At 38.1% G+C, this 121,896-nt stretch overlaps 2 protein-coding genes across 6 annotated transcripts in view; both read right to left on the minus strand.

Annotated features, from left to right (window-relative positions):
* Positions 1–10,285, minus strand: part of ALDH8A1 (aldehyde dehydrogenase 8 family member A1) — a 23,488-nt gene extending 13,203 nt beyond the window's left edge. The window contains exons 1-4 of the mRNA XM_060616725.3: positions 10,052–10,285; positions 6,064–6,211; positions 4,629–4,784; positions 2,811–2,960 (exon numbers count right to left, since the gene is read on the minus strand). Coding sequence (XP_060472708.3) covers positions 2,811–2,960; positions 4,629–4,784; positions 6,064–6,211; positions 10,052–10,282 — 685 coding nt within the window. The 5' untranslated portion in view covers positions 10,283–10,285. The remainder of the gene's footprint in view (positions 1–2,810; positions 2,961–4,628; positions 4,785–6,063; positions 6,212–10,051) is intronic.
* Positions 10,286–20,611: 10,326 nt separating this feature from the next.
* On the minus strand, positions 20,612–107,348 carry HBS1L (HBS1 like translational GTPase). Of its 5 annotated transcripts, XM_060616721.3 has the most exons (18): positions 107,168–107,332; positions 102,640–102,705; positions 93,663–93,791; positions 92,970–93,164; positions 56,149–56,257; positions 51,766–52,025; positions 51,132–51,297; positions 48,449–48,566; positions 43,215–43,361; positions 40,863–40,937; positions 39,992–40,109; positions 39,522–39,590; positions 36,666–36,770; positions 33,040–33,130; positions 32,498–32,606; positions 25,898–25,998; positions 22,875–23,019; positions 20,612–21,280 (listed from the first exon to the last, which is right to left on the minus strand). In XM_060616721.3, the coding sequence occupies exons 1-18, from the start codon at positions 107,208–107,210 to the stop codon at positions 21,269–21,271; spliced, it is 2,058 nt and encodes a 685-aa protein (XP_060472704.1). In that variant the 5' UTR covers positions 107,211–107,332; the 3' UTR covers positions 20,612–21,268. The 5 variants fall into 5 exon arrangements, with proteins under 5 accessions (XP_060472704.1, XP_060472706.1, XP_060472707.1 ...); XM_060616723.2 differs by lacking the exons at positions 92,970–93,164; positions 93,663–93,791; positions 102,640–102,705; positions 107,168–107,332 and adding an exon at positions 91,749–91,769; XM_060616724.3 differs by lacking the exons at positions 92,970–93,164; positions 93,663–93,791; positions 102,640–102,705; positions 107,168–107,332 and adding an exon at positions 91,525–91,611.
* Positions 107,349–121,896: the final 14,548 nt, after the last annotated feature.

Here is a 121,896-nt window from a genome sequence, read left to right on the forward strand (position 1 = left end):
TTGAGCTCTGGTGTTAATATGTTAAGAGCTACATACTGGCCATTATTTCTCAGTACCAGTTTGCCATTCGATGGAGGCAGTAATGAAATTTTTCTAGAGACACCTGCCCTCTACCCTTAAGATATTCTGGTTATCAAAGGAAGAAGGCAGCCAAGTCGGCAAATACCAATTCGAGAAACCTCAGAATAGGTGGCTAACGGATAAGAAAGGGCACAAGGTCCCTCCCATGCTAGGATGTGGCAGGGTGGCAACAAGCTTAAATTGGGCAGAACAAAAATAGGAAGGCCAGGGGCACCTGGGTGGCTCAGTCGGTTGAGTGACCGACTTCAGCTCAGGTCATGATCTCATGGTCTGTGAGTTCGAGCCCTGCGTCGGGCTCTGTGCTGACAGCCCAGAGCCTGGAGCCTGCTTCGGATTCTCTGTCTCCCTCTCTCGCTCTGCCCCTCCCCCGCTCGTGCTCTGTCTCTCTCTGTCTCAGAAATAAATAAACATTAAAAAAATAAAAAAAAAATAGGAAGGCCAGAAGTCCACTTTCAGTAGACCCTCCAACAACGAGGGCAAACATTTGGTGCCCCCAAGAAGAAGCGAATACTCTAGGACTTGGAAAGAGTTACTCACTGCGTGCTTTTTTAAATGATTGCACTTCACAGGAAGGTCATCTGCCAAGTCTGTTTGAAGGCTCAGGACTAGAGGACTGGCTCTTTAAATAGCCAGAACGCACCAGCAGGTCATTTTAGCTTTCTTTTTCTTACACCATTAAAAGTGTCTCTTACATAGTCTCAGTGGAGAAACTGAGGGCTTAAGGCAGGTGCAATTTGAGGGGCGCCTGTGTGGCTCAGTCGGTTAAGCATCCAACTCTTGATGTAGGCTCAGGTCATGATCCCAGGGTCGTGGGATCGAGCCCCGCATCGGGCTCCGCGCTGCACATGAAGCCTGCTTAAGATTCTCTTTTTCCCTCCCTCTTCCCATCTCCCCTGCTTGTGCCCTCTCTTTCTCTCTAAAATAATTTTTTTTAAGGTGATATTTGAGCCTTATGCTCTCAGTGGGCCAGAGGAGGGAAGTTCAGCAAAGCCAGCCCCGGCTGGGAAGGAGAGAAGGACCACCTTGGTATAGTCAGCTTATTTGTTCACAAGAAAGAAGATCAATGCTGTGCAAATACATGGATACATAAACCTCTCATGCAGACCAGGTTCTGGGTGTATGGAAGGGAAGAGTACTGAGGGAAAGGAATCATCCTAGATCAAGACGTAGTTGACTTCAAGAGAGCACGGTTCTGGGAACACAGCTCTGTGGCCCACGCCCCCTCCGTGCGTTCCCTCCCCGACATGGATCACAGCAGAGCCTAGGTCCCACTTCTGTTCACCCGGGGGACCTACAGTCAACAGGCAGGGAAGAACTGCCTTGGACGCCCGCAGACACTAGGCACTTAGTTTTGCAAAGAAGGGCATTAGAATGTGATCCCTCGTGGAAGGAAGGAATGACAGACAGGTGGGGCGTGGGAGAGGTCTCCATCTTTCTATCACACACCCTCCAGGAGCCTAGGGCATCCATAAATGTCACCTCAAAGACTGAGGATGGAGGGCCTCATTCCTCTGTACAATACAAGGGAAATGGGCAGCTAGACTAGGGTCATAAGGCCACAGTTCAACCTGCCATCTAAACCTTGGAGTCAAGAACTGGCTCAACTTCTTTAGAAGCCAATATGTATATTTTTGCTTGGAGAGATGAGATATCCAGAAGGGGGAGGGATGGGCTCTTTCCAACCACCTACTTTACAGATATGGGTGAGCCCAGCTACCTTCTCTGCGGGCTTGAAGGACGTATGCACAGCGGAGACTGACAGAAAGACAGCCTGTTTCCCACCATCACCCATCATCCCAGCCCAGAGTGAGTATGGAGACCTGAGCTGAGGGACCTAATAGCGAGGGGCTTTCCTGTGGGTTACAAGCTGGGGCCTCCCGATGGTTCTCCTCTAACCCTGTGCCCATGCTGAGTTTACCCCAGAAGGTAACCAGGAACATACCTTGAATGTGACCATTACACTATTCACAAAACGAGGGCAACGAGGGGCACCTGGGTGGCTCAGTTGGTTGAGTGTCAGATTTCAGCTCAGGTCATGATCTCACAGTTCATGGGTCTGAGCCCCGCATTGGGCTCTGTGCTGACAGCTCAGAGCCTGAAGCCTGCTTCGGATTCTGTGTCTCCCTCTCTCTGTGTGTCCCTCCCCCACTTGTGTCCTCTCTCTCTCTCTTTCTCTCTCTAAAATAAATAAACATTAAAAAAAAAAAAAGGACAAGGAACCATATTGCATCAGCTTCCACATAGTGGCTCCAAATGCTGGGGAAACTGAGGGATATATATTCAAATCTCTTGAAAATGGGCTATTTTGAGCAGTTACTCTATAGCCATACAGAAAAGTGCCTAACAGTAGCCTTATTTTCATCAAGGTTAACACGTAGTCCAAACAGATTTAAATTGACCATTGAAGACACTCTCTGGGGCCCGCTGCTGTCGGGCTTGAGGCTCCCCGATTGTACAAGTCTCCGTACTGCCTGCCCCCTGCTGGCGGAAGGGTTCCTGCGGCAGCTCGGTACACGGGGCCAAGAGAGGAAGCTGTGTGATGAAAGGGGTTTCTCGGGAAAAGCTCAGGGAGACAACAAGCAAAGATGTCGATGGAATCGATCTTGCTCTGAGCGGAATTCCATCCAAAATAACTTTTCAAACGTCAGCGACGCGGAGGTGGCCGCAGCCCGCAAAACTCGCAACCCCAAAGCCGATCCCGTGCCTCTCGGAACCCGCAGCTAAATCACCTGCTGTCTCCAGGAGTTTGCACATCATCCAGGCGGTCACTGACGTCAGCTCGCTGGGCTTGGCTATGACGGTGTTGCCGGCAGCAATGGCCGGAGCCACCTTCCAGGTCAGCAAGTAGAGTGGCAAATTCCAGGGGCTGATCAGACCAGCTGCAAGAGGACAGAAGCACCTTCAGCAATGGCATGCCCCTCAAAGCAGGCTGGCCACACTGGGTTTCTTCACGTGGGGCTCCTCCCTCCTGCATCAAAGTGAAGCTTACTCTTCTAAAAATCCCCAATTCTGCTATTGGTAGCCACCTTCAGGAAAAGAATTCTGAAACGTATCATATGCCATTGTGCCTCTTCAAACTATAAATCCATACAATTTACTCTTTTCTTGATGTCGTAACAATTGTATTGATGAACAAACAGCAATATAAGTTCTAGGACCAAGAGGCTGTCACTTGTCACTAAACAGTTCCAGCTGTGATGAGTTTTGAGATTTAGAGTCCGATGTTCACATTTTTTTAAACCTCTCTCTCCTTCATCATCAAACTGTCTAGCTCCTACTTAAGGTTTTCCATCACTGTTTCTAATCTGTTGTGGATTAAGACATAAAGTCTCAAGCTTTTTAGAATCATTTGTAAAATAAGAACAAATCAGTAATGAGCATGCCCTGTGGGGGCCTCCTACTAGTAAGGCTGATGAATTCTGATGCATAGACTGCGAAATCCATTTTGGCGAGCCAGGGGATTTTTTAATAAAAAATTCTCTCTAGGTTCTCACCTGTATCATGAGCAGATAGGATTGCTAAACAAGTGATAGAACCAGCATCTAGAATTTGTTCCCATGCGATACTGAAACCATGTGTAGGCTTCTAACCATAAAACACACACACACACACACACACACACACACACCTACCTTATGAATAAGTAAATGGATTCATTTTATTTTATACTCTTCCCTCAAACCTGTGCTGTGAAAGTAAACATACACTCTATATTATTATATTTCTCATTGGAAAATCTTTTCTTTAGGGGATAACAGTATTTTTTCAGCATTGTATATCATCATGCTTCTTAGAGGAAGGTTTGAGCTTCTCCTAAATGCCTTCAAAATGTGATTTCCAAAGGGTTCAAATAATCACAGTGGTAAAATATCCCATTTTCTTTCCTTTTAATTTATTTTATCCTGTCATAAAATGTAATAAATATGGGAGGTTGGTGGGTTTTTTCCTCGGAGGAACAGTGACATCTAGTGGATATTTTGAGACATTGCTCATATTTATATGTCCTCCAAAAGGAAGCAAGAAGCGGCGCGGCCCGTTCAGTCAAGGCTCACTTACCTGGCACTGTTCTAAGTGCCCTACACTTACTAATTCATTTAATCCATGTTAAAATATATAAGTATAAAATTAAACTATTCTCTCAGTTTTTCAGATAAGAATCGTGAAATATACAAATGTTAACGAAACTGACCCTGCACATATCCAAAATCCATGCTGTTAAGGACAAGCCTCTCTGGAAAGAAACTTTTTTTTTTTTTTTTTTTTTTTTTTTTGGTGTATGGGGGGAAAATCTTTGTACGTGAATTTCCTCTCGGTATTATTCTTTTCCTGGTAACTTCCCAGGAACGATGTTTTCGGAATAAGTGGGGAATTTGACACAAAGAAAAATAACCTCGAAATAGATTTTTGTGGCCCATTAATTTTCAGTCCAAGTAGAAGAAATCAGCTCTTTCCTTTTTCTGGGTCTGTTCCCTTCGATCGGTGCTGCAGGACCGACGGGGCGTCCCTCGGCACCAACCCAGTGCAGGCTTTCACCCAGCAGCACCTACCGATCCCCACGGGGGCCCGCAGGGTGTAGTGCAGACAGTCTACGTGGTCCATGTGTGTGCACTCTGATGTGTGGTGCAGGATGGAGGAGGCGAAGAACCGGAAGTTCTGCACAGACCGGGGGATGTCCATGGTTCTTGCCAACGTTACGGTTTTCCCTGTAACAAGTCAGCAACAGGAGGCACAGTCAGTGTAGTGGAGACACCACCGCACCTGCATCCTAACTCACGCTCACGTAGCTTGGTGCCTTCCAGCCCCGGACCCCAGCCCTTGACTACACGGACAGCTGATCATGGTTTCATAAAGCTGTGAAATAATTAGGTATGACGTTATAAGATGGGGGGGGGGGGGGGGGAATTAAAACGGAGTCAAATAATCTTTGTTTGTGGGTGGGGGAAGGGTTGAACAATTGATAGCGATCATGAATTCGCCAGATGCTACCACTCCGCTCACATCAGCTCTTTCAATTCAAAATCACCGTGCCTTGTGCAGGCTACAAAGGGGTTGGAGTAATGGGTGTTAGGACAGCTGTATCTGCACGACACCATAAAACCCCTCGGACAGACATACGCTGTACATGAAATGTCCCCCAGCACGTGGCAGAGACCCTCAGATGGGCACGTGACAGAGCGACCAATGGCATCCGGGGGTTGGCATGTGATGCTCGCTCACCATGTGCCCCATGCACCACCTAGCTCCTGGATGGAACAAAAAGAGATTCCGGACTTTTCCTTTATTCTCTTTGGCAATTCCGGGGGACTCCCCGCAGCAGGAGCACCAGCAGGAAACATCTCCTTCTTAAGGGCTTAGACTCAAGCTGCTTCCTAAGTTTAAGCTGATATATAACACACATACCATTTTAAAAGATCTTGGGTTTTCCTAACAGACGTCCCTGCAAGGATTTATGGGCATTTACTCCATTATCCACACCTCTGGGACGGTAGTTGCTTTGGGAGCGGAACGCTGACCTGTCGGACTCTTTCTGAACAACTTGACTGTAACTGCTCTTCAATTACCCGCGCTTAGAACCCCTCTGCCTAGGACTGGAGAATTGCAGGATCAGCCCTCCTCTTCCTCTCCCCCCATATCCGTGCCCTTTGCCAAGCATCTCCGCCGTGCCTTCCACCAAATGGACAAAATGTATTTGCTTTCCTGCCCTGGAACCTGGGCTCAGCTCTGACTTGCTGTGGCCATCAGAATGGGGCAGACGTGGGCCAGATGCCAGACTCCCAGGTGGTTCTGCTTTCCACCTCTACCTCTGCCATGAGAAGCGTCGTGCAGGCTAGCCTGATGGGAAGAAGGTGCCCTGAGTCCCATCCATTGTGGTTAAGAGGCAAGAGGTCCCCTGCCCAACCGGAACGAGGGTGTGAATCTCCAGCGTCTGAGTAGTTGTACGGCACTTGCCATAAAGCACTGCTAAGAGGCGGCTGCACTCACCTTGGTCTCTGGATTCCGCCTGGGCCAAGTCCTCCAGGGATTTCTCCAGCAGATCCGCCAGCCGGTGCAGCACCTGTGAGCGCTCCTGGGGGCTCCTGGCCGACCAGCCGGGAAACGCTGCCCTGGCGGCCTCCACTGCGGCTTCGATCTTTGAGGAGCATCAGGAAGACAATCACCTTAGGACTGTTGCTCCTGAGGTTCGAGGAATCCAGAAACCACAGCTCCACGCATGCCTAATTTTTTTCAGCCTAGTTTCAAATATGCAACACTTGCTAGTGCCGAGTTACCTGCAAAGTGGTGTTTTTGTGACCGGTGAATCAGGGCACCACAAAAACAAAGAAGAGGGATCCGTTTTGACCAAGGTGTGCAGATGTGGCAATCAGATTATTAAAAAGAAGCTGTTTGAGGGGCGCCTGGGTGGCTCAGACAGTTAAGCACCCGACTTCGGCTCAGGTCATGATCTCGTGGTTCGTGAGTTTGAGCCCCGCATCAGGCACTGTGCTGACAGCTCGGAGGCTGGAGCCTGCTTCAGATTCTATGTCTGCCTCTCTCTCTCTGTCCCTCCCCTGCTCATGCTCGCTCTCTCTCCCTCTCTCTCTCAAAATTAAATAAACATTAAAAATAAAAGCCATTTTAATTTTAACAGATGCACATTTTCAATCATGTCAAAATACACATTTTTTTAATATCATAGGGAGGGGAAACTCATCTAGACATGTAGAATCTCTAAACTTTTAATCCAGCTCCAACACATCTGAGAAAGTCTAAAATTTTGCTTAAAATCATATCTACAAGCTGTCTTTCCCCTCTGAATGACTAATTATAATAGCCATTTACTAATTTTTCTATATAAAGGAATGTTAGACACACAAATTATTTCATCTAACCTGTTCTAAAATTCTAAACCGTGCCTATTGCTATGCCCATTATGCAGATGAGGAAACTGAGGCACAGAGCGCTCAAGTCACTTAGCAGAGGTCACACAGCCAATAAGTGGCAGTATCAGGATTCAAACCCAGATCTTTGTGGCCCCCGAGACCATGGCTGGCCTTCTGTGGCACAGCCTCAGTCCCTGCCCCTGCCGGGCTCTGCCCAGTAAAAGAGGCCTGTTGGGGAGGAGGATATCTGTGTTTGAACAGATAGTTTGGAGACCTGGTTTTGGAGCCAAATCCAAAAATATACAGGGGAAGGTACGGGCAAGGCCAATTCATGCAAGGTGAAACGGGTTTTGGGCTGCCTTTGTCTGCCCCTTAGCAAAGTCTAAGCAGTATCTTTCCAGAGACAGCAAATCTATAGCCTGTGTCTCACCCCTCTCCCCTCTCACACACATGAGAAGACTATAATAACTCACAGCGTGCTTCTACCCCTGGGCTCAGACCCAGCCTCAGAATCCTTTTCCACAGGCTTCAGGTCACCATGAGCGTCTTTCTCATGTCACATGATCTGACAATTCTGCTGCCTTCTCCCACCAAACCTGACGTACATTCCTCCTTTGCTTTCTTTATGCAAACAGAGTCCCTCTCAGCGGGGCTGAATAAAGGATAAAATGAGTCTCATTTTAATTATACATTTCTGGGGGAAAAAAATGGTGTTTTCATTTCAAAAGCTGAATCTCTAATGTGGATCCGCAGAAACAATGAAGGAAGAATGTGGGCACCAGAAGCTGCCGTCCGGCCGAGGCCTGGGTGCCCGCCAACAGGAGGAGGTTTCATTCCTGCTGTGGTCAGTACAAAACGTCCTCTTCCTGAGGTTTGTCAGTGTAAAAGCTAAGCTTTTCACTATGCAGAGAACTCAAGTACAGTCATGTTTTCTAAGTTGTCTTAGAATACATGTGGATATAACATGAGCATACGCTAAGACTTAGGAAGCATTTACTATTTGCCAAACACTAAGGGCTTTATATATACCAGTCTGTTTAATCCTTAGAACAACACTATAAGGTGTTATTATTATCCCCATTTTACAGGTAAGGCTACTGAGGAACACGGAAGTTCAGCTCTAAGTCAAGACCACACACACTAAGTTGTGCAGCTGGTCTTTGAAGCTAGGTGGTCCTACCCCAGTCTGTGCTGATGACTGCAAAGCTATCATGTAAATGCCACGATACGTGTGTGTGTGGCCACTGATCTAAGCATCAGAGATGAGAATGTTAGCTCACTGTCCGTTGTCTGTGGAATAAAGGACGATGATAAAGTCTTATTTGTAGGCTGTTACGACTCATATTGGGGATAATTCCACTGTTAGCAAAACCAGCAGCACTTTCTGTGAGTGACTTTCTGTAAAATCGGGCATGTAGTTTGTATGTGGACCGTAGTTTTCAAGCCAGAAAAAGCTGGGACTTATGGGGATCAGAGAGAATATTTGCAGGGAAATCCAAAATGTTTATTCGTCTACCAGCAGGTGCTTCCATAGTACATTCTGTCTTCTGAAAAGGCATGAGCCGTTAGCTGCAGAAAATATTTCAACTGAACTTGTCATATTTGTCGTTTTTAACTTCAGTTTAGAAAACACCCTGAGACCAGGAGGACTGGAAAACACAAAGCTGGATTTCCCACATCTATCCCAGGTCATTTGAAACAAACAAAATTGTGGGTTACAGTTTAACCAATAGATTAGCCAGTATTTGCAGACTTTAATCCACAAGTCTAAAGGTTTTTTTAATGAAAGACAGATTTAAAATATTATTAACAAATGAGAAATAATAGCTTAGTATAGATGAAGGCTTGTTTATATATCTTTATTAATATATGAAGGTTACAATTATCCTTTAAATAATCTAGTTCTTTGTGCCTTAAAAAATAAAATCCATTAGGCATTAAATGAGCATAGGTACATCAGCCACATTTATCACCCCAGACACATTTACATTGTCAATACAATAAGTGATAACTAATCAAATGTATCTCCACCATTGTATAAAATTTCTCAAATAAAATTAATTCAACATCAATAAAAAAAATGTAATGTGTGTGCCATTAAGCACTTTGAGTAAGAAAAAGGATGGTATTAAATTTAAACACAAAACTATATGGGAATTTGATTTTGCATTTCACCATTCAAATGATCAGTTTTACTTTACCAGATATTTTAAAAACATAAGGAATTATTAAAGGATAACCTAAAATAAATCCCTGGGTTTTTACTTTTGCTTGTTTTTAGAGAAATAAGTTTTTCAGAAAACCATGAATACAGTGGCAAGTTTAGGCAACACTTGGTAGAAAAAAGGAAACAGTAATACTGATCATTCTTAACAACTAATAGTTTTTAGTAGACACCTATTAAGGAATGTCTGAGAAATGCAGCCGTGTGTTAAGCTGCCTAGACTAATAACTTGCTTCTGTAGAGTCACCTGGGCTTTGTTCCGTGCACAGATATCACCCCTTTTTTTTAAAGAATATTGTTTAAGTTTATTTATTTATTTATTGGGGGGAGGGGCTGAGAGAGAGAATCCCAGGCCGGCTCCGTGCTGTCAGCGCAGAGCCCGATGTAGGGCTCAAACCCGCGCACCGTGAGACCACCCTGAGCTAAAATCGGAAGCTTAGCCGTCTGAACCACCCAGGCGTCCCAGGTAGCCCCTTTTGAAAGGTCACATGACACTGCTTCGCTTTTACCTTAGCTCCTGTTTTCGCTAACCAAAAGAAACCCAAAGAGGATTTTCACTTTTAGGAAAAGAGCCATTACCATAGTCTGTACTGCTTTCCCAAAAGCAAAGTTGCATGACACGAACTTTCATTAAGTGGAGGAGACTCTGCACTTTATGCCATTTCCACAGGTGTCGTAGGAAGGCTCTCTTTTTGATTGCGGGGGAAACCTACATCCTAGGAGTCCGATTACAAAGCAAACCTTCCCAGAACTAAAATCTTCCTGTCCCCCGATGTTTAACAATTGGGCACCTTTTCCCAATTCCCCTTGCTCCTAGAAAAAAGTAAGTGACGTGTAATCATCAAGACACCAAGTACATTTCAGTCTCCCTAAGTGAACTACTCACCTCTTCGTTTCCACTGTCTGGCACCCTGCAGTATACTTCCCCCGTGGACGGATCATAAGAATCGATATATGAGCTACAAGGTACAAACTTTCCATTAATGAAGTTCTCCAGCGTCAGAAGTGCCTTTGTTCCGGCCATGGTGGAGACAACTCCTGTCTTTCTCCCCACCGGTGAGGGAGTCTCCCTACCCTGAGTTTGCCTTGTCCTCACCTCCAGCCCTGACGTCCTCATTTACCAATCAGGGAATGTGGGAGGCGTCCTGACACTCAGGAGCCTTCCAGTCTCCCAACTCTAAGTGAAGAGAGTTCTGGAATATTTCACAGACTTCCGGTACATTTTGAGAAGGGGATAATAACCTGGTAAACTAACATCAGCTTATGTGTTCATGGCCCTTTGAAATGTCAGAAGGTATCTGTGTATCTCCTTTTATTGCATTCACACTATAAGCTTTATTGCTCAAACACTGAGGGCCAGACCCTGAAGCAAGTCCTTGACACGAATGTACTCATTTATTCCCCACAGCAACCCTATATAAAGTAAGTGTCATTAAATCCCCTCTATTGTAGAAGAAACTGAGCCTCAAAGAAGTCAATTTGTCCAAAATTGCAGTTAGTAAGGAATGACCATTAATCCGTTTTCTCCTAATCATGTTTTTCCTCCACACATCGCTGCCCTCACCCCACAGAGGTAACTGAAGACAGACTCCCTCTCTCCATCACTCATCTGTTTCTCTTGACCTTGCCTGCCTTCTCTCTGACCGGTTCCTCCATCCCGAAACCAGCAGCTTACCAGCCAGATGTGCCATGGCAATAAAGACACAAGCCAAATATATGCATGGTGTGTGTAACACACAAGGGATTCATATCTGTGATGTGTGTAAGAATTTCTATAAATTGGTGAGGGAAATGAACAGCCCGATTGAAAAAAATAAGCAAAGGCTAAAAAAAAAAAAACCCCAGATAACAACAATTCATAGCAAAAGGGATGCGATACACGATTGGCTAATGAAGGTATGAGAGGTGCTCGGCCACACTGTTAATCAAAGGACGTGAAGGACAGAGAGATGCCCTGTCTCCCCAGTGAGAGACAGTACACATCCCCCGTGGGCAGCATGTACTCTTCCGTGGGCTCCCAGGGTGGGAGGGCTTACAACACACCTGGGAAGGCAACCAGGCAGTTGTCAACATTTTTTTTTATATTTATTTATTTTGGGGAGACAGAGAGACAGGGCACAAGCAAGGGAGGAGCAGAGAGAGAGGGAGGCACAGAATATGCAGCAGGCTCCAGGCTCTGAGCGGTCAGCCCAGAGCCTGAGGGGCTTGAACTCACGGACCTCAAGATCATGACCTGAGCTGAAGTCTGACGCCTAACCCGCTGAGCCCCCAGGTGCCCCGGAAGCGTCAACATTTTAAATGTGCCCACTTGGAGTCTGGTAAGCCTAGGAATCTCTCTCACAGAATTTCTTGCTCTGGTGCAAGTAGCTGAGTCACAGGACATCTGTTTGTATGGTCATTTAAAAACTATGGGGCGCCTGGGTGGCTCAGTCGGTTGAGCGTCCGACTTCAGCTCAGGTCGCGATCTCACGGTTCGTGAGTTCGAGCCCCGTGTCAGGCTCTGGGCTGATGGCTCAGAACCTGGAGCCTGCTTCTGATTCTGTGTCTCCCTCTCTCTCTGCCCCTCCCCCGTTCATGCTCTGTCTCTCTCTGTCTCAAAAATAAATAAACATTAAAAAAATTAAAAAAAAAAAAAACTGTGAAAACCATAGAAATGTCTACCAACTGACGAATATGGTAATTAGTTGTGACACCCACAGTGAGGAATATTATGTAGCCATTGAAAGGATGTGGAATTAGGTGAAAAAAGAGAGCTAGTGGATAATATGTCCTATATAATCTCCTTGGATGCCTATTTGATTGAGGGGTTGGAAAGGGCAGGGGGAGTGAGGGTTTTTTCCTCTTTTTACTCCATACAGTTTTAAATTTCATGAATACTTTGTGATGAACCTTTATCAATAAGCCACTTTTGTAGCTAAAATTTTGTCAAATGTGAGATATCAATATTCTAAATTCATTGGTCATTTGGGATGTTTCCTGGCTGTGCACAACCTTAGATCCTTAGGGCTTCCCTGCTCCCCCCTTGTTGGTCTCTAAATAATCTCCAAAATTCTTGCTAATCAGTGATGCAAAGCGAGAGGCTCTTCTTTCCCTAAGCTTCAGGCCTCTCTGCAGATCTAAAGGTGACCTCTGATGATGGTCTTATGAACAAAGGACCAACCTCCTGGTGTTCTCTCATTTGCAGCTCAAAGCCCCTGCAGAAACTTGGGAATTACTACTCATCTTATTTAATTTAGCCACATTCTCGAGGCTCCTTCTCCTCACCCAGTAAGAAGCAGGGAAGCAGGGAAGAAGTTTAAAGGCAAACATTTTTCTTCCCAGCCTAAAATTCTTAACGTTCCTTTTCCAGGTGACTTTTCTTTTATCTTGTGTTATTGACGTGGGGTCATTTCGAGGTGCTTCTGTTGGATACCTGGTTACATATAAATAGAAACATACGTGCAGGGACAAATACAACACTACATGCAGCCAGCGTCCATTCCGGAACCCAGAAACCAGGGTGGGTATTTCGAAGTCTAATGCAGGGAAATGGTTACATTGTGTTGGAAGGCCGAGAGAGGAGAGAGGGGCCAGTCCGGCTGAAGCGCCCAGACGATAGTTAACATCAAAGAGAAGATGTCATGTCTGAGCCCCAGGAACACAAGAAGAGGTGGGTAGAGGGAGCTCCTGCAGGGTTGTGGCGTGGCCACAGCGGGCTGGGCCAAGGGCAGCTGGGGGCTGCAGCTCGAGCTGTCGCTGGAGAGATGCTGACAGGGCCTGGAGACAGGGAGCGTCTCTTCCCTCCCCCTCCTTCCAGGCTCTTCCTAGTGCCTCCCGTTGGCAAAAAGCCACTTGGCAAGGGATCTGAGCGATAGGGTCTGCAGACCCCAGCTGTGGCCCCACAGTTCAAAGTACCAGGGAGGGAGCCTGGAGCAGAGAGCTGGCAGGGAAATACCCAGCCCAGACAGACTTTTCTTTTTTTTTTTTTTTTTTTTTTTTTTAATGTTTATTTTATTTTTATTTTTATGTATTTATGTATTTATTTTTTTGAGAGAGACAGAGCAGACAGACTTTTCTTAGCTTGTGTCCCTGATTCTCCCACTCAGCTTCCAGTGTCTTGTTTGCTCCTTCCGAACTTTCTAGAAGCCCACCCTTCTTTCTCCTAAGCACGTCATGCTCAAAAATATGCATCACCCTCCCTTCCCCTCCCCCACTTCACTGAGATTTCTCTCACCCAAGCTATTGAGAAAAAGATCTGATTGTGCGACAGAAACAACGGAGACTAATGTGGATTGCTTAATCAAGGTTTTTGTCTTTTTGTATAGTTTGCAATAATCCAAAAGATTCTAATTAGAGGACTACCTAAGGGAGATCTTTTAAACAGAAGGGACTTTCCAAGGACACCGGGGGGGAATTTTCTGGAATTTTCTGACACAGAGAAGCAGAATAGTGCGAGAAGCTGGCCCCAGTACTTGTAACGTGCACTTGGTGCTTCTCAGAACTTCTCATAGAAATCGGCCCAGCTTCAGAGCAGACATGAAGTTAGCTTTAGCTGGTGCATCTTTGTGCCACTTGTCATTCAAGCTTGACCTGGTCCATTTGGGCATAGTGCCGTGGCCCTTCACTTCCCTTCTCCCTCCGTCCTAGCAGCCCCTTCCTGTCTACACGGCAAACATTGATCCCCACGTGCCGCTCAGCCACAGGCCTGACTCTGGAACCAGAGCGCAGGTGAAGTGGGAGACACTTCCCGAGGACACGGCATTCAGCCTCACTTCGGCCTGAGCCCTAATGGGTCTCCATGCCCTTCCCTTGAAACTCAGGACCAATCGTCTCTTGCCTGTTTCCCTTAAGGAGACTAAAATCCAATACCCAAGCCTAGGAGTAGAGACTCTACTCCCTTGTGGTTCCACCTGCCTCACTGTACCTCTGCATGTGACCTGCTCCCAAATCCTGCGGACTGGTCCACCTGCTCTGCAGTGCTCGTCCTGCTGAGCCCAGACCCCTGGACTGCATCCAAGTGTACTCCCATTGGCAGCAACTGCCCCTGCCGCACCCCAGCGGTTGCTCTAGCGCCAGGGACTGCACAGTGAGAATAGAGGACTCGAGGCTTTAAGTTCAACTGACAAAATTATGAACATGAGGTGTGCAATATTCTGAACATCAGTAGTTCTAGAATACTTCAGAAGGCGACAGGGTAATTTTCACCTCATAGGCAACAAATTGTTCTTTTTGGAATTATTCCCTGATTTTCCACGATCCTCTCGAGTGTTTTTGGAACTCTGAACCACCCAGGTGGGCCGCAGTACCAAGAAGTAAACGGTGTGTTTGTTACGTAAGCATCTCCAGAAGCCATAGGGGAAGATACGGGTACCTTCCAGTTCTCTCTCTCACCTTCGTCTAGGGGAGACAGAGCACGAAGCAAGTCACAATGTAGTAGCGCGTGGGTACCCCGAAGGCGGGCACTATGCTTGGCAGAAACCCAGGGTGGGGAATGGAGAGCTCCACCTGAGTTCAGCGAAGGGACCAGAGGACGGGACTTTGGAGGTGGATAAGGAAGGACGGGGAGGAAGTTAACAGGCAGACAAGAAGTGGGTAATTCCAGGCAGAGGCAAGACCTGTTGAGGACCCCACCATCCTTCTGTCTCCACAAGAACCTTGACCAGCAGACACTCTCCTCTCTGCCCCATCCTTCTCCCCTCTCCTGGTTCTGCAGCCTTTCAATGGGCTCAAGTCTCTCTACTATAATATTTTATCATGTGACTATATGGAGGAAAATAGAAGCCTGATAAAGTGAAAATGTAGGTCTTCTCCAGCATGAGAACACTGCTCTGAGAATCACAAAATTAAACCCAGTTAATGGGGTACCGAATTGATATTACAAAGGCCACACACTACCTCCTGCCCCTATATTGGAGGCATAATTTAATTGACTTGTTTGTTCTGTTTTACACTATTATTTCTACCTATTTAAGTGGTTTCCAAGTAAGGAAAAAGTTGCGTCTGAGAGCTGAAAGCTGGCTTGGCCATCTTGGGTAGGCCATGGTGTTCTTCTATCAAACATTAACAATTCCTAAATCTCTGACATCAGACAAGGTCACTGTGATCCTGAAGTGAGATCCTATAACCGCTGAGCGAAAGGCACTGTGCAAACCATAAAACGACTGAACGACTCCCTCCTGTGGCTAACTTGAGTGACTGCTGTTGCTTTACTTGCAGCCATTGCCCCTCCCTCAAAGGGTACCCAGTTGCAGAATTACTTCCACTTTCTGACAGCCACCAAGTCCAGAAGAAACCCTTGCTCACTCGAGCCCACCTCAAAATTACCTATGTGTGCCAAACTCTCTAACAAGCCCCTCTGTACCCCTTCTTACTCAGAAGCACCTAGTCTCCATGGTGGACGGCCTCTCTTGCTGCAGCCAGCATCGGTCATTTTGACTAGTCGTGTCCTGGTGGTCTTTGACTGATGACACCAACAAATGATGGGCACCAACATATGCTTGATGCAGATTCTTCTACTATGACTTCCCGGAAGTTTTGAACTACATCTATGACCTGAGTATTGTATATCCTGCCTCCCCACTTCTCCACCCCCTCCCACAAGGACTCCTTACCTTCACCTCTGAACACCACCGCCTGGGTGGCTCAGTCGGTTGAGCGTCCGACTTCGGCTCAGGTCACGATCTCGCGGTCCGTGAGCTCGAGCCCCGCATCGGGCTCTGTGCTGACAGCTCAGAGCCTGGAGCCTGTTTCGGATTCTGTGTCTCCTTCTCTCTCTGACCCTCCCCCATTCGTGCTCTGTCTCTGTCTCAAAAATAAATAAACGTTAAAAAAATTTTTTTTAAATGCATAATGAAATTAGTGGCCTACACCCCCTCTAAAAGTTTTACACATTTGGCACCTGTGTCCCTTTGTCTTCTAAAATGTGGTGCTCCACAAAAGACTGGGGTTAATTTTTCGTTTCTTTGAAGATGACATTTTTGGGGGAGGCTTGCTTTATTCCCAAGATTTGTTTTAATCTTAGAAAAGTCAACGTTTTGACAGAAAAATGTGGTTGTGATCCCTTTGTGATGTTTTGCACAAAAATGGTGTGCTCTCATCACGTGCAATCTTGGGATCTCTCTGTCCACCATTTTCATCTATCTGTGTTCTAGGAGTGGCTCCGAAGGAAAACTTACAGGTCATCAAACTTATAATGATCACCTGTGTTCAGTCTTCAGCGAGTATTTGGATGTTGCTGTTATGATTTAGGTCGGTTCCTATGCAGTCTCTTCCAGCCTATCCTGATTCCTTCCTCAACTCAGCAAAATCTCCTGCTGAGACACCATACAGCAGTTCAAGAAAACTCGTGTTTGTTAGGATGCACCTGAAAGGTCTTTGCCTCCAGCTGCTCAGAACACTACTCTACATGTAGGGCTGATTTTTCCACAGCCCTCATGCTGTGTTTCACAATCATCTTTAAAAGAAATCTATCGGAGCCCAGTGCTAGAAAGCAAGAGTGTATTACGTGTCCTCAGCCACCTCACAGTCCATTTGCGTCCTGGTAGAATCTCTGGAAGCCAGTTGATTTCTTGTCCGCATTCTGAAACGCAAGCACATTTCAATCTCCGCAGCTCAAGAGGCTCACCCCAGGTCAGGAAAGACTCCAAAGTGGGGCTGTGGTTTAATGACAAGAGGACAGACAGAAGCAGTGCTAAAGTTTGCTTTTCTTTCTCTTTCCTTCACTATAAAAGTAGCCGTCTGCACACACAGCATTAGAATAGAAATAAAAGCTTGTAATTTTCGGTCACTACACACATAAGGAAATGGAAAGCAGTCATCTGCTGCCACCGGCATTAATTCTTGCACTCACTCAACAGTCGTACGTGCTAGGGACTGTTCCAGTTGCTGAAAAATAGTGGTAGGCAAAACAGAAAAGGTCTCTTTCCTCTTGGGACCGACATTTCAATAGGAGAAAATGACGAATTATACAAATGAAATATGAAATTGCAGCCATGAAAGGATTCCAAGGACAGGGACAAGGTCCATGAAAGCACGCAGTAATCCTATCTACTGTAATCAGAGCCCACGGGTTCCCTGGAAAGTGACAACGAGCTGGTACGCGGGAGCTGAACCTCATGTTACATGCGGTCTTTCCACCAATCCTCATCATGTAGTTATATGCCTCATCTCATCCCTAATGTTTATTTTTAAAATCTTGAATAGCTTTGGCATTTTCAAAGAACCAGACTGTAAATTATTCAACGATTCTACTTTTCCTAAGACCTCTGATACAGAAGGGCTTTCAGTGGCTCCATCAAGGGTTTCTGTTGGGTTCATCTTACCCCTGGACCCCATCCCTCCTGTCAGCACGTTGTTCTGCTGGCTTGTGGCAGCTCTGGTCCCACTGTTAAGATGCTCATCGGTGTGGCTCTTCTTACTGGAGGTAGGTGGGTTCTAAAGAATGGTGTTCACTGTTGGTGGGATTTTAAAATGTTGCTAGTTTGGAGGCCAAAAGCTGCCCTCTTGGGTGATTTTGCCAAAGCAAAACCTGCCTCCCTCTCTCCCCCCGCCCCTCCCCGCTAATTTTTAATTTTGCAGGAGGGAGACTATGATTTCCAAGTTGAATTACTTAGATTCAACAGAATCATAATGGCTCCCCTCCTCACCTAGTCCCTCTGCATTGTCCTTAAGGTACATTCTTGCTAAATGCTTCCATATTAATTCTTCAGAGAACCCCCTGGGCTGGGCTGTCAGCCCTAGGAAGACCTGTGCTCCAGGGCTCTCTCCTGTGCCTAGAATATGGCAGGCTCATGTTGAGGAAGGAAGGAAGGAATGTTTTTCCATTCATGTATTTCTATGGGTATTTTAGAGGAAAACTGGAAAATGATGACCCAGTAATTTTTATTGGGTCTTCTTATCTGGAAGGTTTGTGTGTATGTGTTTTAGCCATGTAATCCTGATGAATTCCTACAAATCAGGAATGTGCTGGGGACATTCAAATGACTGTATTTTTACATCTTTTCTTTTTTTTTTTTTTTTAAAGAGAGAGAAGCAAGAGTAGGGGAGAGGGGCAGAAGGAGAGACAGAGAGGATCCCAAGCAGGCTCCACACTCAGCACGGAGCCTGATGGGAGCTCGATCCCACAACCCCGGGATCATGACCTGAGTTGAAATCAAGAGTTGCAAGGTCAAGCAACTCAGCTACCCAGGTGCCCCTTTACATCATTTATTAAAAGCTACTAATACTTCTATTGAAAAATCTTGATTGCAGTATAAAATAAAAAGATCTTGAGTAATGATCAAAACTACATTAAAAAATAGGGGTGCACACACATGCACTCTCTCTCAAAATAAATAAAAAAAATATGTGCTAGAGGCAGAAAAGAAATGTATCAAAATATTGGCAGCAGCAATATTTAGGCAATGGAACTATGGGTGAATTTTATTCTTCCCTCCACTTTTCTGTATTTTACAAATTTTATACAGTGAAAGATTACATTTTAACAAAGGTTAAAGTAATTTTTCATCTGCATATCCATAGGAGAAAAAAAAGTCTATGTCTAGAAATTGTTTTCTAAAATACCTCTCAAAATAGAAGGGCTCAAATACTGTCGTAAATAATGTACCTATGGAAAAAAACACTAACAAGTCAAAATATGGATCTATCATGTTTTTAAGGCCAGTTATTCTACAGGCAATTGAGCGGTGGAGATTCACAAAGAGCTGAGATCAGAGAACAAAGAAGCCACTTGTGTGCAGAAACAGAGAAACCATAAATAGGAAGAAGAAAAACAGCACGGGAAGCGAAAGTGCCCCCAAATGGATGCACTGTTAGTAGTATGGATGGAAGTTTCAGGGGGAAGATTTCCACCAAAGCCAAGCTGGTGTATGCTTGCTGTTCGTCACTTAACCCCAACCTCCTACTGCCACCACACCTCTCCCACGCTGGGTGTGTCCCCTTAATGTCTCCACCCCCTTAAACAACAATCAATTGTACACATAATGCAAATAAGAAGACTGCACTTTATCACAATTTAAGAAGGGAGAAATAAACACTCATTTCTACTACTGTTGCTACTATTTTTTGATGCTAAACTTTTTTTTTTTAATGTTTATTTATTTCTGAGACAGAGAGAGACAGAGCATGAGTGGGGGAGGGGCAGAGAGAGAGAGAGGGAGACACAGACTCGGAAGCAGGCTCCAGGCTCTGAGCTGTCAGCACAGAGCCTGATGCGGGGCTCGAACTCCCAAGCTGTGACATCATGACCTGAGCCGAAGCCGGACACTTAACCGACTGCACCACCCAGGCGCCCCGATGCTAAATTCTTAACAGTTAATTCTACGAAGGCCTTATACAACACTGAGTGGACGTCTCTTGTTCTGGCCGCACCCCTGCCCAGTCCCAATCCATTTCTCCTGCCTAAAATCACCCTGAGTTTCCATCCAACCCTCCCATGATTCTCAGCCACGTGCTGTGCGTGATAACCACTTCACACCCAACTACAAGGGTGCCCCAAGCAAAGAAATTAAACTCAATTATAGTCAGTGGTGAGCTGTTTCTAGAACTTCTGGAAAACAAATGCTCTTTAAACCTGCCCTTGACCTTGATGAAGGCTCTGCGGATCCAGGTGTGGAATTGCAGGGGGTTCTGAACAGAGTCAGAGGGAAAAGCCAACACTGGAGAAGGCGAGTATAGATGAATGAGTCTTTGCTGACACTGAGCTGCTCCATCTAGATGGAGTCAATGTCTGGCTACCGCCAGTCTTTCTTTTTGGTTTACATCACTTTAAGTTAGGTTTTTGTCAGATCTATCTGTTAAATTCCTGATTACTATAATGCATAAATAAAACACTTTCTTAGCTTAGCAAGTTTACACTGGAGTGACAACTACTCAAACACTCTTCAGTAAAGAAATGTACTATATGGGTGTGTTTGCTCCGTGATCATTCACCCAGCAGCACATCTACACTCTGTACATTTTAGCACATGGATGTTATTCCACAGAATAAAAGAAATGTTGTCACACAAGGTAAGCCACCGATATACAAATCACACTATTTCCCAATAAAAAGGTTTATCATACAGTCCATCAGATCAGAGTCCCAGGCCCAGCTGAGGATGAATTCTACCCTAAAGCGACTTATACTCAGGAGGCAGCACAACAAATACTCGTTAACTAAATTTACCTTGGAGTTTGCTGTTGCAACTTTAAAGAAAAACATGGCTTTACTCACAGGGGACTTACAGTCTATAAAGTATGCAAGATAAAGTCATCATGTATGTTCTAAAACAGAGAACAGGAGAAATAAATTTATGGTTAGAAATGGAGGAGTTGAAATTTAATCTGTTAGGGAAAAAAAAAAAAAAAAAGGAATTCATGTGTCGGGAAACTTAGGTGAAAAAGATCCCATAAAATCCCCAAGTCACTTTTAGCAAGAGTGGTAGAGAACCTCATAAACAGACTCTAAGAAACAAAACACGATCTGCTGTTATGCTCAAACTAAGGCAATTTATTAGCTGGCTTTACACCTTAAATAATCTCTTGGTTACCTACAGGGACAGTTCCACTAATTCCAAACTAAGCTTTCAAAAGTTCATTGTTGGAGGAAGAACATTCTTATGCTCCACACAAAATACCTCTTTTATAACTTTCAGCAAATCTTTTCTTAGAGTTAACTAAAAAAAAAATTGCTCAGGTCAAATATTAACTACCTCAACAACCAATTTAGTTTATTTTCCATCAAAATGTGCGCAGGAGAGTTGAAAATCAAAAGAGAACACTGTAAACATTTTGTGGTTTGGCTGGAAGTAGAGCTCATTTCATGATGACTGAACATCTTCTAATACATATTTCTGATAGTTTCCATAAACCTCAGCAAAGTAAATCCATTCACTAACATTTCAAAGGGAAAGTTGTTTTCTTAAATGAAAGTGCAATATTAGCCTTTCTTTGCCATTTGGCAACTTGAAATTTTCGCAGGAGTGCTGATTAATACTTCTTTGTAGTTGATTATATCATTTTAAGTTTCTCTCTCATTTAAAAAAATATCAATTGCACATTGTTCCTTTAACTGAACAACTGGGTTCTTTAAAACAGAGGTTAGCTATTTCACTGCATTTGGAAACATGGTAGAAATTCTGACCCATCATTCTTTTATCTGTAAAAGAAAAAAACAAAAAAAGGCGCTATAATTTATTCATTCACATTTTAAGAACAACAACAAAAGGAAAATGACAGTGAAATAATCATTATATCAAGATGAAACTTTTCTTTTTTCCTGCAACTTTTCCCCTTCCCCAGTCATGCTATTTCTGAGATTTACTACAATCTCTCCATTATGTTCCACAAGACACTGTGTCTTATTTCTAGAATGCTCTTTTAGAAAGAATGCTTTGATGGATTATGTGTAACGTTGCTGACAGTGCATTAGATAACATTTACTGAATGCCAATTACGGTGCCAAGTGTTTTGTGTAGACCTTCACTTCACGACGCTGGGAGGTAGGTTCCTGTACCCCATTTTTACAGGTGAATAAACTGAAGGAGAAATGTGCTTGTGCTGCTAGGAGTCAGTGGGGTAGTAACAAACTTGGGCAGCTGGACTCCAAAGCCTTTTGCAGGATGCGAGTATAACTGGATTTGGATGCAACAGAAAGCCCCATGTTCAAAGAAGACACTCCATTCGATGAACTGAATAACTTTCATGCGGAAAACGATCAAATGAAGTAATGAAGTTCCCTTTAAAAAAATAATATTCCTAAGATTTACATTAATCATGATTGTGTGGAAGAACATTTAAATTACTGAAGTTCTCTGGTCCAGTTCTGGCTATTTTCTCCAAAATTCAACTGCACCTTACATTATACAATAGGTCCCTTTCATTAACATTAATTGAACTTTCTGAATGAATCATTTCAAAGAACACTGAGAACCAGTTATTTAAAGAAAAAACAATAATGATGGCTCTTCTATTAAATGAAATCACTTCCCCCAAATTCATTGGACTCTTAAAGTCTGTATTCTCATAATTTGGATTGCATAGTTCCAAATCTATTTTTCAACAAATTTAATTAAAAAAAATTTTTTTTATCATTTATTTATTTCTGAGAGACAGTGAAGGAGTAGGAGGGGGGCAGAGATGGGGGGAGACAAAGAATCTGAAGCAGGCTCCAGGCTCTGAGGTGTTAGCAAAGACCCAACATGGGGCTCAAACAAACAGTGAGATCGTGACCTGAGCCAAAGTCAGATGCTTAATCCACTGAGCCAGCCAGGTGCCCCGAATTTACTTTAATTTTTAATAAACGTTTATTTATTTTTGAGACAGAGAGACAGAGAGAGAGCATGTGTAAGCAAGGGAAGGGCAGAGACAGGGGGAGAGAGAGAATCCCAAGCAGGCTCGACAATGCCAGCGCAGAGCCCCACGTCGGGGCTCGATCTTATGAACCCTGGGATCATGACCTGAGCCGAAATGAAGAATCGGACACTGAACCGACTGAGCCAACCCCAGGCGTCCCAAAAGTTACCTTAATTTTGAGCAATATCACTCATGGGGAAGATAGTTTGGAAGTCTCACTGTGAAAAGTTCTAAAACCACACATTTTCTTGCCATCATGTAAAAAGACTTGAACATAAATTTTAAAATCTTGTTCTCATACCATAACTGTGTTCCCCTTAAGCCATAAAGTCTCAGTGAGCATTCTCACAAAGCAGGTAAAGAAGAGACACCACGACAGGTAGCCACCCTCACGGTACCTCGGTGACCACGCCCGCGGCGATGGTGGAGCCTCCGTAGCGCAGCATGAACCTCCCCAGCTCCTTAAAGTCTTTGTACAGCTCCAGCGCCACCGGCCGTTGCGTCTGCAGCTCCACCAAGGCGTTCTGGCCTTTGGTCAGCAATCTGTCAGGACAGGGGGAGCGGGGACGACACGGATATCCCGCAGAGGTGAATAATGCGGTAACAAACCAAAAAATGTATATTTCACATTTGATCAACTTTCAAAAACTTAAAGTGTTTTTAAAATGAAAATATATACCTTTGAATTTTTCTGCGTCAGTTGAAAGAAATGAGAGGAATAATTCTAGATTTAAGAAATATTAGCTACATTTTATATACGTGTGTGTGTGTGTGTGTGTGTGTGTGTGTGTGTGTGTGTATTTTTTTACCAATCTTCCAAATACAACTCTTGAAGGACCCTATAACCTAAAATGCTCAAGGGCCCTCCACCAAAGCCTTCCTTTCATTCCCTCATGCAACTGAGAGGTTCAATATCTAATAAAGAAAGTAAAGAATTTTCATTTTAAAAGAGGAACATAATATAAAATTCTAATTGGGGGGACGAAGTGTTAGGAAGTTATGTATAAAGGGGACAAAATCTCCTAGTGCCAACAGACTATTCTAAACCTCTCTCTTTCCTTCCCTCCTCTCTCTTTTCTCACATAGGAATAATAATTCTTTAACAAGGGTTCAAAATAAAATCACATAAGATTTTCCCACCGTATGAGTCTGTAGGAAATGAACGGGGTGGGGCAGGAGCCTTCATATAAACAGTTCCATACAAATATAAACAAAAATCCTCATGCAATGGGCCCTCCCAAACTTACGGGAAGAGTAGATCCCAAAAGGGGATATTTTGAAAATGTTCTCTAATTTAATTTTGATAACATTCTCTAATTTAATTTTGATGTGTTCTAGAAAGAAAACAGCAATTATAAACTCTCCTTCTGAAAGATTCGTTCAGAGACAGAATAAGCCAAAAAAGTTTTTAAAAAAGTATTCCAAAATTTCCAAAAATTGGCTTTGGACAATTTCAGTCCAAAGTCCCATTCCTTAGAAAGGAGAGTATCTAATATATTCATAACTTGTACTTAATGTTGTTTCTAGAAAGCTTGATTCCATCCATATGAAGCAATCAAGTCTAATTTGCCAGCGGTGGAAAGGAAGGAAAGACCAAATGGTCCTGGTGTAAAGTAAGAGAAAGGCTACAAATTAGGTGCCAGGAAAAATTAATATGAGAATATAGTAGAACCCAGAATCACTGAGCAGGGAGCAGAAGCAGGGAGGGGAAAATTCAGAATTAGATATGATGAGTCAATTTTAGATTGAGAATTCTCCCAATCACTTGTGTGGGTCAAACAACCTGGATCCTGCCAAAAATACTATAATTTATGTGAACCAGCTGACTAGGTTAAATTCCTGACTCTGCCCCCTTGCTAGCTCTGTGACCTTGAACATGTTCTATAACTTCTTTAAACCTCAGCTTCCTTATCTGAAAAATGGGGGAAATAGTACGTGCTTCGTAAGGTTGCTGAGAATATAAACCACGTGAAAGCAGTCCTGAGAGAGCCTAGGAAATAGCGGTCATTCAGATGTTCGCCATTATTTACACTTCTCGGGACATTATGGCATCATGGACTTTAAAGACTCAGGTTAAACCTCAAGAAGTATCAGTGACTACACATACTGTGGTGAGCACTGAATAATGCACAGAACTGTCAAATCACTATGCTGTACACCTGAAACTAATATAACATTGCATGTCAACCATATTTCAATACATTTTTAAAATCCATCTTAAAAAAATAAAATAAAAAGAACTATTAAGGAACTATCTTCGAAAGAGAGATTAAGTAACTCTTTCTTCCTAACTGATGGAGAAACGGGCATGGGCATAGAGCAGAGTGAAGACTCACTTCCACTTGCACCCTACCTATTAGCCCACTAACCACCTCTGGGCCTCTTACCCAGGTGCAAATGAGGAGGAACACCCAAAGACTGAAAAAAAGGGGATTTTGGGTGGGATTCCCCATAGGGTTGAAACGAGGAAAACCCCAAAGCTAAAGCAGCCAAGCCAAACTGTGGTTAGTTAGCCTTTAGTTGAATTAGGGTAAAAAACTTCAGGTTCTCAGGAAGCGCTTCCTTTGAAAAATCCCAACCTTGTCCCAGCCAAAGGGAATTGTCCCCATTGAGGCCTGGATATTAACGATAATCAAGAGGGAAACGACATGGTGGTGATCACCTCAGCTTAAAGCTCCATGTGGATTCTGAACAGAAAGAAAAATTCTGGGTGGGAAAAAAACTAGAAGCTACAGGGTATGCAATACACTTTTTGCCTGGAGTATTCTTAAAGTACGGAACGCTTCTCATTAAGGAGGCGACAAGAAAGTGAAGGGCAACACTCAGGCGTAATCTGGAACTGGTGGCTAGGCATAATCGAAATTCATTCTTTAAAACGTAGAACGGACTTTTTTAAGTGCCTTTATTTTTACATCATCAGTACCTAGGGCTTGACACATATATGCAAATTTACATTAATATCTTTAGTCACAATCCACACCCCACTGCCACCATCCATAACAGAAATTATATCTAGCGGCACTCATACCTAGACGGAAGCTTAAATATATGATCTGTGTTTATTTTAATCTAGTCTGCGCAAAGAAAGATTTCTGGAACAAGTAAAATTAGATTTAGATTTCATTTATCACAAAGAGAAATACTGTCAAAATGAATTAATCAGTAAAAAATTTGCTAAATTTTAGTTTTTTTTAAATGTTTATTTATTTTTGAGAGAGACAGAGACAGAGCTTGAGCAGGGGAGGGGCAGAGAGAGAGGGAGACACAGAATCCGAAGTAGGCTCCAGGCTCTGAGCTGTCAGCACAGAGCTCAAGGCAGGGCTCGAACCCACGGACAGTGAGATCATGACCTGAGCCAAAGCCGGACGCCCAACCGCCTGAGCCACCCAGGCACCCCTTTGCTAAATTTTAAAATACTCACTTTGGCTTCTTCTTTGTGACTTCACCCGTGCTTTTGTTTAAGACGCTAATCAATCGTTTAATAACGGCAGGCTCACTGACAGTCTGGTAGTGTAACAGCACCTGAAACAAAAAATGGTCCTGTCAAAACACTCTTTATCGTGCACCCGCGGCTGTTTATCCTGGTGTCACATTCCACCATATGAATGCACTCGGCACTCCTGCCGGAAGCTTTCGGGGTCTCCAGCTGCTTCCTAAATCCTACCATTCCGATCAGGGTGTTCCTTCACTTACTAAGGGAAAAAGGTCACAGGAGCTAGTTCGAGTCTCTCCTCCACTAACTTAACGAACCTTAGTAGATCACACAACCTTCCTTACAGGGTCGTGATGAGAACTGAACAAGATCAGAGACAGTGCCTGGTATAGATGTTCATCAGATGCAAACTGTTCCATCACAAAAATGAGGGAAGGGGGATCATGTGATATTCAGCAGTAGTTAATGTATTCATTGTTGGATAATGAGAATAAAATATTATATAGGACTTTATTAGACAGTCTTTGAACTCAGGCCTGACTCTACACTTTCCAAGTGTGTGATCTGGGGCAAGTCCTTTTAAAGCCCTTTATCCCCAACACCTCCAGCCTCAGGTTCCTTATCAATGAGAAAAATCAGATAATGTTATTTTGAAGTGCTGACTATTCAGTTAATTGATGATCTTAAATTTTAGCTATTATTGTTCGTGTTTTATATGTAAGGAAGTTTAATATCAAAAAGGTTAAGCAACTTAAGGTGGCCATGGTGATATGTTTCAGAGGTGAATTTTAATTTTTTTTTTAATGTATGTTTATTTTTGAGAGAGACACAGACAGAACGTGAGTGGGTTAGGGGCAGAGACAGAGGGAGACACAGAATCTGAAGGAGGCTCCAGGCTCCGAGCTGTCAGCACAGAGCCCGACACGGGGCTCAAACTCACGAGCTGTGAGATCATGACCTGAGCCGAAGTTGTACACTCAACCGACTGAGCCACCCAGGCGCCCCTCAGAGGTGAATTTTATATGCTGGGATCAACTAGAGTAAGAGTTACACTGGCTATCCTCATTCAAATGACAAGCACTAAATGTGCAATATGTCTATAGTTGGGTATAGTGGGAAGACCAAATACTCAGCAAGTGGCAAAGCTGGCAAAGTTTAAGTGGTCTGACCATTTTATGCTGTTTGCTTGAAAAAACACTGACACTTCTACTATGGGACTTCTTGGCTGGGACGGCACATTCAGAAAAGAGAAATACAAGGGGGACTTGTGGATGCACAATCCTGGACTCTGTAACTTTCTAAAAACCCAAGTCTTTCAACCAGCACTTTGTTTATTCTGTCTACTTCTCTCTCCAGGACAATGCTGCCCTCAGTCCAGGACAATCCTCTCTCATCTGAATTAAAGTGCAGGCTCCTTCCTGGTCTCTCTGCCACCACTCTTGTCCCTCCCTTAGCCAGTCTTCTTGAATCTACCAGACTGATCTTCTAAAAGATAAATTTAACGATACACCCTTGCTTTTTAAAACCATGGAAACTTTAACTCCACTACTAGGCACAAGGCCCTTCTCAAGGTGACCCTCACTTCTCCAGCCTCATCTCTCTCCATCGTCTCTTCCATTCTCCGTTCCAGGCACACAGAGCTTCCACTCCCTACATGTACCACGCCCTTTGTAAGCTTTAGGCTTTTGCACACGTGATGCCTCTGGCTAGAACACAGCCTCCACCTGTGCAGCCTCACTGGGCTAACTCCTACTCATGCTACTCCAACCCTCTTAGCGTGAAGCGTCCCCTCCTGCAAGAAGCCTGACCTCTAGTCTGAGCTACACACCTTCCTCTGGGTCCCCTAATCCCACGACATAACCTCTCACTTTTATTGCAGCTGCTGTTTTAAGTGTCTGTCATCCCATGTAAATATAAACTCTGTGACACAAGGAACTATGTATACCAGTACCAGACATTTAACCAGCACTCAGTAAGTATTTATGAAATAAATGTAAGAATGAAGGAATTAAGAACACCTACAACACATGCAAGAAGAAATCAGTCATGTGGTTTTGTTTCTTTGTTTTTTTAAAAGGCACAACCGAACCTCCATTATTCTACAAAGGCAAATTAGTTTTTGTTTTGTTTTGTTTTTTATCAATGGCATTTGACCATTATAAACTGGAAACATTCCAGAAAAATTTAATGACCAACTCTTACCAGGGGAAAAAACCTTCCACAACACATGGTAAAGTTACATTTGTGTATCCGACACAGTCAGGGGTCAAAGAGCACCAATGTGTAACATAAACGTAGTTCTACAAATCTAAGAAACATTTCTTTTGCAACAAACAGGTAAATAAGCAGAAAGCCCCTTACATGGCTCAGGTGTGACTAAGAAATCAATACCAGTCTCCATCCAAGGCTCGCCAAATTTGAAAGAACAGAGGCACACGAACCTACTTAAGTTTCTTCTAACTTCTGTGAGCTATGTGTGGGTTCCACCCAATGAGGTGGATGAAGAATGGGTCGTAGCAGTTTGGGGTACAGTGTGTGTGTGTGTGTGTGTGTGTGTGTGTGTGTGTGTGTGTTTTATGTCCACAGTATCTTACAGGTAGTAGCTCAGGAAAACAAAACAAAAACAAAAACAAAAAAACCCTTGCGGAACACGAGTGAAAAAATCTACATGCCAAGTAAGTGGAAAGTAATTGTATATTATATTAACATTTAGTTCATATTACATATAACCCAAGTCATCTATAATTCAAACCAGTATGCAGCATAATGTAAAAGGAAAAGGATCTCAAAGTGAAAAGTACTGACTACGAGTCCGGGCTTAATCACTCATTATTCGGACAGTCACCACACCCGAGTCTCCAATTCCTCACCTGGAAGTGCAGACAACACTAACACAAGTCTACGATCTTATCTGCAATTCAAAAATCCAAAAGACTGAAAACCTAAGTTGTTCCTAATTCTGCGATAACCCACTTAAGTAGCAAAAGAGGACTTGAAGTAAGGCAATTTACAGTCCTTATTTATTCTACTTAGCATTGACAAGCTGTGACGCAGAATTACTAGTATGTTTGCTTACAGGGTGTTGCCCCATCATCTGTTAGGGGTTTTACATAACATGCATGCATCACATCACCTTTCTATAATCTGAATATTTCTGAACTCTGAAACACACTAGCTTGAAGAGTTTCAGATAAGGGTTGGGACTCTACTTCATGTGGGGTTGGGAAAATAAAATTATGCAGTGTTTTATAAGACTGTAATGAGCTACATCATCTGTTAGGTGGTAAAATAAGTCAAATTATCATTTTCCTTACACTTCCAGGTGACCTATATTTTAAAACTATCAAGGCATATATGGTCCATTAGTTTACAACAAGAAAGCTAAGACCACTCAATAGGGAAAGGACAGTCCTTACAACAAATGGTGCAGGGAAAACTGGGTAATCCACATGCAAAAGAACGAAGATGAAGCCTTACTTTACCCATGTACAAAAATTAATTCAAAATGGATCAAAGACCCAAACAAAAGAATGAAAACTATGAAACTCATAGAAGAAAACAGAGAGGGAAGTTTCCTTGATGTTGAATCTGGCAATGATTTCTTATATATGACACCAGAAGTATCGGCAACAAAAGATAAATGGGACCTCATCAAAATTAAAAACTGTTGTACATCAAACAGCATTATTAAGAGATTAAAACGACAGCCCACAGAATGGAAGACAATATCTGCAAATCACATATCTAACAAGGGGTTAATATCCAAAATACATAAAGTACTGAAAAGATACTCAACATCACTAACCATTAGGGGAAATGCAAATCAAAACCACAATGAAATACCACTCACTTCACAACCATTAGTTTGCCTATCAGTTAAAAGCATCCTACTCTTGATTTTTGGCTCAGGTCATGATCTCATGGTTTGTGAGTTCGAGCCCCACATCGGGCTTTGCGCAGACGGCACACAGAGCCTGTTTGGATTCTCTCTCTCAAAATAAAGAAGCTTTAAAAAATCACCCACACCGCCCCCCCCCCGCCCCTTACACACACACACTACCAAGTGTTGGTGAGGAAGTGGAGAAAAGAGGCCACTTGCACACTGCTAGAAAGAGCATAAAATGGTGCGGCTACTATGAAAAATAGTCTGGCGGTTCTTCAAAAAGTTAAACACAGAATTACCACATGATCCAGCAATTCCACTCTTAGATACACACTCAAAAAAACTGAAGAAAAAAAAAAAGGGGGGGGGGGTCAAACAGATACTTGTATGCCAATGTTCAAGGAAGCATTATTCGCAATTGCCAAAAGATGGAAACAACCCCAAGGTCCATCAACGGATGAACGGATAAACGATACATGGCATACACATACTATTCAACCTTAAAAAGAAATGAAATTCTGACATGTGCTACAATACTGATGAACTCTGAAAACATTATGCTAAATGAAGTAAGTCAGACACAAAAGGACAAAACCGTATGATTCCACTTATGAGGGACGTAAGATAGGCAAATTCATAAAGAAAGAAAGTAGAATAGCGGTTGCCAAGGGAAAAAGGGAAGGAGTAACAGGGAGTTTTTGTGTAGAGGATACAGAGGTTCAGTAGGGGGTGAGGAAAAAGTTGTGGTGATGGATGGTGTTGTGTTGACGGTCGCACAAAAACGTGAGTGTACTAAACGCCACTGAACTGTACGCTTAAAAACCATTAAAATGGTAAATTTTATGTTACAAAATATTTTACAGTAAAAAAGCATAAGTTTAGTTAAAGTCGAACCCATTCTTCTATTTTTCTTCTTAAATAGAGTTTACCATACAAACTAAGAGACACAAATACTTTATGTAGTGTTAAGAAATGAGTCCCCAAATAGCAAAATTTTAATTGCTTGGGAAGCCTCTTCTCGGTTTAAAAACAAAACAAATAAACCAACAAACAAAAACTGAAGGTTCCTTCCCACAAGGGGCAGATTAAATGACAAAACACGACTGTTTTATTCTGAAACAAATTTCATCCTCGTATTCGTGAATCAATATACGCGGTGTAATTTCATAAAGGAACACGGACAAACTTTCAATTCATACTTATTTTTAAGAAACTACTGTAGACAGGAAGACAGTATTACTATTCAAAGTAACTACTGACCTCTTGACCTCTCTACCTCTCCAATGGCAAAAATTATTGCTGCATGAGTAAAAACTCGCCGTAACCAACCTCTCCAGTTTCTCCCCACTGGACATACTGCTTTCTAAGAACGAGTGCCATTCATTCACAGCAATTAAGCTACAGTTTCTTGCCTGTTAAAGAAGAATTCTGAATATTTAAAAATTAAATATTTTCAACTATAACAACTATTTTGGAGAAACAATTTTAGTCTTTTTTTAGCATTTGGGAGAAATGGTATATGATTAAAACTAAAATTCTTGAACAGTAGCTTATATTTTTTATATGACCAAATTTACATAGCAATAATTACAAAGAGTTATAATCAAAGTGCATGGTTATTTCAAAGGTGTGTAAGTATAAAATGAATTTAAATAAGCTAAATAAATTTATTCCCAACCTCTAAAACATGATCACTAACTAAACTGAGCTTAAAGGTCAATTACTACTACTGTCTTATTTTTATTTCAAAGATGCATTAAATGCTGAAAACGATCTGTTTATATTTTCAAAGGCAAGCCATTTAATTCCACTAAATATTTTATTGTCGTGCAAATCTGTACTATATGAGCTGACCAAGAAAGAAAAAAAAAAGTCTAATAGGAAAAACTTCATCTGTTAAGTGGCAAAAGCAAAGTATCAAACTCTAAACACAGGATGGCCCCAAACATCTGAAAAAAAATTACACATAAAAGAAGAAACCCATGCAATTCACAGGCAGTGTATCTTCTGGCCAAGTAATATTAGAGTAGAAAAACTCCTCTCCTTCCCATAAATGTGCATGTTCAGATGATGCTGGTAAATGATAACCTACAAACAAACCTCACAGCCTGCAGGGTCTAAATGTGTTGCTTCAGCCCAATTAAAGTTAACCCTGTGTCAAGCATCCCCAGAACGTATTCATAAATACCAATGGGTGGACAACACGCACACATAAAAATACACTAAATGTAAAGTGTAGAGATATTTATGTAGTATGCAATTACAGAGTATTCTTATCTTTTATGTGTGTGTTTTCCAAAGTTTTCTATAATAATGTGTTACTTTTATAATCAAAAACACTATAAATAAGCATATTAAAACCAGAACAGAAGACATAATCTAAGATTAGTCAGGTAGCCTCTAGAACACAGTAAAAAACATCAACCATTTTCCCTAAATGCGTTTTACTATTATCCTTACTTTGTATCCTGTTGATTACAAAATTTCTTTTTAATGCCTCCCTGAAAAAATCATCAGACTCAAGGACCAAAATGAAAAAATGCAAATGACTTTCAAAGTCTAATTTCATGTTTTTCTGGATTAGGGTAGTAAGAGGTTAGCTGAAAATAACTATAATCACATTCTCGCTTGTAAAGTAAGTTACACTTTTTAAGATGAAGTTACTTTGAATTTATAAAAACAATAACAAACATTTTGAAACTTACAGGAAATCCTTTAGTGATAGGAATTTCAATATTAAAGATGAGGATCCGAGCTCTGAAACGAGTGCAAGCTTTAATGGGTTCTTTGGGGCCACAGAATATGCAGCCAACACTGTAACAGAAAAAAAACAGAGACGGGGTGGGGGGGAGGGGGGAGAGAAGGTACTTGAAGAACAAATAAATACACATCAAATAGGAGTATCTCTAAAACCATTTACAAATAAAACAATCAAGTAAATTGGGGACTTTTCTAAATACTCCCTTCTGGGTTAAGGCAAAGCTTATACCATTATTAACCTTCCACCATTTTCATACGTTACAGCTTTCACTCAAAGAACGTGTTGAGTACACGTGCTGACATATATTAATTTCAGTTTTAAGCAGATTTTGCTCATCATTTTTACATTTCTACAAGTGCCTATTTTTGGCCAAATGAAATTCGAAATTAATACTCATTCTTTCAGTTCAGTAGGTGAGTTGCAAAATCTATGTTTTGAGGTCCTACATCCAAAATAAGGGTCGCTTAAACTCATTTTCTCACTCACTTGATCTTGATGATATCCATGCCAACCAGCGTAAGACTAACATGATCACCTGCCGCCGCCCAATCAACAGGTTCATCATGCAGAGTGATTCCTGGAAATGAGTAAGAACCAAAGCATACAGTGAAACACCTCAATATCAAACCATAACAACCAAGAGAGCTTGGCTGATTTATGCCTCATCAGTCACTACTCATCATTTTCAATATGAATGGATTGAGAATGAGAAGTGTAACTGTGAGCGTTGAGGAAAACACACTTCCTCTAGACTTGACTCTTCTAGAACACCACCCTAAACATAAAGTGACTTGTATTTGTCCAAAAAAGGCTGATTTCTGCTTATTTAATCAAGGTTTTAAAACTCATTTATACAATTCATTTTATAACTCATTTATACAGCTATTAAACATGCCCCCATTCAAACAGTTCTCTTATATTAATAGATGCGGGCATAATAACGCAGTTCAAATCACTTAATAACATAAAATATGGGACTAGGGGAGGTGTCCAGTAACCCTTAGGGCATCAGTGCTCAGTCAGATGGTACTCTTGACAGGCCCCTTCACTATTCCTGGCTCAAAAGAAATGCTTCCCAGAAAGAGAGAGAGATCCACAATGCTAACTGGTTATAAGAAAAGTGTAAGGAAATTTAATTTAAAAATGATCCCAGGTGTTGCTATACACCTTTATTACCGAGGGATAATCCTGGAGAACAATTACAAAGGGCATTACTCCACTACCTTATTCAAAAGCTATTAAAAGGTATCTCATATTTTCTGATTCTATGGGGCAAATTAATGGGCTAATAGTAAGCTCCTTTCCACTAGAACTTGAACCTTTTGATGAAGACAGTGCATAGGCCAACCACTGTGAAATAGTTCTTGATGGACATATTTTTAGTAAATGATAACTCACCCATATCTTTCTCAAAATACTATTTTTTTCCCATGTAGCATACACTTAAGAAACTCTTAAGTTTCTTTTAGACTTTTTATGAGTTCAAAGAGAACTTTAAAAGCTCTGAGACAACCTAGAGTTTTATTTGAAATTTTTATGTATGTATATACCTGCATTAGTCTAGGAGGAGCCATAACTTTTATCAAGGCATCAAAGAGGTTCTTGACTCCAAAAACTTAACAATTATAATATTAAGGAATGTTTGTTAAATTTTCAACTAATTAAATTTAGTTTTTAAATGTAAACTTATTAAAAAAAAATTTTAAAAAAAGGTTGGGGGGGCACCTGGGTGGCTCAGTCGGTTAAGTGTCCAACTTCAGCTCAGGTCATGGTATCATGGTCCGTGAGTTAGAGCCCTGCACCGGGCTCTGTGCTGACAGCTCAGAGCCTGGAGCCTGCTTCGGATTCTGTGTCTCCCTGTCTCTCTGACCCTCCCCCGTTCATGCTCTGTCTCTGTCTCAAAAATAAATAAACATTAAAAAAAAAGGTTTTTTTAAATGTAAACTTAAAGTGATCACATCTGATTTTTGTTATGAAATGTGGAACTGAAGGCAGGAGCTGGCCACTTACAAAGAGATTGCCTTTAGTTCAGGATTTTGAAGAGCTCTCATACTAGAATTTTAATTCGCAATATAAAATTTTGTAGAGGCAATCTATAATCTGATTTTCTCCCTCCAAATATGTTACACTGTCCTATATATGATACTCATCTTCTTAAGGACCTTCTTCATGAGACAGACATCACACAAAGTAGTACTTTTTTAACACTCCAAAAACTCGATGTGTTAATAAAATGAAAACACAATTTAGAATTTCCATTTCTTGGTAGCAGATTTAGTCACTTCTCTCTTTTTAGGAGATGTTACTGGTTAGTGATAGAATTGTTGAGATAGAAGGGTGCACTGAACAATTAAGTAAATCAAGCAAAAGCAACGGAGCTAGAAACTGAGGACTGAGGGGCGCCTGGGTGGTTCAGTCAGTTAAGCACCTGACGTCAGCTCAGGTCATGATTCCCACAGTTCCTGAGTTTGAGCCCTGCATCAAACTCCGTGCTGACAGCTCAGAGCCTGGAGCCTGCTCTGGATTCTGTGTCTCCTACTCTCTCTGGCCCTCCCTTTGCTCACACTCTCTCTCAAAAATAAATAAAAATTCCAAAAAAAAAAAAAAGAAAAGAAATTGAGGACTGAGAACCTCCAAGTTGGGTTACAAGAGTAGCCATCAAGGAGTAGGGTATGATCTCAGGTACTTCTTACACAGCTTTCCTTTAAGATTAAAGATAAATGATTAGAGTTTTTCTGGTGGGGAAGGGACAGGAAGAAGAGAGGGAAAGAATGTGGGACTTAACAGATGTAAATTATGATTCTGGAGGTCACAAAAGAGCCAGTCTGTAAGGTCCATGATAATTTTAGGACCATGGTTTTAGTTTTAATTCATGTCTGTTGATTATTTTAAAACTTCCTATCTCAAAAAAGCTCATTAACCTACAAAGAAATTAGTACTTCAAAAGTGTTGTTGCTCTTGATCACTTTAAAAAACAGTAAGAGATCTGAACTTGCAAATAATAGATCAATGGAAAAGGATTCTTTTTAAAAAAGCGTGCATTACTTGTCATCTAAATAGAATTTTCATGATCCCTAAACCAGCAGAAAGAAAGAAGCAAAATGGAAATAACTTTGGCTTTCATTCCCCTATTCATCTTTAAATTTGTTCTAAATTGTTACCTAAACAGATATTCATTAATTTCTTCGATTCTAAGAAATCTGCTTTTAAAGTAAGCAAATTAATTTTTAAAAATGTACATTCAAATTTATCATCCAGTCAGGTACAACTCTGGATATAAACTATAATAAGAGTAACAGAGAAAAGTACTGAAATTTAACAACTTTTAACATTCTCAGTATACTGTAATTTAAAATTGCTATAAATTGTTACTTTGAAGTATAAATCAGAATGTCAGGTCTATGTTGAAGTTGGAGGCTTAGCTGGAAACTAGATTAAGGTAAGTACAGAATTATAAACTTTTAAGCAGAATTCAGAACAACAAGTACACTTGTGAAGTCAAAAGATTAGAAAATAGAAATAGTTATTGGTCAGTGTGAAAGGTCACATATTACATGTGGGAAAGCAGTAATTCTGGCACGTTAGCTCAATTTCTCTTTTTAACATTAGGATTCTCTGCATTTGCATCTTATTTTCTTAGGTCTTTCTGCAAAAAACAATTTTTTTTTGGTATAAGCATGATTAAACTGTTAACTGATAGTAATTCTGAAATACAAATTTCAAAACAACTAGTTACTGACTGTTTAGTGCCAGGATGGGGTTAAATTTAATTTCTGCTGCTGAATACTATTTTCAATGTATCTGTCAGGTGTCTATACATCTGGTTAGATCCTAACCAGGCTTTTAGAATCAGTGTCAGGAAAAAAAAAAAAAAAAAAAAAGAAATGCTACCACAGTTAGAATGTTCTGTGTACATTTATACACACATAGTCACAACAGAAAAAATCGTTTAATGTTTTCACATTTTTATCTTCAACAGTTAGTATCATTTTGACAGTCAGTTACAATTTCACTAAGAGGTTATTTACTTAGGAGTTAATAACTAAACTACTTTTAAAAATCTGCTGTCTCAACTTAAAGGTTTTCAGCAAAAGAATCTTGCAGAGGAATACCTTTCGCAGTACAAGTTTCATTAGGAGGCATTGCTAGTAGTCGGTCACCGGTCTGGATATAGCCAGCTTCAATTTTACCAGTTACACAAAATCCAGATCCTTGATCTGCAAAATACACCCAAATCTTACAACTCATGTAGCCACGTTATCTAATGATTCAAGCTGTTAGCTACGTTTTGTTCCCTAGTAGGTTATATAAAACTAGTAGTTCAATGAACATTTAGCAATGATCATTTCAGAATTTGTAACATTATCTACTAAATAAGACATACCACATTCTACTCTATATCTTCTTACAAATAAAAATATTCATGTTACAAAAAGGGAGATTCATTCCTCTTTCAAATATTTAGTGTTTACCAAGTACCAAGCCATGTGCTAGCCTCTAGGAATAAAGAGATGAAAATATAAGTCCCTACCTGTAAAGGGGTTTTACTCTAGTGAAGAGAAAGACAAAAACAATTACACTGTCCAGAGACAAGTATAACTTAGGATGTACAATGAAAACAGAAAGAGGTACACCGAAGAATTCATGATGAGGGGGAATGACTGCACGTTAGCTGGGCACTCGGGGAAAGAACAAGAGTTTATAAGGTCCTTGTGTATATGGGGAGGGAAAGAAGGAAAACACCAATGACCCAGGATACTATATAAGCAAAGGCAGAGTCATAACCAAATGTGAGATGTACGAAGACCCGTGTGTCACGTATAAGGAATGCTTATGGCACCACATGAGGCAACAGGGGGAGGCAAAGGGCAAACAATAAAGGGACCTCGTAAATCATACTCAGGGCTTGAATTTCATCCTCAGTTAAGGAATAGGAAGCCGGTAAAGAAATGTGAACAGAGAAGTGACATGATGGTATTTCGGTGTCAGAGAGGAGGGGAGACTGACTGCAGACTGGAAGCAAACTCAAGAATTTGGGAATAAGTTATGACAGATTGAAGGTGATGAGGTAGAAGAGGGATAAAGGCAAAAAGGGGAAGTCTAAGATGATGGTGCATCAAATGTGAGATAGGAAATTAAGGAACAAGATCCATTTTAGCCTTGGTGAATCTGAAGTGCCTACCAGACATACAGGTGGAGACAATGCATTCCAGGGGGCACCAATCACATCAAATTCCATGAGAATGGGACCCTGGGAGCACACTCCCTGTGGAGATGTCCAGTAGCAGTTACCACATGTATCCGGAAAGTGAGAACAGGTTTGGGTTGGAGATACTGACTTGGGAAGCATCAAGACACAGGAGGTAGATGAGTCATGGATGTCTGTCTGAAAACAGCACGTCAAGTAAGAAAAAGACTGAGGCAGAACATCAGTTAGGAGTCAGAAAAAGAGGAGCCCACAGAGAAGATACAGAGAGGTCTGAGAAATGGACAGGACAGTAAGAGAAAGTGGGTCACAGAAACCAAGGGAGAAAAGTTTCAAGGCGGATATGGCTACCAGCTTCAGAAGTAATGCCAAATTCAAGTAAGATGAAAGACAGAACTGAAAACTCTGTAGGGACTGTGGCAACCAAAGGGTCATTTGGTAACCTCAGCGGGAACATGCTAAGGGGGAGTAGTGTAGGCAGAAGCCAGGAAGCAGCCTGAGAAGAGAGAGAGACTAGCAGGTAAAGAGGTAGAGTTAGCAAACACTGTTATTCAAAACACTATTTTTGTATTCTGTGTGTTAAAGAGATAACAGGCATTTTAAAAAGCATTACCGGTATTTCTTCTGCTACTAGAATGTGGAAAGCTAGTAATAATAATGATTCATTTTAATTTCACTGAATGATTTTTTGGGAAGCACCTTCATTTATTAAACAATTATTAAGCATGTATACGTGGGAGGCACTAGTCTGCACTGAGCTAGGTCCTGCAGATAAAGATACAGAAGAGACAGTACTGGCCCTTAAGGACTCCACAATCTAAGTTCAATAAAAAGCACAGAAACAATTACACTACTGACTGAACAATACACTGACAGAAGATACTGAGAACACAGAAGGACACCTTAGGGTACATGATGGGTGAGCCCATCAGTTACCAAATTATTGCTGCTCAGTTCGAAATCCATTCTGCACTGCCTATTCCATGATAATGGCGATTTGGGAGACCACTGACATCTTTACTGTAATGATTATTCCAACAATTACGTTATACCCTTCCATTTATTAGTATCTTTTATTTCATTTCTATTTTATAGTTTTCGAAATAGGGTTTTGTACACATTAAACTGGATGTACTCTTGGGTATTTATTTAATACAACACGTTCTCCAACATGGCCTTCTAAGTTTGCCCTTCCTTGCATCCTCTTCCTCAGCCCTCTGGTACCATATAGAGTTTCCTTACATCTTATAATCACTCTTTTATCATATTAATAATTCTTTGTCTCAAACTTCTCTTTTCAGCTATGGATGGTATCTTTCTCCTGATTGGACCCAGACTCTGCTACAGATAGGTACGAAATGGGCAAGAAAAGAGAAAGACATAGTGGTAACAAAGATTCTGTATTGGTTAAGAAATAGTGAACAATCCAGTTTGGTTGAAGGATACAGAAACTAAAAAGATCTATTGAGAGGGAAAAAAAACCATGAGGCTAGAAAGATAAAGGGCAAGAGATTTCACACCTGGAAGAAGAGTATGAGCTGAGGAAACGATGTAAGCTGAAGTAAACTGAAGATTTTTCTGGGGAGGGGCATTAAATAACTAGAACTATGCACTTCAAGATTTATTGGGCCTTGATCCTTACGCTGGCATAAAGAAGGGGGAATATGAAGACAATGCAATGATTTCGTCTAAGAAAAGAGGTCAGGGGAAAAATGGAAAAGCAGGGACCGTACTAAAGAAGAACCAGGGAGGCAGCGCTTACCTTTGAAAACATCAGATACACATAATCTAAAAGGCTTATCAACAGATCTCTGAGGCGGTTTGAAGGAATCTGGAAAAAAATGGTAAAAACCAAGGTTTAATTTAAAAGTAATTCTTGACTCAGGTCTAGTCGGCCCATTGTCATCCCATGTCTCCTAGAAAATAATTTTCTTTTATACTTACTAATAGCAAATTGACTCTCATTCATCTAGCATTTTGTGGTTTATGAAATGTTTTCATATACGTTATCTCATTTAATGTCAACAACCATCTATTGGTTAGGTAGGCACGAACCTCAGTAATTAAATAAGGGAAATGGAGTTGAAATTTAGTTGAAATACTGCAGAGGATTTCAAAACTACTACTCTAGCTCTTCTGACTATAAAACCTATGCTTTTTCACACACATCACTTGTCTCCCATCCAGAACTCTAAATGACAACATCAAGCTTATAATGTACTAAATTCTTACCAATTTGTTCTAATAAACATAGTCCTTTATACCATTTTGTGAGTTCACTTGATTGAGATCTTGTGATTAGATTTTCACCACTGAGACCACTTGTAGGGATGAAAGCTACATCACTCTCCTATTAAAAAAGATTGAATATATGAAACTTAATACAACACTGTTTTCAAAAGGTAAAAGACCCACCATTACCATGCTGCACCAAGTTTGTAAAAGCAACAACATACTTTTTAAAAAGTAATAGAGGGGCACCTGAGTGGCTCAGTCACTTAAATGTCCTTTGGCTCAAATGATTTTGGCTCAGGTCTTATCTCACAGTTTGTGGGACCAAGCCCCGCGATGGGCTCTGTGCTGACAGTGCACAGCCTGCTTGGGATTCTTTCTCCCCCCCCTCTCTCTCTACCCCTCCCCTGCCTGCACTGGCTCTTTCTCACTCAAACATTTAGTAATAGAAATCACAGAACTACAGCCTTGAAGTTATCTGATCCAACAGTTTTCAACTTTTTTGATTTTTGTAAGAAACTTACAAATTTGTTCAAAACACTCAAGCACTTTTGTTGGGCAACAAACGCTTTGCTAGAGAAATTCCTCTCCACTAGTTTCCACTGCAGTGGAAGTGTGGTTTCCACTCCTCTGGTACCTCCCTAAACCTATCCACCTAATTTAATAGCTGGAGAAAAGTCTTTTACTTATGTTAAATCCAAGCCAAGTTATAAAATATGTGCAATTTTCTAAGGCAAAGTAATCCTAAGAATATAAGATATATAAAAGACCAGGCAGAAATAAAAACAAACAGAATTAAACATACTTAATAAGACAAGAGCAATCAGTAAGATGAGACTTAAGGTACCAAATAAATTTAAATTTATCTTACCTTAAAACCCGCTTGTTTAAGAAAGTGCCCAAGTTTTCCAGTAATCTCTTGAAACCTTTCTTGTTGCCAATTAACCTGACAAAGATTCAATTTTTAAAACTATGCTTCAGATTATGCTATAAATAAAATTTAAATTTCTGCAACAAAATATTAAAAAGTCAAGACTACAAAATAAAAATATAAAATCTATTAAATATGAAATCTATTAAAATTTAAACTTGGAATATCAGATCTTACTATTAATATGATCTAAAAATAACTTTCCCTACAACAGAAAACCTAGAAGGAAACTGCAAGACATATAGAATTTTTTGTATATAGCTATAAGTGATTTCAAATTTGGGGAGACAGAGTGAAGGATTCATTAAGTTATGCTCAGACCAACTGCTGATGTAAAATAAAATTACTGATGCACCCCCACCGCAAACCAAATAGACTAAAAATGTATGTTATATGAACTCTATCTAACAATATGCATGCTGTAGTATTTAGAGGTAAGTGTAACAACGTGTGTAACTTACTTGGAAATTCTTGTCAAAATAAGATGAATTAATAGGGAGACACAGGGGTAGATAAGACAAAGATGAGATCAGTAAGTAGGAGAATCTTAAGTAGAGGGTATAGTATGGTATTTACCGTAAAACTCTCTCCACTATTTTTTTCCTAATCTTTACATTTGAAAATTTTCGTACTAAAACACTGGGAAAAATAAAAAGTATGTGTAACAATAATACTGTAAAAGAACCATGTAGAAAATTGTAAGTAAGTATCTGATCCCAAGGTAAGAAAATACCTAAGCATAAAGAATAAAAAAAAAATATGCTTATAAACTTGACTATATGTCAAAAATAAACCATAAATAAGTTGAAAAGTAAAATAACTGGGAAAAATAGCTAAGACAAGATAAAGGATTAATATCTATATAAGTAAATTATACATAAAAATCAGTAAGAAAAAAATGTTTCAAAAATAAGCAAATTATATAAATAATTCCCAAAATAAAACCATAAATGGTTAATAAATATACAAAGTATATTTAAATATTATTAACATTCACTAAAGAGTCGGTTAAAAAACAAAAAACATGTTTGGCAGTGCCTGGGTGGCTCAGTTGGTTAAGCGTCTGACTTCAGCTCAGCTCATGATCTCAAGGTTTGTGGGTTCGAATTCCATGTCAGGCTCTGTGCTGACAGCCCAGAACCTGGAGGCTGCTTCGGATTCTCTTTCTCCTTCTCTGTCTGCCTGTCCCCTGCTTGTGCTCTCTCAGTCTCTCAAAAACATTTAAAAAAAAAAAAAAAAAAAGCATTAAAATAAATTTAGGAGCGCCTGGGTGGCTCAGTCAGTTGAGCATCTGACTTCAGCTCAGGTCATGATCTTGCAGTTCATGAGTTCGAGCCCCGCGTCAGGCTCTGTGCTGACAGCTCAGGGCCTGGAGCCTGCTTAGGATTCTGTGTCTCCCTATTTGTCTGCTCCTCCCCTGCTCATACTGTCTCTCTCTCAAAAATAAATAAAGATTAAATAAATAAATAAATAAATAAATAAATAAATAAATAAATATGTTTGGCATATCAAATTAGAAAATAATCATTTAATAACAGCAGTGTTGATAAGAGTTTGGGAAAATGACCACACCATATGTGCCAAGAGTAAATACCAGAAGATTTCTTGAAGGCATTTTGATCATACATAGCAAGTCTTAAAAATGCATATGCCCGTAGGCCCAAACATTTTCATAAAATAAACAATTTCTAAATACGCTACACACACACACACACACACACACACACACACACACACACACACACGGAAATATTCAAAAGTCGGGGATTATTTGAACAAGTTATAGTATTTTTTAAAAATAGACTAGAATAAAGCTATAAAAACAAGCTGTTTATACAAAAATTAATTACTTAGAAACATGCACAAGAACATTATCAATTTTTTTAAAAAGGAGCTAACAAAAATAACACGATGTTATGAAGAAAAATATTTTCATCTATAAAAATAAACTGGATGGATGCACAGAACGAAAAGTTAAAAGATTTTGGGGAAAAAAAGAGAGTTGGAAATATGGGTTATTTTGGGTTTCTTTACACTAAATTCGTTGTGTATTATTTTAACCAAAAACAATTTTAAAAATTTAACTTTTTAAAATTATCTCCGAAAATGAGAAGACATCCTCTTGCTTAAAAATCACTAGTATTTCATTTATTTAATGCCAGGATCGTGCATTTTTTTTAACTGTGGTAACCAAACTAGTAAGATGTACACTAGCCACATCCGAGGTCATCGATACGGCAGAAGAACATTTTAGTTAACGTCTACAATGAATTCTCAGTCGCCTTCAAATACCTGATCCATCTTATTGACTGCAACCGCAAGCTGAGTTACTCCAAGAGAACGAACCAAGAGGCCATGTTCTCGTGTCTGTCCCCCGGTCTCAAATCCAGCTTCAAACTCTCCCCTGCTGGCGTCTACAACTAAAATGGCTACATCCGCCTAAGAAAAAAGAAATAATCAAAATTAGAAATAATGTCACAGCATTTTAATTCAAAGGACAAATTAGTCAATTAGTTGTGGTCAGATTTTATTTATTTTTTTTAATTGTGGTCAGATTTTAATGGCAGACTCTAACCTGACACCAAACCCTAAAGCAAATCAAACGAAAGAATTACATAGATGGATTAAAACTTAAATATTAAAAAAACTAGCATGTGGCCAAAAATAACGATACAAAGAATTTAAAAATTCCCATATTTGATTATATAGCAATTAAAATATCTAGACAAAGGAGGGAAAACATAAGCACAATTAAAACGTAAGTAAACTGAGGGGCGCCTGCGTGGCTCAGTCAGTTAAGCCTCCAACTTCGGCTCAGGTCACGATCTCACGGTTTGTGAGTTCAAGCCCCTCATCGGGCTCTGTGATGACAGCTCGGAGCCTGGAGTCTGCTTCGGATTCTGTGTCTCCTTCTCTCTCTGCCCCTCCCTCACTTGTGCTCTGTCTCTATCTGCCTCTCAAAAATAAAATAAATGTAAAAAAAAATAATAAAATAAGTAAACAGGGATAGGTATTGGTAAAAATTATAATCTTAATATGAAGCCTTTACTAAAATAGGAAAAAAAAAAAAAGACATAGCTCTGCAGAGAACTAGATAAAGAATACAAGCAATTTGCTAAAGAAGAAATATAAATGGCCAAGAAACATTAAAAAATTCAAATTCAGGGGCGCCTGGGTGGCTCAGTCAGTTGAGCGTCCGACTTTGGCTCAGGTCATGATCTCAGGGTCTGTGAGTTCAAGCCCTGCGTCGCGCTCTGTGCTGACAGCTCAGAGCCTGGAGCCTGCTTCGGATTCTGTGTCTCCCTCTCTCTCTGCCCCTCCCCTGTTTGCTGGCTCGCTCACTCTCCCTCTCTCAAAAATAAATAAATATTTAAAAAATAATAATAATTTTTAATTCAGATTCACTATAAACAAACAAACAAAGGGCATTTAAAAATACATCAATATATTATTTCCTTCCCTATTTCTAGAAATCACATTAGGCCAGATTTATAAGACAGAACGATTTACTGTAGGCCAGGGTGTCTCATTAGACAGGCATTCCTATGCAGTGCCTGTGTAAGGGTGCAAACAATCTGGAGGGCATTTTCACACTAAGTATCAAGAGCCTTAAAATTATATATATCTTGCTTCCTGCCAATTCCACTCGTAGGAATTTATCCTAGAGAAGTAATTATGAATCTACACAAAGATATTTATCAGAGTACTATTTATCATGATGAAAAACTGAATAAACGCATTACCAAAAATAGCATATTCACCCTCTACGGCCAAGAAAAAGAACCTTGACTTAGCACAGTCTCCTAACCTTTCTGCAGTATTTTGGGAATCAGGTGAAAGACATTTTTTCCTCTCATATGCCATTTACACACACACACACAAAAAAAGGGAAAAAGCTAACCTCAGCCTTAGCTCCTTTTCCTCTAGCTTTAAATTAACACTAGTTTTACAGGTTCCCACTATTCTTTTGTGTTGATGCTTCTTTCTGTGTCTCCACTTGCATCACGTGGATGCAGTCTCTGAAAATTTGCAGGAAAGTCTGTGCAATCATAGGTGTTCCTCCATATTCATTATCATCAATTATTTCTGTCAATGCATTGTCGGGACATTCTTTAAAGGAACACTCTTTCATTTTTTCCCCTTTGCAGGCTTACCTGTTCTAACAGAGATCTGGTCTTCTCTAACCCAGGATAGACTGACTAACTCTGACAGTACCCCCCTGAGCTACCTCAGACAGGTACTTGATAAGCACTCTCTCGAGGGTCCTCTTACACTCCGTCCACATGAAACGCTCTGGCCTTTGGGTCAGAACAGAGTCCACAATAGCATTTCTCTTTGCTGTTTCCTCAATGACACTTTGTTTATGCTACCCAGTTTTTAAAGAATTTCACATGAACTGCCATATAATCCTCACAATGAGAAATAAAATGGCCATAAAGTGAGTAAAAAATATATCAGATACTTTGCTCTGAGCAGAACTTTATAATGAAATTAGAAGTATCATGCACATACTTTGCTGGGGGCAATTTACACTATGATTTCTATTCTTCTTCCTTTTATTCCTACCCAACTACTTCTGCCCTTCTTCTCCTCTCAAGTGCAGCATTCATTTCCAATCCTTCATGACTTAAAATACGGACCCATAATTTCTTCAATGAGATCCAGTTCTTTGAACAAGGATTCTTGTTTAAGAGTACAAGCCAGAGCAATTCATGTCAAAACCAGCTCTCTCACTCATCTGTACTCACTAACAGGTCTCCCACCTCAGGCAAACATTGTCTAATCTTGTCAAGGGTCAATTTACTTGTATGCAAGTGTTGAATCACGATATTGTACACCTGAAAATAATTTTACACTGTTAACTAACTGGAATTTAGATAAAAACTTAAAAAAAAGAAAAAAAAATCTACTCCCTTCACAGAAACACTGAAGGGTAATATATAAAGCACCCAGCCCTGACCTTCCAAATCCTAGGCTCAGTAACTGTAAATCTCTTTCTAATCAGGTTTTGCCACCAGCCGTCAAGTTTTATTTGTTTTCTTAGGTTAAAATTTGAAATTCATTGAATGAGCATGAAGATATCTAAGGCAGTAAGTATTCTTCCTAATTCACTCTATTACATATCTCCAAAAAATTGGGGGGCAATTTCTCTCTTCTTTCATGCAACAGCTTGTTTTGGGGAGCTCACATGCCCCTACATTTTCAAGGAAGCCCTTCCAGCACTAAAAAGAGATCTTCCCTCGTCATGTATACTGCATATATTCTTCTTGTAGTACATTTGTGTTAGCCTTTTGTCTTTACAAAGTTTACCTTCCTACACTGTGATTTCCTTGAGGACAGGCAGCATACCCCGTATTTTTCTTTGTATCTCTAAAAGCCGACCCCAGTATTTTGCACACTAAGTTACCTAATATTTTGAGTCTATTTCTTCATCTGTCATATAACAGAATTCGATTAGATACTTTCTTTTTTTTTTTTTTTTTTTCGATTAGATACTTTCTGAAGTCCTTTCCTATCCTAATTCCATTAGGAGCTTGGAATAAATGATCATTATGATTATTCTGGATTCCAAGATTCTAGGATTCAAAGACACTTTACTGTAACCACTTGTTTTGATGTTTGCCTTTCCCATTAAACTATCAAAATGTGCTTTGCAGTTCATCATATCCCTATATTGCCTACCACAGTGCTTGGCACACAGTAGGCATTCAGTAAGTATGCACTGAAAGAAACACACACACACACACACACACACACACACACACACACACACACACAGAAACAAAAAGAAAAATATATTGTATCCTTTAGTAAAGAGAAAAATATATTGTATTCTTTGGTCATGATCTACACTACTTTAAAACAGGGATGGGGTTAACTGGCTGACTCCTGTTGGCAGAGCATACAACTCTTGGTCCCAAGGTTATGGGTTTGAGCACCACGGTGGGTACAGAGATTAATTAAAAATAAAATCTTTAAGGGATGCCTGGGTGGCTCAGTTGGTTAAGCGTCTGACTGGCTCAGGTCATGATCTCACAGTTCGTGAGTTCAAGCCCTGCATCAGGCTCTGTGCTGACAGCTCAGAGCCTAGAGCCTGCTTCGGATTCCGTGTTTCCCTCTCTCTCTCTGCCCCTCCCCTACTTGCATTCTGTCTCTCTCAAAAATAAACAAACATTAAAAAATTAAATATTTAAAAATAATATAAAATAGGGAGGATGTGTACTTTTATTGTAAGGATTAAACTAAATGCATACAAAACACCTAATACAGTGTCTAGCCCATATTTGGTATTCAATCCAGAGTAATAATTATTTTTCAATCTTCATTATCTTGTTCAGTCCATAGACCTTAAATTAATATTCTGAAATTATATCTCAACTTTCTAAACCAGAGTATTTTCTCATTTATCTTCAAATATATTCAAATTTATTCATATAAAATCCTTTTTAGGTTGACGAATGCTCATATTAACATTCCATTTAAATAGCTGTTAAGAACTCAGAAAATGGCCAAATGCTTACCAAGTGACAGGCAAACTTCTGAACTCTTCATATTTTCCAACAATCATCTATTATTAAAAAAAATTGATGGCCTCTATGTGCAGGGTTATTCCCAATGTTTTAATTATTTATTTAAAGATATTACCTTTGATTTTTTTCAGTATCCTTAAGAACCATGTAACTCTATAAATTGCAATGGTTGTTTAATCCTGTAAAGAAAGTAAATGGGTGCCTGGGTGGCTTAGTCTGTTAACAGTCTGACTTCGGCTCGGGTCATAATCTCATGGTTCATGAGTTCGAGCCTCTCATTGGGCTCTCTGCTGTCAGCACAGAGCCCACTTCAGATCCTCTGTCTCCCCGCTCATTTTCTCTCTCTTTCAAAATAAATAAATAAACTTCAAAAATAAATAAATAAATAAATAAATAAACCGCAGGGCAAAACTCCCAAGCTTCAGTACTTCTGCATAAATCAGCTCTTTAAGAAGATACAGGCCTTGACTATAAATACAGTAAAAAGGCAGATACTCAAATATTCACTCCAATTTATTAATATGATATAAAGCTATAACTCATTAACACTTTATCATTATTTTTACTATAAGAAATCCACAGCTTTTATACACTTGCTTCTATATCATAATTAGAAAAGGTTTTATATAGTACCAATAAGATCATAAAAATACAGTATGTCTCTATTTTTTCAAATTTTTCCAAAAGTTAAAAATTTTTAATTTACAATATTTTTTGTTTGTTTGTTTTAATTTTAAGTCCTAGTATAGTTAACATACAGGGTTATATTGGTTTCAGGTGTACAATATAGTGACTCAACACTTCTATACATGACCCTACGCGCATCACGGTAAGTGTACTCTTTAATCCCCATCACCTATTTCACCCATCCCCCACCACCTCCCCTCTGATAACCATCAGTTGTTCTCTATATCTAAGAGAGTGTAGAATTATAACCTCAGCATCAGGAAATTTTATATACAATCGGTGTACTATAATTCAGGAAATATCTCGTACCTGGGCTGCTCCTGTAATCATATTTGGAATGAAATCCTTATGGCCTGGAGCATCCATTAGTGTAATAACTTTGGTTGTGGTCTCAAACTTTGTCATACCAACATCCATTGTTACTCCCCTTAAAGAAATCAAAATGGTTAGAATGCATTATAGAAATAATCAGTGCTACTACGGATTAAATTATTTAATAATATAGGCTAAATGACAGTCTAAATTCCTAAGTAACAATGGGAATTTTATTACCTAGTCTATTATTTTGACTAATCAAGGTATCATTTGGGACTAGAATTTCTGCTATAATACAATTACACTTGTATAGCTTGAAAATAAGGTTGTGGACGCAGCAAAGTTTAATCAAAATGCTGGGTATTTCCCATTCCTGCCCCCACCCCCTTTTTGGTAAGAGACAATGCAGACTGTGAACAAAGAAAGATATGTGGGGACATCTCTGGAAAATGAAACAATAAATACTGAACAGGAGAAAAGATAAAGTTAAGAATGACCACTATCAGGAGGTAGTTTTCCTCATCTTCTAATGTAGATGTTTCACTAATTATAAATTTATAAAACTTTCATTTGCAAGGTAGGTAGGTCAGTATGTTACACATTTAGAAAAAAGAAAATATCAAAGGAGATAGCAATTTTTTCAAAAAATCAAGAGAGATAAATAGTAGTTTGTTTCACATCACATTTCATCCTTCTTGGAAACCAACACGGTGCCTCTTAGCTATAAAACAGTAGGTTCAGATTTTAAGAAAGCCCACGGAGGGTCTATATGGGTACTGAGTCTTTCCAGATGTCAGGAAAGGGAAATCAGGTGGGCAATAAACTGGGTAATCATTCATCTTGGTTTGCCCCAAATAGTTCAGAATAATGAATGAGCACTACCCTACTACCAAGGGTTCTGACGATTATAATAAATTATATGTCCACCCTAGCATAGCAGTAAGGTAACTGTGGGTCTCCTTGATCATATCATTCTAGTCTAATCTGAAACCATGGGCTTGTTGACGTGGTAAAAATGATGCTTAGTTCTAATAATCCTCAAATAATTGCCTAGAATACTGATGAACCAAGACTTATTCTGAGCTCCTGCCTAGACTTTCAGCAGAATACACTCCTTTGAGCCAACTCTGGTCTGCATTTGTCACACTAAGGATATAAAATTCATTTATGTTCAACATTAGGTCAGAACAGAAGATTTATAAATATTTAACATGGTGGCATAAGTAACACACTGTATTTTTGAAATGCTATTAATGTTAAGAGTTTAACTCACAGTAGTGAGTTAAACTCTCATTATGTATCTAGAAGCATCCGCTATCTACATATAAAATGAAAGAATACTCTAAAATTGCATCATACTGAGCAACAGACAACTAAAAAGCCATATATTTTAACAATATGTTTCATAAGCTGATAAGTGAAAATTATTTAGTCTTCTAACATTGACATCATACAAAAGTGCCACTGTTTTCAATATTCATTTTCCAATTTTTCTTATTAGGTTGGAAAACAAGCTTATGACCCTATATAGAATAAAAAAGATACCTACCAGGAAAAAAAAAAAAAAAACAAACCCACCATGGTATAAAATTCTGTTTATCAAAAGAGCTACGGAATATTGCGACTCCTTTTATTAAGAATTGCCTTATATTATAACACATACTATTCAAGACTCCGAAAAAATAAATACGCACTTTTTTAAAGTATGAAAATCTAAATATATCCTCTGATATTCAGAAGGAAGATAGGAAACATGCAATAATTTCTTTGTTGATTTAGGACTTTCAGAGGACTTCAAAGTCTTTAGTCATTACTTTGACACAGTCGATAATCTCGCCATTTCACTTAATTATTAGGTGTCCTCTTTCTTTCCTGAAAAAGATGCCACTGCGCCCCCTCATCCCTGACAGTTCTAACATGATAAATATCACTACTCTAAAAAGACTTGTTCAAAAGAAATACTTTGGCCAGAAGTCTATGAGTAGCTGTTCTCTCCTGCAGAGTTAGCATTGGGCACAGTAACAGATACAGGAGTAATTGACTAGATTAAACCTATATGGTAGGAGATAGGTTGTTTTTTTATAATATAATTTATTGTCAAATTGGTTTCCATACAACACCCAGTGCTCATCCCAAGGTAGGAGATAGATTTAATTACTTGTTAACTCTATCTCATAAAAACATAGTACAGAAAGTATAAAGATGAATTAAAGTGATAATTTCAACTTACTGGTCATTTTAATTTGAGACAGAAGACAGTTTACTACAAAAAGTTATCTTTCCTTAAAGTCACTTGATATAAAATTAACAGTTTTATTCATAATTTTAATTCAAAATCAAGTCAACTTGACATATACTGAGGGAAGTGACAACTGAAACTTCTCTCACAGAATAAGTAGCTAAGAGTTCTTACTGCCTTTTTCTGAGTTTGCTTTTTAATTTTTTGATAAACATCCTTTTAAACTATTCTCATAGAATTTGGAAGAGTAGAAAATGTATATAGATACAATGAAAGCTATCATAAAAATATTTCCCTGATAATTAAAAGCTTTTCTCTAAAAAAAAGTTTCTAAAGTATTTCATGTTTTTTTCCACACATATTCAACACATATCGCATACTTATTTAAAAGATTATGTATATCATTTCAAACTGAAAATTTTGAAATATAGTGACTACCTTTCCCTTTCTTCGCCAGTCTCATCCAAGACCCATGCATATGCAAACGAAGCTTTGCCAGCCTTTTTAGACTCCTGTTCATACTTATGCATAGTTCTTTTGTTTACATTACCCAGAAGATAAAGCATATGGCCCATCAGAGTACTTTTCCCAGCATCAACATGACCTAAGGAAAATTGATTCAAGATTAATACTAGGTACAATTTCTAGATGTTGTTCACATAGAGGCATTGCAAGAATATGTAATCCGATAGCTCATGTCAGTGTTTAGAGTAGTAAGTACCAAGTTTTATCAAAGGATAGTTAAAATAAATGGAGAAAAAAAAAAGAGCATCTCTTTAGAGAGGGGGGGGACGTTTCCTTGACTTTTGGAAATTAAACTGTCAATAAGACATGCCACTTTCAAAATGTTCACAAGACGAACGTGCCACAAGCAAGTCTAAGGACCTCCTTGGTGATGTGGCGTTATGTCACCCGGGGTGACTAGCAAGCATTACGATGCAATGCCTCCCTGCTTAGGTCCATTTACACCCATACAGAAACTCAGACTGGGAATGAGTCTGCACGCTGCCACCAGAAAGCTGCCGGGCCGAAGCAGAGGTGACCAACCATCCAGAGGAACAAAGGGCATTACCAATGACTACCAAGTTGAGGAGCTGCTTCCCTCCTTGCCGCTTCTCCAGTTCCGCTTTCACGTCTATTTGCTGCCTCAGCTTGCCGGACTTTTTCACTGGTGTTGGTGCTGAACTCTGCTCTTCTGATGTTTGAATGGTGTGGGATGGAAGAACTGATTTAGAAACAGTGTCAAGAACATCAGAAGGAGCAATGCCGGTTTCTTCACTAAGATGGCCTTTTTGAGGCGTGTGGAAACTATGACCATTTTCTTCAGTTACTCTACAGAAAGCAGAGACAGAAAAAAAGTATTTAAACCAACTCAACTGGCATCCTATAATGTCAGAAGGGCAGAGAAGCTGTCTGTTCTCATTTCTTACCTTTGGAGACCAAAAATGATCTCCGCTAAGTGGCCAATCAATGAAGGTGGAAATGATAAGTAGCTAGACCCAAAGCCCACAAACAGACTTGGAAGGTCCCAGGAGAGAAAGAGTCTATCAAAAACTGAGGTAAGAAGAAAATATCCTGTAAAATAACTGAATTCAAGCCCATAGCCTTGGCCATATAATCCTATCAAAACAGATGGCATAAAGGAGATATTTTGTAAAACTTGGCATCAAATGTATTCCTAGAGATAAAGTAGTATTAAAAAAAAAATTGGGTTTATCCCTAACTCATTCTTCCAACAGGACAGAGACCATCTGTTTCGCTCAAATACCATCTTTAAAGGAGGTGTTTCTGAATGTTTACATTTTCTTAATACTTTCAGCAAAGAAGCTTTTAATTCATTAATTCAACAAGATACCTGATTTTCTAAAAACTACAACTCACAACTGGCATTGATGTTGAAAAGAAAAGATACAGATAAGAAACTGATCTACTAATCCCAAAAGTTTACCATCTAGTGAGGGACTCAAATACATAAGGTAGAAACAAGGCCACCTAGCATAACTTGTTTTCCCTTTGATAATGATGGTACCCTCACAAGTAAACACTGATCCTAGTTCATTAGCTCTTTGACCATTATCTACAGAAACTGTATCCAGTGCTATCCCATGGGCATCTAGAAGCAACATGATCTAATCAACCAGACTACGCTATACTTAACGTTCCTTTCAATGACATAGATAAAAATTAGGACCAAGAACAAGTTAAATTGCAAGTTATTAAAAATGAGACCAAGTCTATCCAATTCACTTTGGAACTGGCAAAGAATTATACACAGTAAGCAGTTTATGTGAGAATAGTAAATCTATTTTCTTCTTGCACGCTGTAACAAAAACGACTCAGGGCAATTTTATATGCTCAACGCTGACCTTTCATCCTAGGCCTCAGGAAAGAGTCACATTAGTTATATTTGCAACTTTACTAAAACCTCGCATCCACTCCTACTTTCTCTTGCTTTTGAAATCTCTACTAACAATTCTGGTGTTCATTTGCTAACACTGCTTAGAAAGATTAGCTTCATCTTGAACCACAGCAAAAAAATTTAAGTTTGTGGAAAAGGTTCCAGTTCTTTTGAAGGATTCCAACAGGCTAAATTAAGTGAAATCTTAGACTATAATTTGCAAACATTTGAATGACCACAGCTTCTAAAACCAAAACATGACAACTGTGCATCACAATTTCTCGTTTCAAATCTCTGTTTGTAGTTACAGAAGCTTTTCTTCAAAGGAAAGCTTACGTTAACTCCTGTATGGAGAAGAGATCCAAGCAGAATGGCTATGGCTGGCAGAGCTCAGTGGGCCCAGCACAGGAAGAGCTTCACAAAACATGGGTCTGACTTGAACATTTCCTTTACGATTCAGTAACAGAAAGGTTTGCTTTTCTCTTGGTTTCACAAAAACAGTCCCTTTCAAGTAAATCCTAGGTAAAATGCAAATCAGGTCACTGAATCGTACAGTGTTAGAAGGAAGTGACCAAAGTAAACAGAAAAGCATCCTAGGTAAGTCTGTGCTCAGGAAAACCGTCTGAAGGTTTATTATCACGAAGTAAAAGTCAGTATTTTTAAGATTTTGAAAAATCTCTAAGATGAGGCCTAAAAATGACCATTCTGGATGGCACCTGGGTGGCTCAGTGGGTTAAGCATCCAACTCTTGATCTTGGCTCAGGTCATGATCTCACAGTTGATGGGATTATGCCCTGCTGTCAGCGCAGAACCTGCTTGGAATTCTCTCTCTCCCTCTCTCTCTGCCTCTCCCCTGCTCATGTTTGCTCTCTTTCTCTCTCTTCCCCTCCCTCTCAAAAATAAATAAATAATTTTTTTTTTTAAATGACCAATTTTGTAACTACTGACTGATGAAAGAAAGAGTAAGTTGGCTGAATGTTTTTTCAGGTGCTTTCTGATATAATTTTGTAAACTTATCTATTATTATCATATGATTATTCTGGGTTTTTTTTCCCTAAACCATCTTTCCAAAAGTGGGAATATTTCTACATGAATCTAGAGGCTTTCTTTCTCGTTGAGTTATTTAAATGAGACTAGGAAGCTAATAATTTAGATTTAAGAGTATTTGTCCTCTATGCAAGGTTCAAACCATTTATACTTAAATAAGCTTTGTCTAGAGAGGTATTTACCATCTTTAATATTAGTGAAGAAAAAGTTTGCTATCTCATTTCTTCTAAGCAATGCATTACCCTTTTTTACAAGCCATCACTGGGAATCACACTGTGTCGATATTTATGCTGCTGAAATCTCGACTCAGAAGTGTTTTTTTATGTTTCTCTGCGCTTTCTCAAGATCAAATCAGAATAACAGCCTAAGTATTATCCCTAACAAGTCCTATATAAGTATTTGAACAAATATAGCTTGGTCCTTAAGCAATATTATGTATTTCTGAGTAACCTGATCTGTACCTACAGACCTTTCATGTTCTGATGATGTCTCTTATAGAGCTATATCAAAGTACTAACTCACAGGCTGTTTTTTCACCTTTACATATTTACATATTTCCAAGTCTGTTTTTAAAATAAAATGTATTTCCCCAAGGACTCTGATCAATGAATATTTAAACAACTATTCTATGAAAGAAATACAATGATGAGCATTAATGGCCCTGCCCTCATGAAGTATATGGTCTGAAAGGCTTGCATCACGCTTGTAAAGTAATACAAAGTTAGGCTGTCAATAATTATTTACTTGTATTTACTATTTTTCTCTTGATCATTTATTATCCATTATTTCCTCTAATTATTCCCATAGATAACTATGCATTTACTTCTAATGTGAATTGGGGCTTATTTACATGTTGCTTTCTAAGACTTCCAAAACATTCTGCATTAAGACTATAAAATCCTTAGAATAAGAATTGCATATTCTGGGTTTTTTTTTCCTCTCTCAATGAAAATAATCCCATAATGGGATTAAATGGTTCCCAAGACATAAGGATAAAAAAGAAATTTATGATTCCAATAACCCAACCCCAATGCAGAGAGAAAAGACATACATTTAGGTTTTGGTAACTAAATCAGGATTCAAAATTATTTTAAGTGACTGAAGTTACCCAAATTAAAATGTAACTTTTTCATTCATCCAATGTCCTAGATATGGAGTTCTTTCCTGCACTGAATTAGAATAAGTTCATCAATTTAAGATTCTTCACAACTAAGACTCATGAAACTTCCATTAATTTAGATAGAAGAATGTTGTAAGGGAAAAAAATTGAGGCTACTTAGTTTATATTTCTTGAAATTAAAAAAAAAATCCTCTATTCTTTGTTTACATTTGATAACAGCGAATCTTACCTATCTAAATGGCAGACAAAACATATACAATTTATAAGTAATAGATTTAAGAAAATTTTAAAGAGGCTCTATTAAAGTTAATGTTTTTAAACTGTGCTATTAAGTCTCAAGCAACCAACTTCCCTTCTCTACAAAAACTCCTGGGAGAATCCTAAAGACAGTGATAAATGAGTGCTACTAATATAGGATTTATCATTTCTCACCAGATTTGAAATTCTAGGTATGTTTCATTTCATATTTTATGCCCTTGTTCTAGTGGCCCACTTTAGTCAACCTGAAAATCTAAAAGAGTTTAAATATCATAGTCAGAAAAACTTTTTAAATTAATGATTCCATGACATTGAATTCCCAAACACTGCTTACCTACGCCATCTAGTGGCAGAAGGATTCCGTATCTCACAGTGTTAGATTTCACAAAATATGCTTTTTTATGTTAAGTAGCTAAAAATCGTTTAGTTTACATGAGGACACACAACGAGATAGACTAAGTCATATACATAATTTAGAATCAATCCCTTTTCTTTGTACCATGCCATTCTGAGAACGCACGATACTTCAATGTTAATGACACATCATGCAAAATTAAAATAGTTCTCTTACAGTCAAATACAAGACAGTACCAATTTCAAATAAAAAGGTGGGGGAGGGTTAAAAACCTTACCCAGGCACTTCAAATCCCATAGTTTGCTTCTTTCCGGACACGGTCATTTTAGCAACTTTTGGCACAATTTCAGATTCACTGTGAGATGACTGGGAATCTACTGATTTTCCTAATTAGAGAATAAATACACAAGACTAATTAATTAAAGTTGATTTCTAGAAATATTTGTTACACATTACATATTATATGAATATATCATATGGTAATTAAGTTTTATGTAATTTATATCTTTAAACATATTCTTTTCTCTAAAAAAATTTAGTGGAACATTAAAATGTTGAAATTCTTTGGTCACCCTACATTCTGGGAAATCCCCTACTACTGGGACTATGCTATGCTTAACCTCTACCAAATCTCTTCCTAATTTTGAAGTGACTCTTAAGTTTCAGTATTAAGAGGTCACAAGGTGGTTTCTGCACTGAGCTTTGCTCTGACAGAACACCTAGACCCTAGATCCCTCTCTCCTACCACGCCCTTTCACACTACTAAAATTGTCTGGTCAGTTAGCAGATGGCTAAGCTATTTTTAATCCCATGGTACCTATAAACTGATGAGCAAGTTAAGAGTCTGCTGGATTGTGCTGGACCCTGCATATATTTTACTTGGGCACAATATTAGGCTAGGTAAGATATTTGATCTCTGTCAAGAATATTGGGGAAGATGCCAATAGAGAAACAGTGAAGAACAAAATTAATTATGAGTTAGATCAAAGTAAGGCTTTCATGCATTTGATCCTTTAAAAAATATACAGGTATTTCATAGAATTCTCTACAATGTATCTTTATAATTTTTAGTAGTATTACCACTAGGATTGGGTCCACTTAAAACTGCAGAAATTGCACATGCTTCACTGGTAAATATACATACATAAATTACTTTTAAAATTAGAAGTAAATTAATGTACAGAATGCATATAAAATATTTGTTATTTGCCTACTAGATGCCAAGCACTATGCTGGAAATATGATGGTGAACAAAAGTTGATGTAATCATTGGGCTGAAAGGGCTCATATCTAGTGGAGAAGGTATACTAACTGAACAAAAATAAAACTGTTATTAGTGTTATAAGCATACATGGTGTCATAAGATATGGTGATAGGGAACACAAATTAGAGGGCCTCCACAGGAGAGTTAAGAGTTGAGCAGTGATGTAAAAATGAGTAGGAATGACCTACCCAGAAGGAAGAGCACTGCAAACAGAGAGAGTAGCTGGTACAGTGACTGCATTGTGGGAGGCAGCACAGTACCTCAGAGGAAGTAAAAGCACAAGGTTAAAGGAACAGAGTTAAATGGAGCTGAAGTAGGGGCAGCGGCCGGGCCATGCAGAGCCTTTAGGCCATGCCAAACATCCTAACAGAACTGGAAGCCACCAAAATGATGTGAGCAAGTAGGGAGAAGAGGAAAGAGACAGGGGAGAAGATAAGAAGTCAAGCTTAAGGAGAGGTCTCCTCTGGAGCATCTGTCTGTGATTCATTAGCACAGAATTAGCTGAAGGCACAGACATAAGTGAGATCACAAAACGAGAGAACCGGGGGTGGGAAAAGAAGCGGTACTAGGACAGAGCCTTGCGAGAAACCCAGCCTTTGGTCACAAGATAGAGGATGCTGAGCCTGCAAAAGGGTGACAGGGAAGAGACAGGGAGGGGAGGTGGCCGAGGAAGCCAAGGGAAGTTTGACGGATCTGGCATCACCAGAGTCTGAGAACTAAAGATGTGAAGATGTTCACTAGTCCTCTAGACATGATCTCTTCGGATAAAGGTCATTGGTAGAATTAGCAAGAGCCATTTGAGACAAGGGACAGGAGAAGCCGGGATGGGTTAAAAAAAAAAAAAAAATGAAGCTAAATAAAAAACAGAGGCGGCAATACCTGTCCACAATCTATTCGTAATTCCAAAACCAAGAGCTCTGAAAAAATAAGGTTTTGTTTTGTTTTAATTTGGAAGCAAAACTTGACCCAGGACACCTGGGTGGCTCAGTCATTAAATTTCAGCTCAGGGCATGATCTCACGGTTCCTGAGTTGGAGCCCCATGTCGGGTTCCGCACTGACAGTGCAGTCTGCTTGGGATTCCCTCTCTCCCTCTCTCTGCTCCTCCTCCCACGCTCTTCTCTCTCTCTAAAAATAAATATACTTAAAATAAACAAAAACAAAACCTGACCTGGACTAACATGAAACTATTTATAGTCCTTACTTATCCCACTTAAAGTGTAAAGCCATGCATGTCCAGGTCAGAAACAACAAGGTGATGATTACAGGGTGCTGCCCCACATCCCACTGAGATTATCACAACCTTAGGTAGTACGTACATGTCGATGCTTTTCTAAATCCAAAAAAAAAATCTGATTTCTGAGTCAAATCTTGTCTGAAGGGCTTTAGATGAGAATATATGCAAATGACTCTTTAAAAAGTTTGGCTGAAAAGGGAGGGTTATGGTAGAATGGTAGCAAAAGGGTCAGCTGACAGAAAAGATAAAAGTGAGATGGACTGGCTGACAATATTAGGAAAAGCAAGAACCACATTTAGATATTTTAGAATTTCTGAGAAGGCAGAAAGGGATGGGATATGAAGCACAGGCAGAATCCAAACTAAGATAGGTAAAAGGCTGTTTTTACTGTAACAGGAGGCAGATACGTATGTTGAGCTAGAAGATGTAAATCCCTAATGGTTAGATTCTATTCTCTCCATAACAAAGCAGCCAGCGACCTAGTGAGACTGAGACTGAACGAGGAAAGTAAAAAAACTGGCGAAGCAAAGAGTTTTCAATAATCATTGCAGTAAGTTCATGAGTTCAAGCCCTGTGTCATGCTCTGTGCTGACAGCTAAGAGCCCAGAGCTTGCTTTGAATTGTGTCTCCATTTCTCTGGCCCTCCCCCACTTGTGCTCTCTCTCCCTCTCAAAAACAGATAAACATCAAAAAAAATTTTTTTTAAGAATATTAAAAATAAATAAATAAATAAAAAGATTTATGAGGAATGCCTGGATGGCTCAGTCAGTTTAGTTTCTGACTCTTGATCTCAGCTTAGGTCACGACATCAGGGTCGTGAGTTTAAGCCCCGCAATGGGCTCCGCACTGGGCATGAAGTCCACCTTAAAAATAATAAACAAACAAACAAATAAATAAATATCTGTGATAATACATTTATAGAGGAATCAATTTTTTCTTTGTGACTTTTTCTAGCAATGCTCAGCCATGTATGAACAGACACAGAGAAGACATTAACTGCTTCATTCGGTGTTAACTTTGTATCCAACAGGTGCAAAGAGAAAAAGCAGAGAAACAAGGAAGTTAAAGGTATTGGCAAAAAGGGGGGGGGGGGGAGTTATTGAAATTATAAATCACGAATTCTAGGTGGGATTAAAGAAATAAAATGTAGAAGGAAGACTACCGATACACTGGGAATAAAGGAGAGAGGCCCAAAGGTCAAGAAAAGGTCATGATTTGAGAGGCACAGCTAGGTGGCTGTGGTCAGAATAAGGATGTGAATATGTGATTCTGGAGGAGGTGGATTATAGTGAATTGCTGATGAGGTGAAAGTTACTGGAAATCAAGTGGCCAATGAACTCAAAGTCCAGGTATGGTATTTGTTGGTGTTTTTCCACATGGATGCCCAGGTAAGCTATGATCATCGGAAGCTGAGGGTGAAGAATACTGTAAACCAACTGCCAGTGAATAAGGAAAAGCAGCCATGAGGTTGCCCACTAAGGACTAACAAACAGGTGGCTTAGGCAAAAGACAGGAATTTCAGAGGAGCAGAGACATAAGGAAAAAAAAAAAAAAAAGGATGAAGGAATAACGGTGTTGGAAAAGGCAGCAAAGAGAACAAAGCTGACATTCCAGACCCTGAGGTTTGAGAGACTATAAGTGGAGTAAAGCCAAGGAGTGGAAAAACCACTAGGAAAACAGATTGAGGATTACAGAGGCATTTGACTTTTATGGGGGGGGGGGGGGGGGGAAGGGGAAATAGTTCCAGATTATAGCAAAGTAGAGAGGAGTGAGAGATGAGAGAGGGATAAGGAGGAAACTGAGAGCACTGATACTGATGATGATGATGATGATGATGATGATGGCGGTGGTGGGGTGTGTGTAGGTTGGAAGGTGACCCTAAGACATGGAAAAGAGGCATGGTGAATTTTGGCCTCTGTCAAATGAATAGGGGAAAGACCCATAAAGCACAGAAATGTCTCAATCCGGGCTATACAGGACTAATTCCCACTTCCCATTACAATTCATTTTAATAACTTCCAACTGGTTTGCATGTAAAAAACGTTGACCCCACTTACACATTTAATACACTGAAAAACTGTAATTTTGACTTTTTTTTTTTAAGTAGGTGGGTCATAAAATGGCATAGAAAGTCTTAAGCACAAAAATCACAACATGTGATCCTATAATATTTCTGCAGATGCAATAAATATATATTCCTTTCATTTCTGGTGATTCTTATCTATCAGACATCAAACCCAAGATGTAGTATTTGAACAATTCAGTCATTTAAGTCTTTTTTTTTTTTTTTCTAACAGGAAAATGAGTCCAGTATTATAGATTTGATTATCACTCATTAAAGCAGTAGTTCTGAAATCTTTTTATTTAGGTCACATACCCTTTGAAAAAACTCATGAAAACAATGGGACACGCTTGACAGAAAAAAGCACCATACACACAAAATTTTGCATGCGATTTCAAGCGGTTTAATAATTCCAACTCTAGAACCTTCCCCTTGAGAGATAAACTTGACTCAGGCTATTTTGGAAATATGTTAATTTCAATTTGATGTTATCCACAGTCAAAGAAAAAAGATACATTCAGCAAGTTTTCCACTGAGCTGTTGTCAACAGCAATGTGATACACTTCCACTTATCCAACCACATTACAAAATTCCCCTCATAATCAGATGGCAGACAAAACCTACTAATAGGTCAGAAGTGAATGAATAACTAAAATAACCAGTTGTGGATCACTAAGAGACATGAGTATTCAAAGGAGTATTCAAATCCATCACAGAAAAGTGTAAAATGTTTACTGTGTTCTCCCATCCTCCCTAACCAACTAGAAATTCGTTCACTGTATAACAACCTCAAAAAACAGCATTAAATTTTCATAAAGTCCAAAAAAAGTCAGCATGGAATGAATTTTCTATTGCATAGAAAAAAAGAAGCTTGGACTCTGGTTCCTGCTCTGCAACTATTCAGCTATTACCTACCTTCCAGCTTACGCAGCTCCCTAAATCTCGCTAGCTCGTTTCCTCATCTACAGACCTTCCTCCATTTACCACGGGGCTATGTCCTGATAAACCAGCCTAAGCTGAAAAGATCATAAGCTGAAAATGTATTTAATACACCTAACCTACAGAACGTCATAGCTTAGCCTAGCCTACCTTAAATGTGCTCGGAACATTTACAGTAGCCTACAGTTGGGGAAAAAAATCACCTAACACAAAGCCTACGTTTTAGTCAAGTATTGAGTATCTCATGTAACTTACTGAATACTTTAATGAAAGTAAAAACAGACTATATGGGTACAGAATGGTTGTAAGCATACTGGCTGCTGACCCCTCGATCAGGTTACTGATTGGAAGCTTCAGCTCACTGCCACCATCTAGCATCATGAGACAGGATCACACCACATTACATCCCCGGGGAAAGATCAAAATTCAACATACCGTTTCTACCAAATGCGTATCACTTCCGCACTATTGTAAAATCGAAAAATCTAAGTAGACCCATTGTAAGTGAGGAACCATCTGTACACAATGAAATAAATTAAATAATTTCTAGTTCTGTATATGTCTATGACTCCTAAACCACTAACACGATCTTTAAATCAAATAGCCCACTAGGAAGTAAAAGTAAAATGTGCCATTCTAGAGGAAAAGGATGTCCTCTCTCAAGTCATGTAAAATCCAACGACCAAATCATGGTTACCAAAAAAATATGCATTCCGAAGATTCACATATTAGTGACTAGTGTTCAGTCTCTAGTAGAGTGGAGGAGAATCGATCATCATTTTGATTTTTCATTCGGATAGAAATGACAGCTATCCAGTTGACCAAGTCTAACCTGCTTGTTTTACAGACCAGAAAAAGAGACAAGAAGTTGAGTGACTTCACGTCAAGTGGCAGGACCAACACTTAATCATCTTACCTTACCTGTCCAATTCACCTTTCTCATACTCCCAGCTGGCTCTCAAGCAAAGCCTCCTTTTTCCCTGCAGTTACTCCTTGATGGGCTGCTTCTTCCAGGGCTCCACTGTTTCCTTTCTTGGCTAAGATCTAAATAGCAGTGTCTAGATTTTCTCTTAAGTACGAAACTATCCAGGCCTCGTCTTGAAGATCTTTTTCAACACGTATGCCTTTGTAAAGGATACACAGCTCAGCTTTCCTAGTACCACCCAAATGTCATTCTCTTGCTGAATTTAATGACAACCTAAGCGTGCATATCCATCCACATGATTCACCCATCTCTGATTCATTTCTTTGGTCTCAAAGCATCTTCAATATTAGACTACTAGCTCTTGGAGCATAGAAACTGCCGTATACATATGTTCACATACTCGACAGCACATGACATGGTGCTCTGCCCACAAGCACTCAATAGAGTTTAGTGATTAACCCCTAAAGGTTTACGTTTTGAAAACATGAGATGATCTCTTGTTTTTGCAAGTTTTCCTCCACCTTTTCTTTGGACAATAACCTCAATTTACTCTCTACCTACTTCTTGCACTTAATACCAGCCACCCAACGTTTCTGCTTTTCTAGACCGCCACGTTGGCCTTGCTATGGGCACCTCAGTATGCTCTCCTGGCAGGTGCTTTATAAGCTCTTCTCGCTTTATAACCACCATGTAGAGTAGGTGTAGAGTAGGTATAATTATACCTACTTTACTTTAAGAAAACTGAGGTCCAAATTTGTTGATTTTCCAAAGGCTATACAACCTTGGCCTGTGACATAACTAAATTAAAAAAAAAAAAAAGAAAAAAGATATGAATCACATGGTAGCTATTCTCAGAGAGTTTATATACTATAAACTGAGAGATAATTACAAAAGTGGTAGAGATGTTATAGAAACAAGAAGAAAATTCGAAGTATGCATCTATTTAGAAAAAATTTAAATGAAATGAGATCTGACATGACTCTGAAAAAGAAAGAAAAATAACATGAGAAAAAACATATTTAAAGGTCAACCAGGCAAAAATTCTGAAAAAAACTGGGCCTAGTCATAGACAGACAGTAACACAAAAGCGTACCCTACTTTTAGCTTGAGCCCAGTTTTTTTGTTGTTGTCGTTGTCGTTTTATTAATTTGCTTAAGTGTCATGCAAGTAAGTTTCAAGAGTACATAACAACAACAAAAAGAATGATCTGGCAGTAAAAATCCAGAGACTATTTTGGGGAGAAACAAGCCACATTGATGCTGAAATTCATTTGGAAGAGTAGAAGTGAGAATGACCAATAAAATTTTTAAATTAAGAATAATAATAGGGGAACCAAACTAGGCGATATCAAGAACTCCTATTAAGTTGGAGTAAACTAAAATGAGAATAGATTGATGAATTAGAATAGAGCATCTGCAAATGAACCAACAGGATGTATTTGTATTTGTTATACATAAGAATTGGGAAGAAAAAAAGAGTAAGAACTGAGTAATGAAAAAATACATAAGAATACACATACAGTTATAGATAGAAATTCAGTATATACAAAGTGATGCTTCAAATCACCAGGAAAAGCATGGGGTATTCAATACTGTCTGTATTGGGAATATTGGCCATTTGAGAGGAAGGTTCTATCCTATGTCTATGGTGTATCACATAAGTATATCATGTATAAATTCCTTATTGATCAAGGAAATGAACATAAAGGAGAAACATATAAAAATATATTTACAATCTTCAAGTGAGGAAGTCTGACAAATTTTATATAAAAGTTTTAAATTTCTCCCTGATTAAAGATACCACAAGCGAACATCAAGTATCTGGGGAAATATATATATGGGGTTAATCTATATAATAAAAAGAGCTCCTACAGGGGCACCTGGGTGGCTAAGCCTCTGACTCTCAATTTCGGCTCAGGTCATGATCTCATGATTTCGTGCATTCGAGCCCCATATTGAGCTCTGTGCTGACGGTGCAGAGCCTGCTTGTAATTCTCTCTGCCCCTCCCCCGCTCATGCTGTCTCTTTCAAAATAATAAACAAAAAAATTTTAAAAGAGCTCCTACAAACCACTTAAGAGAAAACAACTCAGAAAGAAAAAGTGAGAGATTAAAAACAACAACAACAACAACAACAACCCAAGTCAAATTACACAAGTCAAAGAAAGGTGTGGCAGAGCACAGGGGAGACGTGAATGGGAGGGGGATATAGGGGAAGGAGGACTAAAAAGGGAGGTGGCGGAAGACGAGGGACAGAGGGGGAGAGCCAGCAGAGAAATAGGTGGGAGTACTTCTTTTTTATTAGCAGCTAGTGTTGCCAAGCTAAAGGGGAAAGAGAGTGCTATCTGACATTGTTGGCAAGAGCACAGCCTGGTTCAACTTTTGGTGGGGAGGAATGCGATAAAATGAAAATGCTAAGTACGTTATACTTCTGGGAATGTGTTCTACAGAAATATTAACATTACTGTGCAACAGTATACAAACAAGATTCTTTACTGTGGTGCTGCCTATAGGGCAAAAAAAAAAAAACAAAAAAAAATTGTGGGTGGACATCAATAAGGGAATGGTAACAAATCATGATGCATCTAAACAATGGAATAGTTCACGTCAGATATAAAAGTAGTAAACCTACATGCATGAAAAGGAAACCATTACACATTAAGTGGAAAAAGAAAGCACTGTAATATTATATAGTAAAGGTGCTGTATCACTATATTAATGGCATTAAAAAGTCCACAGGAATGGAAGTGAACTTTTAAAAGTGATTACATCTACAGTGTGCTATCAAGAAAAAAAATAACTTTCAAAATTCATATACTTCTATGCTATATTATTTTTATAATTAAACATGTTTAAGTGAAAAGCATACATATTAAAACAAGCACTTTAAAACACTAAAAACTCCTCTCAACTTTATTCTTGAGATGCTCTTGATTTTTCTTATAAGTTCATAAAGCAAAATCCTACTACTTGACAGTAACACTTAGAATCATCTTACCACAACCCAAACTCTTCCCATCAATGATCTTGAATACCACATACTACTGAAAACATCCACTGAAAAGTTCATGCTTGGAAACAAGAGTGCCAAGTTCATCCAATCAGTCATTCAATGACAACTTTATATTCTGCATGCTCTATGAAGCTGAAAGTAATGCTCTGAAGAGTTTTGGTTTTTGGATTATGCAACCCCCTTATTTAAACTCTGAAGCTCCTTGACAGCAAGGGTTGCCATGTGTTGGATTTCTCTATTTTTGCAACCTAAATATTTGATACATGTACATCATTGATACATGACTGCTCAATTGAACAAAATAATTTCATGATAGCTCTTTCAATGTTCTAATAATAAGGGTGAAAACTAAAAAGGAACTATAAATGTGAACTTCTTTGAACAAGGTCATGGCAAAATCTATCCCGCCCGCCTCATATTCTCTAGAGCACGATTTCTCAACCTTGGTACTACTGATGTTTTGAGCAGGATATTTCCCTGTTGTGGGGAGCTGGACTCCCCATCACAGGATGTTTAGCAGCATCCCCAACTGTCTACAGACACATCCAAGTGTCCTTGTGGCCCCAAATCACCTCCAGTTGAGGACTGCTCTACAGTTATTAGAAAAAGCACTAAATACATATTATATACCCTATAATCACTACCTCAAATGTACAGATCATCTCCTAACTCATCCTCTTGCCCACAAAATGATCAATTGCTTTTTCTTGTCCAAACATAAAAAATCCCAAAGTCACTGTTTTCTGATTCCCCTTTTTCTCAAAACGTCTATATCCAATTAAAACTAATTGTATTTACTATTCCTCATAAACATTCCTCAAATTTGTCCTTTTCTTTCCTTTCCCATCTACTTAGGTCAAGCCCATAGAACCCCATGCCTGATTTACCTTTCAAGACTCATTTCTTCCCTATCATTCCCATAAATGAAATGGAATTCTCTGGCATACACATTCTTGTTTTCTCACATCCGTGGCCATGGCCCATGCTATTTCCATGTTCATGAAAATCCCAATATTTTCATGCAAATTATTAATATAAGGAAGCCAAGGCTTCTTGATAATGCATGAATCACAGAGGTCAACTTCAGCACCATATACTATGATCAAAGACTCTTAGATTCATTCTACAAAGATTTACTGAGAGCCTGTGAGGTATAAACACTGGTCCTCCCCACCCCCCCCCCCCCCACCCCCTGTGTAACTGGCAACAGAATAAAGAACCTAGAGATACACTTGCATACTTTCATGAACCCCCCCATAATCACTCCATGTCAAAATCCTCCAGTTCACCAGAGTTTGGTAAAGTAGGTAATACCTGGACTCCCCTTCAGCATAGCTTTGGTGGAATCCAGGCTCTGCTACTAACTATGTGACTTCAAGTGAATTATTTAACTTCTGTGCCTAGGTTCTTCATCTATAAAATAACAATAAGAGAACCTACCTAACAGGGATGTTAGGAGATTTAAATAAGTCAATACACGTAAAGCACTTAGAGCAACACCTGACATATATTAAATACTCAGTGCTCCACAGTAATGACAGAAAGCGGCATAGTCTGTGAGTCTCTGAGATCACCAAAATACCAACTTCCTTTTCCTCGTTTGACACCAGGGAATCCACAGTTACAAATTACTCTCTGGCAATCACATATTAATTCACGATGGGGAGAAAAAAAAGGCCAACTGTGTAACACTGTACTAAGCACTGGGATAAACAGATCAAATAATAAGACATAATTCCTATCAAAAGACAGAAGTCTACTAGAGATAACACACATACTACAATGTGAACTATGATAACACAGACAGGCATCAGAAAGGTACTGACCCACCCACACTGAAAGAATTAGGCAAGGTTTCCTTTAAAATATTTCTAATGAATCTTGGAGGGAAAAATAAGGATAAGGGGATTGGGAAATAAGACACAATGCCTGAAACAATGCAACTGCCAGTAGATTGGCATGGCTGGGACACAAGCAAAGAGGGTAAGTAGGTTAGACATAAGAATAGAAAAGCAGGCAATGCATTTAGGGCCATGTACAACATTAAGACATTTAACTTGATTTTGAAATATAAGAAGAACCACTAACAGAATCAAAGCATTGGAGTAAAATATCAGAGCTTTTAAAACTTACTCTGACCACAGCATGGAAAATAGACTGAAGGCGAGACTGGAGAAAGAGCAGTTAGAAGACTGCTGTCCTAACACGTGTAAGAAATTCTACGGGCTGACCTAAGATATGAACGACAGAGACAGAGAAAGGGATATCCAAGCTATTACAGGGTAAAATTAGGAATCCATAATACCTAGATGTATGTAGACAGGTGAGAGAAGTAAAAGTTCCCGGACTTTCCAGCAAAGAAGAATGAGCAGATGGTTAAGTCATTACCAAATAGAAAACACATTCCAGAGAACTAAGAGAAATCTGCTAGTCAGGGTCTTGCTTCTTTGTATGGGTCCTTTCATCAAGTGCACAATTACAGCAGTACATAGACGAGGACTGCCACCAATTTTTTTTTTTTTTTTTTTTTTTTTTTTTTTTTACCACTGTTTAGATACAATCTTGGGTCTATAGAGTTTTGCAAGTTAAATTATAACATGTTCTTGGCACTGGGGACACAAAGATGAATAATAGTCTCTGTTTTCAGACACAGACATAAAGACAGACAAGACTGAAAGAAAATACAGGCAAGGAAATTAAGAGAATTTTGCAGGAGACAGTGCTATGACTACAGATGAGCAAGAACCGTAGCACAGGGAATAAGAGGGAACAGGCAGGAGAGGAAAATACACTCTTACATCATGATGATGAATTAAATGTTACAGAGGCAGAAAATAGAGATCTTAATCCCTAGGACTCTAAATTAGATATGAATATAGAACATATTGGGTCTGAGATTCTTTCAAGGCAAAGAGAAATTGGATAGAAATCTGGATAATCATGTTTGCAGAGGAAAAGAAATGACAGCACCATTAAAACACATGAACTTAAGACCTGGGAATGGATGAGGTAACTTACCGAAAATGAAGGCTGAGAGGGCAGGCAATGGAGGAACTCAGATTAATAAAGAGACAGGCAGAAAATAAGTATTCACATTCCTTGTAGAGTTCTTACAAGGAATTTAGAGTCATGGAATCATGCAATTTTGTGGGCTGTATTTTTAGAAGTCACTTGGTCCAGTCCTTCATTTTACAGATGAAAATTTCAAGCAGATTTCTAAAGATCACATGCTTAATTAATGGGAACTTTGCTTCTTTTGTCCAGGCTGCTTCCAAGGCACACTCCCCTTTCCACTCTGTTTCCGGCTGCACCTCCTCCAGACTTCATGGGGCTGATTTCCTCAAGATTACTGAACCAGGTTTACTTTGAAGTTAAATGTATACGAAAACTGCTCAATCAAGTGTCTCTATAAAATGTTAATGCTTTGTCAAGATCATGATTTTGTGATTTTAGTGAGGCTAATCATTAGTACCTATTTGGATACTTCTGGTCACAGTTAAAGTTAAAATCAATAATTATGATTTCTTTTAGTATTTGCATTTCAAAATCTCCAAAGAATCTATTTGGTTAGAGCCTAGTAGTTACATCAGTCTCTGCTTACCAAAGAAGTTTCTGTTTGACACAATTTTAATTTCCAATGGGAAACTGGATGGGTAGGCTAAGTTCCCCTAATAACAAACACATAAATACTAACTCCTTAACCTTCTGCTCATGCTGATTTTAGGAGGGGAAAGTGACATTTAGACTGTAAGGCATGCATCATAGCATTAGGCTATCAATTTTAGGTCATAAATGATACTCCCAAATTCTTAACAATGATAACTCCAGACCAAAATGATACGACTTGGAAGTCAAAAACCTTTATTGTATATTCTCATAAAACATATATTGTTTTCTGACTATAATGTAAAATTTCAATATAAAGTATGTGCCTTACCTCTCCATCCAACCTACAAGCTCCAGAAGGGTATTTTTTGTTTTCCAAAACATCCAGTCCAGTGCCTGGTACACACTAGGCACTCAAATATTTTAAAAGATTATATAATTTTATATATGGAAAAAAGCCAGTGATTCTCAGCTTGGGAGAAGAGGTAGATGAAAAAAACAAGGCCATCTCTGCCTCTCTTCCTTTGAAAATCCTTGTCACTGGAAGATACTGATGCTGACAAAGTATTATTATCTTTCAGATGTCCTGAGACAGAAAAATAACTCAAAATAACATATCTGATATAGGGGCGCCTGGGTGGCTCAGTCGGTTAAGCGTCCGACTTCAGCTCAAGTCATGATCTCAGGGTTCATGAGTTTGAACCTTGCGCCGGGCTCTGTGCTGACAGCTCAAAGCCTGGAGCCTGCTTCGGATTCTGTGTCTCCCTCTCTCTCTGCTCTCCTTCTCTATCAAAAATAAATAAACATTAAAAAAAATTTTTTTAATGACGTATCTGGTATAAAAATATTTTTATAAATGAAAGAGTGAAGTTCATCTAAGTTAAACAATTTGACCACCCAGATTAACATTCTTTTGCAAATTATAACCTACCTCTTGTTGACTGGTTTCAGGTTCATAACTAAAAAGATGTTTGAAGATCTGCCTCAAGTCAGGAAATTAGTTCAGATGACCTTTTAAGGTTCCTGCCCTCATAATCCTATTTTTAAAAATAACCAGTTAGCCTATTCAGTGAGAATCTCTTCCCCACATATATACCATTAATTTCTAAATAACATCAACTATACAATATTTTTTTAACATGTTAATACTATCATCCACATCAAATAGGGTACTAGTTAGTGAAAACTGTTATCTAGGAAATAATACTCTTAAATCCAGTTAAAAATAACTAAGGTGTACTTGGTTTTGCCTATATAAAATTCATAACTAAACATGAGAAATATTACAAGGGGGATGTTCAAAAATATGGGTTTGTTTACTTAATGGCATTAAAGTAATTTCAAATTTGAATAATACCTATAAAGATGTAAAAACACTAATATAGAACACTAGTTTTGTTTTAAATTAAAATGCTTTTCACCATCTTTAATCTAGGTTTTTAAAGTATTCTCTGAAACAAACTGGGGTGTAAAAATTGATTCTACATTTAAAAATGTGTGTACAGACAAGTATAAAATATAAAAAAGAAAAATATAGGATACAAAATTGTATGTATAATAATTGTATTAAAAAATCTTGAGATAAAGAATAAATATGCATAGGAAAAAAGTTGAAAAAAATATGGCAAAAAACAAAACTGTTGTCTTTGGGTAAGATAATCATTAATGATTTTCCCCTTCTTCTACATTAAGAATATTACTACTTTGATACTGAAGATAATAGGTTAATAGGTGATTTCAAAGAAAAGGAGAAAATATTTATAAGGTTAAAATAAAAACCTTCAAACTAAATTTACAACAGACTCTTAATGTAAGAAAAATTTACAATTTAAAGTAATTTGGATCAAAACACCTTAAGTTTAAGAAACGTTTAAGGTTATTTAGAAAGAAAGGGGGGGTAGAGGGGAGTTCCAGGTAAGTATACTTTTTGCCATCAATCATCACTGTTCGCAAAAATGTTTCAAATATACCCAGTACATATAGGTATTCACACACAAAAATAAGATTTTCATAATTTCAAAGAAACCAGTGTTAAATTTTCAATGAAAAACAACTACTTCAAATATGAAACCATTTCAGTGAATCTGACTACATCTTTAAATTCTAGTTACCAGATGTACATTCAAAAAGTACATCAGCTAGGTTACAGAGAATAAACCACTTCCTTCAATATTACAGCTGCACTGACTGTGATTTATTCAGTATGAATTATTTTTTCACTTTAAAACATCCTTTATATAGCATAATTTGCCTCATCAAATCCACCATGCACCACCACTTGCTATGACACAGAAGAAAAAAGTTTTCATTGGAATCAGATTTCAATTTTTATAAACATTACTGAGCCAGAAATCTTTAAAAATTGAAAAACTTCAGATGAACAGATTTCAACCTGTATATTACATTATATACCTTCAAGCAGTAGCCACAAAATTTATAATCTAATGTATGTAATGAATTTAAATTATGGTATTGTAACTTATTCTATAGCAATTAAACATTCTTGCTATTTCAAGAGTTAAGGAACAAGGGCAAACAAACTACATTACTAATAATGTTCTTTAAGAAAAACCCATTTACATTTTGTTAATATTACTGGGATAAAAATTTCGTTAGACCAGAAATGGAACAAAACCTTCTTATTTTATAGAATAAAATTATATATATCAAACCCTTCAAAAACTACATTGGTGTCCCTTACCATTCTTCCCTAGATTTCTGTTTCATTTATTCTAAACCCTCCCTGAAGAAATCTCGTCTATATTCCTATCCTTGGGATTATCCACCTTGGAAACTTCCTAACAAATTTTGTTAATACTTCATGTCTTGTTTAGGCATGAATGCATATTTGAGAAACACCTCCTCAACAATGCAGGATAACCTAAATTTAATGAGTTCCTACTATGTGCCATGAAATGCCATAATGGCTTAACATATAATTTCATTTAACATTATAGGTACCCTAAAAAATAAGAACTATTATTATCTTAATTTTTTGAATGAGGAATTTGCGACACACAATGCTGAGTAATTTGCTAAAGGCACACAGCTAACAGGTGGTTCAACTGGAATATAAATCCAAGCAATCTACACAAGTAACTGTGCTCTTCTCCAAATTACTGTGGGCACTAGCAGTGAGAATCTACTTCTAGTCATAAAATCAGAGAAACACTAAACATTTGGATAGAGAAAAGGCATAGAGGAAAAGGCTCATAGCATGCACATGAGCTGAAGTAAGAAAAAAAGTTTACAAGAACCTTGTTGAAAACTTCAAGAAAGAGTGCCAACTTTAAAAGAGATAAATAAAAATTAAACTGCATTAATAATTTAAAAGGCATTAAGTTTCATTAATATTCTCATTATCTAGCTGTCATTTACACTTTTATTTTAGTGACTGTAAAATACACACATATGCGCACAGACACAGGCCTACATAGGTCAACCTAATCCATATTTCCATCTAGTCCCCAATTTCCTTCCTTAATTCTATCTTTGGGATCTTCAAGAACATGGCCTCAAAGACAGGAAGAGGCTATTGCATTGAATAATCCTAAAAAATAAATAAATAAAATTAAGTTTTAAAAGGACACACAAAATGTCATATATACTATCTGCACATATCATCTTGAATTCACATGTGGGACCAAGAGTCATTCCTAAATGATTTAAAAAGACCTGGAAATATTGAACACTATCCATATCCAGAAATAACTCCCTAATAACAAATGTAATGAACTTTAAAGCAATCAGTAAAAGGAAGAAAATAAGGGAAACCAACACGGTTTTAAGAGACTACTATAGCATAAAAGCTGGGTTAAGTAAATCAGAATACACTTTGAAGTAGATAGCATTATTGCCATTTTAAAGAAGAAAAGAAGTCTCAAATCCAGTCACATTAGCAAGGCCATGCAGGTAACAAATGACAGAACTAGTGTGCAAAACACTGATCTAATTTGAGAGCTACCACCCCTCTGATCCCACACACTACTGATACATACTATGATACATACAAGCCCATGCGTTGAAATTTTGTAAGAAAGTAAAGTTTTACCCTTCTTTACACACTAAAGTAAATTTTAGAAGAATTAAAAGTCAGACATTAAAAAAGTCAAACATAAAAAATTCATATAATTCTCTCAAAAGAAAATTTGGAATATGTATAACCTAGAGGTTGAGTTGTTTTGTTTTGTTTTTTACTCCAAGACTCGAACCCAGTAAATTAAAGACAGATAGAGTGAAAGTTTTTAAATTTTTCTATAGAAAAAGAGAGCATAAAGAAAAAGACTAAGCAAACTATTTACAATGCGTAGAACTAAAAAAATTCTCTCTTAAACACTGGCCTTAGCAACATATTTATAGATATGACTCCTCAGACAAGGTAAACAAAAACAAACTATTGGGACTACACCAAAGTAATAGTGAAGGAAACCATCAACAAAAAGCAATCTACTGAGTGGGAGAAGATATTTACAAATTATATATCCGATAAGGAGTTAATGTCCAAAATATATGAAGAACCCATAACACCAAAAAAAAAAAAAAAAACTGATTAAAAACACAGAGGACCTGATTGACATTTTCCCAAAGAATACATGCAAATTGCCAACAGACACATGTAAAGATGCTCAACATCACTGATCATCAGGGAAATGCAAATCAAAACCACAATGAGGCATCACTTCACACCTGTCAGAAGGGCTAATATCAAAAAGACAAGATATAACGAGTTGGCGTGGATGTGGAGAAAAGGGAACCCTCGTGCACAGTATTTGGGAATGGAAACTGGTGCAACCACTGTGGAAAACAGTATGGAGGCTCCTCAAAAAATTAAAAATAGAAATACCACATGAGACAGTAATTCCACTACCAGGTATTTACTCAAAGAAAACAAAAACATCAACTTGAAAAGATTTATGCAAAATGATGCTTACTGCACCATTATTTACAACAGCCAAGACATGGAAACAACCCAAGTATCCATCAATAGATGAATGGATAAAGAAGATGTGACATACACACAAATATACACACACACAAACAGAATAATACTCAACCATAATAAGAGAATGAAATCTTGCTATTCGCAACAATATGGATAGACCTAGAGAATGTTATGCTAAGTGAACGAAGTAGGAGAAAAGACATGTTTTCACTTACGTGTGGAATCTAAAAAACAAATGAACAAACAAAAAAAGACTCTTAAATACAAAGGCTGCCATAGGGAAGGTGGGTGGTGGATAAGTGAAACAGGTGAAGAGGATGAAGAGGTGCAAACTTCCAGTTACAAAATAAACAAGTCATAGAGATGAAAAGCACAACACAGGGAATAAAGTTACTAATATCACATGGTGACAGATGCTGATGACACTTATCACGGTGAGTACTGAGTAACGTATAGAACTGTCGATCATTATACTGGACACTTGAAGCTAATACACTGTATGTCCACTATACTCCAATAACCACTTTTAATTGGTATCAATATAAAGACTTCAAATTAATAAGGAAAAGACAGCCTAATTAAAAATGGGCAAAGGATACAATTAGCAATCCACAGAACAAGTTCAAATAACAAATGAATATATGAACATACTCGATTTCATTAATGATCACAAAAAATGCAAATTAAAGTAGCAATGACACATTAGTTTCTCACTTGCCAGACTGTCCAAAATCAAGAAAAGTAATGATACCTACTGCTGGAGAAGGGATGAACCATAACTTTCATAAAGCACTGGCCATATCTATTTAAAGCAAACAATACGCCTTTCAACACAGTAATCCCATTACAGGAAATCAATCTCATAAATCAAAAGCCCTAGATTGTAAGGATATATATACACAGATGTTCTACAAGCAGTGCTGTTCATAAAAGCAAAAATTGGAAATAAAATGTATGTCCTTTAATATGGTAAATTTTTAATAAATTGTAGTATAACATTATCATGGAATATTACATAATCACCAAAAGTTGAATAAATTGAAAATATTCTAGTTGACAATGGATTATAAGAATGTGAAATTATAGTATTTTTTAATAAAACATTAATGAAAAACCCCTGTATGAGTGTCTATTTTTATATATTATGTGGAAATAAATAAATATATGGAAGAATCGAATCTAAAAATGGCTAAGTGGGGAGAAGAGCCACGTGGGGCTTACAAGAAAACATCATGAATGACTAAAATAGGCCTCAGAAAGTCAAGACTCATTTAATAAGCACCCTAACGCATTACACTTTAATATAATCATGTTTTAACTGCACCTGTTCCTTAGTTGGTAGTAAAAGAGCACTTTATTTCTTTGAACTAAGTTCAGTTATCACTTGTTGAGCACTTTCTACGTGCCAGACACTGCCAACAGCATCACATACGTTATTTCTTTATAGAAACTTCTAAGTTAGGTACCATTTTCTCATGAGTAACTGGTATTTTAGACAATACCAACCTCTGTAACAGCACACACAGTGCAACACACAGATACAATTTTCAGAAATACGTAGGTGACTGTCACCTCAACAAGCCACCCAAAAATGACATAAAAAAGTCACCACCTTTGATGCTTATCCACTCTATTAATGAATGAAAACTTCAATACAAATACAAAATCCATCACTGAAATATAATTATCCTTTATAAAATGTTACAAATGTTATTATGAATAACAATTAAATGTAAGAGTAAATTAGCACAATCCATCCAATTGCTTTAAAATTGCATTAAAAATGCCCATACCTTTTTAACCAGCTACTCTATCCAATACTACTCTACAAGATCTTTTATCAAATAATTGAAAAAACACACAAATGTACAAAATATTTACTGTAGCATTTTCTGGAATAATCAACTAAAAAACTTAAGTTTGCAAAGTGTCTGATTAAATAACAGTATTATGTTAATAATTGTTGGCATACAATAAAGGTCTATGGATAGCTGTTAGGGGCAGAGGCAGGGGAAAATGGAGAGGTGTTATGAGTATAGAGTTTCAGTTTTGCAAGATGAAAAAGTTCTGGAGATCGGCTGCAAAACACTGTGAATATACTTAACACTACTGAACTATACACTTAAAAAATGGTTAATACAGTTGCTTCCGTATCTTGGTTACTGTGAATAATGGTTCCATATCCTGGTTATTGTGAATAAACATGGGAGTGCATATAAAACAGTGGTCAATATGGTAAACTTCATGTTATATGTATTTTACCACAATTACAAATAAAATTAAACAAATTTTTAAGAAACTTTTAAAGTACATAGTACATGACAAAATTACAACAGATTTAAAAAGTGATGTGTGGTCCCATTTAAAAAAAAAACTAATATTCTCCATATATATAGAAATAGGTACACAATGTATAAGAAGAAGGACATTGGTATTAGAGGCATCTTATTCTGTATGCTGGTTTCACCATGTACTAGTTTTGTGGCCTAGGACAAGAAGTTTAGCCATTTTTGAGCTTCAGATCCTTCAACTGTAAAACTAGGATAAAAATAATCCCTCCTCTTTATGATTATTGAATATTAAAGGAGATAACAGATTAAAGACAATGTTTAGTACAATATCTGACATATAAGTGTTCATTAATATTGTCTACTATTATTGCTTAAATGCATCAAAATGCTATAGTTCTAAATTCTGAATAATAGGATTAAGGTACATGTTTTTTCTTCCATTGGTTCATTTGAATTTTCTAGTTTTACTCAATAAACACTATTATTTATTTAAGCTTTTGCCTTAAAATGGTACGAAGCTATCAACTATTAAAAAAAAAAAAAAAATTAAATTTTTCAAGACTTCAAACCGAACTGTTGCTCAAGAAATGGAAGACCACAAAGTAGTTCTAAATTAAATAAACTAGAAAAGGACTTCATTTCTTAGGATTGCTCATTTGCAAGGACTTGGAAATTGATACCAATTCTCTATACATGAAGGCCAAGTCTCTTGCCAAGTTAATACTATCAAAAAAAAAAAAAAAAATGCTTGAAAGTAATTTTTGAATACCTCACTAATGATAAAACTGGTTTCCCTGGCAAGGGATTTAATTTTATCCTTAAGGTATTTATCAACAAATACCAAACAAGGTTAAATTTTACAATATAAAAGTTTGCTGCAAGTACTATGTAACAATGAAAAGGGCACTGGAGTTCAAAAAAACTCCATTTGAGTTACAATTTACCTCTTAACACCCATGTGAATGAAGTCAATTTATTTATTTAATATAAGCCTCAGCTTCTTCCACCTAACTCACAGATTCTCCGAATGACTAAATACAATACATACAAAGCCTGAAACACAGTTTACATTTCAATATATTCTATTCCCTATCGTTTCTTGAGAGGTAGTAGCTCCCAGACAGAACACTACATACAGCCAAGAAAAAGAAACAGGTAACATGTTCAGAGGGAAAGCACCTGGCTACATATGGTGTTTCCAGTAAATCATATGTAGCCCTCAGGGGCTACTATAAAGCTCTACAGGAAAGTCTGTGACCTCAATCTAGGTCTCCAATGGCTACCACATGTTTTTCTGATAAAAAGTGAGTATGAAATAACTAAAATGAATGTTGTCATTTGCTTCCACTCTATTCCTTGTTGAACTACTTAACAATGCTTAGTATGTACACAAAGCACTCAAAATATACCAAAAGAATTTATAATTGCCTTGGAATGAAACATGAAAGTATATAGCTATAATCAGATTATAATTTCTATGGTTAAAAAAAAAAAGTAATCAAGCCTAAAAGAAAACTCTGTATTTGGCATTCATGCAATTCTTATATGGTACTGGCTCTAGCAAGAAAAAGATAAGCTGTTTTGAGAGGTTAAAGCAAATTATTTTTAAATTAAGCAATTAGTGTTTAAGTTTTTCCAGTGTAGGTGTACATACAAAGAGAATCTTAAGACCCATCTGAGAACGTTCTGAACCAGATGAGTTTTTTCAGTGAAATAAACCACTTCCTTTCAAAAGCCCACATAATTTTAAAGCAGAAAGTCAATGAACTCTGAAGTTTTCTGTACAAGTATAAAATACTTCTAATTGCTTGAATAAAATTACTCAGTGATAAATTAGTGAAAAAAATTTTTCAAAGAGAAAGGTATTTTACAGGGGACATCAAAAATATTAAATATGCCTACTTTAAACTCCTTACAAAAAAGGATTAAAGTAAAATGAAATATATTTTAAGCACTTTACTAAAAGTTCATGTTTAGAAGTGTTCTCATATTAACAATTTTTCACTGTAATATAGACTTTTCAAATTAATACTGGGATTTATTTCCAGGACATGTTAAAATCTCACAACACGCTCTACCTGAGAAGAAAGAAGGGTGGCATCTCCTCCTAAAACTCTCATGTCATTTGCTCTTCCATTTCGTTGGGTGATGTTTAAGAGACAAACAAAACACAATAAAGAAATAGAAATGATCTTGTTGCAAGCATTTACAACTCTTACAATTTTATCTTTTTTTCAATTCCCTACACCTTCTCTAGTGAACAACCTACCATTAAGACTCAAGAATATGAAAATCATTATGTGCATACTTATAATATTTCAGACATTCAAATAGAATACAGATATATATATATATGAAGATTGCTTAATTGACTTATTAAGAAAATAATAAGATATAGAAAATAACTATATCCTCACTATGTACAATTAGAGTTTATTTTCTAAATGAAGGGAAAACAAGATGAAATTCAAAGGGAAAGGAAAATGAATAGATTTCTAAACAGTATGAGCAAGCCAATATTAAGACAAACCTTATCAAAAATAGCTCAACTGTAAAGTATACTATTAAAATATACTTCTCCAAAGTCTCCAAAACTTTTAAACAATCAGTTCTTTTTTTTTTTTTTTCCAATGTTTATTTTTGAGAGAGAAACACAGAGCACAAGTGGGTAAGGGGAAGAAAGAGAGGAAGACACAGAATCTGAAGCAAGTTCCAGGCTCTGGGTTGTCAGCACAGAGTCTGAGGTGGAGCTTGAACCCATGCGCTGTGAGATCATGACCTGAGCCAAAGTTGGACACTTAACCGACTGAGCCACCCAGGTCCCCCTCAACAATAAGTTCTCTTAATGATTTGATTAATTTAAATAATTATTGGCTACTTTACTTGTAAGGTGATAGCAGTATCAATTTCAAGAACTATAAAAAATGTTAAATTTAGATTACATAAGATTCCTTTTCCAGATTTGCAGACCAACTATTTTTCTTAATACTTACTTTTTTTTAGGTCAACTGTTTTTCAAGAATCAAAATAAACCCAATGTTAGAAAAAGCCTCCAAAGCAATCAAGAATTAAACCTCACCTCACACAATAATATCCATTGTGTGGGAAATTACTTTCTTCCAAGTTAGGTTGACTATACATTTATAAACATAAATAGTAAGACTTTTTCTGCCAAGAACTTTCCTTTCAAACAATACTACATGTATTTCAATTTCTGGATGTTTTTGTTTAAAAAAAAAGAGTCTGTGTTACTCAGTTTGGGGAGTATCTTCTCCTTTGGTAGGTTTAAGTGGCAAGGAAAACACCATCAGAAAACTACAAGATTGTCCCAGGATTTTACTGCCTAAATATATGTTCTTTTAGCAGTCCGCTCATGAATGTATAACAAAAGTACACAATAACCTGTTCAAAGATTATTTGTATTTGCTATTGATTTTCCATTTTGCATATGCTAAAAAAATGAACTAAAATGTTATCTAAATTAAGGAGACACATTGACATTTAATGCATTATTTTAGACATCAGAGTTCTGGTTAATTATGCCATAATAAAAGGCTAATTTTCACATAGGTATTAAGTTCTCAGTCCAAAATTCCAAAAGTACAGAAACACTGAAAAATTCTCTAAATGAGAAATAGAAGAAATTTCTCTCTATACTGTTCAGTGTTATGTCATGATTAAGTCAGGCTGATATGGATAGTGGAATCATTATACCTAAGCATTTAAACCTTTGCTACAGTCTGCCTTACTGACAAGCCTCTCAAATCAGTCTAGTTTTACAGCTGAAAAGAGGGTGTTTAATATGATCAAATGCTCTAAGACAAATTATACACTTTCTACCCTATTTTTCTCCCAAAACACATACATGGGGCGGGTGTGGGGAGGGGAGAAAGAGAACTAAGGACAAAAGAGAAAATGATAAAAACACCAGGAGAAAAAGTTGGAAAGTAAGCCAGCAGAACTCCAGAGAAATGTGGGCCGGGGAGTAACACTAGAGAAATAAAAGCCACATTAAACGCAGCATTATCAGACTAGCTAGCAACATACAATAATAGAGAGCAGTACACCAGTATCTGCAAAGCCCTCCACAAAAGCAAGAGGGACCTAAAACCATGACCTGTCAACTGGTCATGCAAATATAGGCCCACAGAATCCTTTTCAAATATTCAACAACTTGGGAAATATTTCACACATGTGTATTTTGCAAGGAGGGGATGGTGAGCGGTCAAACCAGATGTCACAGTCAAATGAGACAAATAGAAGCCTAATCATGAAAATGCTATTTTAAAATGAACTATGGTTGTTTTGAAAGTAAGGAAGCTTTGAGTACAGAATAAAATAAAAATGCTATACATCTTGGCAATAAATAATACGACTAAAAATACAGGACAAAAAGAGAGAGGGGGCAAGTATAAGAAACTGTAACTTTGATGAGCTCAACTTTTAAATCCAGGACTCATTAAATTAACTGTTTAAAGTTAATAGTTCAGTTAATAGAAATGTCAACATAAAAGGTATAAAGGTAAATATTTTAACTAAGAACTTAAAATATCAACAAAAATTATGAGAAATAGGGAGGGGATGAAGTATAAATTAATTTCTTCATCTTCCATAATGAGAGATCAACCTGTTTCTTAGTGCTGGCAAATTAAAGTATGTTACTATGTTACAAAGATAGTACAAATCTCCAAGTTACCAAACAGTACACACCAAGTCAAAATACAGACCATGTATCACAGAAGGTATTATACCTAGCCTATCCTTTGACTCTGACAAACGCAATTATATCTACAGGAGGCACAAATAACCAAAGTGACTCAAAACATTGAAAGTAAAAGGATGGGGGCGCCTGGGTGGCGCAGTCGGTTAAGCGTCCGACTTCAGCCAGGTCACGATCTCGCGGTCCGTGAGTTCGAGCCCCGCGTCAGGCTCTGGGCTGATGGCTCGGAGCCTGGAGCCTGTTTCCGATTCTGTGTCTCCCTCTCTCTCTGCCCCTCCCCCGTTCATGCTCTGTCTCTCTCTGTCCCAAAATAAATAAAAAATGTTAAAAAAAAAAAAAAAAAAAAGGATGAACAAGTCCAATTTAGGGAAAGCAATCATGACATTAAGCAAATTGAATTTAAGTCAAAAAGCATAAAACAAATCAGAAAGGAACTTTACATTAAGGAAAATTCAAATCCACAGAAAGATCATGTGTCTTTACATATCAAAAGGCATAAGGTAAAATCTGTAAGTAATAAGATGAAATAAAATAGAAGGGTATTATATTTTAACTTACCTCTCTCTCAGCCTACAATTAAGGAAACAGATTTTAAGTCAGCCCACTGAACCCTCTAACAATTTAAAAAGTAACTGACAGAAATGTATCATATTTTGTATTCCTCAGACAGAATTCATATTCTTGGCAAGTGCCTATGAAACCATTCTAAAACTACACTGGGCCTCAAAAAAAAAAAAAAAAAAAACCTCAGTAAACTTCTAAGGGCACAGACCACATTCTCTAACAGTACAGTGAAATCAGTAATCTTAACAAAAATAACGAAACTCCCACAATAACCTGGAAATTTTAAGACTTTCAGATTCTTGGCTTAAAAAGGAAATCAAAATAAAAATTGTGAATTATCCAGAAAATAACAGTAACTCTAAAGGAACCCAGAAAATAACAATGATTCTAAAAGAACCCATGAGCAAATATAGTATCCACAGGAAAAATAGAACTACAGAGACTTAGGTAAATAAGACAGAATGTAAACAATGCGTATCAACTACAAAGCAGTGGGGAGAAATAAGGAAAAGGTGGAGCTAGGACTCCAATCTAACAATTTATTTCGCACAACAGAGAGAGAGATCTGCAACTAAATGGTGGGTCCATGAGTATCTGTTATATTATTTTCTTAATTTTTCTGTGTTTGCAATCTCATAAATTAAAATTAACTTCTATAATAAAGAATTGAAAATGCATTTAAGTTAAATTAAATGTTCCACTCAGAAAGGCAGAGAAAAAAATGGAAAACAGATTAGATAATAAACAGATTACTCACAAACTAATGAAAAAATATACCAGTAGAACTAATTATTAATCCAAGAGCCAATCTTTGGAGAATGAAACAAATTAAAAGTAATAAAATCAAAAGAAAACAAAGCTGGCAGAGGGGAAGAAGAAAGTGGAGGGGAGAAAACAAAATAAAAATGGAGGGGCACCTGGGTGACTCAACCAGTTGAGCCTCTGACTTTGGCTCAGGTCCTGATCTCATAGTTCGTGAGTTCGAGTCCTATATTGGGCTCACCGTTGTCCAAGTGGAGCCCGTTTCAGATCCTCTGTTTCCCTCTCTACCCTTCCCCCACTAGTGCTCTCTCTCTCTCTCTCTCTCTCAAAAATAAACATTAAAAAAAATTTTTTTAATAAAAAAATAAAAATGGATATTGGGGCACCTGGCTGGTTCAGTCAGAAGAACATCAACTCTTGATCTTGGGGTCATAAGTTCCAGCCCCATGTAGGGCATAGAGATTAAATAAAACTAAAAAAAAAAAAAAATAAGAAGAAGAAGAATGGAGATTTAACTAAATATAAAAGAATCTAAAAAAATAATGACAATGTTTGCTATAATGCTAAACAAATACACCTGAATGAAATGGATGGTTTTCTAAGAAAAATAAAACATTCAAACTGACTCTAGAACATTTCTCTATTGAAAAAGATAAATCCTTTGATGACACAAATAATTTCAATGCTCTTTAAATTACTTAAGGGTAAAGAAAAACTCTTCTCTATAAAAGCATCATAAAGAGGGACGCCTGGGTGGCTCAGTTGGTTAAGCGACTGACTTAGGCTCAAGTCATGATCTCCACTTTTGAGTTTGAGCCCAACATCAGGCTCTGCCGAACCCACTTTGGATCCTGTTTCCCCTCTCTCTGCCCTCCCCTGCTCATGCTTGCTCTCTCTCAAAAATAAACATTTAAAAAATTAAAAAAAAAAAAAAAAGCATCGCAAAGAGAAATTAAAACCTGAAAGAACACACACATATACACAAGTATAAATTAAATTTGCGAATAGATGGAATAACCATCAACAGAATATTAGCAAATAAAATCCATCATATTAAAAGAATAAACTACCATGATCAACTAGGATTGTTCCACATTATAAGTCTACTAGAAAATCTACTAAAATTATAATGTTTAATGTTTAATAATGTAATGTCTAAAGCCTTTTGCCTTTGATAAAGACAATATATTTTCTCCAAACATTTTTGAAAACACTAAATATCTCAATAAAAATTAGAACTGGATTTTTTCCCCCCAGATAATTTGACCAGCTTGTTTCTAAAGCTCATGTGGAAAAAAAAAAAACCAAGAGAGATAACTCAGGAAAACTACGAAAAAGGAAAGAAGAAACAAGATAGCCTACAAACATTAAAACCAAATCAAAATTGTGTAAGAATTACCACGGTAACTAACGATCTGGTACTGGCATAAAACAAGACAAAGAAATGGAAGAGTACAGAGTCCCAAAATATAGAGAGATAGGAAAGAATTTAGTGTATGTCAAAGACGGCAGGTTCAAATCAGGTTAAAAGAGAAAAGGGACATGTAATTAAACAAAAGGTACTGTGACAAATCCAACTGCTGGAAAGACAAAAGATGCTGGTGAATAAACTGCATTCCTAGCTTCCTCCGTAATGGCAGCTAGATCAAAGAGTAAAAGGTATTAGAAAAGAAAAAGAAAAGAACAGAACAGAAAAGAAAATCTGTCAAATGTATTAGAAAAAATGAATGATTTTTTAAAAAATTATCTTTTGCTGGAACGGAACTTTCAAACAAAAACCTTTAAGAGAAAAGATTGACGCATTTCAATACACGAAAATCAAAATTCTATCTTATAAAAATAACAAGCTGGTAATCAGAAAACAGTATTTTCCAGGCATACAACAAAGGACTAATGTTTTTTTTACTTTTAAGTACATGTACACATATATATACAATACATACGTTGTATATATACACACACAAAAAGTCATTATGAAAGACAACGAGCAGAAAAATGGGTAAAGATTAAAAGTAGACAGTTCCAAGAAAAAGAAATACAAATAGATTTAAATATACGATAAAGCAGTTAGCCTCACTCTATTAAAAACATATAAATAAATGAAAAAAAATATTTTCTAATTATCAGGTTGGTGTAATACCAGAAAGAGTAATAACCATATCTGTGAGAATCTACACAGAAATACTCAGAAACCTGTGAGAAAGGAAATTAGTACAATCTCTGTTAAAGATAATTAGGCAGCATCTATCAAAAATTTAAAGTATATATTTTTTGGCCTAGAAATTCAACTTCTAAAAATGTAGGGTGTTCATTTTGGGGTCATTAGTGATAGCAACTGAAAACACTTAAAATGTTTATCAACAAGGGCTATTTAATGTACAACCACATTAAGAAATCCTACACAGCTTCCGAAAAGAATGAGATTGATCTCTGTATAAACAGTAAAGTCTGCAAAAGGCTTTGACAACTGGTACAGATAGAGAAGTGTTACAGCATCTTCCCATTTGTCTAAATATATACATGCAGGTTCACATAGTGATATGCAAGTAAAGTTTCTAGAAGAATAATACAAAAGAAACGATTTGTTTACAGATTTATTTACAGCTTCCTGTAGGGAACAAGACTGTGGGAGTGAGACTCACTTTCTACTTTAAACCCTTGTCTACATTTATGTGCCAGACATACTCTAAGCTGAAGAGACATCAGTGAACACATAAAATACCTGCCCCCATAGAAGCTGCATGGGGGCCATGGGGAGCAGTAGGGAGACAGGTAATAAAAATAACTCTGTACGCACACACAATGTCAGATGATTTAAGTGCTGTGAGGGACAATTCAACAGGACTACGAGGGAAAGGGACTATATGTACAGAGGGGTATAATTTTACATGGAGAGGTAATAAAAGGAATGCAATGAACTAGGGTGCCTACGAAGGTTCCCCTCCCGAGGACTGGGAGTGAAGTGATATATAAACTACAACATGAAGGATGATCAGCCAGGAGAAATGGGGGTGGTGGTAGGGGCAAAGCACTATACAGAAGCAGAGGAAACTCAGGTAGGTCTGTTCTGGGGGGGGGGGGGGGGAGGGGGAGGGAGAGAGGGCGTACAAAACAGAAACAAATTCAGAAAAAGTCTTATAAAATAATTTAAAAGGTTTATACAGAGGACAGAATATTAGAGCTAGAAAAGTTACTCTGGTTGTAATGTAGAAAGTGTTTGGGGCAAAATAAAATGAGAAGTAAAGAAACCAGTTCATTTTTCAGTAATTTTGCTCAAAACTAATGGCCTTTTAAGAGGTAAACTGGCAGTAACGATGGAGAACAGTGGGGTCAAAAAATGTACAATGCCTCCTCATTATTGACGGTTTCCATATTTAGAAATTCACCTATTCACTAAAGTTTATTGGTAACCCCCAAATCACTATTTATGGCACTTTTGCAATCACTCCCAGACAAATGCAGAGAAGCAAAAAATCTGAGTCACCCAACATGCACATTCCCTGCTGGGTCAAAAGGTGATACCCTGCCTTCTTGTTTTGGCTCTTACACCATAAACAAGTATCCTTTTTATGATCTATTTCGTGTCACATTTTTCACACTGTGATTTTAGTTGGCTACTTTGCTGTTTAAAATGGTCCCCATGAGTAGTGCTAAAGCACTGCCTAGCGTTCCTAAGTACACGGCAGCTGTGACGTGCCTTATAAATAAAAGCCATGTGTTCGATAAGCTTTGTACAGGCCTGAGTTATAGAGCTACTGGCTGTGAGTTCAATGTTAATGAATTAATGATATGTAAGTAATACATTTTAAACAAATGTCTTTTAATAGATACATAAAGTAAGGTTACATACTGACAAAAATGTTGTGACCAGAAGATGAAAGGAACCTAACCCTGTATTTCCTGTAAGAGCAATGCTTCAGCATTTGAGAAGTCAGTGTTGGCATACTGCACTCAGCGTTCACTAATTTGTGATTTTATCCAATGTAACTACCACAAACAACGACAATCAACTGTACATACACAGATGTTTTTACTTATTTGTAAAGCAGAAAAAATAGGACCGGTAATCAATTGTAAGTAAATGAGGGAGAGAAATCAAGGACGATGTTAGCTAGGTTTCTGGGTTAAGCAACTGGAAGACAGAGACACTACTAAGAAAAATAGGAAACAGAGGAGGCAGCAGCTTAGATCAGGAGGGCAAAGATGTCAGCTTTGGAGAGTGTAAAGACATGTAACTACCACACTACAATCAATATAATTATGTGTTTAAGTACCCACAACCCCTCCTCCCATCTGAGGTTAACAATCATTGCTTTGTTCACCTTGTGATATCTCTTGCAACTAAAATGATGTGATGTTTCCCTTTCGGTCATATAATATAAACCAGGCACGTCAACATCAGAAATGGGCACTCTGTCAATTCTTTCCCCTTCTACTTCCATCCTTGCAATTACAATACCCATATTCGTTATAACCTATACTTTAATAGGATTTCTATGTTAAGTCCTCAAAAGTAAATACATACGAAATTTTACCTTTTAGAAGGCAAGAATTTGAAATGGCAAATATCTTAGAGGAAATTCTTTACAAACAGGTAGTTCTTTTTTTTTTCTTAATTTGTTTACAGGAACATAAAAGTAGTACCTTCAGCATAAATTATTAAAATTCCATTCTGAAGGCTCAAGCTTATCTAAAAATCCCTATAGATAAACTGTGTTGTTTTCTTACTTGATTTTGGAGAACCTCAGAATTGTAATTTATTTCAACGTCGCTTTTACAAAAATGTATATATACACTCAAAATGACATCTTTTACACCTTAAAAATTAAAAATACAATGTATAATTGCATATACTGAGTCTTATATAATTTTAAAAGAAAACTAGTAAAGAAATTACTATCAACCCTTCCCTGTTTAGTCAACATTCTCTTTGTTCACACAAGTAATAGAAAACAATTTTTAGGCTACTACAAATCTGACTCTATAAGCAAATACATACTTGTAGGAATACAAGACAAAAAAACTTGTTGATACACAGTTCTTCCTCCATGTATAACTGTGCACTTGTTTATTTGTAGTGGTCCACATATAAATTCAGGATCAATTTAAAAGATAAATAATCACATACGAACCCATTATTTTCTCTCAACTGTGTTTATCTTAACAGTGCTTCCCTTTACATACAAAGAAAAGCACTATACTGGTTTTATCTCTGATGTGAAAATCAGTTGTATGACCTCCCACCGAACACTAAAAACAAAATATAACACACTTGGGCTATTTATTACTACTTATATGAGAAGACAATAGGATGAAAGGAAAGTTCAAGAAAGAAGAATTAAAAGCCAAAGGAGGGAAGGAGGTTGGAATGCCAATTATTAAACTGGAAATAGGAAAAAGGTAAAACAAAAAAGAAAAGTTAAGCGAAGTGTTCTGTAAGGAAGTGAAACCCTAGTTCTTGCCAATTAATGGAAAGAAGAATCATAACCAAAAGAGCCAACCAAAGACTTGAGAATGCAAAAGGACAAAACATCCATGAACATTAGATCATTTAAGGACAAAAAACGTGACCAAAACTAGTAATTTTAAATATCTTTTGTATTTTGTATCATTTAGAACATAATTACAACATTATATCTATTCCTAAAGTAAAATTTTAATGCACTTGATCATAATGCAAATAAAAATGACTTTGCACTACAAAACTTGTATTAGAATTGGAAAATAAATCAAAACACTTAGCATACCTGAGCTACCAAACAGCAGTCAAAAACGGGCAGTTGGTGCAGAGTACGCATTTAGTGCGAGCAAATCATCGTCACTGAGGTGTATCCATAAACAGGCACTGGTCGCTTTATCAAGGGCCAAAGGCCAAGGGTGGAAAGGGCAAAGGGTCTTCTCGGCTCCACTCTCTGAATCTCAGAGACTGACAATTCCTTACTCAACAAAGCCAAGTACATGTCATGTACTTGCCTGATGGACCAGGAGCCATGACAATGGCAGGGAGACCTATTTAAAAATTGTTGCCTTTCCTATCATCCTGCAATATAGGATTTTCCCTAAAGAAATAACCTTATAAATGGTAGTTACAATCCTAATGAGCCAACAAAGGGAAATCTAGTTCACTACAAAATCTACTTTTAATGGCTTAAAAGTATTACATTTCCACTTGAAAATCTGTTATAAAAGATGGTAAAATAATAGTACCACTGTTCAACTTTAATATGAGTTACATAAATATTTGTGGATTCACGTGCAAAGTGGGTACACTTGCATTAACACTTAATCTATCAGGAATTTTGTCAGTTCCAAACTCATAGAATACAATTCACTTCTAAGTTGGAGAGGGCCCATATATAAATCTAGTTGATGAGTCATACACTAATTTTGCAAAAGTACTAAAATGTTTCATCAAGGTATAAGACTAGGAAAACACAATCAGCAGTTGGGGTAATTTAAACTTTAAAACTGACCATAAAATATAACCTAATTTATATCATCTCATAAGTATCAGTATGATATACACTGAAATACACAATTAAAAACAAAACCTGAAGGCATCACAAAAAAAAGTGTTTGGTCAAGAATAAGGAAAACATAATTCTAGCTTAAGATTTCCCACCAAAACAGTGGATATAAAAACATCATACACAGCTAAAAATATTGGAATGTCATTCTGAAAATAAACTGAAACAAGAAATACAAAAAAGAAAAATTATAAAAAGCACTCTGAAGTAGCTGCCAGAGAAAGTAGGTCTTTACTAGGAAAAGGCCAGCTATTTTATTTTCATTAAGAAATAACATTTTAGATCCTACTTTTTTCTGCAAGAAATACTAATGATACAGTATCAGCATCCTCTTATGCAAGACTATAATTCCTAATTAGCAATTTTCCTTGGTATTTCTGATTACGAGAAACTATAAAATATAAATTCACATTGGTCAGGTGCTATCCTTAGCATTAGTAATTCTTTCCATTCTATTGATTTCTTCCCCTAAGGCAATAGTTCTCAAGTAAAAGTAACACATCAAAATCACCTGGGGACTTGTTTAAAAATACACAGTCCCAAAATGTCATCCCTCTGAGACTAACTGACCATGTCTGGATTGAAGCCACGGCATCTGTTCTGAAAAAAATTCCCCTAGAGATTCTGATCGCTAGTTGAGGACCACTGCTTTCAGGGATGAATTACATACTTGTTCTACTGCCTAGAAGAGCTCTGATTTGGTCTGACACTGCTGAAACTTGGTCATGGTAGCACATACACTGTCAGTATCAGAGGAAAACACATTTTATTACTTACATAAGAAAAAGCTAAAGAGATCTGATAAAATTATCTATTCAAACAGCATGCAACCATACTTGAAAACACTTTCTACATATTTATTTCAAAGTGTGCATTTAGGACAAATGGTTTCGAAAATGTATAAAAATAATTTATGTACTAATCCAACTTCAATATGTACATGGTCCCTTAAAGGATTTTCATTTTATTATCATCAAAAATGTATTTCAACAACCTCCACAGTATTCTTAAAAGTCAGGGATTTTAAAATTTTCTAATAGAAAAATTTTATCCACCTACAGAAAAATAATGAATGGGAATGATATCACTAATATTTTAAAATATAATTATGTCTCACCTATGCTATGCCACATATCAGAAGAAAAATCTTTATCTCTAAACTAGAATAATCCCAAGTGGCATTTTCATTTAAGAATGAAGCACAAAAATGTTTTACAAAAGAAAAGGTCTCATTATAAAAACTTATAAAGTTGAGTGCTTCAAACAAAAATATCTGAGGTTTGATTTCACAATATCAAGTTTCCATATGCATTTTGTAAACATATACACCCACTTTAGGCTATCAACTTAAATAAAGCCAGTTATCACTAAAAGAAAATATAGTAAAAAAAAGTTTTTTTCAGTGCAAAAATACATTATCAACTAAAGTTATCAACTGACTGAAGACAATTTTAATATAAAACCACAACTCTCATCCCATAATATACAGTAATCCTATAAAGATTTTAAATTAAAACAAAAACTCTACAACAGTTATCAAGTTCTCCTGTTACTATTCTCTAGTGAAAGCTTTCTTCTGATTAGCTTTTACAATGTCATCAGGAGATGCTGATTTGAAGTCAAATGGTGTTATTGCTATAAGAGGACTTATTTCTTTGTCCTTTATGTCTTGAACTTGTCTACTATAAAGAAAAGTCTTATAGAGGTCAAGGGTGCGTCGCTTGCAGCTTTTCAATGGGTAACGAAGACACAGTGTAGAAGCAAAAGCTGAAGGTCTAGCAGCAAGAGCCTTGGTCCAAGAGAGAGAAAAAGGTGGGTTCCTAGTCAAAGAGCCTTTATTGGTTCTCTTATTATCCTTAGCAGAATTGAAATTTTTCCCTAACTTCGAATTTAAAACTTTAGTTCCTGATGTTGGAGCAACTGATTGGTCTACTACATGTTTTGGAACAAAATCAGGGGTTTTTATAAGGACACTAAGATCAATATTTGAATCTATTCCAGGTGAACTCATTTCAGATACACTGAGCTTAAAGGAATCCTTCTTAAACTGAGAGTTGTCTACATCAATTGTTTCTGCAATCAAATCAGAAAGTGACAAATTCTCAAGGTCTCTTGTAGGAGAAGCTTTACAAAATGCCAAAGATGACAGAGATCCTGTTAACTCTGATATTCCAGTCGAAGATGGATACCGATTTGCTAGCCTTGACAAGGGAAAAGATCCCAAACTGAGATCTGTGAAACTGGCAGATGACTGGTTACAAAGATCAGATAAAGTAAAGCACTGGCTTGGATTATTTTCTTTGTGTTCCTGAAACAGTTCAGCTAGGGATGGACTTTCACACCCGGCAAACTGCAGACTGTCATCTTTTAAAATGTAATTCTTGGCACTCTGTTCAACTGAAGAAACACTTCCAACTTCAGTCATTTTACTAGTATTTAAATTATCATGAGCTATATTTTCCAATGAGCTAGTTAAGAGCAAAGGACTATTTAAATTTCCTAAGTTGTTCTGTACTGGAATGTTATGGATAGCAGGAAGTGAATTATTCTGAATACATAAAGAGTTACTAGGCGTTGTGCTCTTTATCATTAAGGATTTTAAATCTGGGATTTCTTTGAATGCAGAATCATCTTTGGAAATACATTCCGATTCATGAGGTCTAAACAGATCAGCACCTAGATTCTTTGAAAACAGACTTTCCAGACCATCCGTGGATGATAATCTGACTGACGGCTGACTTTTACAAGAATCTCTTGGCGCATCATCAATGAGGTCAGCTAGCGAAAGCTCTTTTGTTAACTTACATGATTCTAGTTTCTTTTCACTTTTAGGTCTGTCAGGTTTCTTTTTTTTATGGAGTAAAGAGTGACTTGGTACAACTGAGGAATTATGATATAATCCATATTTTGCTAGTGGGCCAGAAAAATCAGAGGGTTTGCTACTACAATCCAAATGGTTTGCGGATTGAGGACAAGAGCTTTGAACATTATCAGCTGAAACTTGAGAGGAAGATAATAAGACTCCTTACCTTACAAAAGCCATTAATTTTCAGATGAATAGGTTGACATATGCAGAAGACAGTCACAGCAACCAAAAGGAAACATGAAATGAGGCATTTAATTACTAAATGTTTCTTATGATTACAGCATGAATAAAGCGATCAAATATTTGATCATTATTTAATAAGTGAACACTCTAAAAAAAACAATAATAAAGGAATTTTACCTTCCTTTAACCATCTACAGTGACCTTCATACTTTGTTCACTAATATATACAAACGTAAATATCAAGTTAGTCAATATTCTACTTTTCACAAATTTTATAATGTGAGGTTTTAATGTACTTAAATTATCGTCATGGTTATCTCAAATTCAAAACAATTAAAAGACCAATGAAAAGAACTAGGTTTATCTTCTCCTATATTTTTAATGTGTTAAAAACAAGCAAACAAATAACATCCTGTCATCTCTGGGATAAACTATTAATAAAGATGAAATATTAAAGACTCATTTTCATAGGGTCAGTTACAAGTGCCTCCACATCAAAATTTTTTTTTAATTTAAATAGATAATAAAACCCATCCTTGTTTCATAGTAACAGATTGCATACGACTTTGATGTGGTAAAAAATCTAGTCCTCAGGTTACAGGAAATACCAGCCCAGTTAATAAATCACCATGGTCGTACTGACAGATACCATACCAATTATTACAGAGGTACCTCAGTTCCCTTCTTATGCCAATTCAATTTCCAAGCTTAACCCCAAATTCTATAAATTTAAAATTAAAGATCTGGCTTTGAAATGAAACAGTAGTATGATACTTATGGTATTTCAATAAAACTAACATATTTATAAATACTATAAAAATAAAGGGATTTCTGTAATTAATCGTCTGGCTATTAATTTCCACCTCCTGACCCATTAGAGTTAGAAAAACAACAATAATTAAAAAGCTCTCTAAGCTACTGACAAGAAGCAACAAGTGGCTTGTTTTTGTCTGATTTTATTTCCCCTATATCCTGCTAGTTACAAAACAAAGGGACATTATGAAAAAACAAGCTGTAACAGAGGGAAGAAAACAAAGCGCTCAGCTTAAAAATTCACAAAGTGGAAAATCAATTGATGAAAATCAGGATTACTGTAACATGCAAAATGTTCCGCCCATATTTCTTAACAGCCTGAGCAAATCAGTGCCTCTTTTAAAACATTAGCTGTAAAACCACTAAAGGAGAACAAGGAAAAGCATACCTTTTGCAGTCTTCCCTGTGGATGCTGCTCCCTCACTCTTGACCTTCAAATTCTGCATTTTATCTTGCTCCAGAACCAGTGACAAGGCCTTCTGCACATCAAAATTGTTCTTCAGAACTGCTTCGACCAATATGTCATCTGGCACGGCATCTCCAAGTGCCTCTCTCATGTGATCAAGGCATGAATAAAGACGAGCTAGAACAGAAAATAATTAAAAGGCTGTACTTAAATGGTGCCATGGAAGAACACTCAATCTTGAAAACTAAAAAAAGGGATTTGAAACTATATTAGGATGTACAACTCTCCTCTTTCCTTGGCAAAAATTATTTATAATGATTATATTTTTATCCACAATATATCTCTTTCCCTATTAGAGCTTACGAAATAATAAATATTGCTACAAGAAAACAAATCACTGAAGTTTCTCTCCTGAAGAGATAAAACAAAGATCTCAGTCAAAAATTCCAGTTAAATAGCCACACAACCAATGTTTCAGCCATACAGTTAACCATACATTCCTCATAAAATATACTTAATAAAATGTAAATTTCCCTTGACGAGACAAGATATATTGGTACCATTCCTTCCCACCATCACTATCATGAACAATCACAAGAAAACTGAAAAATTCTGGTATACTGATTACCAATCATTTTCAAACACGAAGCACGGATAAACTACTTTTTACTATACCTTGGTCAATTCCACTTAGCTGATGGTTCAAAAAAGAATTGGAGGACTCTTTCAGATCTTCGTAATCATATTCTTCTACAGGCTCAACAAGTGAAGGTTTGTCACGTCGTGAGTAAATAAACTGAGCAGCTAGAACAGAAAATGATGGAAGAATGCTGTAGCACAGCCACTTTCCAGTAAGTCTTTTTTTTTTAAAGTGAAAATAAAAACAAAAGATGCTGACCAACCACCTACAGCCATTTACCCACATTCTGTAGTAATAGCTAAAAACAAAACAGGGACAAAACACACCATACTCCAAATCCTGCTCAGACGTCCTTACTAACTACTCACTGGCCTCTACAATCATCCTCCTTTTTATCTCCAAAACCTTCACCAAGCTGACTCGCCACGGTTTTCAAACACTACCTTTCCTAACACCTCATCCCTGCCTACCACCCCATCTTCCCTGCCATATTCTCTTCTTTGGAACAAATATTTCAAACCACATACCAAACTTGCTTATTTGTACAATTAAGAAAATACTAAAGGGGTGCCTGGGTGGCTCAGTCAGTTAAGCATCCAACTTCAGCCAGGTCATGATCTCACAGCTCGTGGGTTCAAGCCCCATGTCAGGCTCTGTGCTGATGGCTCAGAACCTGGAGCCTGGTTTGGATTCTGTGTCTCCCTCTCTCTCTGCCCCTCCCCACTCATGCTCTGTCTGTCTGTCTCTCTCTCTCTCTCTCTCTCTCTCAAAAATAAACAAACATTAAAAAAAATTTTAAATAAAAATTAAAAAAAAGAAAATACTAAAAACTTAATTTTCACTTTCTGAGAATCGCTAATTTTGTCTGAACCCAACAGTTGATCAAAATCATAGACCTTAATTTTTGAAAACCTCCTTTCAATCACGCATTGTCTACACTGCATAATAGCATCACATACCTAACTCTGACTTTCAGACATCAGCCTGTGCCATTCTATAGCACTCAGTGTCATCCCTCAATGTGTAACTGGTATTGTATATTTCATTAAAAGGAGGAAAGCCAAAGTATGAAAGTGTCAATATATGTCTGCGTATCATCAACCAAACATAAGTGAGCAAAGAAGAAAAATCATCATGAACGCCCCCAGGGCTGACTCTTCCACCTCAGCTGGATGCCCACTGACCTCAATTCCTGCAGCTTGTGTTCAATTGTGAAGAAATATAATTAAAGAATAAGTTAAGAAAGATAGAAAGTTACAAAGACAGAGGGTAGAAATACAGTATTCTACACGCAAAGTGTTCCTAGGGATTTTATAGTATTTAGCTTTCTGGAAGAGCACATAACACTTAAGTCTACTGCTTAGTGTTCCCACATTGAACCTTTGTGCATGTTTTCAGGAAGGCATGACCTATGAAAGAAAGAGAAACTAACCATAAAGTCTATAACCAACGCATATAAATAATGCACATACAAACACTAGATAATGCTATGGCTTATGTGTAATACCCCTACTCAGAGAGCTGTGGCATAAGTGCTATCTATTCATAGACTATATAAACGATGGCCTTCGAGATTAGTAGTAAAAGCAAAGAAAAAAACGTAATGATGCATTTTAAAAGCCAAATGAGTAGTACAGATGAGTGCTACAGAGGCACAGTCACTGAAGACTGGCGCGATTATACAAAATGAGGTAAGAACAGAAAAACTGAGGAGCAGGTGGAAGACACCTGGGACAAAGAGAACAAGTAAGAGAGAGAGTGCGGCTATTCTGCCATACTGTGTGTTTCCTTAACACAACCTACTCACACCAGATGGTAAACAGGAGAACGATGAGGGTAAAACATTCAAGTCGCTTTGGTTATGAGATTTTGCCCCCACTTCGATGTTTTGCATCATCACCTAAAAGCAGCATGTACAAAGTAACGTCTACCACAGCTTACACCGTAACTGTGACCGTACCATAAAGCCAGAGAGCGCCACATTCTTCCTCTAGGCTCAGTTTGGAGGACCTGTGACTTATTTTGTGCATGCCTACTGCTTCTTGACTCTCCAAGATCTGTGAGCATTTTGCCTTTGCAACATGACTTGTTAGTTTAATTCTTTCTCACATTTCTGTTCAGCTTTTACCTTTTTTAAAAATTTAAAGTTTTATAGTTACTGGAATATTTCTTTATTAGGAAGTTAAGGTAGCTTTTCAAATGTGCAAGCATTTTCATTACTGTTTTTGCAGTACTTTACAGGCTGAGTGATCTGTCACGATCCTATTTTTTCCCAGTTCTGTTATTTTTTGTATACAATTCTGAAGACCCTAAGGTTTTCAAAAAATACACATATTAGGGGCACCTGGGTGGCTCAGTTGGTTAAGCGTCTGACTTCCGCTCAGGTCATAACCTCACACTCCGTGAGTTCGAGCCCCACGTCAGGCTCTGAGCTAATAGCTCAAAGCCTGGAGCCTGCTTCAGATTCTGTGTCTCCCTCTCTCTATACCCCTCCCCCACTCATGCTCTGTCTCTCTCTCTGCCAAAAATAAACACACATTAAAAAAAAATATACACATATTATGGGGGTGCCTGGGTGGCTCAGTTCGTTGTGTCTGACTTTGCCTCGGGTCATGATCTCATGGTTCCTGGATTCGAGCCCCATGTCAGGCTCTGTGCTGACAGCTCAGAACCTGGAGCCTGTTTCAGATTCTGTGTCTCCCTCTCTCTCTAACCCTCCCCTACTTATGCTCTGTCTCTCTTTCTCTCTCTCTCTCAAAAATAAACATTAAAAAAAATCTTTTTATTTAATAATACACATATTATGTTGCATATATACCCCTATTTATCTCCCTCTAGTACAAGGAGAATAGAGCACTGCTATTATAATGAAATGGGGTGGGATGCCTGAGTGGCTCAGTTGGTTAAGCATACAACTCTTGGTTTTGGCTCAGGTCATGACCTCACAGTCCATGAGTTCAAGCCCCACATCAGGCTCTGCACTGACAGCATGGAGACTGTTGGGGATCCTCTGTCTTCCTCTCTGCCCCTCCCTGACTCTCTCAAAAATAAACATTAAAGTAATTAATGAATTAATTAATAATAAATGGGGTACTAAGAAATGTAAACTGGACCACTTTGTGCCTGGTAATTTATAAATTATTTTCCTAGCTGTAATAAACTACTCAGTTTAGCCTAAAAGTAACAAAAAAAAAAAAAAAAAAAAAAAAAACTTTCCCTAACTTCTTCTCTTATCTTTCAACTGTGAGGAAAACCCTGAGGAAAATCAAAAATTAAGTAAGGAAAAAAATCAGATCATTCCCTCAACAATTTTCACTCAGGAAATATTGACAGGGAAAAGGAAGTTGTCAATATCCAGGCTGCTACTCAACCTCAGAGGAACTATTTTTTTTCTGGGGTGGGGGAGGGGGGAGGCGGATGGATTCTTATCCCCAACCTACACACAAATCCAACTCAGAAACCTACACTGTGGCTACTGTTTTAGAAATGCTGTTGGCTGGATTTGCTGGGAATTGGGGCGGGAAAGAAGGTCGAAAAAGTCCCCAGGGAAAATAGCTACTAGTGGGGAAGAAACAGTCCAAATCTCTGAAGTTGAAGTGAGAACCCAAAAGGCAAGAAATACAATAAAAAGAGAAAGAAAGAGGAGAGAAAAGGATAAATACAAAATACTGTTCTTTTCTAAATTTAAATCACAAACTTTGATGGAAATGCTTTCTGAAAAATTGGAACACCCATAATTACTTTTAAAACTTAAGGCATTTAAACATATATGAAATTTCAAAGAATTCAAAACCTGACTCCTAAACTGCCTCAAATTGTTCCCTAAACACCTTAAATTGAATATCATGTAAGAGGCACTCATTAATGATACAACTGCCTGAGCTTCCTCCTCTGGAGGTTCTGATTCTGTGATGCTGGAAACGGGACCGGAATCTGTATTTTTTTAATGTGTTATGTATTTTTGAGAAAGGGAGAGACGAAGTACGAGTGGGCAAAGGGCAGAGAGAGAGAGAGAGAGAGAGAGAGACAGAATCAGAAGCAGGCTCCAGGCTCCAAGCTGTCAGCACAGAGCCAAAGCGGGGCCTGAACTTGTGAACTGTATGATCATGACCTGAGCCCAAGTCTGACGCTTAACCAACTGAGCCACCCAGGCACCCCCAGGGAATCTGTATTTTTACATTATTCCCAGATGACTGATATCAGGGAAAGTTAGGAAAAACTGGCCTACAAATCCCCCTGTAGTCCACTTTGTATATGGTCACCAGTTCCTTTCCAAAAATATTACCCCTTATTCAAAAACCTCCAATAAGCTGACACGACACACCAAAAATTAAAAACTGCCTTCCAGAATTTGCCTATTTCCGTTCCCAGCCCTCTTTCCTGCTGCAAATGAGTGTTCTCAAATAAGCCTCACATAGAGGCCACTGCTCAAGCACTACTGTTTCCTCTAAGATGCCATTCTTCCTCCCAAATGTCCCAGTCCTTCCAGAAGCCTTCCCAGACCCTTCAGGCAGGACTAATGTTCCACCCACCATACCACTTTGGCACATTTGAAGAGGACATTTAACATACTTCCTTATACCAAATTAATTCATAAATTTATTAGAATTGGGTTTTTCTTATACATTAATTGATGCTTAATAAAGATTCTGAGTTGGAATGGAATACTACTGTTTAAGCAATCATTGGAGGCCTTTTGACTGAGTGGCTCCAATGCCTTGATAACAAATGGAAAACTAAGCCAGAGTCAACTCCTAAGCCTGAGGATTAAGAAGAACAACCAATCAGGGGTACCTCAATGGCTCAGTTGATTAAGCTTCAGACTTAGGCTCAGGTCATGATATCACAACTCAACCTGTGGGTTCGAACCCCAAGTCAGGCTCTGTGCTGACAGCTCAGAGCCCGGAGCCTGCTTCGGATTCTGTGTCTCCATCTCTCTCTGCCCTGCCCCCACTTGCACTGTCTGTCTGTCTGTCAAAAATAAATAAATATTAAAAAAAATTTTTAAAAAGAACCACCAATCACAAAAATCCAACTAGGCTTTCTCAAATAATGCAACCTTTAAGCTATAGTCAATCAAATAATTTCCTTGCTTTGTTTCCTATCTTCTCTATAAAAACCCTGTCCCTTAGTCCAATCTGGTGGGGGGGCTGTAACCACTTCCACTTTGGAGCTGCCTGATTCAAACTGGTGTTTGTTCGAATAAATTCTTACTAATTGCAACATGCCTCAGTTTATCCTTTAACACTTCCAATTACAGTAGGCAAAACAAAACCCACAACTGTTCAAATAAAGTTGTATATATAGGCTCTTTTTGCCATCCTCAATTCCTTGACTATGTTCAACACGCAATATCAAAGTCAATCTTTCCAAAGGAAAAAAAGCTGTAACATTTAGAAATTCCCTTTCCATCAGGACAACGGTGCCTACCTAGAGTTCAAAAACGTACATGTGCTGATGAATTTTAGAAAAATTCTTATTAATTGATAAAAATCACTCAATTATCAGAATTCATAAGACCGTGAATATGATCAGCTCTTCAATGACACTGGCTGCTTCTTTAAGAACAGAGTATCCTTCTAACACTATTCATTTTTTATTGAAAATCACTTGGAAAATATATCACTAAAAAAGAAAAATAAGTTTCTGATCTAACGTCACTATTGCATACATGTTTTGAAAAACTAAAAGTCCCCAAACCACATGCATTTGTTAAAAACACAGTTTGTCACAGAAAAAACTCAAAACCATTTCATTGTACCTCCCACTTCAATAAAGTCACTGACTTCTTGGTGTATAGTACAGAAGTAACTCAAGGAGTAAAACTATCCTGAAAATGAACCACACACAAGACACGCCGTCAAAACCTATGAGAGACAAAGGGATAAACTCTGACCTGAAGAAAGCGAGGCCATGAACACACAAAAAAAACACCCTCTGAATGCCTGACATGGTATGCCATCAGTTCCTTACACGAGATTAAGAATACGTTATCCAGATAAGCCTAGATAAATGAATGTGTTAGCCTGCAAGATTAAGATGTCTTTCAGCAGTCTCTCTCTCTACAAAGGTTTCCACACTGTGCAAGCCAGATTCAACCAACTTCTAAATCCTGTAGCCCTTAATTCCTGTAAGGTATCTCTTGAATCTATCTCCAAATCGAATGCTACCACCCTCGTCCTAAACTTTGATTCTCAAAGCAAACATCAACAGACTATGGAGAGCTTATTAAATAAAAGAGCAGCTGTGCCCCCCTCTGAACAGGGCCAAGAATTACTTTTCTAATAAATTCCCCAGTGATGCTGATGGTACCTGGACCACACTTTGAGAACACTGTCCTCAAATATCCTCATCTCCTCTAGATTAATAAACCCATCTCCAAACTAATCTATGTACATCCCCTAATGTACTACCTTCAATCCAGTCTCTACTATGTAAGAGATTTTTTTTAAAACTCCCATCTAGGGGCACCTGGGTGGTTCAGTTGGTTGAGTGTCTGACTCTTGATTTCAGCTTAGATCACGATCTTAGGGTCCCAGGAGCAAGCCCCTGCTTAAGATTCTCTCTCTCTCTCTCTCTCTCCCTCTGCCCCTCTCCCCTGCTCAAGTGCGCATTCTCGCTCTTGCTCTCTCTCTCTCTCAAATAAAATAAAATACTCCAATCTAATTATCACCCACATCATCTTCTCAGTTTCATGAACATGCCATGCTCTCCACTGCACTTAAAACATGAGTGATAAAGTTAATGCTACCAGATATCACTTTATCGCCTAGTCGACTGTGACAGTATATCGCAGGAACCCCAAAGGGTTAACCCATGAAGTTTTTTTAACACTGCAAATGGCAAGTGTCTCAGAGGTACCTTGAAAAAAATGAAATTTCTTTTATCCTTCATCCCTACAAAATGTGGTCTTGAATCCCAGCAACGGAGCTCTAAAGGCATGAGGATTAAGCCATCTCTGAGCTTGTAACCCAGTCTTCTTTACTCTGCTTTGTGATGCTGGGGTTGCAGTCTCTAGGAAGTTCATTTCTTTGACAGCTGGCTCCCTTTTAGGATCAGCCAATGGGGAGATGCTAGAGGGAGACTGGAAGGTCAGAAGAGGAAGACACGTGCTCCTTTCCTTTCTGCTTCTTGTCCATCCCCCATCAGCCCAGCAACACTGCACGCTGCAGTAACAGCAGTTAGTACCAGTTAGCAGTTTTCCCAAAACTCCCAGAACCAGCTTCAGTGTGCCCCTGCCCACATCCCTCAGACACCCTGACCAGCCTGCTGACTAGAACTCTCTGTTGAAAAGGCTGAATCCCAGGTTCACAAGGTCCTTTTGCAGGCACCGGTACCAACCATGCACTGTCCCCCTCCTCAGAGGTCTGAGTCTCCGTTCCACAGCCCCTCCTCTGAACTTCAGAAGCAAAGCAGCACCCTCCTGTCACAGGTCTAAGTTCCAGCTAGAAGCACCTCCAGGAGCTTCTAAAAGCTTGGGTCTGACCTCGCCCACGTGCTCCTCCAGGAACTCAGAACTGTAAATGTTTCCTGAAGTTACCACCTCCCTGACACTTTGCTCGCCCTTTTTGCACTTTTTTGTTCTCTAAAACCTAGTTAACAATTTTTGGTATTAAATTCTCTCTGGCAGGGGTGCCTGGGTGGCTCAGTCAGTTAAGTGTCTGACTTCGGCTCAGGTCATGATCTCATGGTCCATGGGTTCCAGCCCCGCGTCAGGCTCTGTGCTGACAGCTCAGAGCCTGGAGCCTGCTTTGGATTCTGTGTCTCTCTCTCTCTCTCCCCTTCCCTTGCTGTGCTCTCTCTCTCTCTCCAAAATAAACAAACATTATAAATAAATAAATAAATACTCTCTGGCAAAATGACTGGTACAATTTCTATCTCCTAACAGGATCCTGAATGGTAAGTGTGTAACACTAGAGCAAGATTGGAAAGGCCCTGATTAGTAGTAAGGCTAAATGAGGAAAGCAGAAATCAAGAGCTAGATGCATTTCAGAGGAATAAGGAGAGGTGCTAAGACAAGTTGTGGAGTATCTCTGCTTTATAGGGAAGAGGAATTCTAAAAAGTCAGAAGGGACATATTTGGTCATCAGAGACTGAAAGTGAGACTGAAGCAGGTACAGGTCTATAGGGCAGCTTCAGAGACTAAATGGGATTAAAGACAAAGTGGATTTTGATAGAATGTTAATTATATTAAGCCCTTAATATAGAGCCCTTAAACTTGTAGAGAATGAGTGCTGTGAATTATACTTATGTTGTACCTAACTGTATTTAATTTTACCCTTTCACAGCATAGTAAAATTTAGCAGGGCATTTTAACTAACTGTTTATAGAACAGAATGAAATTTGAAGACAAATATATTATTAGGGAAATTATGAGAAAAGGTCTGGTCGAACATTATGTATTTGCTGAAAAGAATATATGAATGTTTCATGTTTTCTTTATACAGTGGCCTTTGCCACTTTGCCTACCTCTTTCAGCAGGTAGGCAGGAGATACAAACTGATGCCCAGTCCTACTGAAAAATGAACTCTACATGACTCTTTGGCTCCATCAGAAGTCTAAACTACATATATTTGGTTTATTTAACAAACTATATAACAGTAAACTGAAGTACTATATGAAACGTAGTCTATGTGTAACACCTCAATGTTTCTAATATTCAAGAGATCCCTGAATATAGAAAGTTAATTGCTATCTGCTTTCAAAAGTTTTAGGTTTTCATTATTGACTAAACTACCATTTCAGTACAATTTAGATTAACTGCATGTTACAAAGAATGTTGGAAAAAACATACTTTTCAAAGTTTTCTTCAAATTGTTGTTGGAAGCTAAATGATGTAATCAATACTTTAAATTCTTTTCTTAGGTAAAGAAATGATTTTACACACCTTTAAAAGTTAACATACAATTTAAACATTACATAATATTATAGCCTTATGGAACACTCTAGTCCTAGAATGACAATGATACTTACTTAACATTTTTAAACCCCCAAATAATGGAAATCAAATACCTGTTGATGGCGAAATACAATAATCATCCTCTACAGACTGGCCATAGAGATCATCATCTTCAAAATCTATAATAAAAACACAAAAGATAAATTTATTTACAAGTTCTTTTTATATTCTTAGTTATTAACAAGGAAGCATCAGAACTTTCTCCAAACTAAACTATCCCTCAAAATTACAGGAACTTGGAATGTCTGCTTTACCAAAAAATTCTAAAAATTTTATCCACAAAGTAGGTACTTACTGACTTTATGCATAAAGACATACACAGTTCTGGGGCGCCTGGGTGGCTCAGCTGGTTGAGTGACCAACTTCAGCTCAGGTCATGATCTCATGGTTTGTGAGTTCGAGCCCCGCGCCGGGCTCTGTGCTGACAGCTCACAGCCTGGAGCCTGCTTCGGATTCTGTGTCTCCCTCTCTCTCTGCCCCTCCCCTACTCATGCTCTGTCTCTCTGTGTCTCAGAAATAAACATTAAAAAAAATTTTTTTTTTTTTAAAGACATACACAGTTCTTCATTTTTTTAAGCTAATTGGGTTTCATTAAAACTTTTCCAAGTTTTCACTTTATGCAATCAAAAAATGATAACACCACAGGCCACAAATTTGAATTGTCTCTCTGGTGTTAAAACCTGAAATAAGCCATCCATTCATTTTGTTTCACCAAGTGCTCTCTATGACCTAAGCATTTATTTCCCATACAATCGACTAGCACAGGGTATACAATCAGACCATGAAAACAGATTTTCTTCACGTCAAGCTAATTTCTATAAAAACCATCTTATCCTAAACTCCCTTGTGCTCTGTTCACGCTAATTGGACTTCTTTCCCTAGTGACCAGAATATGCACTTTGCCCAGATTTCCTAAAGCTGCTTCTTTTTCCTAGTTAAGGTTCCAGCTCAAATGTCACCTGTTTGCATACATCTTCCCTGACAACTACCTTCCCTGACCATTCCCATAGAGCAGCAAGCCCCCTACCACTTTTACTCTCTAGCACACTCCTCCAACTGTCTGTCTTCAAAGCACTATACATCTATGTCATTCCATGAGACTACAAGCTCCTTCTGGGCAAGGCTTTGTCTTAGCCAACTACCTAGCACATGTTTGGAACTAAATTAATTCTTGTTTTATTATAAAGTAATGAATCAAACAATTTAAAACTAAAACCTCCAAGAAACATAAATATATTTACATAAAGGTATTTATTCACATGATAGACTATGCCAAGGACTAATAAAGATATCTGAGGGGCGACAGTGAGTGACAGGCACATTCCCAGATCTATAGGAACCTAAACTCTAACAGGAACCAAACACAAAAAACAGGCAATTAAAAAATTATATGACAAGTGTCTGAGACATGAGAAATACAGACTGATTTGGGAACACACACGTGAACAACAAAAACAGAACTGGAAGTGCGGTGGCTAGAGAAAGATCCCCAGGAAAGTAGTATTGAAACTAACTCCAAAGGATAGGTACCTAGTTTCTCAGGGTATTTATGTATCAGGAACAGCATGTTCAAATGCTGAAACCAAATGTTTATGGCAAAGAAAAATTAGACAAATACAACTATTGGATAAAAATATGTACCAGTCAATAAATTATTAGATCACAATCCTAAGGTAGCAATTTATAAATGAGTCATTTACAAAAAAAAAAAAAAAAAAATTAGACATTAAAGGCAAGAATCTTTTTTACCAGGTTAGTTTTCCAACTGAAAGTGACCCTAACAGTGCCACAATATAAATAAAGTTTATTTATTTTTGACAGAGAGAGAGAGACAGAGACAGAGACAGAGACAGAGCATGAGTGGGGGAGGGGCAGAGAGAGAGAGACACAGAATCTGAAGCAGGCTCCAGGCTCTGAGCTGTCAGCACAGAGCCCAACATGGGGTGGGGGCTCGAACCCATGGACTTCGAAATCATGACCTGAGCCAAAGTCGGATGCTCAACCGACCAAGCCACCCAGGCGCCCCAACAGTGCCACAATATAAAAGGATGAAGAGAGAGGCACCTGGGTGGCTCAGTCGGTTGAGCCTGCGACTCTTGATTTTTTATTTCACTTCAGGTCAAGAGATCTCACAGTTGTGAGATGGGGGTGGAACCTGCTTAGGATTCATTCATTCTCTCCCTTTCTCTCTCTCTCTCTGCCCCCCTCCCTCCCCCCTCCCCTGCTAGCACTCTGTTTCCCAATAAAAAAATAAAGATGAAGAGAATTCTGTCCTAGGATTTTTGTAAAGTGGTTCTTTTCCTTGACAAAATTTTGTAATATTTACTGCACATAAAGCATTTTACCAGCTAGTGGAGTAAATGTAACAGAGTAAACAGAACAATAAAGAATGGACTATGCCCTCCTGGCACTTTTAAATTAGTAGCTAACTGAGGGGTGCCTGGGTGGCTCAGTCAGTTGAGTGTCTGACTTCGGCTCAGGCTCAGGTCATGATCTCACAGGTCGTGGGTTCGGGCCTGGCACCGGGCTCTGTGCTGATAGCTCGGAGCCTGGAGCCTGCTTCGGATTCTGTGTCTCCCTCTCTCTCTCTGCCCTTCCCCCGCTCATGCTCTGTCTCTCTCTGTCTCTCAAAAAATGAATAAACGTTAAAAAAAAAATTAAAAATTAGTAGCTAATTGAGCATTAGCTAAAGGCAGTCATGTACGGTACTATCCAAACAACAGAGAAGAACAAAGTGAGAGTTAAATTGAGGAACCAATAGGTTTTAAAGCACATACTCTAATAAAGTTATATTACTTTTGAGAATTTTCAAATTATTATTTGAAAGTAATACAAAGGAAACATTAACTAGGAAAAAAAAAAAAGAATAAACTGGACCCTTAAAATGAGTAGAACTTTTGTAAGCAGGAAATGGGGAGGAACCTCCCATGCTCAGGAACAGCTTGTTTATGACGTCATCAATTGTTCCAAAGAAACAAGACCAAAAAAACCAACCTGACCTGGGATTGCCCAGGTGAAAAGATATTTAGCACTCACTCCCACAGGCCCCGCACCTCTCAACCAGGAAGCCTTCCTTCACACAGAAATCCTGCTTTAAACTCCTCCAACCCACTCGGAATAAGGTGTTCTCACTTAAGTAGTAGCTCCCACAGCATCTTGGGAGTACTTTTTGTAGCATGTCATACTCGAATCATCGGTTACTTGTGTATTTCCCCCTCTACAGTCCCTCAAACATCTTACTATTTTTCCCCAAAGCTTGGAGCAGTACTCCAAGCACCCAATTAATAAGAATAGGCACTCAATTAATGTTGGCTGAAGAGATTATGCATACTTATTGAAGAAATGGGTACATTGCAATTAGGCCTATCCATACTTTTCCTGTCATAACTGCAAAACTATCTCTCGGGCCCAAAGTCATCTCTCAGGTAGCAGCGATCCACATGCAATAAATCCACTGCATACACTTAAAACGACCTCCAATCTGAAGTGAACACGAGGAACCTAACATGTGCCAGGCTGGCGAGGTGAATCTCCAAATGCAGTACAGGGTGTTAGCTACCCTTCACTATGGTTAGGTATGCATACTGATGTTCTAGAATAATCTGTTGACAGTGCCAATAACAACCACTAACATATTAAGCACACTTAGACTATTAGCACTTTAAAAAGCAACAGGTCTTAACTCCTTTTTTGCAGTCCTTCATATTTGTTTATAATTTTAGTTTGTATGATGCTTGGTGATGCCTAGAACTGTTGACTACAAGGAGATGATCCACTTATCCTAAACTAATGCTAACTCCTTTTAAACCCCTAGCGAACATTCATATGCACATTTTTTTATTTCATTTTTAAAAATCAGTAAGTACTTTCCGGAGCCCCCTTGCTTCTAGTGTTGCTTTTTTTCCCATTCCAAAAAACATTTATATTGAGCATTATCAACCAAGAACGGAGTATACACCTCAAGATCATGTGATCCACTTATTAATTAGGCTGTTTTAATATCTTTTTTATCGTCTCCTAAGTTTCCAATTTAACTTGAAACTCATACAACATAAGTTCAATTAGCTCAAGCCAGGTTCTACACAAAATGTATGCATGAACAAACACAGAAGATTCACCATGTATATCTAATAGTTACAGCCTAACAATTGAAGGTAAGCATGAAATCAATCCGTCTTTTACAAGCGAGCATCATTTCGTGGGCATTTTTTAAAGTGGAGTCGGAAGAAAATACCTAGAAGTAGGCAACTGTGTACCCGACCTGGGAGGAAACAATGGGAGGGAGAGGTGACGTGCACAAACATCACCGAATCCCAACCTCCGCAAATGTCCTCCCCATAGGACGACGTGCAGCACCTCTCCTGCCCTAAAATAAAACCAATCCCAGAGGGCAGAAATCACGACATAAAACAACGCCACTCGCTGGCATTCAGATGAACTGTTATTTTCTCCAACTGAGCCTGCTGTGAATTCCACCCTGGCACCACTAACGAGAAACTCACAGATCAAAGTGTATGCCAACGGGCTGGAATCCCAGCTGGAACGGCGACAATGACGTCCCGGCAAGACCCTGCCACATACCTTCATCGTAGTTATAGCCTCGAACATTCCGATGCCGGGCCATGGCGGGAGAACGGGCCTTTGCCACAGCCCCTCACAAAACACACGGCTTAGATACTGATAAGGCGCCAACTGCGGCCTGGACAACACACACACGCCATCTTAGCTTCCGGCAGGCCTCTGCGCTGAGCTCCTGCGCACGCGCTACGTCTTAAACCGCGCACTGCGCGACAGCAACTTCTCAGGGTCACCCGCCTCCCCGGAGCGCATGCGCAGTTATGCTCACGAAAAAAAGCTCTTGGGCGTGCCCCGCCCACAGACAGGTTGACTGACAGGGGCTTCAGGGGGCGGGTATCCCAGCGCCTACCTTTTGTCGATTTGGAACAACAATTTGGAGCGTGAGTTCGTGACCTACGCCAGCGTTCCAGGTTATTTCCCAAACTGGTTTCTGCTAATGAAGCCGACTGTGTGCCCAATAAGAGCAGGAAGCTTGTGTAGCTTTCATCTTTGAGGCCCAGGTAGGGACATGATAGACACTCCCAAACTTGTACATGTTTGGTTTAAGAATTAGTTCAAGATTCAGAAGGCAGAAAAAAGGACTGTTGAAATGAATATATATGGTTAAGTTGAGAACCTGGAACAAGAGGTCACCATACTTTCGTGTGTTATTTACTGTTTCACGTATGTGCTCCGTCCTGCATTAATATCTCTAGTAAACAGCTGTCTGCCCTTAGCGATGCAGAGGATTATGATCAGCATCATGAAGAATTCTGTAAGCATTCATTGAACACGTAATCATGTGCAGCATACTAAGAGTATTAAATATAGCTTTTTAGACATAACATTGGCTTTAGGTATCCTCATCTCCAAGAACACAAAGTAAGGCCATGTAAAAAAACTAACATCGTACCGAACAAACTACATTTGTTTTAACCTGTGTTTTTGAAATGGTGTTACTTTACATCAAATTCTAGAAATGAGTTGAAAGCTTACTCAAGTTTATTATACATAATAAAAAGATAATAATACCAGTGCAATTCGTATTTGTAAGTGGCTCGAAATATAATTTACACATGCATTTGAGTGTGTCTAACTGCCAAGTGTTTGTTCTTAACTATCACTGATGTTTCATGTAGCTCCAAGACGAAATTATACACAAAAATAGTTGCTAATTTTATATGGCTTAAGGGTTTTCTTTATTTTACACTTGTAGGTAATTTTTATGTTGCAGTCTGTTTCTTCTAAAATGGAGATAGTTAATAGTATCTAACTCACGGAGTTGTAAATAATAAAGTATCTTTTTAAGAGTATTTCACACAGATCTCAGCAGGTGCTTTAAAATATTAGGCATTATTAAAATACAAATGGCAGCTTCTAGTCCGCTGTAATTGTCAATTACAAGCTTCAGTGTAACTCACTGAGATATGAAATAGATGAGTTATAAATTGCACTACAGAAGCAATCGGGAAGAAAACATTACTTCTGCCTGAGGAATAGTATATAATTTGCCTTTGGTTCATCAATAATGCACTCTCAACATTCTAAATACTTGAGAGCCTTGACTACCTCTCAAGTAATAGGGTTTCTTCAATAGCAAAGCCATCAGTGACTTCCTCAGAAAGAGTTAGGGATTTTATTCTCTGCCCCCAGAACTCTTTTTTTTTTTTTTTTTAATGTGTATTTATTTTTGACAGAGAGAGACAGAGCACGAGCAGGGGAGGAGCAGAGACAGAGGGAGACACAGAATCTGAAGCAGGCTCCAGGCTCAGAGCTGTCAGCAGAGAGCCGGATGTGGGGCTTGAACTCACAAACTGTGAGATCATGACCTGAACCAAAGTTGGACACTTAACCGACTGAGCCACCCACGTGCCCCCTCCCCAAACTCTTTACCTGTGATTCTTGTATTGTGGTTTGATGGAAAGTACCATAATTTTGGAATCAGTCAAACATGGATTTCAGGGCCAGTTCTGCCACTTTCCATTAACTTCTTTGGGCTTAATTTATTCATCTGTAAAATGGGTATAAAAAGATATGTCTTCTGTTTTGTGAAAAGTAAGTGATGGATGTAAAAAAAAGTAGGTGTTCAATAATAAGTTCTGTAAGGGAGGAAAAATTCTCTACTATCCTTGGGTCTCACTTACGCTGGCATAAGACAAATTAATAGGAGAAAAGCATACACGTTTTAAATTCTTACACGTGCATGGGAGCCTTCACGAGAGAGTGAATATCTTAAGTGACCAGAGCAGGAAGTTTTGATACCTTTTAAACAAAAAAACAATCAATCAACTTGTCAAGAATTTTTAAGAAAAAAGGGTATGGGCTATGGGTAGTAAATTGTGGGGAAGAAACTAGGAAATGTAGGGTAGGGGCAAAGGGATGCAAAACAAGTGGAAGATAAGGGTTATTTCAGTAAATTTGTACAGATCCATTTCAGCATCAATTTCCAGTCTCTGACGATAAGGATTCTTTCTCTTCCTGGTATAGGGAGGGGACAAATGAATAAACAAACAAAAAGCAGAATCAGATGTGTAAATACAGAGAACAAACTGAGAGTTGCCGGAGGGGAAGTAGGGAGGATGGGCAAATGGGTGAAAGGGAGTGGGACACACAGGCTTCCAGTTAGAGAATGAAAAAGTCACCAGAATTAAAGGCACAGACAGTATGGGGACTACAGTCAGTGATATTCTAATAGTGTTGTATGGTGGCAAATGGTAGCTACACTCTGTTGGGAGCACAACATAATGTATAGAGAAGTTGAGTCGTTGTGTTGTAAACCTGAAATTAATGTAACATTGTGTCAACTATACTCAAATAAAATAATTGTTTTAAAGCCTCTTGGGGCGGCTGGGTGGCTCCAACAGTTAAGTGTCTGACTCTTGATTGCAGCTTAGGTGGATGAGTTCTACTCTGCATCGGGCTCTGCACTGGCAGCATGGAGCCTGCTTGGGATTCTCTCTCCCTCTTTCTCTGCTCCTCCCCTGCTCATGTTCTCTCCCACCCGCCCCCCCCCCCCCGTCTGTCTCAAAAATAAATACACATTTTAAAAAATTAAGAAGAAAGTTATAAATGAAAATAGCATTAATATATTACTGAAAAGTTTAACACCTTTATTGAAAAATCCTTGACAAAAATAAACTACATATGTTAAAAGTATACAATTTGACATGTTTTGGCATATGTATTTACCAGTGAACCCATTAACCCAAACAAGATAATGAACATACTTAGATTCCCAAAAGTTTCCTCAAGTACTTTATAGTCTCTCTCCCCTGCCCCTCTCTGCCTCCTCACCCTAGCCCCAGGCAGCAAGTGACCTCCTTTCTATCACTATAGATTAGTTTGTATTTTCTAAAATGTTATATAAGGAAATAATATAATGTGTATTTTTTTTATAGGTCTTCATTCCGTCAGCATAATAACTTTGAGATTCATCCGTATAGGTGCTTTAATCAATAGTTCATTCCTTTTTATTGCAGAGGGGGATTCCATTGTATGGATATACCACAATTTGTTTTTCTCTTCACCTATTGTTAGCTATTTGGGTCATTTTCAATTTTGGCTACTACAGATAGGGCCGCTATGATTATCCATGCACAACTCTTTGGATGGACATAAACTTTGATTTCTCCTAGATTAATAAATACCTAGGAGTGGAATGGCTGGATGATATGACAGGTTCTCTCTAGCTTTTTAAGAAACTGCCACTATTTTCCTAAGTGGTGGTAACATTTTATGTTCCCACCATCTGGGAAGTTGTATTTTCTCCACATCCTTGCTGGTCACTTGTTATGGTCTAAAGATGTACTTAGTTGACATTTCTAAAAAAAAAAATTTTTTTTAACATTTATTTATTATTGAGAGACAGAGAGAGACAGATCATAAGCGGGGCAGAGGGAAGGGGAGACACAAAATCTGAAGCAGTCTCCGGGCTCTGAGCTATAAGCACAGAGCCCACAAACCGCAAGATCATGACCTGAGCCAAAGTCGGACACTTAACTGACTGAGCCACCCAGGTGCCCCTGCTAATTTGACATTTCTATAGCTTCTCTGCTGAAGGATCCGTTTGAATCTTCTCATCTACCTTTAATGAGGTGTTTGTTTTTTTATTTGTTACTTTAGAGAGTCGTTTTTATGTTCTGGATAGAACTTCTTTACCTGATACAATTTGGAAATATTTCTCCCAGTTTGTAACTGGTCTTTTCATTCTCTTAACAGTCTTTTGAATAGCAGAAGTTTTTAGGTTTGATGAAGCTCAATTCATCAATTTTTTAACTAATGGATTATACTATGGATGTTGTATCTAAGAAATCTTTGCCTAACCCAAAGTCACAAAACTTTTCTCGTATTTTTTAAATAAGGTTAACAGTGTGGCATTCTACAATTATATTTTTTACCATTTTCAGTTGATTTTTGTGTATGGCGTAAGGTTTGGATCAAAGTTCATTTTTTACATATATATTTTAACTTGTTCCAGCACCATTGTTGAAAAGAAGGTCCTTTCTCCACTGAATTTCATCTGTGTCTTTATCAAAACTCAGTTGTCCATATATGTGTGATCTATTTTTGGATTCTCCATCCTTTTGATCTAGCTTGACATCAATACCATGTTATCATGATACTTGTAGCTTCATAAATCTTCAAATTAGGTAGTGTTAATCCTCCAACTTACTTTCAGTTTTCTTAGCTAGTCTAGGTCCTTGGCATTTCTATATGAATTTTTTTCATTTTTTGAGCACAAGCAGGGAAGGGGCAGAGAGAGAGGAGGACAGAGCTGGCTCTGTGCTGACATTAGCTAGCTTGAAGTGGAGCTTGAACCCATGAACTGTGAGATCATGACCTGAGCCAAAGTCAGACACTCAACCAACTAAGCCATCCAGGTGCCCCTACATGAATTTTTAAATGAGGTGATCAGTTACTACAAATATTCCTGCTGGGAGTTTGGCTGATATTTTACTGAATCTACTGATCAATTTGGGGGCAATTGATATTTTAACATCGCTAAAAATATGTACTCTTTCAACACATGCACATCATATGTCTCTCCATTTACATAGATCTTTAACTTCCCTCAAATGTTTGCCCTTAAGGGGTGCCTGGGTGGCTCCATCAGTTAAGCATCCGACTCTTGATTTTCGGCTCAGGTCATGATCCATGGTGTTAGATAGAGCCCCATGTTGAACTCCTCTCCACCCCCCCCCCCTCCCCCGTATCAAGCCCTGAGTCAGGCTCCGCTGGGCACTCAGCCTGCTTAAGATTTTCTCTCTAGGGGTGCCTGGGTGGCTCAGTTGGTTAAGCATCCGACTTCAGCTCAGGTAATGATCTCACAGTTTGTGAGTTCAAGCCCTGTGTTGGGCTCTGTTCTGACAGCTCAGAGCCTGGAGCCTGCTTAGGATTCTGTGTCTCCCTCTCTCTCTGCTCCTCTACCACTCACACTCTCTCTCTCTCAAAAATAAATAAAACATTAAAAAATATTAAAAAAAAAAAAAAGATTCTCTCTCTCCCTCTCCCTCTAGCCCTCCCCTGCTTGCTTGCTCTCTCAAAAAAAGAAAATATAATAATTAAAAAAATAATAGTGCTTGCCATTTTGCAGTGACTAGTCTTGCACAATTTTTGATAATTTAATTCTAATTATTCCGTGTATATTTATTCTATCAAAGATAATAATTTTAAAAATTTCAAGGAAAAGGTACATAATTACACTATTAAAATTAATAAGTTAATAGTGCCATAGACACTGTACCTATGTGTGATAAGAACAAAGTAGAAAAATAAAAAGTAAAAGTAAATTACATGAGCATAAAAATATCCTCAATACCTATGATAAATATAAGGAAACATGTATAAGGCCTAACCTGAAACCAGAAAACATTGCCTAGAGTAATAAAGGAAATCACATTAAATGGAGAAATATACCATGTCATGTTAACTGGAAGAAATGTCAAATCCCCCCAGATGAATTTATATTCAATATTATCCCAGTTAGATCCTAGCAGTTCTTTGCTGGAAATTCACAATCAGATTCTGTAATTTAAACAGAACTGCAGGGATTCTGGAATAATCAAGACAATCTCAACAAAGAATGTCCTTCTCAAGTTGAAGAACTTGCACTCTCACTAAGACTTGCTTGAACGGTAACAGTAAGGAAGACAGTGTAATATTGGTACAAGGGTAGACAGAGACACCACGGAAACACTACCAACAGTCTGGAAACAGGCTCACACATGTGATCATCCAATTTACAACTAAGATACCACTGCAGCTCACAAGGAGAGAGAATGGCCCTGTCAATAAATAGTTTGATCACAATTCTAGGAAAAAAAAAACAACATAGGAAAATACCTATATGACCATGAGATGGGCAAAGTTTCTCAAGGTACAGAAACACTCACCACAGAAGAAAATATTCATAAATTGAACTTTATTAAAATTAAGAATTTCTGTTCGTCAAAAGACAACATCAAGAAGATAAAAAGGCAGGGGGTGTCTAGGTGGCTCAGTTGGTTAAGTGTATGACTTAGTGGTTCGTGAGTTCAAGCCCTGTGTCAGGCTCTGTGCTAACAGCTCAGTCTGGAGCCTACTTAAGAGTCTATGTCTCTATCTCTCTCTGCCCCACCCCACTCACACTCTGTCTCTCTCTCTCTCAAAAATAAATTGTTAAAAAAAAATTTTAAAGGAAAGAAAAAGGCAAGTTGCAGTCTAGGAGGAAATACTTACAGCACATGTGTCTCACTGAGAACTCATGTCTAGAACATGAAGAGAAACCTCTACACCCCTTCAAAATATTTGCTCCTCCCCCCAAATTATAAATGGTTAAGTCCCAAATAGGCACTTTACAAAAAAGAATAACCATATGGGCATTGAGCATTTGAAAAGTCCCCAACACTATTAATCATCAAAAACAAATGCAAATAAAATCATAATGAGTATATCCCTACCAGAATGACTAAACTTAGTAGTAGGTTTGGCAAGGATATAGAGCAACTCATGAACAACTAGAGCATGTGCAAACTGGGACAACCACTTTGAAAAACGTTTGGCGGTATCACTAAATACCGAACATATATGTGCCCTGTAACGCAGAAATTCCCCTCCTAGGTATAGACTCAACAAAAATTAGTGCTTGTGTACAAGAATGTTTGTAGTAATTTTCTTCATAATAGTCCAAGAATGTAAACAAACCAAATATTTATGAACAGCAGAATAATCAGTTGTGACATATCCATTTAATAGGAAGCTACACAGCATTGAAAAGCAGCAAGGGAGATTTTATGCATGTGTAAATTTTTTGTGCTGTACATTTAAGATCCATGCAGCTTTTATACCTTAATAAAAATAAATAAAAAGAAAAATAGGGGGAAATCCATGGAATTTTCGAGATTATCTTTGATGTGGAATAAAAGAAAACCTACATAGTTTTCACGTGTTTCCTTTAAGAAATCTTCATAATGTCCTGTCTTAAGGATATAAATAAAAGCTAAGAACTCATATATCTGGGTTAGAATTCACTCAGCAATGTATCAATATTTCCTGGAGTGTAATCTGTTTTCCATTTCCTATTCCAAACTGGGCAATTACCCATCCATTTAGACTATTTTTTTTTTTTTCTGCTGAAATAGCACTACTTTTGGCAGTTGAATACTCAGCTATTCTGGAGTTTTGGTCAATAAATTATGGTGACGTCTGCAGTCCACAATTCTTAAACAGAAATGAAAGAAATGGGCATAATCATTAAGAAAAGAAGAGGGAGGGGAAAGAGTTGTAATTGTGACATTAGACACAGTATATAAGAAAAGTTCTGGAGTTTTCTAATTAAATGCCTAAGAAAATGTGGCCTATACTACAAACTGTAAAATGACACTGATATCTGGAAGGATACTTTTGGGGTCCTTCACAATTCTATGAATGTGATCATAAACTAATAATATAAATTTATTCATCTTGACTATTATTGCCATATATCTGTAACATCTGTAAAGAGGTTACTTAATTTTTCTCCTGACCTAAATTAGTTCTAGAACCCTCTGTCTGACTTAATGATATTCTAACCCTCCTCTGTGGAATTTCCCCTGACTTCCCTCATATATTATTCTTTCTGTTTTCATTTTTTCTTCTTTTATTTTGAAGGCATAAAGTTAGTTGAGTGAAAATTGGCAAGATCTAGTGAATAGGTACTTCATCAGGACAAAACTTTGCCCCCAGAGAGCTTGAGGCCCTCCCGGGATTCCATGTTTGACAGAAGTATTGAGAGCACAACTAAACAAACAAGAAGGTATTCAGAGAAGCTGAGACAGATCTTCAAAGAAGAGTCAGTGGTTGGTTTTTAATTCCTGTGTGGCATTATGGAGCTTAATGCAGAACATATCAAAACCTTGGAAAGGTAATGGTGGGGTCATGAACTTCATAAGGCAGAATAATTCCCTATGAGAACAAAATAGAAGTCAAAGAACTCTATATGTAGATATGAACTACTAAACGGGGGAATACCCGCAAAACAATAGTGCCTGGGCGAAACCTTCTTCCTCCACAGGTAAGTTCTTTCAACCGCCTATCCTGGGCTGTCTGGCTGCCAAGCATTTTACCGTGAAATATAATAATAACTGTGGTTCAAGTGTTCTTCATAACATTCACTTTTTTAAGAGCTCATATTGCTTTAAATATCCTAGTAGTGACTAATCCTCCAGTTTAAAATCTTTGAGTTTCGGGGCACCAAAGCTCAGTTGGTTGAGTCCAACTCTTGATTTCAGTTCAGGTCACGTTCTCACGGTTCGTGAAATCAAGCCCCACATCTGGCTCTGCTCTGTCATTGTGGAGCCTGCTTGAGAGTCTCCCTCCTCTCTCTCTCTCTCTCTCTCTCTCTCTCTCTCTCTCTCTCTCTCTCCCCATCCCACTTGCACTCTCTCTTTATTTCGAAATAAATAAACTTAAAAAATAAAATAAAATCGTGTAGCCACATTACTTACAAAATAAGTCCAGATCCTTAGAAAGATATAGGAATCCATTTGTGATTTCACTGTTGCCTGGTTTCCCACCTTATCTGCCACCCGTCCGCCACCCTACCTGAGGTACTCTATACCACATCTCCTACCGTTAGGAGTTCAAGTCCAGCCACGCTCTTCCTGCCCAAAGACACATACACATGCTATTCCTTCTGCCTAGAATGTCCTTCTGTATTCATACCTTCTCTCATATTGTTCAAGGACAGCCTCAATAGCATCACAATTCTGTGACATCTTCCTTGACTCTAACGGAATAAGCACCCCTACTCTGTGCACTCAAAGTACCCTTTGTAGTCTCAGCTATAAAATATATTAATAATATTCTAATTATCTGTTTGCCTATAACCTCCACCTCCCTAACAAAATATAAATTCCTTAAAAGCAGGACACTCTTTAGTTTATCTTGTATCTTCAACATCCAAACTAGTGGCTAGTACAAAGCTGGAATAAATAAAATATATTTTGTTGAGTGATTGTTGAAAAATTTATAATATATAAAATATATTTGTAAGGTGGAAGAATTTCATGACTTTGCAGACCTCGTTATCAACAGGATTCTGAAAAAATTGTTTGCAAGGAATGAGAGAAAGGGTGGGTAATATAGAAAGACAGGATGTGCATAGAAATTTCCAGACTATAACGGTCTCTTTTATATAACTCAAAAGAAATGAAACATGTTCACACAAAAATTTGTACACAAATGTTCATAGCAGCGTTATTCATGACAATCAAAAGGTAGGACCAAATGAAATGACCATTAACTGGTAAATGGATGTATAAAATGTGGTATACTCATAAAGTGGAAAATGATTTGACAATAAAAAGGAACAAAGTATTGATATACTATGACATGGATGAACCTTGAAAACGTTACATTAACTGAAACAAGCTGGTCACACACACGCACAAAATGCATATACTTCATGGTTCCATTTATATGAAATGCCAACATAGATAAACCTATGGAGATAAGGAAGTAGGGGACAAATGAGGACTGACTGCTAATGGGCAGGGGGTATCTTTTGAGGATGATGCAAATGGCCTAAAATGTATGTGGTAATGGTTACACAACTCTGAGAATATACCAAAACCACTTTTTAAATTATATACTTTAAATGTGTGAATTATAGGATATGTTAATTATATATCAGTAAGGCTGCTATTAAAAAAAAAAAAGAGGCTCTTTTGGTGAAATTCTATCTCTTTTAAATAAATATTCAGCCAATTTGAAGGGACAGAGCCCATCTGGCCCTTGAATGCTGTGTTGGTCCCCACTGAGATGGCAATGGTATAGTTTTGTGCCTTGGTGCTGACATCCACCACCAACACTTTTGAACTTTACCACTGCCTCCAATGGTAAGGCCTCCATGAGGCCTTCCCATCCTTACTTCAGTCTTCTTGGTCCATTGGAACTTTTAGTACTTCTGGTCCTTTGACGGAGCTAATGACTCTTATGTGTTTTCTCAGCTCTGTGCTGCAGCAGGTGAGACTCAGTATGTCTGTCCTCAGTCAGGGCTCTTAGTCCCCATCAAGGTAATACTGCACCACCTGCTACTCAACTTTCAACATTGGGTTCAGAACAATGTCTAGGAGGCTTTCTTGAGGGATTTTCAGCCTCTCCAGACTATCTTCAAAAAAAAATCAGAGCACAGTTCCCAATATTCCTGAATTTATCCAATCCATCTGGAAATCTTGAATGTAACAGCTCCCACTAAGTTGAAGAGAACAATCCTTGTTGAACATAGGTTTCTGGTTTTAAATTTAAATTTATATTCATTGTTCTTCCAAACTAATTTTCATATGAAAAATTTAGTCAATATTACTATAATAATGTTTAGATTATCTATGTGTATGGACAAAGTTTGAAAGGACACATGAGACCATAAAGTTAGCAAGGAAGTTGGACATATTCTGAATGTGTTTTTGTTATATGATAGAATTATTGTTTTAATTATCAGTGAAATAAAGATAGCTGACATTTATTTAACACCTGCCATATTTTAGGCATTGCAACATGTGCTTTAAAAGCACCATTTACCAGGGCACCTGGGTGGCTCAGTCGGTTGAGCATCCAACTTCGGCTCAGGTCATGATCTCGAAGTCCATGGGTTCGAGCTCCCCCGCCCCGTGTTGGGCTCTGTGCTGACAGCTCAGAGCCTGGTGCCTGCTTCGGATTCTCTGTCTCCCTCTCTCTCTGCCCCTATCCCGCTTGCTCTCTCTCTCTCTCTCTCTCTCTCTCTCTCAAATAAACATTAAAAAAAAATTTGTTTTAAATCACCATTTACCTAGGAGAAAACATAGGCAGTAAGCTCCTTGACATCAGTCTTGGTGATGATTTTGGATTCAATACCAAGCAAAGGCAGCATAAGCAAAAATTTTAAAAGACTACATCAAACTAAAAAGCTTCTGCCCAGCAAAGGAAACCATCAACAAAATGAAAAGACAACCTACCAAATGGGAGACAATATTTGCAAAATTATATACCACTTTCCTCTGCTATCCCAAAGTAGAGCGCTCCTATGAAAAATTTGTAAGCCAAAATGCCATTCATTTATATGGAAAATTTTTTGAACATTTTCATACCCAAAAACCTCCCTTAGGCTTTTCTGATACCTTAGGACACATCTTGCTAATGAATACATAAAATAAATTAAGATAAAGCACAGATATTCACAGACATAATTCAAAATTATGGCGGCTTGGTCCTAAGATGGTGAGCATAGTTCCTGGGGAAGCAGCATGGCGGTGTCACTCTCACTGCTGGGCATGTGCTCTGCCTCTCTAGTGGCTTGTTGCAGAACAAACACTGATCACTATTTTTGCATTTCACCTTTTTCATGAAAACGAAAATCCTCTTCTTATTTCTTTCAGTTAATGAAACAGGTACTAACGTAGGTCTTTCATAAAAGTGGCATAATAAGAAGCTCCCAAAAAGTGGGCATATCTGTATCTGATAGAGGACTAATATCCAAAATAAATAAAGAACTCATATAACTTATGAGCAAAAAAAAAAAAAAAAAAAAGATTAGAAATGGGCAGAAGATCTGCATAGACATTTTTCCAAACAAGACATGTAGATGGTACATGAAAAGGCACTCATCATCACTAATCAGCAGGGAAATGCAAATCAACACCACAATGAGATATTACCCCACATCTATTAGAGTGACTATTATCAAAAAGACAAGATATAACAAGTGTTACTGAGAACGTGGAGATAAGGGAACCCTTGTGCACTATTGGCGGGAAAGTAAATTGTGCAGCCACTATAGAAAATAGGCTGGAGTTTCCCAAAAAGATTTAACACGGAACTACTATATGAGCCAGCAATTCCACTCTTGGGTATTTACCCAAAGGAAATGAAAATACTAACTCCAATAGATATATGCATCTCTGTGTTCATTGCAACATTATTTACGGTTGCCAAGACATGGAAGCAACCTAACTGTCCATCAACAGATGATGGTTTAAAAAATGTGGTATATTTATACATTAGAATATTATTCAGCCACAAAAAAAGAATGAAATCTTGCCATTTGCAGCAACACGGATAGACCATGAGGGCACTATATTATGTGAAATAAGTCAGAGAAAGACAAATACCGTATGATGTCACTTACATGTAGAATCATTAAAAAGAAACCAAGCTCATAGGGACAGAGAACACATTGGTGGTTGCAGAGGGAAGAGGGGGTGGAATGAATGAAGGTGGTTGAAATGTGCAAACTTCCACTTATAAAATATAAAGGTTTTGGGATGTGATGTACAGCATGATGACTATAGTCAATAATAACTGTATTGCATATTTGAAAGTTGCTAAAAGAATAGATATTAAAAGTTGTCATCACAGAAAATAAATTTTGTAACAATGTGTGGTGACCAATGTTAACCAGGCTTATTGTAGTGATCATTTCACATTATACACAAATATAGAATAATTATAAAATAATTATATTGCTCATCTGGAAATAATGTTTAAACTGCATGGGTCCACCTAAATGTGGATTTTTTTTTCAATAAATACAGTACAGTACTATAAATGTCTTTTCTCTTCTTTATGTTTTCCTTTTTTTTTTTTTAATGTTTTAATTTATTTTTGAGAAAGAGAGAGAGACAGAGAACAAACATGAACACAAACACAGGAGGGGCAGAGAGAGAGACACACACAGAATCCAAAGCAAGCTCCAGGCTCTGAGCTATCAGCACAGAGCCCTACACAGGGCTCAAACTCATGAACCACAAGATCATGACCCGAACCGAAGTCGGAAGCGTAACCAATTGAGCCACCCAGGCTCCCCTTCCTTATGATTTCTTAATAACACTTTCTTTTCTCTAGCTTACTTTATGGTAAGCATACAGTGTATAATACATATAAACACACAAAATATGTGTTAATCAACTGTTTATGTCATTGACAAGGCTTCCAGTCAAGGCAAGGCCATTAGTAACTAAGTTCTGGGGGAGTCAAGAGTTATATATGAATTTTCGGCTGTGTGGGGTATCAGCACCCCTTCCCCCACATTGTTCAAGGCTCAACTGTGATGTTGTATATCAATTATTCCTCAGAAAAAAATAGTTCCTTTACCATTCACTGCTTTTCTATACAATGTCATTGGTTTAGCTTGTGTTCAGATTTAATAAACCACATTGGAGACATTTAAAACCACATAGTAACACACTGCTGCTAGAAGTTGTTCCTTCTCTAGAAGTGATAGACTCTTGAGCAAGTAACTTGATTTCTGAGGACTCCAATTTCTTCAAATGCATAACAGGCCTTGATAAACTTGTCTCTGCAGTATTTTGTTTGTTTCATTCCCATCATCCTCAACCCTTTTCTTCGGTCCATGCCTGTCACTTCCCTTACAACAACTCCAAGACTTTTTTCTTATGTAAATTCACTTTCCAATGGTATTTGCTTAGTATTTAAATGCATTTTACACAAAATTATTTTGTACTTGTATTCAATAGTTAATAAGTGTATTTCACTGGCTTATGACAGGGGGATGCATTTAATCAGACCTGTGGGATTCCACTATGAAGCACAAATGCATTTGAAGGACACATGTTGAGGGATGCCTGGGTGGCTCAGTCCGTGGAGCTCCCAACTCTTGATTTCAGCTCAGGTCATGATCTCGCAGTTTGTGCATTCAAGCCCCACATCGGGCTCTGCGCTGACATTGCAGAGCCTGCTTAGGATTCTGTCTCTCCCTCTCTCTGCCCCTCGCCTGCTTGTGCTCCCTCCCGTCTCAAAATAAATAAATAAAAACTTAAAAAAAAAGAAAGATGCATGCTGAAAGAATCCCGAAAATGCCAACAAATCAAGATTTAAAGTAGGTTTTGAAGAAGTCTGAACACACCCAAGCTATAAATTCGTATTTGTGTTCCATGATGCCAGGCACCTTATAGACTTTTTTAAATATTTACTGAAAAAAAATCCTACAAGTATTAGAAGAGGAACAGAGGTGGGTTTACCATGAAACCAGTAAGATTAAGCTTCAGAAGCCCTAACTTCTATGAACTCCTCCCTTGAGGCCATGGGAGGGGCCCCATGAGCTTGTTCACACAGCTGTGGCGTTCTGTGAAATTTCAAAACTAACATGTACACTCACACTTGGTGTCTTTGTGTCTCTTCACTTCAATTTTCCTTGCAACACAACTCCTCTCATGTTAGGTGTCAATGATGTGGCCACACACATTTTTAGGTTCTGGCTAAGGGAAAATTGAGACGGGGATAGCTTTACTGGAGTCTTGTGA

This window comes from Panthera onca, chromosome B2 (assembly GCF_046562875.1).
Source record: "Panthera onca isolate mPanOnc1 chromosome B2, mPanOnc1 haplotype 2, whole genome shotgun sequence".
NCBI classification, from domain to species: domain Eukaryota; kingdom Metazoa; phylum Chordata; class Mammalia; order Carnivora; family Felidae; genus Panthera; species Panthera onca.

Bases quoted from the DNA above. Each gene is read 5' to 3' on its own strand.
- HBS1L (XM_060616721.3), bottom strand. From the start codon at position 107,210: ATGGCCCGGCATCGGAATGTTCGAGGCTATAACTACGATGAAG. The intron at 56,258-92,969 runs GTATGCTTTTCC...TTCTCTAATTAG, and splicing joins CACAGGGAAGACTGCAAAAG to GAAAATCAGTAGATTCCCAG. The intron at 40,938-43,214 runs GTATTTGAAGGC...AATCTTTGTCAG, and splicing joins CAGTCAATAAGATGGATCAG to GTTAATTGGCAACAAGAAAG.